The 139,702-nt window shown below is 45.6% G+C and overlaps 8 protein-coding genes and 1 long non-coding RNA gene across 22 annotated transcripts in view; 1 reads left to right on the plus strand and 8 right to left on the minus strand.

Moving 5' to 3' along the window:
• Positions 1–34,417: 34,417 nt before the first annotated feature.
• Mvp (major vault protein) lies at positions 34,418–58,952 on the minus strand. The gene is made up of 16 exons (XM_023560796.2): positions 58,762–58,952; positions 49,433–49,516; positions 48,539–48,688; positions 48,172–48,367; positions 45,348–45,471; positions 45,119–45,250; positions 43,809–43,903; positions 43,277–43,513; positions 40,117–40,398; positions 39,075–39,319; positions 38,795–38,992; positions 37,347–37,733; positions 36,368–36,484; positions 36,035–36,161; positions 35,189–35,377; positions 34,418–34,802 (listed from the first exon to the last, which is right to left on the minus strand). Coding segments are annotated over exons 1-16 (2,784 nt in total). The 5' UTR covers positions 58,764–58,952; the 3' UTR covers positions 34,418–34,583.
• Prrt2 (proline rich transmembrane protein 2) lies at positions 49,009–65,536 on the minus strand. 3 transcript variants are annotated; one of them, XR_010039894.1, is made up of 7 exons: positions 65,359–65,536; positions 63,782–64,725; positions 63,273–63,405; positions 61,666–61,753; positions 60,387–60,484; positions 59,337–59,567; positions 49,009–49,516 (listed from the first exon to the last, which is right to left on the minus strand). XR_010039894.1 is itself a non-coding variant. In XM_003478232.5 (4 exons), exons 2-4 carry the CDS (start codon positions 64,658–64,660, stop codon positions 63,098–63,100), a joined length of 1,023 nt encoding a protein of 340 aa, XP_003478280.1. In that variant the 5' UTR covers positions 64,661–64,725; positions 65,359–65,536; the 3' UTR covers positions 61,939–63,097. The 3 variants fall into 3 exon arrangements, 1 of the variants encoding a protein (XP_003478280.1); XR_010039895.1 differs by lacking the exon at positions 49,009–49,516 and having other exon boundaries at positions 59,529–59,567; positions 60,402–60,484; XM_003478232.5 differs by lacking the exons at positions 49,009–49,516; positions 59,337–59,567; positions 60,387–60,484; positions 61,666–61,753 and adding an exon at positions 61,939–63,108.
• On the minus strand, positions 59,137–61,657 carry Pagr1 (PAXIP1 associated glutamate rich protein 1). Its single transcript, XM_003477866.5, has 3 exons — positions 60,836–61,657; positions 60,402–60,484; positions 59,137–59,567 (listed from the first exon to the last, which is right to left on the minus strand). Exons 1-3 carry the CDS (start codon positions 61,315–61,317, stop codon positions 59,368–59,370), a joined length of 765 nt encoding a protein of 254 aa, XP_003477914.1. The 5' UTR covers positions 61,318–61,657; the 3' UTR covers positions 59,137–59,367.
• A 950-nt stretch (positions 65,537–66,486) lies between the features above and the next one.
• On the minus strand, positions 66,487–71,484 carry Maz (MYC associated zinc finger protein). 5 transcript variants are annotated; one of them, XM_063226815.1, is made up of 7 exons: positions 71,322–71,484; positions 70,606–70,692; positions 69,688–70,529; positions 69,271–69,334; positions 68,825–68,996; positions 67,870–68,094; positions 66,487–67,565 (listed from the first exon to the last, which is right to left on the minus strand). In XM_063226815.1, the coding sequence occupies exons 1-6, from the start codon at positions 71,355–71,357 to the stop codon at positions 67,892–67,894; spliced, it is 1,404 nt and encodes a 467-aa protein (XP_063082885.1). In that variant the 5' UTR covers positions 71,358–71,484; the 3' UTR covers positions 66,487–67,565; positions 67,870–67,891. The 5 variants fall into 5 exon arrangements, with proteins under 5 accessions (XP_063082885.1, XP_063082886.1, XP_063082883.1 ...); XM_063226816.1 differs by lacking the exon at positions 67,870–68,094; XM_063226813.1 differs by lacking the exon at positions 71,322–71,484 and having other exon boundaries at positions 70,606–71,089.
• A 634-nt stretch (positions 71,485–72,118) lies between these two features.
• On the minus strand, positions 72,119–87,708 carry Kif22 (kinesin family member 22). 3 transcript variants are annotated; one of them, XM_063226809.1, is made up of 14 exons: positions 87,172–87,699; positions 79,941–80,136; positions 77,944–78,071; positions 77,700–77,854; positions 77,288–77,497; positions 76,977–77,207; positions 76,691–76,844; positions 76,476–76,611; positions 74,719–74,887; positions 74,020–74,185; positions 73,433–73,500; positions 72,468–72,680; positions 72,320–72,379; positions 72,119–72,236 (listed from the first exon to the last, which is right to left on the minus strand). In XM_063226809.1, the coding sequence occupies exons 1-14, from the start codon at positions 87,317–87,319 to the stop codon at positions 72,189–72,191; spliced, it is 2,082 nt and encodes a 693-aa protein (XP_063082879.1). In that variant the 5' UTR covers positions 87,320–87,699; the 3' UTR covers positions 72,119–72,188. The 3 variants fall into 3 exon arrangements, with proteins under 3 accessions (XP_063082879.1, XP_063082881.1, XP_063082880.1); XM_063226811.1 differs by lacking the exon at positions 87,172–87,699 and adding an exon at positions 86,586–86,785; XM_063226810.1 differs by lacking the exon at positions 72,320–72,379 and having other exon boundaries at positions 87,172–87,708.
• Positions 86,865–117,830, plus strand: CUNH16orf54 (chromosome unknown C16orf54 homolog). Of its 4 annotated transcripts, XM_023560708.2 has the most exons (3): positions 86,866–86,998; positions 100,562–100,730; positions 115,906–117,830. In XM_023560708.2, the coding sequence occupies exon 3, from the start codon at positions 115,906–115,908 to the stop codon at positions 116,578–116,580; it is 675 nt and encodes a 224-aa protein (XP_023416476.1). In that variant the 5' UTR covers positions 86,866–86,998; positions 100,562–100,730; the 3' UTR covers positions 116,581–117,830. The 4 variants fall into 4 exon arrangements, with proteins under 4 accessions (XP_012997314.1, XP_023416476.1, XP_005007632.2 ...); XM_013141860.3 differs by lacking the exon at positions 100,562–100,730 and having other exon boundaries at positions 86,865–86,998; XM_005007575.4 differs by lacking the exons at positions 86,866–86,998; positions 100,562–100,730 and adding an exon at positions 114,000–115,142.
• Positions 93,077–94,447, minus strand: Zg16 (zymogen granule protein 16). Its single transcript, XM_003477868.4, has 3 exons — positions 94,328–94,447; positions 94,020–94,152; positions 93,077–93,474 (listed from the first exon to the last, which is right to left on the minus strand). Exons 1-3 carry the CDS (start codon positions 94,380–94,382, stop codon positions 93,159–93,161), a joined length of 504 nt encoding a protein of 167 aa, XP_003477916.2. The 5' UTR covers positions 94,383–94,447; the 3' UTR covers positions 93,077–93,158.
• Positions 110,506–113,966, minus strand: LOC134470747 (uncharacterized). Its single transcript, XR_010039897.1, has 2 exons — positions 113,848–113,966; positions 110,506–112,460 (listed from the first exon to the last, which is right to left on the minus strand). It is a non-coding gene; the product is annotated as an uncharacterized LOC134470747 (long non-coding RNA).
• Positions 117,831–139,660: 21,830 nt separating the features above from the next.
• The window catches only part of Qprt (quinolinate phosphoribosyltransferase), a 16,847-nt gene continuing 16,805 nt past the window's right edge, over positions 139,661–139,702 (minus strand). For all 3 annotated transcript variants that reach the window (XM_063226819.1, XM_063226818.1, XM_063226820.1), the window contains one exon: positions 139,661–139,702. This exon is cut by the window's right edge and continues 442 nt beyond it. The gene's annotated coding sequence lies outside the window, so the exon portion shown is untranslated.

The raw sequence follows: 139,702 nt of genomic DNA on the forward strand, positions 1-139,702 counted from the left end.
GAAACCAGCAGCAGAGGGCTCTGTCCCAGTAGGACATGAAGACTATATTTTCTTTTCTTTCTTCTTCTTCTTCTTTTTTTTTTTTTTTTTTTTGAGACAGTCTCACTGTGTAGTTCAGCCTTGTCTCAAACCCATGGTGACCCTCTTGTCTCAGCCTCCTGAGTACTGGGACAATACGCATGTGCCACCACACCTGCCTGTATTTTCTTTTTCTTTTTGTTTCTTCTTCTTTTCTCTTTTCCCTTTTCCTTCTCCTTCTCTTCCTTCTCTTTTTCCTTCTTTTCTTTTTTTTGCACTAGGATAAAACCAGAGTCTCACATGCTGGGTAATTGCTCTGTTGCTGAGCCATAGCGCCAGCCCTTTTTATTTTATTTTTTGAGACAGATTCTTGCTAAATTGCCCATGTTGACCTTGAATTTGTAATGTCTGTGCCTCAGCCTCCCAAGTACCTGAGATTACAGGCATATGCTACTGTGCCTGTTTCCATATTTAACTTCATTTTATATACTGGCTATCACACTGCTAAAGCATGCTAGTGCATCTCCAAATGCTTTTTTCATGCATTATCTCACTTCTCACAACTGCAGTCTATTACACAATAGTCCTGTTGATGTGCTCATTCTCTAGAGAGGAAACTGAGCTAGGGTGTAGCTCAATGCAGAGATGAGGTATCCTGTTCAATCTCTAGTTCTGCCAAAAGACAGGAAGGAGGAAGAGAAGGAGAAGGAGAAGAAGAGGAGGAGGACAACGAAGAAGAGGAGGGAGAGGAACAAAGACAGGGAGAAGGGAAGGAAAGGAGAAGAAAAGAGAAAAGAAAAGGAGGGAAAGAAAAGAAAAAAATTGAAAGTAAGCTGGACAGGAATGTCAGTACTTTCCACCCAAGGTGAATATGTGAACACATCCTGAGGGCCCTGAGGACTGAAGGGCGGCACCCATCATCAAGACATGCTCCAGAGACCTCCCCACCCCCAGGCCCAAGTCAATGTATTTCGTATGTAGTGTCCAGTGGCTGAACTGAGCTGAAGAGGAACCTGCAGCCTAGGATTAAGCGGCCCTTTGCCTGGAGGTGAGGACTAGGGAAGAGTCTGGGCCAAACTGGGTTGGAGTCACTGTATTTGGGCCAGCAAACCTAGTTAGAATGACACGTGCAATACAGTTGGCACTTCACATACGGTATTTTACATCTGTGGATTTCAACCAGATTACTGGGTATGGTGGTACCAGCTACAGTTCCAGCACTTGGAGAGAATCATTGTAAATTCAAGACCAGCTTGGGCTGCATGGTGAGGTAAGGGGAGCTTGAACTATACAGTGAGGCCTTGTCTCAAAAATCAATGAAAAGGAATGTGGTGGACCTAAGAAGAGGAGGAAATTGGTATGATAAAAGCCTCTGATTGTAGGGCAGAGGGACATAGACACAAGTCCAGGGCAAACATGAATAACTAGGGGCTGGGGATTTGGCTCAGCAGCGCATAAGTGCCAGCTTGACAAACACGAGGTCATGAATTCAATACCCAGTACCAAAAAACCCAAAACAGACAAACAAAAAAAACCCAAATCTTGGGGCTGGGGATTTATTTTTTATTTTTATTTTTTATTTTATTTAAGGAGAAAAAAAGAAAAAAAAAGCAGAGAAAGGGTACAAAGTTATACAGATTTACAGAAAAAATATACAGTAGGAAATCACTAGTTAATGGATTACATATTGTCATCTTAGAAATAATTGTTCAAGTTACAAAATTAAAGCTTATAAAGTGGACATTCCAACAGTGAGACTGCAAACAGTTCTGTTCAATGATCCAACAAAACTCAATAATATCATTATCTATCTTATACACTTAAATATATATGCAGTTATATCGTTTAGAGCACTTTCTTTTCCTCTCTTTTGTACAATGACAATTACACATTTTGGGTTTTGTTGCTCCCACAGTTCTTATTACTTTTTTGGAAGAGAGTAGAACCAAATGTGACATAACAGAACAGAGTCAGTCAAATCAAAAGGGTGGACATAATAGATAATGTAAAAGTATAATACAAGGTGATCAACAATGGTTACCACAATGCCTCCTGCTATCTCTAATAGAATTGCCTATATCATCAGTTATAATAAAATTGAACAAAACAGTAAAGAACAAAACCAACAAAACCAAAACATTGGAGACATTATAGGTCTTCAAAAGTAGATAATAGTCAACCAGAATGGGCGTCATAATGAATCCCACTATCTTCACAGCTGTTGCCTAAACTTTCGAACCTGGTACTATCAAGCAAAACAGAATAGAGGAACATCAGTCAAAACAAGATGGTGAGAGCAATACAGGGCTTTAAATCAAGATAATGGAAAGTCAAAGTGGGTTACTATAATATATCCTGCTATTTTTTAAATTTATTTTTCCCTAAATTAAAAGGATAAAAATAAAAAAGTAAATAATAAAATGGAGATTGAGATAAAAGAAAGCATAACAGCAAAACAGAGCAAATCAAAACATAACAGTTTAAGCAAACTAGTGTTTCACCACAAGATAATCCCGACATAAAAGTAGTTACCATACTGTCTCTTTCCTTAAAATCTTTGAGTATAACTTCGTATACTGTAGCATCAAATATATCAAAACAATGTAAAACCACTTAAGAGAATGACAGTATTACAGGGTATTTAGAATCAACCAACAGAAAGTGAACAATGGTTTCTGTATAATCTCCTTGTCTATAAAAGTTTTTGCTTATACTATCATATATAATAAAATCCAATAAGATACAACCTGTTTAGACCAATGGAGACAGAAGAACAAAAGCTTGATGAGACTTCAAAACAAGATGATAAATCAGTATTACCTATTAAGATGTCATTTTCTCCAAAATTGCTGTTCCTATCATCCAATCTTCTCTGCCTCATTTCTGTTGAGCTCTTTTTCTGTTACTAGTTGTCAGTTTGTCTTCTTCATTTTGTTTTCTGCTCCATTCATTGTGGCCTCTCTGCCACTATTTCTGGATTCTTCGTATTTTTCTTTTTTAGAATATCTTGCAGTATTCTCTATAGAGTTGAATTGGTGGTTGCATATTCCTCTAGTTCCTCTTTATCCTGGAAGCACCTTGTTTTGCCATCAATTTCCAGGGATAGTTGTGCAGGATATATCAATCTTGGCTGGAGATTATTATCTTTCAAAGCTTGAATTATTTCCCCCCACGCTCTTCGTGATTTGATGGTTTGTGCCGAGAAGTCTGCTGTAATTCTGATGGGTGTTCCCTTGTAAGTGATCTGTTTCTTGTCTCTGACGGCTTTTAATATTCTGTTCTTGGATTTCTGGAATTTTAATTATTATATGCCTGGGTGTTGCTCTGTTTGTGTTGTAGGTGGCTGGGGTCCTGTATGCTTCATACAACTGAGTATCTTTATCTTTTGCTAAATTAGGAAAATTCTCCTGGATTATTTCTGTGAGTAGCTTTTGTAGTTCATTTGTTTGAGTCCCTACTTCTTCTTTTATGTTCTTAATTCTTAAGTTATAGATCCTCTTATCATCTTCTAGTCTTTGTATTATTGCTGTTTCTTTGTTATTTTTAAGAAGTTTTTCATTTCATGCTCCCATATTACAAATCTGCCCTCCAGTTCAGATAATCTGTCCTTAGTTTCTTTCAAGATGTTATGCCAGTTTTCAATAGAGTTTTTAGTTTCCTGGTAATCTCTTTGAACCTGCTTCACGTATTCTATGCTTTCTCTATTTTCTCCATCAAACAATTCTCCCCTCTTTTTCTGTTCTTCCATTCCACCATCTGTTTTTTCTTGGGTGGTGCTTAGCATTTCTCTAACTATTCTGCTTATGTCTAGCTTCAGGTCATTAATAACTTCATTCCTGAACTTGTCTATGAGGCTCTGGAGATAGCACTTTATATCTATTGGTGCTGTGTCTGCTATTCCTTGTTTCTCAGGATTGGGGGCCGAGGAGCCTTTTTTGTTGCTCCCTCTTCCCATATTCTTTGTTCCTTATATATGCAAGCGTATATAGGAGGCCCAGCTTCCTTCCCTGTTGGCCACAGTCTGATTGAATTGCGCCGGTTAGGTGTTCCCGCCCACTGCAGTGCACCAGGAAGTTGCAGACCAGGCAGCCTATGCAGGGCCCACCCCTCCAGGTCAATCTACCTTCAGGCGCTTGGACCTGGGTTGTGCTAGCCTACTGGGTCTCAGCCAGCAGCATCACATAGGCTAGGCACTGCTCACCAATCCCGCTTGAGAGGGGGATACGTGACTGAAGTCACTGCTGCGCCCTGTTCACGCAAGTCTGCCCGGTCCCGGAATGTCCTCTGTTGGAATCTCCTAGACCGTGGAAGAGTCCCAGTTTCTCTCACTCACTGCAGGTCAATGCACAGCTCCCGCCCATCCGGCTTTCAACTCCGTTCACCGATTCCCGTTCTCAGAGCTTTCGCATGTCTCTCTCCCTGCCAAGCCAATGTAGACGCAGCGGCAGGCAGCAGGAAACCCAAATCGCGGCTTCCAAGGGTACGGGCTCCAGCTTCTACACTGAGGCTTTTCTGTTCCTGTTATAGCACCAGGATTGCATTCCCAGTTGGTTTCTCTCAGCCCAGTTCATTCTTGGGTCAGCAGGGCATATCTCCTCTTGCCTATGATTCCTTACCCCACACCATTCCTGAATTCTAAGCTGGGTCTTTCAGAGAGCCTAGGTAGCTGCTATCTGTCCGCCATGTTCTCCGAAGTGGGGGAGGGGGCCTGGGAATTTAGCTCAGTGGCATAAGTACCTGCCTTGCAAGCACGCAGTTGTGAGTTCAATCCCCAGTACTGATAAAAATGAAAAAAAGACAAAAAAAATTTTTTAAAAACCCCAAATCTTCAAATACATGGATAACTAACATTGCAAAACTCATCACATGCTTATGTGTATGCCATGTACTTGAACAAATACACCCTACTCTATCCTTATGAAGGTGTTGTGTTTACTGTGTGCTGACCTTGTCCTCTTCCCAGAAACAAGGGCTAGGACCCTGATTGACCTAGAACACCAATCAGTGAAACAGTTATTTTTAGAAACCAGCTTACCACAAAAGTGCGCAGATCCTCTCACATTCACAGGGTGTCCCAAGCAAGATGGCCCCCATCTTGTAACATCACTCTGCTGCTAAGATAGTTTCCTTTCTGCTTTCTCTGCATTTCCCACACTTTAAATAAACTTTTACTTCCCACTATACCAGCCTTGACTCCTCCAGGGGGTCTTGTTAAGAGCCCCACTTCTCCATTCTTTGCCGAAGTGAAGGCAAAGTCCCGAACAGAGGCAGAGGGTCACTTCGAGACCCTGCCATAATAGATATGTTTGCTGTGGGAAGACAGATTTTTCTTACAAGAGGCCTATAGCAAATCAAGTATTTTATCTGATTTTCAACCAAAGAAAAGCCTGTATTTCAGTGCTGTGAAAAAACAGAATGTGTAAAACTTCATCAGAGATTGTACTGTTGTGTATGTCATGGGCAATTGGATAAACTTGGTAAGTGACCTAGACACAGTTCAGTGTGAGCTAAAGCTCCACTGTGTCTCCAGCAAGACCTAATTTCTTGTCACTGAGGTACACCAGTCTCCCCAACCATATGATATGTGTTGGGCCTATCTTCATGCTGACAATTTGGAAATGCTTCCTCTACTGCTGTTGGGTCTTACAAGCCGATGTCATGCATGTAGTGCTCAGAGAAGGCAACTCATGCTGTGACAATAAAACTCCCGAACCTCTATTGCTTTGCACACTGAGCTACACCCCCCACACTCCTTTTATTGTTTTGAGACAAGGTCACTAAATTGTGCAGGCTAGGCTCAAACTTGCTATCTCTGCCTCAGAATCCCAAAGTGCGAAGATTATAGGCAGATGCCACCATGCCCAGCTCCAAATAGTTCTTTCTTGCTCCTGCCACAAGTCCATTGTGGGCCACCTGTGGATCTACTGCAAGCCATTTTCTCTCTGGGATCCAGACTGATGGAGGAGCCTCTAGATGCAACATTGCTGGTCACTGTTTTATACAGAAAAGGGAAAACAGTGTAGTGATGTTGTCACTTCCCCTTGCATTTTATTGATGAGAGTAAGCCTGCTTGTCACTAGGCATCCACATGGAGACATCTAGTCACCAGCTGGAAATGAATTCAGAGCTTAGGGGTGGGGGATATATTAGAGAAATAGATTTTGGAGCCAGTGATCTGGATACGATCTAATGTTCTAAGGCTGGCTAGAGACGTGGGTGGGAAGAAAGGGTCTAGGGCAGTGGTGGCAAATCTTTTAGAGCTTTCTATGATACAGACAGCCTGCTATGGTACTCATGCCATACGTTCATCACATTGGCCTGGGGAGACCCATCATTCAGAAGCTGTGAAGCAAAGGTGGATCTGCAAGGAGACCACAAAGAAGTAGCCACCGAGGCAGAAAGAATATTGGAGCTGGGTGTGGTGGCGCACCCTTAACACCAGCACTTAGGAGGCAGGAGGACAGCTGCAAGTTCAAGAGCAGCCTGGATTACACAGTGAGACCCTGTCTCAAGAGAAGAAAGAAAGGAAGGAGGAGAAAGAGAGAGAAGGGGGGGGAAGAAGAAGAAGGAGGAGGAGGAGGAGGAGGAGGAGGAGGAGGAGGAGAAGAAGAAGAAGAAGAAGAAGAAGAAGAAGAAGAAGAAGAAGAAGAAGAAGAAGAAGAAAGGGGAGGGGAGGGGGGAGGGGAGGGAAGGAGAGAGGAGGGGGAGGGGAGGAGGGGAGGAGGGGGTGGGAAATGCTGGGCATGGTGGCACAAGCCTGTAATTCCAGCACTCGGGAGGCTGAGGCAGGAAAATCACTGAAAGTTCAAGGCCAGTCTGGCAGTCTGGGCTACAAAGTGACTTCAAGGCCAGTCTGAATAGTGATACTCTGTCTCAAAAAAAAACTTAAGAAAAAGAATCAATGAATTGAAGAATTGATTCTTTGAGAGATTAAATAAAGTTGAGAAACTCTTATCCAACCTTATCAAACAAAAAACTCACATCCATGCAATTAGGAATAAAACAGGAAATCACCACAGATTCTGCAGAAATCCAGATTATCAATATCTACTTTGAGAACTTGTACACTCCTAAGATGGCAAACACAGAAGAAATAGACAAGTTCCTAGATATATATGAGTTACCAAAGCTGAATGAAATTATAAAAATTCTAAATGAACAAATATCAATTAATAAAATTGAAAATTTATTAAAATCATACCAACTTCCCACACCAGTTTATCTCTTTCCCTCCTGGAACTCCTATTGGATGGATACTGGAATTTTTGAAATGACACTTCTTTTTTTTCAGTACTGGGGATTGAACTCACAACCTCACACTTGCCAGGCAGGCGCTTACACCACTGAGCTAAATCCCCAGCCCACCCCTTCTCATAGTACTCATAGCCTTTCAACTACTTTTTTTCTTTTTATTATTTTATAGTTCAGAGAAACTTTTTGAGACAGGATCTTGTTTGTAGCTCAGCTGAGTCTTGATCTTGTGGTGATACTCCTGCCTCAGCCTCCCAAGCAATGGGATTACAGATGTGTGGCACCACATTGGACTTTGTAGTCTAGGGAGATTCTTTGGTTCTTTTCTTCTTGTTTTCCATTTTCCTTTAGCTGTATCCATGATATTCACCTCTCTAATTAGGCTGGCTAAACAATCATGTTTCATTTCCAAGGTCTAAGAAATAAAATTCATTCTTTCTCATTAGAAAGAAAACCCAAAAGCCTACCAACAAAGAAAATCCCAGGCCCTATTGGATTCACTGCTAAATTCTACAAGAAATTTGAGAAGACCTACTAACAAACATCACTACTTCTCAAATTCTTCAATGAAACTGAAAAGGAGGCACTACTACCAAATTCATTCCTGGAAGAAAACAGTATCCTGATACCAAAACTAAAGAAAGACACAACAAAGAGAACTACAGCCCAATCTCCCCAATGAACAGACACAAAAATCCTCAATTAAATACCTGCAAACAGAATGCAGCAAATCATCAAGAAGATTATATATCACGATCATGTAGGATTCATCCCAGGGATACAGGAATGGTTCAACATATGCAAATCAATAAATGTAATACATTATACTTACAGAGCAAGGGCACAAACCATAGGTCATCTCAATAAATGCAGAAAAAGGGCTGCAGATTTAGCTCAGCGGCATAAGCGCCTGTTTTGCAAGCACATGATCGTGAGTTCGATCCCCGGTACCAATAAACATAAATAAATAAATGCAGAAAAAGCATTTCACAAAGTCCAACATCCATTCATGATAAAAAAAATCTTATAGAAAATTGGAATAGATGGTCTTTATGTCAATCAGATAAAAGCCATCTGTGACAAACCAACAGCCAGCAGCATACTAAATGGGCAAAAACTGAAAGCTTTCATTCTAGAATCAGGAACAAGGCAAAAATATCTGCTGTCACCACTCTTATTCAATATAGTTCTAGAAACATTGGAGAGAACAATTAGACAAGAGAAAGAAATAAAAGGAATAAAGACAGGAAAAAAATTCAGTACTCTCCAATAAAAAATAAATAATTTTTAAAAAAAGATAGGAAAAGAAGAAACCAAATTATCATTATCTGCAGATGACATGATACTCTAAATAAATGAGCCTAAAAACTCCACCAAAAGACTTCTAGATTTAATAACCAAATTCATTAGCATAGCTGGATACAAAATCAACACTTAAAATTCAATAGCCTTCTCTACATGAATAATAAACTCACTGAGAGAGAAATTAGGGAAACAACATCTTCCACAATAGCATCCAAAAAGATGAAATACCTAGGAGTCAATCTAACAAAGAAAGTAAAAGACCTCTACATTGAAAACTATAGTATTTTGAAAACAGAGATTGAAGAAGATACCAGAAAATGGAAAGATAACCCCTGATTTTGGGTAGGAAGAACCCATATAGTGAAAATGGCCATACTTCCAAAATTGTTATACAGATTTAAAGCAATGTGATGAAAATTTCAATAGCATATCCCACAGAACTGGAGAAAACAATCCTAAAATTCATTTGGAACCAGAAATGACCTAGAATAGCAAATGCAATTCTGGGCAACAAAGGCAAGGCCAAGGCATTACAATCACTGCGTGAAACTATACAACAAATGTACAAAAAAAAAAAAAAAAAAAGACCCAAGGGATCAATGGAACAGATTAGAAGATGCAGAAACAACTCCAGACATACTCAGCCACCTGATCTTTGACAAAGGCGTCAAACACCTTCACTGGAAGAAAAACAGCCTCTTTAATGAACAGTGCCCCCAAAAAATAGCTCTCCAAATGTCATAGATTAAAGTTAGATCCATGTCTTTCAACCATGCAATAAACTAAAAATCAAAATGGCTCCAAGATCTAAATATTAAAACAGAAACACTAAATCTGTTGGAAGGTAGAATAGGTAGAACTATTCAAGACGTTGGTATAGGTAAAGACTTTATGAACAAAACCCCAATTGTACAGAAACTATCACAAAGAATCAACAACTGAGATCTCATCTTATTGAAGAGCTGTTCCACAGCAAGAGAAATCACCAACAAAGTGAAAAGAGAACCCACAATATGGGCAAAAGTGTTTGTCATCTGTTCCACAAAGAATTACTATCTAAAACATATAAAGAACTAATTTATTCCCCCAATTTAAAGACCCAATCCAAAATGGGCATCTGAGAGAATACACATTTCTCAACTGAAGAAATACAAACAGCAAATAAATATGTGAAAAAATGTCCAACATCACTGATCATTCAAGACATGCAAATTAAAACAAACCTGAGATCCCATGCATCCCAGAAAGAATGGCCATTATCAAGAAATCCACCAATAACAAAAGCTAGAGGGGAAAAAAGAACAAATGCTTCTCCACTGTTGGTGGGAGTGCAGACTGGTGCAATCACTGCGGAGGCTCCTCAAAACACTAAAACTAGAGGTTCCATTTGACCCAGCAGTTCCCCTTCTTGGTATCTGAAAGGATTAAAAGCATCATACCATGCAATACGTGCATACCCACGTTCTTGGTGGCACAGTTTATAACAGCTAAATCTCAGAAGTGGCCTCTAGGTCCATGAACAGGGAAATGGAAAAGAAAATGTGGTATTTATACATAATGGAGTACTACTGTGCTATAAAGATAACCTTGACTCATTCATAGGAAAATGTACACATTGTGAGATCATAACGTTAAGTGAGAAAAGATGTACAAACTTAAGTGTCACATAGTTTCTCTTAGATGAGAAACCTAAAGTATAAACAAAGAGCAAGGTAAAAGATGATAGCAAACAGGCAGACAGATCTTTTGGAAAAGGAAAGGGGACCAAGAGATGGGTGGAGGAAGCAGGGGAGAGGAGGAAGGGGAAGGGAAAATTAAGGTGTGCTGTGTACATGTACCAACTCCCCAGAGGAATGCAATCATTATAAACTGCAAATGTGCTAATGAAAAGATACAAAGTGAAAGAAGAAGAAAAAGAAGAAGAAGAAGAAGAAGAAGAAGAAGAAGAAGAAGAAGAAGAAGAAGAAGAAGAAGAGGAGGAGGAGGAGGAGGAGGGGGGGGAGGGGGAGGAGCCCCAGCCTTGAGGTTCAGCATTAGGGTATCACTGCTGATGTCCATTAGATCAGTTTCCCTAAAGTAAATGTGGAGCTGGGAGCTAACTGGAGTGTCTGAAGAGAGAACGAGGAGGTGAGGAAGGGGAACCACAGAGCACTCTGGAGGGACTGGGCTGTGGAAGAAGGAAAAGGAGGGCTGGAAGTCAGTCAGGCGAGGGAGGGATCAAGGAGTGGCTTTCTGCTTGTCCCAGAGGCAGAGTCCCAGGAGAGAGGACTCAAGCTGAGGAGGCTGAGGGTGTGGGGTGACAGGGGAGGAGGGCCTGGTGGGACACAAGGGAAGGACGAAGGACGGACGACAGAAGGTGCAGAGGCCCACAGCTTGCGGACTTGCTGCAGGGAAGCAGAGAGCTTTCCAGCCCAATTTGCTTCTATTTTCTCAAAGAGGTGAGAAAAAGTGGGTAGGGTTGTGGGAGGCTGAGAAGAGGAGAGGTATGAATAGTTGCTGTGAGGGCATGCACAGGCACAGGCACAGGCACTGGAAACAGAAGCAGCGGAGGTAGCCTTGCTTGGAGTGAGCTCGCTGGGGAGCGTACATATGGGGTCAGTGGTGTGGAGGGGGTGAGCTGGGAAGGGATGAGGCTTTCCTGCCAAGCATCACAGCGAGGGGAAGATGAAGGGGTTCAGGGAGGTCCTGAGAGGCTGCAAGCAGACTGAGTGAGGAGGCTGGGGAGCAACCCTCCCAAGACGACTTTGAAACTGGAGGCGCTGACCTCATCCCGAAGGCTACGTGGCAGCAGGCGGAGAGGCCCCAAGACCTGCACCGGAAAGCTCCAGGTAGAGCCAGAAGGAGGAAGACAAACAGGAGAAACTCGGCAGACTCCCGAAGCCACTGTGGGGAGAGCTCAGCAAGTGAAGCGGGTCTCTCATGTGAGCCACACAAAGCATAAATAAAGAACAACAACAAAGACAGATAATGGGAAGTAGGGAGACAGACTGTTCTCAAGAGGAAGGGGATCAAGAGATGGAGAAAGGAGAGAAGGGAGGAGTAGGGATGAAAAACAATTAAAATGTGCTAGGTGTGGAGGTGCATGCTTATAATCCCAGCATTTGGGAGGCTGAGGCAGGAATTGGGAATCAGCTTGGGCTACAAAGTGAGCTCAAGGCCAGGCTGAACTGCATAGTGAGACTCTGTCTCAAAAAAAGAACAAAAAAGAAGATGTATTATGTACATGTACTGACTTCCCACAAGGCATGTGAACACTGTGCACTGTAAACATAATAAAGAAAATGACCTAGAGGGGGACTGGACTGGACTGTTCCACAGCACCCTGTCCACCGCAGGTTCAGCCTGTGGACCTTTCTACCTTGGGAAAGGATCTAATGCCCTGAGGGAGGGAGCGTGCACTCCAGCAGCAGCCATGGCTCTAGAATAAGCTCCTACCCTTCTTTCCTCGCTAGGGCTGCCGAAAAGTAAGTAGAGAAAGCGTGATATTTACCACCCAGGGCATCAGGGAAACAGAGAGCCAGCAGGTAGTGTCTGAGCAAGCATGACGGGCCCCTGGGGAGAGTGAAAATAAGAGGCATGTTCCCTACAAGGGAGCAGATCGCAGCGCTGAGAAAATCCTGGCTCAGACGCTAACCTGGGTAGCCCTAATCACAGTGGCCAGGCCAGGGGACAGAAGTGACCAGACTGGCCAATAGACAGAAAGCTTGTGGAGGGAGAAAACAGGAGCTGCAGGATTTGCTCAAATTAGCTGGGAGGGTTGGATCTTGGGGCTCAGGCAGGGGTGTACTGTGAGTCACGCCACCTCCTTCCCAGGCAGGCAATTAAGCAAATTATACCAGTCCAGACACTTGCAGTAGCAGGCAGCATGTGATGGGCTGAGAAGGGTGGGAAGTAACTGGTGGTCACAGTGAAGCTCTGAGGAGGCCAGAGAAGCAGGAAAGAGCCAGACCCAGAAATCCAGCCCTGACAGGTCCGTCCCCACACGTGAACGTGGGGTAAGAGCGCACTAGCTGCACCCAGCCTGAGCTATAAATGGGACTGTGAGGATACCTCGATTTTTTTCCCCCTTTTTATCGGTACCAGGGATCGAACTCACGACTGCCTGCTTGCAAGGCAGGCGCTTATGCCGCTGAGCTAAATCCCCAGCCCCAATACCTCGATTTTGATTTTGCAACCACATAGGGTTTTTGTTGCTGTCCTCTCCCTTTCTTATTCTTTTATCTTTCCTTTCTTCCTTTCATCTGGCATATAGATAGCTGGTGTCTGTATATGTGCAAAAGAGAATAAAAGTTTACAGACACTTTAACCTGACAGTACCTTCTTTGGGCAGGGCGGGGCTAACCCTCACCAACTCTGTGTGTGCAGGATCCAGGCATAAGCTAACTACTAGCATATTCACAGGTGCTGACGTTCACACAACTGTCCTCAGGCTTCAGGAACATTCCCCTTGCTCTGCACCCCTTCTCTCATTCCCACAAACATTTTTCCAAACACCCTTAACACTAACCTTCACTGCAACTATAAAAAGAATTCCAACAGTTAGATCTCCTGTTTTTCAACTGTTGATATTTCTTTTCTTCTTTTTGGGGGCGAGAAGTTTGGTTTCTTTGAGACAGGGTCTCACTCTACAGTTTGGGCTGGCTGTGAACTCACTATGCAGCCCAGGCTGGCCTCCAACTTGGCAGCCATCCTCCTGCCTCAGCCTTGACTGCTGAGATCACAGGCACGCACCATGCCTGGCTTTCCTTCTGATTTACACCCTCCTCTTTTCATTTTTCTTTCCCCTCTACCTATCACATCCCACTCTACCTCTTAGTAGCAGTATATTGCAGTCCATATGGGACATTGATAAAAGGGTGAAGTTGTTCAAGTACATGTTAATGTACATGACTGATGTATGGTTGGCTCTGTTGACACTGATGTAACTGATAGGGGTTTTCTCCAACACAGCAAAAGGGTCTCACCCAGTTAAACTAAGTAGTTTGAAGAGGTGGATAAATATCAAAATGCAACCAAAGCTAAGGTCACTGGAAGCAGACATAGTCATTCCACCCCAATTGATCCTCAGCTGTCAGCCTCTCCACACCAAAAAGAAAAAAGAAAAAGAGCTCACACATGATATAACAGATGATGGCCTAAATTCAAATGTCAGCAAGCTTAAAGAAGAAACAAATAGAAAGCCATCTGAGCTAATCAAAGAAGCAAAAGATTCTATTGGAATTAGGGGGAGCAGAAATGGCCAATTTGCTTGGCATAGTGGCACACACTTATAATCCCAGCACTCAGGTGATTGAGGCAGGAGGATTGCTGCAAGTTTGAGGCCAGCATTGGCCACATAGTGAATTTAAGGCCAGCCTGAACTAATAAGGGAGACTGTGTCTCAAAAGAAAGAAAGAAAGAAAGAACAAAACAAAAAGACCAATGTGATCTGAGCATATCAGCACTAGAAGTCAGCTCTGACACAAGTGACCATGTATTCAGATACCTGAAAAGAAGAGATCACGGGAAATGGATCCAACCACTGCTAAGTGATGTAAAAATGACTAACCTAAGAGCAGTTTGAAATTAGAGAGAAAAATTAGAAGGCAGCATGAAGGGCATAAAAAATGTGTTTGCAGAAATTATAGCAGAGAACTTTCCAATATCAGGAAAGAATTCAGCATATAAGTAAGCAAGGCATACAGAACCCCAAATAGCCACAATCTGACAAGAACTCCTCCCTGACCATCATAGTCAAAATCACAGAGGTTCAACAAAAGGACAGTAAAGTAAAACAACAAATCACCTATAAAGCCTATTAGAATTACTACAGATTTCTCAACACAGATTTTAAAGGCTGGGATAGTTTGGAGTAAAGTTCTTCCTGCTTTTTTCTTTTCAAGACATAAAAGCATTTATTTTAGTCCCAAAGGAAGCCTGTGTTGTTTCACAGTCAATTCTCTGCCTCTGCCCATGCTTTCAAGCAACATTTGTTTTCTCTCAGGAGAGTCCTGTCATTGCTAGAGTCCCACCCAGATGCAATCCTGTGGAGCACCACCTTGGAGTGTGCTCAACTCTCAGCATAATGTACCTGAAATTCAGCACTCCATTCTATGTACAAAGCACTTCTTGTCATGGCTGGTTTAAAGTCCACTGTAGTTACATCATGCTCTTTTATTCTGTAAGTTTTTGTGTAATTCACAAATGTTTAGAGAGCATATCTTGGGGACAGATCTACAGCAAAACTCTAGTGCCCATAGTAAAGGCAAGTGTTTCATGGTGCTGGTCACTCCACTCTTCTGATCTTGAGTCCTCCATGGCCAGTGGATGATGTAGAATCACTGGAGATGGGGCACGGGGAACAACCTACTCAGAACATGTCCACTTTGACACAACTGACAATCGCATCATTACCACATCCATTAAGGATTTCTCCCACCTTGTAATAGCATGAAAACCATCAGCCAGAAAATAAACATTCTGAAGGCTTCTTTCCTCCAGCAGGTATTAAAAGGTCAAATCATTGAGTGCAAGGGACCTATCCTTCTATATGGAAGAGTAGTACTCCATAGTGTATTAACACCATTTTCTCTTTATTCATTTATCTGCTGATGGACACACAGCTGGTTCCAAGATTTAGTTATTATGCATTGTGTTGATATAAACATGAATGTACTGCAATATGATGTCTTAACCCTTGAATAGCCACACACTGAGTCAGATGTGAAGCATGCAGAGGGTCAGAGACAGAAGCATTCAGCCCAAGTTCTGGATGTCACTGCAGTGTTCTTCCAGTCTGTTTTGTTTTGTTTTGTTTTGTGTGGTACCAGGGATCGAACTCACAACCTTGCACTTGCCAGGCAGGCGCTTACACTGCTGAGCTAAACCCCCAGCCCCGTTCTTCCAGTCTTAAAAGAAAATAATTTTCTTGCTTTCTTTCTTTCTCTTTTAAGAAAAAAGTTTTCAAGTCAGATTAATATATCCTGGAACTATCTTTCAAAGGTTTGTGCTAATACAGTTTGGACACTTAAATGCAGGTATCTTGTACCCTGAGTAATTAATTTATTTTTTTACCTTTTTTCCTCAAGTCTGAGTAACTAATTGTTTTTTCTCTTTTTATCGGTACCTGGGGATCGAACTCATGACCACCTGCTTGCAAGACAGGTGCTTATGCCACTGAGCTAAATCCCCAGCCCCCTGAGTAACTAATTTAAATATAACAATATGCAGTTTATTAACCATTGGTAGGCTTTAATTATCTTGTTTTGAAATTTGGGGGTTTTAAAAAAAATTTTCTAAAAACCTATCTTTTAAAATTGACACAGAAATTAGTGCTTTCCACAACAAAGGATACCTTAAGAAATTCATGACTACTGAAGCCTGCACTCCAAAAAATACCCAAGGGTATACCAAGAGACAATGATATCCCCAATGCCACAGGACCTACTGAAATGAATACATCAAATTTTAAGCAAAAGGGAAAAATAAAAGGATCAGCAACAGAAAAACAATGCAATGACAGGAACCAGTCAATACTTTCAGTAGTAACTGTCAATACAAATGGTCTCATCTCCTCAATTAAGAGACACGGATTTGCAAATTGGGTGAAAAACACAAAACCAAACAGCATGCTACATATGTTTAACCTTTAAAGAAACTCATATATTAAAAATAAAAGGATAGCAGGCTGGGCATGGTAGCGCACACCTATAATTCCAGCACTCTGGAAGCTGAGGCAGAATTGCCACCTTGAGCTACATAGTGAGTTCAAGGCCAACCTGAAGTACATAGCAAGCCTCTGTCTCAAAAACACAAAAATCTGGTGCACACCTATAATCTCAACAGTCGGAAGGCAGAGCGAGGAAGATCTATGAGTTTGTGGTCAACCTGGGCTACATAAGCAAGTTCAAGGCCAACCTGAATTGAAAAGTGACACCCTGTCTCAAAACAAAATGAAAACAAAACAAGACAAAACCTCTACAAAAATAAATAAGTAAAATAAAATGGTAGTTGGGACCAAGGATTTAGCTCAGAGGCACAGTGCCTGCCTGGGAAGCACAGTCCTTGAATTTGATTCCCAGTACAAACATAAATAAATAAATAAAAATAAAAATTTAGAAAGCAATTTTTCATACAACAGGAGCCACCAAACAAGCAGGAGTCATAATTTCAGACAAAGAGACTTCAAGAAAAAACTGATGGGCTGGGGATATAGCTCAATGGTATACCACTGCTTGGCAAGCATGAGGTCCTGAGGTCAGTTCCCAAAACCCACAAAAACAAAAGCAAAGCAAAACAAACAAACAAAGCCAGAATTGATAAGAACAAAGGTCATTACATAATGGTAAGGGAACAATTCAATAGGAAGATATAACAATTGTAAATACGCATGTACCAAATATCAGCACATGCAACTTCATAAAACAATACTGCTGGACATAAAAGAACACATTAACATCAACACAAGCGTAGTTGGGGACCTCAACACCCCAGTTTCACAAATAGGTCAACCACACACACACACACACACACACACACACACACACACACGCACGCGCGCGCATATGCACACGCATGCACGCACACACACACAATCAGCAAAGACATATCTGAGTGAAATCATATCTCCAGACAGACAGACCTAATAAATACCTATGAAGAGTTCAAGCCAGAAAAAAACAGAACAAACATTCTTCTCAGGATCATACATAACTTTCTCTAAAACATACCATAAAGCTTGTATAAATATAAAAGAACTGAAATAATCCTATGCATACAAAGAACAACAATTTAAGATTAATTGGAGTCAATGAACAAGAAGAAGATATCACAAATGACATTAAAAACATGTTCACAGACATCATGACAGAAAACTTTTCTGGTAGAGAAAAACAATTTGACATACAAATAAGTAAGGCATATACACTCCAATTAGCAATAATAAAAAAAACCCTACATCCAGGTATATTATAGTCAAGATTCCAGAAACTCAACACAAGAATAGAATCTTAAAAGCTGTTAGAAAAAAGAAACAAATCACCTGTAAAGGAAAGCCCATCAGAATCACAGCTGACTTCTCAGCACAAACTCTCAAGTCAAGGAGAGAGCTTGGAGTGAAATACTCCAAGTTCTAAAGGAAAACAACTTTCAACTCAGATTGATGTAATCCACAAAACTATCTTTCAAAATTGATGGAGAAATAAGATACTTCCGTGACAAAAAAAGAAAAAAAAAAAACAAACCCTGGGGAAATTTATGACCTCCAAACCAGCACTCCAAAATGTTCTGAAGGACATTCTAGAAAGAGATAATAAGGATTACAGCTCCATGAATCCCAACAGAAGGAATCCACCAGGAAAGGCAAACAATTAGAGGGAGGGGGAAAAAATAGAGAAGCCACAACAGCAAAATAACATGACAAGGATAAGTCAGTATATATCAGTTTTAACCATCAATGTTAATGGTCTCAATTCATCAGTCAAAAGACAGAGATAGGCAGAATGGATCAAGAAGGAAGATCCAACAATATGCTGCATACAAGATTCGGGGGCTGGGGATTTAGCTCAGCGTCATAAGCGCCTGCCTTGCAAGCAGGCAGTTGTGAGTTCGTTCCCCGGTACCGATAAAAATGAAAAGAGACAAAAAAGAAAAAGAAAAATCGAATAAACCCTAATACAATTTATGGGGTGACCTTAGTACCCCATTGTTACAAAAATATAGACCAACTAGATACAAAATCAACAATGAAATATTAGAACTAAATCAAACTTTTGAACAAATGGACTTAGTAAATATCTATAGAGTGTTCCACCCCACAAGATCAGAATACACACTCTTCTCAGCTGCCCACAGAATGTTCTCTAAAATAGAACATGTACTAGTCCATAGAACATGCTTAAGTAAATGTAAAGGGATTGAAATTCTCCCATGCATACTGTCAGACTGCAGTGTCATACTGCAGTGAAATTGGAAATCCTCCCCAAAGGAAAACACAAGAACTTCATAAACACGTGGAAGTTAAATAGCATCCTACTGATCAACCAATGGGTCACAGATGAAATTGAAGAAGAAATTAGACAGCTTTTACAGTTGAATGACAATGACAATACAACACACCAGAACTTATGGGACACAACGAAAGCAATCTTTTTTTTTTTTTTTACTTACATTTCCTTAAGTTAGAAAGCAGTCTTAAGAAGAAAATTTATAGCAGTAAATGCTCATAAGAGGAAAACAGAGCAAGTGTATATAAATACTTAGTGTTGAACCTCAAACTTCTAGAAAAAGAAGAGCAGGCTAAGCCAAAAGCTTATACAAGGGAAGAAATTATAAAGGTCAGACCAGAAATTAACACACTGGAGACTAAAAAACCAATACAAAGAATCAATGAATCAAAGAGTTTGTTCTTTGAAAGATTAAATAAAATTGACAAACTTTTAACCAACTTCATCAAGAAGAGGGAAGAAAAGACTCAAATCCACACAATTAGGAATGAAAAGGGTGAAATCACAACAGACCCTGCAGAAATCCAGAAAATTATGTATACCTACTTTGGAAACTTGTATTCTAACAATATGGAAAATACAGAAGAAATAGACATATTCCTAGTTATATATAAATTACTAAAGATGAATCAAGAAGATATAAAATCCTAAATAATCCAATATCAATAAATGAATTTGAAGGTGTATGCCTTGCAAGTGTATGGTTGTGAGTTCGATCCCTGGTACCGATAAAAAAGAAAAAGATAAAAAAAAAGAAATTGAAGGTGTAATTAAAAACCTATCAACAAAGAAAAGCCCAGGCCCTGATGGATTCTTTGCTGAATTCTACAAGAAATTTAGTGAAGACATAATACCACTACTTCTCAAACACTTTAATGAAATTGAAAGGGAAGCAATACTCCCAAATTCATTCCTGGAAGAAAGCATTACTCTGATTCCAAAACTAGAGAAGGACCCAACTAAGAAAGACAATTACAGGTCAGTCTCCCTAATGAACATTGATGCAAAAATCCTCAGTAAGATTCTGGCAAACAGACTGCAGCAAATCATCAAAAAGATTGCACACTATGATCAAGTGGGATTCATCCCAGGGATGCAGGGATGGTTCAACATACATAAATCCATAAAAGTAATACACCTTATTAACAGAGCCAAGAACAAAATCACGTGCTCACCTCAGTAGATGCAGAAAAAGCTTTTGAAAAAGTCTAGCACCCACTCATGACAAAAACCCTACATAAAATTGGCATAGATGGTTTTTATCTCAATCTAATAAAAGCCATCTATGACAAACCAACAGCCAATATCATACTAAATGGACAAAACCAGAAAGCTTTCATTCTAAAATCAGAAACAAGACAAGGATGTCCACTGTCTCCACTTGTATTTACATAGTCCTGGAAACTTCAGCCAGAGCAATTAGACAAGAGAAAGAAATAAAAGGAAGAAAGATAGGAAAGGAAAAAGTTAAACTATTGCTATTTACAGGTGACATGATACTCTACTTAGAAGTTCCCAAAAACTCTACCAAAAGACTTCCAGATTTAATAACCAAATTCAGTAACATAGCTAGTTACAAAGTCAATACTCAACAATCAATAATCATCTTGTACACAAATAACAAACTCACTGAGAGTGAAATCAGGAAAACAATACTTTTTACAATAGCATCCAAAAATGAAATATCTAGGAATCAATCTAACAAAGGATGTAAAAGACTTTTCTACATTGAAAACTATGGTACTCTGAAAAAGGAGATTGAAGAGGTATTAGAAAATGGAGAAATACACCATGCCTTTGGGTAGAAAGAACTAATATAGTGAAAATGATCATACTTCTAAAACTGTTATACCAATTCAGTGCAATCCCAATCAAAATTCCAATAACATATCTCAGATTTTAGAGAAAACAATCCAAAAATTCATCTGGAACCAGAAAAGACCTAGAATAGCAAAGATAATTCTGGGCAACAAAGACAAGACAGGGGCATCACAATTCTTTACTTGAAATTATATTATAAAGCTACTGTGATAAAAAAAACAGTGTGGTATTGGCAAAAAAAAAAAAAGACCCAAAAAATCAATGGAATAGATTAGAAGAGGCAGACACACTAAGTTACCTTATCTTTGACAAAGGTGCCAAACACATTCACTGGAAGAAAGACAGCCTTTTTAATAAATGGAGCTAGAAAAACTGGCTCTACACATGCTGAAGATTAAAACTGGACCCATATCTTTCATCATGTACTAATTATTGGATAAAAATCTTAATATTAAAACAAAATCATTAAGTCTTCTAGAAGATAGAGTAAGTAAAACTCTTGAAGACATTGGTGTAGGCAAAGACTTTATGAACAAAACCCAGATTCCACAGGAACTATCACCCAGAATCAACAAATGGGATCTCATCTTACTGAAAAACTTTTGCACAGAAACCACAAAAAGCAAGAGAAACCACAAAAAGAGTGAAGAGACAACCCACAATGTGGTAGAAAGTGTTTGCCAGCTGTTCCTCAGACAAAGAATTATTATTAAGAATATAAAGAACTCAAAAAAGTCAGTCCTCCAAGATTTAAAGACCCAATTCAAAAATGAGCACCTGAGGTGAATACATACTTCTCAGATGAAGAAATACAAACAGAAAATAAATACAGGAAAAAATGTTCAACATCACTGGTCATTTTAGAGATGCAAATCAAAACAACATTGAGATTTCACCTCATCCCAGAAAGAATGGCTACTATCAAGAAATCAACCAATAAGAAATGTTGGAGGAGCTATAGAGAACTCCACTGTTGGTGGGAATGCAGACTGGTGCAACCACTGTGGAAATCAGTGCGGAGATTCCTCAATAAGCTACCATTAGAGGTCCCATTTGACTCAACTATTCCCCTTCTGGATACCTTCCCCAAAGAAGTAAAAACATCATACCGTAACTTTATATGTGCACCCATGTCTATAGCAGCATATTTTATAATATCTAGGTCTTGGAAACAACCTAAGTACTCATTAACTGAGGGATCATTTAAAAATATGTAGTCTTTTTATACAATTGAGTACTACTCAGCCATATGGAAAGATAAACTGGAGATGTTTATAAGTAAATGGATAATCATTAGTGAAATAAATAAGACACATGTATAAATATCATATTGTCTCATTAGGGTGACAAGCTGAAAGAAAAAACGTATGTATATGTGTATGTATATATACATAAAAATAGTTAAGCTAGTTACACTACTGATTTCTCTGAGTTTGCTGAAGAGAAAGATTTGTGCTAGTATTGTTTGGACAATTGAACGCAAATGTCTTGTGCTCTGGGTGGATGATTTGGGGATGACAATGTGCAATGTATGTACTAATGTTAACCCCCGGAGTGATGTACTTTAAAATTTTGTTGTAATTTTTTCTTCTTTTTTTCTTTCATTTTTGTCTTTGAATAAAATGGATTTGGGGAGAAAAAAATTAATGTGAAGCCAGAAGAGGCCAAGAACAATGAAAGAAATTCTGCTCAACAAGAGCAAAATAAGAAACATCACAACTCTGGATCTCAGACTCGATTACAAAGTTTCATTGGGGTTGAGCTGGGAATGGTTGCATAGACTTGTAATCCCAGCGCTTGGGAGACGGAGGTAGGAGGATTGCTGTGAGCTTGAGTTCAGTGTGAATTCAAGGCCAACCTGAACTCACTCACTCAACTGTATAATAAGACCTTGTCTTAGAAAAAGAGCTACAGTGATAAAGCTGAGCATGGCGGCACATTCCTGTAATCCCAGCACTCTGGAAGCTGAACCAGAAGGATCGCCATGAGTTTCAGGCCAGCCTGGAATACATAATGAGACCCTGTCACAAAGAAAGCTACAATGATTAAAAACAGTACTGGCACAAAAACTAACATGATCAGTGAAATAAAACAGAGAATGCAGAAACAACAAAGATAAGTGATCTCTGACAAAGTGGCCAAAAACATATGCTGGAGGAAAGATAACCTCTGCGATAAATGATACTGGAAAACTAGTTATCCATATGCACAAGATTACATCTAGACCTATATCTCTCACATGTACTAAACCAAAATTAAAATGGATCAAAGACTTGGAAGTAAAAACAATCTGCTGAAAGATAAAATAGGTTAACCCTGGAAGACAAAAGCACATAGGCAAAGATTTTCTGAACAAAACCCCAATTGCAAAAGAAATAACCAAAAAAATAAAAAAATGAGGTCATGTCAAATGAAAAAGCTTCTGCAGAGCAAAGGAAATCAATAGAATGAAGAAAAAACCTACAGAATAGAAAGAATTTTGCTAACTGTTCCTCAGACAGGAATTTTAGGAAGCCATAAAAGCTGGACATTGATCACATGTGAGGATAAAGCAAGGCCAGCTCTAAAAACAGACAGCACTTAAAACACAGGAGATGAACAAACCATTCAAGCTCCAGCAGGGCAAGGGGCCCTGGCCAGCCAGGCAAACAAGTTGCTAGGCAGCGGGGTTGAAACTGACACCTTCCTCTTGAGTGTATAAATAAACCTATCACAGTGGCTGAGCAGTTCCTTCCCTCCCATCTGTAGAATAAAGGCTCTATTTAACGCCAGCTTTTGTCTCTTCTTTCTCATCCTCTGGTGGTCCTTCACAAGAATCTCAAAAGCCATATGGGTTGTGGCACGTGGATCCTGAACATGGACAGGGTAAGAGATTGAGGGCCAAGGGACACTACTCATTTGCATGCAACTCGGGGGACAAGTGCACTGGTATAGGTCGATAGTCATCGCTCGAGTGTATTGATACTGGCTTCATCAAGAGGAAAGATGGGCGCATTGAAACTCCATTATTCTCTAGGGCCAGTTATAAACAGGCTTGTGAGAAATCCCTTCCCTGGGGCGGGAGAATAAAAGAGGTATATTGATTTCATTAGTGGTATAATTATGGGATAAACAACTTTTAAAGAATCACAAATATATGTGGAACTGTTATATGCTTCATTCCAGTTTCCAATCATTTTGTGCATTTGGATTAGACAGGATCTTAATAATCCTGAACTTCTTGAAACAACCACAATGGAATTGGCTCCAGATACTATTTTAAAGATGCATATTATTACTATTATTATTTTTATTTTGGTATCGGAGATTGAACTCAGGACCTTGTGTTCGCTAGGCAGGCACTTATACCACTGAGCTAAATCCCAGCCCCCCCCCAAAACTATTTTAAAATAAAGTTCTGAGCAGGAAAAAGATGGTAGAGTGACAGCCATCCTGATAACCTTAACTGACCCACAGACAGTTATCTCCACCTTTTCAGCTCAGAGAAATTTTGCTTCATCACAGGTTAAAACATCTGCCTCTACAGGAGTAAAGCCATCTTCTTGGTCTCCCTTGAAATTGATGCTAGAAGAAGCCAGATGGGTGGGGGAGTACATGGAGGATTTTCAGCATATCTACCTGATTACTAAACTTCAAATCCCCAATAGTACTAGACAAATAATAATCACTCAGGTCATCAGTTTACAGCCTAAAGGAAACTCTGTCTGTCTGTCTGTCTGTCTGTCTGTCTGTCTCTCTCTCTCTCTCTCTCTCTCTCTCTCTGTCTCTCTCTCTGTCTCTCTCTCTTGCACACACACACAGCTACTTGGGAGAGGGCATTTTGCCAACAGTTGTGCTGCTGCACCTGTAGGGGCAGCATAGTCTTCTACTATCTGTCCAAAGTGTAGCCACCGATATCATTAGGCCACTCGTTGTAAATTCAAAACTGATGTGGAAGGCTTTCCTGTTCCAGAAGAAAAATTTCCTGTGGGGCCTGCAACAGCCCTGCCAAAGAGCAGGGTGTGACTGCTCAGCCAGCTTCCCTGAGATGGCCCTGCTCTGCCTGGCACAGCATGCTCCTAGGGTGCAATGTAGTCTTGATCTGTATGCGGTATACTGATTCTTATTTACAAAATGCTCTTACAAAAGACAATTTCAAATAGCCAATATGACAATAACTAACCTGTAATATTTCTAAAACTTCAATATTTGGCTTTCACGAGTTGTTAATAGGTTGGCTCCAGCATACCATTGTCTTACTATGGCTTTGTAGTTAGTCTTGGTATCTGGTAAAGTGTCAAATTCCGTTGTTTCTCAAAATCATTTACTTCAGGGGTACTTGCTTCAAGTTCACAATTAATGTATCTCTACGTTTATTTAGGTCTTTTTTTTTTTTCTTCATCGGTACCGGGGATTGAACTCACGACCGCTTGCTTGCAAGCAAGGCAGGTGCTTATGCCGCTGAGCTAAATCCCCAGCCCCTTTTTAGGTCTTTTTGCTTTTTATATCAATTTTTAGTTTTCAATATACTGATACTATACAACTTGCTAAATTTCTTGAGTTTGTTTCTAGAAGAAGGACTTCTAAATTTACATACTTGGGAGGAAATGGGAAAACAGCTTAGAGCAAGGCTAGCGAAAAAATAAACCAATGCAAATCTATCTGGACCTCTTCAGACTTTAAAAATTATTCAATAGGGAGAAACTGCTGCTTTTGGCTCCTCTCACTACTTTTCACAGGCCCCCAAGCAAGCAAGGGAGGCAGCCAAAGAGCTTCACTGAGCCTGGAGCTTGGCCCAGGCAAGGAAGGTGGAGAGACAATGTTGCTTGTTTCAGTTGCAAGTGCAAAATATTAAGGCTCTAATGTAATAGAATGTTGATAGACTTAATACTGGTTCTTAAGGATTGCTAAATCTGTGTTAAAATGTTCAAGTTGTAAAAGGTTAAAAATAAGAATGTCTTTGTAGCTAGAAACTGGTTTAATGCAAAGTGTCTGGTTGCCAAGTTGACAATGGTGAATGGGAATGGTTGGTACATTGTGTCAACTTAAAGTTTGGAAACTTGGCTGAGTGACTCAGTGGGGGGCCAGGGGAGTCTCATTTTGTAAACATTCTTGTGTGTGTAGGAGCACAGAGAGATGGTATGCGCTGCCGTATCCAAGGTAGCCTGCTTCTGATGTAGGGGATAAAGGGAGGCTTATGCTTTCCCTCCTTTGCTCTTGTTATTTTTGCTGTCTTCCATTGCGGTGGACTGTTACTCCCTCAGACACTGTTTAACAGGCTTCTGTCCCCCATGCCACCTCCTGTCATGCCTTGTGCAAACAGCTCCATTTAACCTAGATATTGGCTAACATTGTTAAACTTGCTTGAAATTTAACTACAACAAAACAAAAAAGAGGGAATTTTACCTAGACTTCTTTGGGCAGTATGTACTGTGAAAGTTTTAAATCCTTCTAAGGTGGGAACTGCAGCAGCAGCAATTCAATCAGTTAAAGAAAGAAACTAGGAAGGGTCCCTCAGATCGATCTTCATACTAGACAATGGAAGGGACCCAGCTCAGTGGTAATTTGGGGTCGAGGGTCTGCTTATGTTTTTCCAGGAAATGGTTAATCGCCGATTGGATGCTAGAGCGTGTTATCCAGCTGTATCATAGACCGGAACCAGAGAAGGAGTTGATTCCATCTCTCAAGAAGCTGATGCTCAGTCCTATAACAGTGGTGTCTCAGAGACCATGTCATAACCAACAGAAAAAGATGAAGGTAGAACCAACCTTAATTGATCCAGGATGTCCAGGAGATGGTAACTGAAAATAAAACCAAAGGTGTGAATAGATGATAGTAGTATATGCTAAGTCCTACGACAAAAATATGTTAATGATAGATAAGATTTTGTCCTTTCTAAATTTTTACAAGAGATCTCTGCTAATTGACCTACCACAAATCTGATTAGTCTATTTAAAGTTACAAATTCTACAATTGTAAAAAGTTAGTATAATTCACTTTGGCTAAAACAGAAGATGTTTTTCTGTTTGCCCAGTCCATTAAGCTGCTGTTGGGAGTCCCTGGGCTAGTGATAGTTCACACGTGCAGAGCTGAAAGCCCCAGTGCCTGTGCAGGAGTGCTCAAGAGGATGGAGTGCCTGAGAACGCGCTGCAGGCATGGAGTGCTGCAGGTAAACAGGCGTTCCAACCCTGAGAACATGGGGCGTAAGAAGTGAGTAGTTCGGCAAAGAGGCATGATATACGTGTATAAGTCACCCCTGGGAACTTAAGAGAGTTCTTGTAGACATCGACAACTCTGCTTGTTTCTATGTCTTTTCGAATACGTGCAGATCATCTGACCATGTCTGTTCACCTGTCCATTCTGTGAACAGCTGTTCTTTCATTTGAGCTCAATAATTTTTTCTTTTTTCTATTTCTATTTTAAAGAGAGTAAAATCAAGCAAATAAAACAGAATAAAGCCAATCAAAACAAACCAGTGTAAGTCACCCAGGACTTCAAAACAAAGGAAATCAACAATGGTTACCATGTCTCTTGTCTTCAAAATAGCTACAGATACCTTCAGAGAGAGCAAAAATCAAATAAAACAGTAGAACTAACGAAAAAACAATGAATGCAATGAAGGGTTTCAAAACAAGATACTAATAAATTCAAAATGAGGCTGGGGGGTTAGCTCAGCAGCAGACATAAGCACCTGCCTGGCAAGTGTGAGGTCATGAGTTCAATCCCTGGTACCACAAAAAAAAAAAAAAAAAAAAAAAAAAAAAAAAGAATTTAAAAAAATAAATCCAAAACGGTTACCATAATATACCTTGTTATTTTTTAAATAGCTGCCCATGCCATTGGCTTTAATAAAATCAAACAAAACAAACAGAATAAAACCAAACCAACACAACAATGAAAATGATAAAGGACTCCAAAACAAGATAATAGGGAATTAACAATGGCTACCACCTTCAGGAGATCTCTCTTAGATGCTACACTGTGTATTGTTATCCTCTGATGATCCAGCTACTGGCTTTAGACTTGCAAACACTAAGGGAACTGCTAAACACTACAAGCATTAAATTGTAGTTTACAGTTTAATAGGCTATTGTCAGAGCCCGTGTTTTTCCAGATAAGCCAGGGTGGAGCTTGGGTTGGCTCTTCTTGTTTCCCAGCCTGTGTGCCAGAAGGTGCTGGGATCTGGTTGTTCCCCCAGTGGTCCATGCATGGTGCTGATTCGAAGGGAGGGTTTGCTTCTTGGTGACTTCTTGTTCTTTTCAATAATTTTTTCTTTTCTTTTTTTTCTTTTTCCATTTTTAGACCATTAGATCAAAGTTTAATTTGGGTAATACACTTAAAAAGCAAGCTTCCATCTGTGTTCCCAGCTAGTCAAAATGTTGCTAAAATTGGTTGTGTAAATGTAATGTATATTATTATCAATTTGAGTCTCTCATTGTCCAAAAATAGTATGTTAAATGTTGTGTTTTTCATAAGTAATTAAAAATTATTAAAATGATTAAACAAAATCCCTTGGACAGGGGAGAAATTATTCGATAGGACTTCAATTGATGAATAAGAAAATGGCCAAGCCACCTGGTAACAATTAACCAATTCTTATTCATTGATCAGAGGCCCCAGTAATCTCCATAGCATTATGGGAGACACCAACTTATAAAAATATATTACTGTGTTATGTTCACATTGGTCATCATTAAAGAAATAATACAATAAGGTTTTTGACTTAAAAATGATATAGCACAAAGGTTTCAGACGGCTATGACAGATTGTTACTAACCTGATGATGTATTCATGTATTCATGCCTCCAGATGTACAGGTCTTCAAAAATGTGAAAGAGGGATTGTTTAGAGTGACAGAATATTGTTTCAGAGTCAGACCTCTGCCTGTAACAAAAACTTACGAGATGTACATCCTACTAAAGGTAATCAAGTTAGGTAAAAGCTTATGTATCAGTAGCGATGACTGATAAAAAGGGGGTATCATGTCAAAAATGAAATTCAAGTGTTACAAAATGTCATGATGATTGTCATGCTATAATTACATTGTTTTGAATTCTATTTTTCTGTATGAAATATGTACCTGTTAACATTTTACAGTTATTCAAATATTGCAACATCCATGGATAGTAGAAAATGTTTCATTTTACGTTCTGAGATATTTGATACATAGATAATAATGTTAAGTTTACTGCCTCTACTACACTGTACTATTACCAAACATTCTTCTGTATGTTCAATAACTGAGGTTTAGAGACCAAAAATTAGAGAGATGGGCTAAGGGGATAGCCAATATTTTGGCCTTAGCCCACTGAAGTAAATGGGAATCCAGGACGTAAGAGAACTTAGGTGAGTCCCTGGTCTTCTGACCAAGAAGATTGTGAGACCACAGAGGGAAGTGATCAACAGTATGTAGTGTGCCTAAGAAGAGCCGCCAGGAAAAAAGGTCTCCCAGGCTTTCATAGAAAGCAACCTGGTCAAGCAGTGGCCACGACTCACTGATCAGCTGATACTGTCAGCTGATACTGACAAAAGAGCTAAGAGGTTCTATACATGGTTCCAGTGTATTCCTGAGGAGACTTAACTGACCTTAATAGATAGCAAGAGATTGACTGTACTCAATACAGGTCTTGCCTTAACTTGGTCTTAGACATCCAATAGAAAAGTGTAACCACAAAATGTATAAAACAATGCTACAGTAAAATGTTAGTCATAAAAGAAACTGAAATCATTAACACTTTCTGACAATTTCCAGCTACACTGTTACAGATTAATGGACCTTGGACTGCACTTAAAATGAGAAAGGTTCAAGAATAAAATGGTTTTCCACAGAGTTCTTCAGACATAGCTTCTCCAGTTTCAGCTGACCACCCATCCTGTGCTACAACAAAACAAGCTCTTGAAGCTGGAGATTGATCAAGTGTGGAGATAAAGCAAGGCCAGCCCTAAAAACAGGGAGCGTCAAACAAACCATGTAAAAAAGCTGTTCTGGCTCCAAGAAGGTAAGGGGCCCAGGCCAGCCAGGCAAAAATTGCTAGGCAGAGGAGTGGAAATTGACGTCTTCCTCCAGTATATAAAGGCACTACAGTGGTTGAGCAGTTCCTTCTCTCCCATCAGGAGAATAAGGGCTCCACCTGACCCCAGTTTTTGCTTCTTCATTTTCTTATCCTCTGGCGGCCAGCCCAAGAATGTCAAGAGCTGCATGGGTTGTAGCAAGGAATATTTAGAATGTATCAAGAACTCAAAACCTTAAGGCTCCAAAACATAAAAAAATCAAATTAAAGATAGGCAATGGAACAGATACTTCTTAGAAAAAAAAATACATGTGGTCAAAAAGTACATAAAAAATGTTTACCATTTTTGGCCATTAGATAAATGTAAATTAACATGTTTTTTTTGGAACAGGCTCTCAGTATGTAGTTAAGACTGGCCTTGAACTCACTGCGATCCTCCTGCCTCAGCCTCCAAGTGCTAAGACTATAGGTATGTGCCACCATGCCTGGCCAGGGAAATAACATTAAGGCCTGGCACCTACAGTGCTACTTGGCCCAAAGGCCTGGGCGCCCTTGAGCTGTCATTTTGTGCCAGATCAACTGTGCCTGGCTCCTTCCCCACCAAGTCTCTTCTGGCTGTGGGGGAGGATGGAAAAGTCCAAACCAGAAGTCTAGGGGGCTGCTGCAGGCTCTTCCTGTCCACTTGCCATTCCCATCTGAGATGGACAAGGGCTCAGGTCCAGCACACCCATCGGCACTGATTGCAGCAGAGTGGCAGCGTTCAGGAGGCTACGATGGCTGCTGCGGCTGGAGACGAGAGCTCCCAGCCAGTCTGGGATTTAGGAGGGCAGGCAGTGAGTGCTGCTGTGGGAGCATCGCAGAAGGGCTGGCCAGGCAGAACCCATTCCTCACTTATGCCATGTCTCCCATGCCTGGGATCTGGGAATACCGACTGCCTAAAAGGACTGCTGGCTTGCTGTGCATGGTGGCACATGCTTGCAATTCTAGCACTCAGGAGGCTGAGGCAGGAGAATTGTCACGAGTTTGAGGCCACCCTGGGCTACATAGTTTAAAGCTAGCCTAAATATATGGTGAGACTGTCTCACAAAACAAAAAACTAAAAAATAAGGGCCAGGGATTTAGCTCAGTGACACACACACTTGCCTGGTAATCGCAAGGTTGAGAGTTGGATCTCTGGTATCAAAACAAAACACAGTTTGCTAAGGCTTGGGTCATACTCCTATCAGTGTGATATTATTAGTGTTAGTTAACTGGCCTCAAACTTGTGGAGATCTGTTGGGCGCAGGCGCTCAACATACCATACCCCACCCAGGACTAAGGACCACGCCAGCTTCCGCAATGCGCTACTCCCTCTTTAAATTAGCCAACCCGTGCGCACTTCGTGCTCACTCCATACTCTGTGGCAACTCCTGATTGGCCACAGCTGGATATGGTAGCCGGAGCCTGCATCCCATTCCCGCCCTGCTTCCTTGTGGCAGCCTGTGATTGGTCATGGCCAAATATATAAACCAGAGCCCGCGTAAATAAACTAGCAGTTAACTGTCGTCCACAAAAGCGTCTCCTGTTTCATTGGAGCTGCGCCGGTCAACTGGTGGCCCGTACGGGGAGCCCGGAGCGCTGAGACCCTCTCTCCGACAGTACGAGGAGAGCTGAGACCCTCTCTCCGATGGAACAGAGACGTTAACAGGTAAAACCGTCAAGCGCCGATAGCGGGGGCTACTCGGCGGGCGGGGGCTGACAGGTTAAACTGCTCAACGTTGGTAGCGGGGGCTACGCAACAGGCAGCGGGGGCTGCAGGGCCGGATAGCGGGGGCTATTGGGCAACCTTGGGCGGACGTGTCGCAAGGGTTGAGGAACTCGTAAAGAGAGTTCCCGGTGCCGTAAAGAGGCAGGTTTTGGGGGCGCCGTAAAGGGGCGCGGGGACTAAGCTGTCCCTGTTACAAAAAAAAAAAAGGAAAAAGGAAATAAGAAACAAAAAAAAAAAATAAAAAATAAAAAGAAACTCTTGAAATTCCGGTTAACATGGGTAACACCGCTACTCAGCCACTGTCAGTCGCCTTAAGCGACTTACTGAGAGAAAAGGGATTACAAATGAAACGAGAACAAATTCAAAACTTCCTCGATCAGGTCGATAAGGTAGCACCTTGGTTTGGTCCCACGGGGTCCATTACCATCCCCAGCTGGGATAAATTAGGGAGAGATCTTGACTTTGCAGCAGAAAATGGCCTCCTGGAGCCAGGAGTCAGACCCCTTTGGGCAGTGGTGAGAAGCTGCCTTGCAGACCCCTCTTGTCGTGACCATATAAGGGCTGGCGCCATGGCGCTTGATTACCATCAGGCAGAATCCTCCCGCGAGCAATCTCGTGAGCCCAGTGCCGCAGGCGAGGTGACCCCACCCAACCCAGAAACAAAGGACTCGTCAGATAATGAGGGGGAGGAAGAAGAAGTATACAAAATGGTGGATGCAGACACCACCAAAAGAGGGGAAGTCACACACACGCAGTCAAGAGGGCCTTACTCTGAGGCCATAAATGAGCTGCAACACATGATTTCTCAGAGTAAATGGGTCAATGAAAGTGAGTACGGGATCCCAGGGCCACCCCGTATAAGACCTACGGCTCTACCTCCCGACCCGCCAGATTATCATGCTCACCGGAGACCCTGCCATCAGCTATGTAGCTGTCCGCAATGGGTCCAGACGTCCCCTGGGACATTCCAGGAAGACCTCTGGCATCAAGTCAAAAGAGAGGACCCAGGAGGCCTGGGCCGTTTTCTCCAGGCTTTTCCGGTTGCTGTAGATGCTCAGGGAAACAGAGCCCACCTGCCTATAGATATGAAGGCGATAAAGCATCTTAAGGAGGCCAGCACCATGTACGGTGTTAATGGGGCGTATACCCTGTCCCTAGTAGAAGCCCTGGCAGGAAATGCCATGACACCTGCTGATTGGGCCAGTTTGTGCAAGGCAGTGCTCAGCCCAGGCCAATATCTTAATTGGAAAGCTTGGAATGTTGAACTTGCCACAGAACAGGCCCAAGCTAATGCCCGGAACAATCAGGCCACCTGGAACACGGATATGTTATTAGGACAAGGGCAGTATCTCAATAACCAGCTGATATTTCCACAAGAGGTATATGCACAGATAAATAGAATAGCCATACAAGCATGGAAACGGGTCTCGGCTAGGGGAGAAGTCTCAGGCCACTTGACAAAAATTTTGCAGGGCCCGAGCGAGCCTTTTTCAGATTTTGTGGCCCGCATGATGGAGGCAGCAGGGAGAATTTTTGGGGACGCGGAGACAGCCATGCCACTCATTAAGCAGCTCACAGCTGCTCTGGGTCAGCACCAGGTATAGTTTGTTAACTTGGCAGGAGTCGGGGCTTGCCGTTGTTGACGGCCCTACCACGAGACAAAGCAGAAGCCGCATCCAAACTTATTCAAGAGCAATTAAAGTTAGGCCATATCAAACCCTCAAGTCTATTCTGTTTAAACAAAAGGAGGGTATTGCCCAGGGCATGACACCTAGGGCCAGACTAAATCTCGCCCTCTTCACTTACAATTTTGTAAACATCAACCCACAAGGATCCACGCCAGCACAGCTACATGCCAACCCTGTCGCACCCAAACATGGTTGGGTACGCTGGAAAGACCTCCTGCATGGGGTGTGGAGAGGCCCCAGCCCAGTACTTAGTTGGGCGAGAGGGGCGGTCTGTATCTTCCCGCAGGAAGAAGGCAGCGAACCTGTCTGGGTCCCGGAAAGCCTGATACGTCCCTGCAAACCACCAGACCCCGACCCAGAGGAAACGTCAACCACAGAACAGGGGAACCAACAGGAGCCTCACAAGCCAGACCAAGCAAGTATACCCACAACTCCCATTAACTATGGCACCTTGGCCAACTCCCCTGGTTAGTAGCCTCCTTTTCCCCTCCTTCTTGCATCGCGTACGGTCCTTGCAGCCAATGACTTTTCTAAATTGCTCCACCGCAACCTGTTGTATGTTATAATGTTGGGATAACAGTACACTTTCAGCTGTTGTTATGCAGGTACTCCAGTTCGCACCGGTTCCAGTTATGGCGGACTCAGACGAGTTTCCTGTGATCCAGCTCGGGCCAACTCTCCAATTGGCTTTCATAAAGGAATGGGCAGGAACAGGGGCTCTGGCTACCATAACTACACTTGCCGCATTCGGCAGTCTACTTCTGCTCTGTCGGATTCGCAGACAAAGGAATAGGGACAAAGTATCAAACAAGCATTGCTGATCATGGAATCTGGTCAAAGCCCGGCAGCATGGCTCACCATGCTGTGACGCAGGTGTGGAGCAAAGCATCGCAGGGGGTGTCGTCCTTGGCCAGGAGACACCCCGGTCCCCATGTCGGTGAGCATGCGGGTTGGGCTCATAAAACAATACTCCCGCCCCCTCCAAAAGAGCACCAACGAGTAGTGAGGCACTGTCATGACTGCAGCGTGACACCTCACGAGGGGCACCGACCTCTGGAGACCCTGCGTCAGTTATAAAGAAAGGGGGAGATGTTGGGCGCAGGCGCTCAACATACCATACCCCACCCGGGACTAAGGACCACGACAGCTTCCGCAATGCGCTACGTCCCTCTTTAAATTAGCCAACCCGTGCGCACTTCGTGCTCACTCCATACTCTGTGGCAACTCCTGATTGGCCACAGCTGGATATGGTAGCCGGAGCCTGCATCCCATTCCCGCCCTGCTTCCTTGTGGCAGCCTGTGATTGGTCACGGCCAAATATATAAACCAGATCCCGCGTGAATAAACTAGCAGTTAACTGTCGTCCACAAAAGCGTCTCCTGTCTCCTGTTTCATTGGAGCTGCGCCGGTCAGAGATTCCTCTGCTTTGGCCTTCTGAGGGCTAGGATTGCAGGCATGCACCATCATGCCCAGAAAATTGTCTTCTGCCTGCCTTAGTTTCTCTTTCACTTTAGAGAAAAAAGAAATCTCTTGTAACTGCGCCAAGATTTCAGGGGTACCTTCCCTCCACTCTTATGCTCCTTTGCGACCGAGGATGGAGTCAAGAGAAAATGATTGTTTTGCTTTTTAGATACAATGACTTTATTTTGTGGTGTTGGGGCTTGAACTCAGAGCCTAGGGCATGCCAGGCAATTGCTTTTCCACTGAGCCACATCCCCCACCCAGAAAAGGTTTAAGTGCTCAGATATACTGGTCTTATTGGTCAGTTGTCACTACGGACCTAGAAAGGCACAATGTGGTTGCCTCCTGTGGCCTGAAGAGTAGGAGCAGCCTGGAAAGACGCGCTTTCAAGGGGGGTCCCCCCAGCTGCCTTCCTGGTTGGGGGCTGCCCATCAGCCCCGAGCCCCAGCAGCCCAAAAGCTGTGTTGAAGAGGTTGATGGGAGTGGAGCCGTCAGTGATCAGGGTTGATTTCAGGCCCAGGGACTGCAGCAGTTTGACCTGGAGAGCATGAGAAGGTGAGATGTGATGAGACACTCATCACTTCGCTCATCCTCTGGCTGCCCCAGTGTCACCCTCCTTTCGCCAGCTGGTTGAGGTACCACTTCCCCTTTCATCATATCCCCCTGCCTGCCCTGCTTTAGAGCACTTGTCACAGACTGATGTCCCATCCGTCTTCTGTCTCTCCCAAGAGCTCCAGCTCCTTAAAGTCCAGGACAGTGGCCAATCCGTACACAGTATGACACCAAGTGACACGGACACAAGGACAGTTTGCTCAACCTTCTGTGACATCTTTCCAGATGCTACATTTCTCTTCTGCTTCAGGTGGTTGCAAGGTTGGTCCCAAAACACACACACACCCTGCTTTGGCCTCTCCCAACTCTCACCTGCATCTCTGGCCCAGCCACAGCCAGGTCCCTGATGGTACTGGGACCCAAGGCTTCGGTCATCTGTGTGAACTTCTTCACCTCCACCTCTGCTAGCTGCTGGGCCTTGCTCACTTCCAGCTCCAGCTGGGCCCGGGCATAGACCAGTTCCTGCTCTCGTACTTTCTGTATCCGTTGGAGCTCAGCCTCCTGCAGTGGGGAAAGCTGGCTACTTCAGATCATGTGGGCCTTGGGAACTGTCCAGGCAAGTCACTGAAGCCACTAAGCCTAGCACGGAGCTAAAAGTTCAGCCAGCAGGGTACACACCTCAAGTATACCACCATTCAGCTGGTAACCATAGAATTGTGTGGCCTGGGGCCAATTTACTAGACCCTGAAGGCAGACAGGGTACTTAAGTGCCCCACTAAGAAGCCCTTCACTGCCCCCACCAGCATCTTGGTCCCTCCACAGCAAATGGGGATGAAACCCACTGCAATGGGAACTGTCGTCTTCCTTTTGTGGTGCTGAACAGGGAATCCAGGATCTCACGGATGTTAAAGCAAGCCTTCTACACTGAGCTATATCCCAGTCCCTCAGAAGGATTTCATGCATCAAATAAGGCCATGAAAATAAAGCACATGCACCAGATGGCACAAAGGTGGCCAACCTTGGAGTTTACATATGTAGAATGGGTGTGGTAGTCCTTCCCTTCAGAGAAGGTAGTAAATACATTCCTGCAGGGCAAAGGACTGCCATAAACTGACAGCACCTGAATAGGACTTCTTAGCAGGGCACACAGTACCCTATCTGCCTTCAGGGACTAGTAAACTGGCCCCAGGCTATACAATTCCTAGTGACCCCTCTCACCGTCTCAATGGCCAGGGCCTGTGCCTTCAGCCTGGCCTGCAGCACGGAACCTTCTCCCTCAATCCGTGCAGCCTCTGCCCTTGACTCAGCCTCCGCCTTGGCGGTCCCAGTACTCTCCACAGCCATGCTGTTGGGGGTGGAGAGGAAGCAGAGTCAGGTAAGACCCAGGAGAAAGCCCTGCCCACCTGGGGCCTTACCTGTGCCTCGCAGCACGTGTGTGCTTGGTCTGTCCCTTTCTTCCTTTCTGACACGCACACTGACCACTGCGCCCACCAGCAGCTCTTCCAAGACCCTCTCCCTCCCCCATACTTCCTCCGCTAGTTCTCTGTTCACCTCATGGCCTCAAGCTCCAAGAGCTGCTTGCGAGCCTTCTCAGCTTCTGACTGGTCCAGGATCTTCTGCCTCTCCAGCCGTCCACGGGCTTCTTGCTCTAGTCTCTGGGCCTCATGCCTAGAGAGAGCAGGGACAGGTTAGATCCTATGTGGGTCAGACCTGGGAGACTTGTGCCAAGGGCAGAGACCACCAGGCTATAGTGAGCCTAGGCCCAATCCCCTAGAAGGCACTCAACATACACCTGGGCTCAGCATGGCTCAGCCCTAGGCCTGAGGAAGGCAGGTGAGCACACGGCCCCCGTTTTTACCTGAAGGACCCTCCAGTGATAACACAACCAACAATGATTTCACATAGTGATTAGCTCCCTGGAAGTAGTGAAAGGGGTAACCCAGCTAGGAAGGCGCCTCTATGGTCAGAGAAGAAAAAGCAATGCTATCCAGAGAGGAGCCTAACTTGGAACAGGTTTGCCAATAGCCCAGGGATAGTGCTTTCCAAGTGACAGAATGGCTGCTATAAAAGGTTGAAGGTGGAACCAAGTGCAGCTGAGAAGGGATGCAATAGTCTCCAAGGGCACAGGGTACAAAGTGGAGTGCAGGCAGCTGGGCTGGACCTGAGAGCCTGGAAGGCCATAGGAAGACCTTTTTACAAGCAGGGTGGGAGGCTGCAGATGCAGGGTGGCATCTCAGTCACAATTGAAGTAGGTCACACTATTCTCTGGGTAGAGAATTGGCTCCTTGAGGGGAAGAATGGCAGCAGGCTGACCCCTTGGATGCCATGTTATCCAAGTGAGCTCACATCTTTCTGGACTGGTGGTGGTGAACCTACGGCTTACATGCTGCAGGGGACTGTTGGTTATCATTCAAAGCTCTCAAAGGCTTGCTATCACTGGACTAAACTTTTAGCTGTAGATCCCAGCAGCAGGTGGGATGGGGACTCCAGAGAGATCTTCTGGGCAGCGAGGCCCCACGATGTCACTCACTTGGCTGCTGCCTCCTGGGAGTTGGTGGTGATCTCAATGGCCAGCTGGACACTACGCTGCAGGGCGTCCCGGGTCCGCTGGTCCACAGGTTCCACTGACTGCACATCCACGCTGCTGACCACCAGCCCATTTTGCGGGAAGAAGGCCCGGTCCCTGGCCTTGGGCAGGGCCAAGCCATCGGAGCCTTTGGTTTCAGATGGCTCAAAGCCAAAGACAGCTGCACGAATGATGCGGGCTGAGTTCTTATGGAAGTCATCGAAGGTGACTGAGGCCACAGCCCCCCGCACACGGGATGCGATGGCCTTGCAAGCATCCCCAACGAAGTCAGGCACTGAGAAGAGCTTGGCCACCTCCTGCGGGTCATTCCGGTTACTCAGTTCAAAGTGCCTATGAGCAGAGAGACCCAGGACAGGGAAGCTATTTTACCCTAGGAAGGGACAATTCTCTCTTTGATAGGACTTCAGTACCCATCCTCAGTGCCTGGACAGCATCACTTACAATTCAGACACTAATTTGTGTCCAGTAAGATTCTAAAAACCCAAACACATGTTCCCCTTTGCCTCTCAACCATCTTTGGTGGTAGAGACAAACATTCTTCCCATTTTATAGCAGAGGAAATGGGCCCAGAGAGGCTAAATGACTGGCCCAGGTCACCTGCACACAGCAAGCCAAAAAGCTGAAGCCAGGCAACCTGGCCCATCTGTGCTCTCAGCTGCAGTGCTGTTGTGTCCTAGAAGATACCAGCAACATGTGCCTTGTCATAGTATTGGTAACTCAGCCAGGAAGCAAGCTAGCTTGCTCCCCCACTCTTCCTTTTCTTTTTTTCTGGCACTGGGGATTGAACTCAGGGCCTTCACACTAAGTTATATCCCCCACTAAGTCTCTACACTGTACAGGGTGGGTTTGAATTTGAGATCCTCCTGCCACAGCCTTCTAGAATGCTGGGATTACAGGTGTATGCCACCACACCTATTTCCTTTCTTTTCAATTTTGAGATAAGGTCTCACTAAATTGCTTGGGATGGGCTCAAACCTGCAATCCTCCTGCCTCAGCCTCCTGAGAAGCTGAGACTATAGGTAAGCACCACCACATGAGTCATGAACCGCTGATCTTTTAAAAACACTTCAGGGATGCATCTGGCTGAACACAAACTGGGAGTTTAGCTGGGGTGGTGTTTTGCTACTGGATCCCTGAATGCCTGGTGTCAGGAGATGAGCCAGCATCTTCCTTGGACTTCATGATCTCCTAGCCTTTTTCTTTTTCAGTGCTGAGCATGTGAGCCAGGGCCTCCAGCATCCTACCACAAGCTGCCCTCCAAGTCCTCAGCTTCCTCCTTGACCAGGAGGAAGCAAATCCCAAAGCACTGGCCTCATGAGGCACATGTCCTCTGGGGGTTCCCTGGCACTGTACCTGCAGGTGCTTTGCCAAGGCCCAAGTGTAGCCCTCACCAGTTGTAGGCGAGCTGCAGCTGAAGTCTGGCATGATCAGCTGTCTCGATTGTGATGACATCTGTGAAGAAGTCAGGCCCAAGCAGTAGACAGAGGACTCGGCGGGCATGGGGACGTTTGGGCCGCCCTGCTGAGAGGGACAACACAGTGAACTGCTCCTCAGGACCAAGTGACACCAGTTCTGGCCCAAAGACCACGCTGCAGAGAGAGCCAGAAGTCAGACATGCATGAGGTGGGCAGTGCTGCTCCCCACCTCCACTGCCCCATGGTGGTGGCTCACCGGGCCCGCTTGGCTCTGTAGTCGTACACCTGCACAGCCGCGTTATGTGGCACTCGGTAACTAACCACGCGGGTCTTGTTCCGGGGAGTAGAGGGCTGACGGATACTGGTGGTATCCTTCATGCCCCTGTCGGCCAGGGGATCCTGTGCCTTGTTCAGCAGCTCCTCAACCCCAGGAGGTAGCTCTTTCTCCCATAGGACCTCGTCCTGGCTTAGCATGTAGGTGCTTCCGATCACAGCGCGCACCTTGAGGGGTAGGGACGGGCATTATCAGTGTGGGAGAGGGAGGAGCCATCCCACAGTCCTCAGCAGCACTGGCTGGCAGCATCGTGGCTTGGCAGTTTCTGCAGCAACTGCAAAGCTGGCCTCCACCTGGGCCATTCTGTCCGCTAGCTGTCTCCTTGGGCAAGCTGCCTCCTTCCTGTGCTTTGGTGTCCCAGTCTGGAAAGCAGACAGGATGGTGGAATCTCACCAGGCTGAGGAACGAGGAAAATTTCATATGCCTAGCTCAAAGAACAGCACTTGATGCATGGTGAGTGCTTAGTATTAATTCTAGTATCTTCCTTCCTGGGACAGCTGGGAGGGCATCACAGAGACAGACGCCAGAGTGGTGGAATTACAGGCTTGGTTTGGGGAGGAGGTTCTTACTATTCCTAGGTTATGCTCCATTGAGACATCTACACGGGTACCAGATCTGCAGTAGGGCAGAATCTCCACCTAAAACCTAGATCATTCTCTCAACTGAGTTTCTAAAATTTGACGTTAGATATTTAAGATAAAGATGAGCTGGGGATATAGGTCAGCTGCACAGGGCCTGCCTGGCAAGCATAAGGTCCTGAGTTCAAACCCCAGTACCAAAAAAAAAGATAAAGAGATGACAAATTCCCCGGGGAATGCCCCATCCAGGGAGACACTACTATACATGCTGCTGAAGTCCCCCCACAACCACCCCTCAGCCTCTCTCCATCACCACCACCAGCTTAGCCAGAGGAAGCCATTGCCGCACCACATAGCAGTACAGCTGCCCAGCCCTCAGCTGTCACCTTTCCAGTCTTGATGTCCTGCACATAGATGCCCTCATTCTCATCCAGAGGGATGGCCTGGCGCACTTCTACCACCTCCACCTTGGCTGACGGCACATATTCCAGGGGCCCTCGGATGAGCCAGTGGTCCCCGGCCTGGTGTGGGCCCTCCTCACCCTCCTCGCCCTCCTCCAGGGACTGCAGCGCCTTCAGCAGCAGCCCCTGCTGCTCAGACAGCACATACACGTCCTGGATGCCGCGCTCCAGCCTCTCGCCTGGCTGCAGGAAAAAAGACTTCTCGCCCTGGTGGGGAGACAGGGAGGAAGGGGGTCAGGAGCAGCTTCCACCCTGTGCCGCGGTCAACCCTGATGGCGTCTCCTTAACCCAGAACATGCACTGCTCCCCCACGTCATGTTCTTCACACTGTGAGGTTCAAGGCAAGTGCTGGTAGAAGCTCATTAGATCAAACATCCCTCGGCCACTGTTCTTTGTGGTGCTGGGGATTGAACCCAGGGCCTTTACACTGAGCTACATCCCCAGTCCTTTTTATTTTGAGACAGAGTCTTGCTAAGCTGCTAAACTGTCTGTCTTGCCTACACTGGGCTCAAATTTGAGACTGCTTTGCCTCAGCTTCCCAAAGTGCTGGGAGTATTGGGATATGCCACCATTCTCAACTCTTAAAGATTCTGCTTGGAAACAACTTAAATGCCCATCAACCATGGAATGGATAAAAAATAAGTGGTATTTTTATACAAGGATAAACTTGAGGCTTTTATAGATAAATGGATACAACTTGAGATCATACTCATAAGTGAAAAAAATCAGATTCACATATGTAAATATTGAATTGTCTCCCTAGTGTAAAAAACTGAAAGAGTAAATAGGATCTAAAATGTACAATAGACATTGTGAAGGGGGAAGAAACTGCTCAAAAAGAAAGAACAGGGCCAGGGATTTAACTCAGTGGCATAAGCACCTGCCTTGCAAGCATGCGGTGATGAGTTCGATCCCCCATAGCCCCCCGCCCAAAAAAAAATAAAGAAAGAAAGAACAACTGGGATGATGGAAAGGCAAAAAGGGAAAAGATTATATATATGATGATGATTATACTATTAATCTCTTAGTTCATCAAAAAGAACAGTTTGTGCTTTCATTGTTTGATCATTTTTTTCCTGCCTATATCTTTTTTTTTTGTCCTTTTCTTTTTTGGTACCAGGGATTGAACTCATGACCCCCTGCTTGCAAGACAGGTGCTTATGCCGCTGAGCTAAATCCCCAGCCCTGTATCTTGTAATCTGAGCAACTACTTTAAAGATAACAATACACAATAAATATCCTCAGGACTGGGGATGAGCCCAGGGGGCCTTATCCATGCTAAGCAAGTGTTTTACTACTAAGACGCACAATGAGAACTTTTTTTTTTTTTTTTTTTTTTTTGCAGTACTGGGATTGCACCCAGGGCACCTGCACTAAGCTACAGCCCTCCATCATGTTTTTTGTTTGTTTGTTTTGAGTGTTGTGATTACAGATGTGTGCCACCATGCCCACCTCAGAACTTAATTTTATTTTGAAATGGTGATCTTGAACATTAGTTATCCTGGCTGGCCTTTAACTTGCAATCCTCCTGCCTCAGCTTCCCAGCAGTTGGGATTATGGGAGTGCATCACCATAGCTGGCCTCCCACATACCTTAAATCATTTCTAGATTACTGATAATATCTAATACAATGTAATTGCTATGTTAGCAGTTATTATATTGTCTTATTAAGGGAATAACAAAGGGAAAGGTTTGTACATGTTCAGTAAAGATGCAATTGTTTTTCCAAGTATTTGGATCCCCAGCTGATTGAATGTGTAGATATGGAACTCACAGATAAGGCTGCTGGCTGTACTCTTACTATGATATGAGATAGGAGTATAACTCCCATATAAAATTTACCCATCTGGAGTAATACAATTCAGTTGTTTTCATATATTCAGAGTTGTCTAACCACCACAACTATGTAAATCTTGAATATTCTCATCACCCTGAAAAGAAAACTGGTACCTAGTAGTGTTTACTACTGAACTCTACCTACCTATTACCTCACCAACTACTAGTCTACTTTCTGCTCTCTGGATTCGCCTATTCTGAGCCTTGCACTTAAATGAAAGCATACATATGTGGCCTTTTCTGTGGGTTCCTATTTAGCAAGTTTCCACTTCTGAGTTGTAGCCCATGCAAGTATTTCTTTTTTTTTTTTTTTTGGTGTGGGGTTGAGGCTTTTGCTATGTAGTTCAAGGTGGCCTTGAAGTCATGGGAATCCTCCTGCCTTAGCCTCTCAAGTGGTGGGATTATAGGCATGCACCACTCTATCTGGCTCTTTTTTTTTTTTTTTATGTATAGTTGAATGATATCTATTGTATGGCTACGTCACTGTTTTTTATCCATTCATCAACTAATGAACATTTAGGTCATTTTTACTTTTTCTGGCTCTCGTTTTTTCAAATAAAATGTTCCAAGCACTCATCTGTGTACATATCATCTATGGTATGTTTATGACACAACAGCTGAACTGAATAGTTTCAACAGAAACCATGCAGTCACAAAGCCTTAATTACTATCTACTACACGGCCTTTACTGAGAACATCTGCTGACCCCTGGTGTTCACAAACAGAGCAAGCTAGGTGTGGTGGTGCATGCCTGTAATCCCAGCATTCTGGAAGGCTGAGGCAGGAGGACCAAAAATCTCACCTAGTCCGGGAAATTTAGTAGTGAGACCCTGTCTAAAATTAGTAAAAAGGGGCTGGGGAAGTAACTCATTGCCAAGATCAATCTTCAATACCAGGAAAAAGAGTGGGGAGTGGGAGGAGTATAAACCATGAAACTTTATGCAGGCTGACAGATTCCAGAACACAGAGATAGAAATGTAAGACTGAGTTCAGGGCCTGCAGGAATGGAGGGGCAGGAGATTTTCCAGAAGAGGCAATAATTCCCTAAGAGCCAAGGTCAGGCAGAGGCTGCTGAGGAATCGAATGGGACTGTGCTCCAGTCAGAGATGTATGTGTACAAAGGCACTGTCAGTGTTTCTAGAAAGTGTCCCTGGCACAGAGGGAGGGAAGGGAAAAAGCCAAGAAAGATTCTTGTCACTCAAGGCCTCTGATCCAAGCAGGACAGGCTCAAGAGGGAGAGGGAGTTTACCTTGATGACACGTTTTTGTCCCAACTGGTTTTTGCCATCTGGCCCAACTGGGTCGAGGACCACACAGTAGTGTCGGGGGCCCAGGGTTGTGATGGGCACGACTCCCAGCACCTCCTCATAGACATCTGGCACATGTGCTGCTGTGTCCCGCACTGTCACGAGCCATTCCTCTCCAGTGCGGCGGGCCACACCCCGAAAGTCCTGGAAGTTCTGGCGAGCACGGAGGTGCAGGGCTGTCTGCAGGAGACACTGGTATGAGCAAGTCTCCCTCCGACTTCCTCCCACCACTTTCCAATGGGGACCTGCGAACGCTGCTGGCCACTGCATACTCCCGCACTGCCAACCCAGGAGGATGTTCTACCCTTCTTGGATGCTCCAGCCCAGGACACTCCTCAGGTGATATGACCTCTAATTTTTTTAAGGACCTTAAAAATACTGCTTCTCTTTTACTCTCACATTGGCCACCACTATTCTCTCCACTTGGAGCATTCCCTACCCAGGGCCCCTTAACCCACATCCCTGGGGCACAAACCTTTTCTGTGAGGATCACAGCATCCACCAAATCCAGAACTTCCTCAAACACAGCTGGGAGATACGCACCCACTGAGCGAACCAGCCATTCTTCTCCTGTACCAAGGGTAAGAGGGAGGGTCAAGGGTCGCCAAGCCTCCTCCAGCCACCCTCCACCACACAGAAACTGGGGACTAGCAGGTCTTAGACCAAGAGCTGCCATTGCCCCCAGGCTCCAATCTTCGTTCTTTTCTTTGACATCAGACAGCTAACTTTCATCTCAGAAGAATTTAAAAAGCCCAAATTGCTGCTACACCAATACCTTGCTACACATCTCTAAATTGTAGCAACCAACTTTTTTCCTTCTCTGAAAACAGGCAGCAGAAGTGTCTCTATCGAGCTGGGGATGGTGACGCACATATGTAATCTCAGCACTGAAGGGTCTGAGGCGGGAGGATCTCTAGCACTTTGAGGTCATCTTGGGAGTACAGTACATAGTGCAGTGGTGGCAAACCCATAGCATGCGTGCTACAGCAGGCCATTTGTGTCCCTGAAAGCTCTAAAAGGTTCACCATAACTGACACAGTGTCTCAAAAACCCAAGGTGAACTGGACATAGTGATGCACACATGTAATCCCAGCACTGGGGAGGCTGAGCTGGATGATTGCCATGAGTTCAAGACCAGCCTGAACTACATAGTGAGACCCTGTCTCAAAAAACCCAACCCAACCCAACCCAACCCAACGAAACCCAACCCAGAGTTGCGAGATGGGCACATTCCCACAATCCCAGCTCTCTTGGAGGCTGAGGTAGAAAGATCTTGAGTTAAAGCCCAGTATGGGCAATCTAGCCACTTAGTGAAACCTTATCTCAAAAAAAAAAAAGTTGGGGATGTTGTTTTCTTGTTTGGAGTAGCAGCAAGAATGCCTGCAGCAGTTCCCAGTCTTACCCTGCCTGGCCACACAACCCAGCAAGTAACTAGACTCCTGTGCCTCAATCTTATCTCATGGAAAATAGGAACAGTTGTACCTTTAGGTTGTCAGAGAGCTAAACAAGTTATAATTTATAAAGCATTAAACCACATCTGGTAGAGTGGATGCTAAATCTGTTTGCTGAACTAGAACCAGAGCAGACTTGGCAGTGGCTCTTACCACAAAGTACAAGGTGAGATGGACAAAGCCTGCATGTGTGGGGAAGCAGCCTGGGGAGCCCTCAGCAGGTGTAAAGACTCATCAGGGGGGCACCCTGGGGCTGCAAGTGGCTTTCCCTTATTTCCTCTGAAGACCAGGTCCCCTTGCCCTCTGCGCCACTGGTCCCTCTTGGAGACTCCACCTGTCACCCTCTCCTTGCCGTCCCGGTCCCAGCACTCCTTGCGTGCCCTCAGCCGCAGGGCCTGGTTCGGTTTGATGACTGTGGCCTGAATGATCTCCACGACTTTCACCTCCTTCTGGGGGATGTATGTGCCTGGGAAAGGATAAAGTAGGGGCCATAGAGTGTCCAGGTCACAACAGAAGGGCAGGAAGCTCCCAACCCCAGCAGCCCTGAAGGAGACCTGACATACCAGGTCCCTCAAACAGCCACTCATCTCCTGCCACCACCTTGTCCCCATTCTTATGCACGAAGTCCAGTAGTGCCTTCAGATGCAGGGCAGTGTTGGGCAGAACCACCTGAAGCGGGGTGCTGGCCTGGTAGGGTAAGAAAGAGGCATGGGGCAATCAGCTATGACTCCAAGAGTCAAACTTGATGGAGTACCTGGAGGTCAAAGGCCATGGCACAAGAAAAAAATTTTTCTTTGAAGTACTGAGGATTAAACACAGCACCTTGGGCATTCTAGGTAAGTGGTTTACTACTGAGCTACACGCCCAGCACTTTTTAATTATTTTTGGGACAGAATCTTATTAAGCTGCCTAGGTTGGACTTGAGTTTGGATGCTCCTGCCTCACCGAGGTATGGTATCATTTTTCACATTGCCAAATAAGACCCAGGTATAAGGTGCAAGGACGGGATCATGTGGTCTCAAGAGCAAAGGGAGGGGGTTAACCAAGTGAGAAGATGCCACTGCTGAAGATCCAAGAATGCACTCTCCACTGCAGAGTGCTGAGGAGTTCTCTGCACTAATAATCTACTAGGACGCTACTAGGGGAGGACTGTCAGGCGTAGGAAATACTTGGGAAGATGGATCAACACTTCCCTCAGGGGACGAGGTGTGCTGTTGCTCTCTAGGAAATACAGGATGGGCAGGTATCAACTGCTCCCAAGGCTGCGTTTTAAGCTCATGGTTTTGTTTTCAAGGTCACTTCACAATCACAAGACACTGAGGTGACTGCACTCCAGTGATTTCATCTCCCTCCATCTCCTTCCATCGGAAGGAGGGTGGCAAAAGGTAGGCAAACTCTTTAAAAGTTTGCAGAAATGTCTCTAAAATGTTTTGCCAGAGGCAGAATGGAAAGGAAGAGATTCAGAGAGGTTAGGGGAGGTGATTAATGTCACACAGCTGATAAAGAACAGAAGCAAGACTTGAACCCTAGTGAGGTCTGCCTGTGCTCTTTACTCGTAACTAGATGGGACCTGGGCTTCAGGAGGCAGAGGAATGCTCTAGGCCACTCACAGGGCTGGAGAGCCGGAGGTAAGGCTCCCTGCCCCACACAGTGCACACAGCACTCTGGTCACTGGGGAGGAGGGACACAGCCCTGTGTCCTAAGGGTGGAGGGGAGAGAGAGAAGGAGGTGCTGGGATGTAGCTCAGTGAGAAGGGGGTGGGGGTTCCGACAAAGTAGGGAAGTAGGGAAGTTCTCAGGACTTTGAGAACCCGGGGATGGGAGAGTAGCCAGGTAGAAAGCAGAGGGCCCAGGGACAGGATGGAGTCAGTGGGAGGGAGGCTGGTGTTTGGGAGCAGCGAGGCAGCGGGGAGAGTAAGCCCATCCTGAGTGATGCAGCACCAGGCAGGGCTGCAGCCAGACATGGACAAGAGTCTGAGGTCAGCCTGGGCGACACAGCCAATGTCCATCTTGAAGCCAGCTGCTGATGCCGGAGGAGCTGGTCAGCCGCCAGCCTGAGCTAGGGCAGGTGCTGTGATTATAGGCGAACCCTGGTTCGAGGGTAGGAAGGACCTATCTGTGGCACTATGCCCTCATTACTGGGGCACAAGCAGGGAGAGGAGATGAACTCCAGCAGCTAGGGCTGGAGCTTCTAGGAAGGCAGGTGTTACAGGAAGGTGACAAGAATGAAGATAATTTTAGTTCTCGGCTCTGGGGAGTCTTGGTAGCACAAGTATTGCTCCTCCTACCAAAAGGGATTTAAGTGGTCTGAATATAGACTTGTTTTGTTTCTTAAGAGGGTCTCACTATATAGTTCAGGTTGGCCTTGAACTCATAGTGGTGAACTCTTGCCTCAGCCTCCCAAATGCTGGGATTACAGGCACATACCACCACATCTGGGTTGAATACTGATTTTTAAAAAACTTTTCATTTTAACAGTTTCAGACTTACAAAAAAGTTGCAATATATATTCTCTTCAAAGATTCCTCTAGGGTTAATGTTTTTTTATTCTGTCACTGTCATTTTCTCTTTCCACACACATGCTCTCCCCCACTCCCATTCCATCTAAGTGGACAAGAATGTCTCAAGAGGCTCCCAAAGTCACCCTATTATGTGTTCAAGATCAAGAAGCACTGATTAGGCTGGGTGTGAGGGACAGGCCTGCAGTTCTTCCACTCTAGAAGCCTGAGGTGGGAGGATTGCAAGTTTGGTGATGCAGTGAAGCATGAAGGCTCTGGGCCCAATCTCTAGTACTACAAAAAACAAGGAAAAGAGGAGGAGGAGAAAAGAGAAGAGGAGGAAGAGCAGCAGTAGCAGCGGTGGCGGCAGCACTGGTTAGTAAAGAAACTTAGAATTAAAAGGTACAAAATGGGAAGAAGGTCTAGGTAGAATCATCGGGGAATAGTCTGCCCATGTGCTTGGTCCAAGTTCTGAGGACAACAGAGACCAGGCCCTGGCTGGAAGTCCAGGTCTGTAATGGCTTCCTGGAAACAGTAACAGCACTGGCCATTACCGTTGTGTCACTGCCCATCACTGTCTAAGAGAATGAAGAGTTTGACCTTGGCAGAGCCAGGCAGTGTGAGCCAGCTGGCAGTTCTGGCAGGTACCAGAGCCTGGCGGACAAGTGGTGAGCTGGGCCGTGGTCCTCAAAGCCGGGGGTCAGCCTAGGATAAGTGAGGAGGGAGTGGGGGGCTGGAACGGTGCGTGGGGACAAGGAGTCAGCACTGCCTTGGTGAGAACCAGCGTGTCCCTCCCAGCCTTTTCCACTGGCCCAATTTGCCTTTTTTCCAGCAGGGTTTATTTTCCCTCAGGATGGGTGGAGCGGGAGATGGGTAGATGAAACAGGTACCTTCTCTAGCACCTCCCCTGGGTACAGCGGGAAGGGGTCCTGGGCCAGCCGGATCTCTTGGTCACCGTGACGGAGCCGTACTTGCCCTGTGACATCAAGCAGCACGGAGCCCTGGCCATCCCGGCACACAGGGTTGGCCACTACACAATAATGGCGTGGAGGGACAGTCACCATGGGCGAGGGGGAAAACAGTATCCTGTCCAAAATAAGGAGGAGTAAGAGGACCCAGAAGAGCTAGATCCCCACTCCAAAGGAAGTGGCAAATGCAAGAGAAACCCCATTACTCCAGTGAGGGCCACTCCTGCATGGAATAGGAAGGAGGACGATTGTCAGTCAGGCCAACAGGTAGGGAGGGCCCCATACCAACCTCTCATTGTCTTGCCGGATGTAGGTCTTTGGCCCAATCTCCACACGGGACACATTGCTGTTCTGGTCCAGCACGTGGATGTAATGGTATGGGGGGATGCGGACGATGGACTCCCCATTGGCCATGGTGGTTCCTAACCCCCGGGAGAACCTGAGTGCAGGGTGAGGCATAGACAGGTGGCAGGGACATGAAATGAACAAGAGGGCTAAGGGTGAGTCAGGCCCCTTCTTGCCTGTCCCATGACTCCCTTTCCCTCTCTTCCCACCCAGGACAACAGGCCCATCCAGATCTTGTAGGAGTCAATCCCAGAGGAACAGGAGTCACTGTCACTTCCTTTCTCTCCCAGCCCTCTCGCATTGCCTGCTGTAGATCAAAAGGGCTTTAGATCAAAAGGCTCCCAGTCTCTAAGCTGCAAGAAGAGGTCCGAGGCAGAGATGGTCCTTGCCCAGCACTTAGTGGAAAGCAGAGGCTTTGTAGCTCTTTGGCGCCTCTAGAGGCTGACAGCTTTTATTTTCAGGGGATCCAGAGGGCTGGTTGCACAGCAAAAGGTAGATCTATAACCATCATATTAGCAGATCTCCTTCCATTCTCCTCCCTCTTTCTGTGCTTTACACAATCCAAGGGTGAACACTCAGGACACGGTCCACCATGGAAGGTATCCCTGACCAAACTGATGCTCCCATTTATCAGGCGGATCAGTACTGCATGCAGCAAGTTATTCCAGCAGGGACGCCTTGGTTAACAAACACTTTTGTTCACAAACAATTCTTAAGCATTTGACAAAATTTTGTTTCTGTTCACAAACTCCACATGGGGTGACAAACACAACTGTGGCCATTTTCCACACACAAACACAAACACACACATCTTCCCCAAAATCATAAAACATATTACATTAAGTCTGAGAAGTGAGGTAGCCCTGGTTCCGTATTTTGTGTCCCAGTTTTCTCTCTCTTGTCTGTGTTCTCCTTTGGTTCCCTGTTTTGGAAAGAGGGAGGCAAAAGCATAATGGAAAAGGGTAAATGATTTCTGTGTTAAACCCACCCTGAATGCTTGGTGGTTTAACCCTGAGCTTGGTCTGTTCAGGAATGTCACACACTTTTTCTAATTTGAACTCGTCCCTTGAGTCAGACAAAGGCAATCAAGCTTGCTCAGCAACTCAGAGCCTTGTCCTAAAACAGATTATGGGCAGGCTTTCTTCTTTACCTTTCAATGCTAGAGATCAAACCTGGTTAGGAATTACACATTAGGTACTAGCCAAGTACTGTACCACTGAGCTATACCCGGAGCCACCAGACATTTCCTTCCTTCCTTCCTTCCTTCCTTTTGATCACCTTGATATCTTGGCAATCCTCCTGCTTTAGCCTTCCAAGTGCTAGGATTAGAGACATGTACCACCATGCCTGGCTCCCCAGTAGACATTCTGAAAGCCACCCTAGAAAGGAGTGGTTCTCACTCCAGTACTCACTGGCCACCCATTCTGGTGAGAAATGAAAGCAATCTGTAAAGGGCGTTAGCTTCACAAAGCAAAAATAGGCAGAAGGCAGAAAAAAAGCCCCACAAAAAACAAGACTGGAGGGAAAGTGTTTCTTGATCCATATAACCTGTAAAATTTTGTGGTGTTGTTTTGTTTTGAGACAGGCTCTATGTAGTTCAGACTGATCTTGAACTTGTGAGAATCTTTCTGAGTGCTTTTAGAAATAAGTTTTCAACCAGGAATAGTGGTGCACATCTATAATCCCAGCACTTTCGGAGGCTGAGGTAGGAAGATCACAAGTTCAGGCTCACCCTGGGCAGTTTATTGATTTACTGTGAACCTGTTTCAAAATAAAAAATAAAAAAGGGTAGCTAAGTGCAGAGGCTCTTGATTCAATCCCCAGAACTGCCAAAAAAGAAATGATGAGTTTTCACAAGCTTCCAATTCCTGCCTCCTAATTCTCAAAGAAATAGGAGACCAACAACACAACACTGGTCCATATTCTCATGTGGCAAAATGGACTAGAGCCAGGTAGCAGCTGCCCCTTTTAGATTATTATAGGCAGTTAAGTTAGATAAAAATTAATATACAGTCAGAGAGTGGCTGAGCTCTCAAGGAAGTCAGTACAAAAATAAAGACATCAGAATTGTGGCTGGCCCATCAACTGGTGAACAGATAAAGAAGCAGCGGTTCTTTTATACAATGGAGCACTACTCTGCCACAAAGAAAGATAGGCTCAAGACATTTCTAGATAAATGAATGCACCCTGAGACAATTATCTTAAGTGGAACAAAACCCACTAGGCAAAATGTGTAAAAATTGCACTATTTCCCTGGTGTGAGAAACAGAAAGTGTAAATAAGGACCAAAATGTGTAATTGGTATTGTTAAAATAGGAAGAAAATGTTCAAATGGAGAGGGAAACAAGAGAAGGGAGAGGGGGGAAAGGAAAGATAGGAAAAGTAAAAAGAAAAATGAAAGAAGGAAAACATGGAAACAAAATGGGGAGGGGACGAGGGAAAAAAGAAACAAGCTATATCAAATTATATCATGTACAAATTCTCCATGAAGAATGTGATCATCATGTATTCTAAAATATACCAATACGGACAGGGCCAGGAATTTAGCTCAGTGGCATAAGTGCCTGCTTGGCAAGTGCAAGGTCATGAGTTCGATCCCAAGATTATACTGCTAATTAGTGCCACCTGGCCTAGTATGCTAGGCATCAGTCTCCCAGAGCACCTGGACTCATTCCTTCCCCCAAATGTCTTTGTTCTCGCCAGGTACCCTTGCTATGTGGCTTGTTTCCCTATTGGCTCAATGTTGGCTAAGTAGTTATACTTGTAATCCTATAGCGGGATTGGGAATGGTATAATTGTGCTGTATGAATTAGCCCTGCAAAGGGCCCCACTGACCACCCCATTGTGACCCCTCCTGGAAATTCAGGAACTATTCTTCTCTCATTCCTAATAAAACTCTCCTAACTTCTCCCTCTGGTTCACGACTTCATTTCTCAATGTTGTGGGACCACAAATGCAGCACATTCGACATCCAGCAGACTGGGAGTTGTATTTACCTATACCAAGATGCAACACAAGTGTTTTTGCTTACCATAATCCCCTCTCCTCCCTATCTGGGCCACGGCATGCATCTTCCCGTCTAAATCTCTAACTCAGCATTGTCCAACAGGGCTTCCCATGATAATGGGAATATTTTAAGTGTGCTCTATTTCTGGATTAGCCACATATGGCTACTGAACACTTCAAATGTGGCCAATGCCTCTGAAAAAATAAGTTTAAATTTTTAAAACTATTTATGTCTTTATTATATTTTTAAGACAAGGTCTTGCTATGTAGTACAGGCTAAGCTTGAAATTGTGACCCTCTTGCCTAAGGATCCCCACCTAGCTGAGATTATGGATATATACCACCATGCTCAGTGATAAAATTTAAACATTAATTTGGGAAGATGGGGTTGTAACTCAGTGGTAGAGAAGGTGCTTAGCACATATGAGGCCCTGGTTTGATTCCCAGCACTGAAAAAAATTTTTTTCAAACTTTTAAAAAGCTAAACATGTCTGGTTGATCCCTTGCTGGATGGTACAGCTCTAAGCAGACGAGACCCAAATAGGAGAGGGATGCAGAGCTAGCCTACCTGGGCTTACAATCCTGGTTGACTATTTTACGCTTTGTAAGTTTTCTTATTTTACCTCTTTTTGAAAGTTGCAGCTTTAATGTCTTCCTGATACACTTTCCGTATCAGAGGGATGTCCCTCTATATTCTTTTATCTCATAATTTTGTATGGGAAGTCACCTTGATACTTTTTTATGACTCACTTCTGCTTGAAGTTAATTCTCCTAACTTGTAAGAAAGTGGCTTTCCTAGTTCAGAGTTCTCTCCTGCTGTTTAAGAAGAAGGGGTCCCCTTTCTGATTTTCTGGCTCTGCTCCCCTCCCCATTCCTACCCCTACCTTCTCTTTTTTTCCTCTCCCTTGTTCTGAGAAGGCTACTTTCAAGACTTCACAGGGTTGGAACTGTCTGGATGGTGCTCCTCACCCTTATAAGATGGGTGACTCTAGACAAGTCCTATGACCTCCCTGTATCTGTTTCTTTGGCTACAAAATGAAGATGGATCAGCTTGGCAGGCAGCGCACATGCATAGTTCCAGTACTCTGGGAGGCTGAGGCAGAACAATCACAAATTAAAGCCTAGCATAAGTAACTTAGTAACTTAGCCAGAGCCTGTCTCAAAGCAAAAAAATTTTTTAAATGGCTGAAGATGCAGCTCACTGAGAAGGCCCTGGGTTCAATACCTAGTACCACAAAATAAAATAAAATTAAAATAATTTTTAAAAGCAAAATGCTCAGGAAAGAGCCAGGCTGCTAATGAACCGTGTTTTACTGTACACAGAATACTGGTAGTACCTGAGGCCCAACTTTTCTATCCAGGGGTAGTACCACCGGCTCTCCCTGCGTGATCTCCTGGCTTTTGCTGGGTGACAAGTCTTCTGTTATGCCAGCTGTGGGGCTAGAGGCCTAATAAAGTATGCTTCCCAGAGCCAAGTGAGCTTTTCTCAGCAGCTGCTCTGCCAGGTTCTCTGCAGGGTGGAAGCCCGGCCAAGAAGCCAGATGGGGCAGAAGGAAACGCTTGGGCTACAGGCGGAAGTGTAGGCCAGGCTGAGGCCCCACAGGAAAGATCAGAACTCTAGAAGGCCATGGGAGGCTGGAAGCAGGCTCTGGGAACAGCTCCACTTGCTCCTTCTTGGATGATCCCCTGCTCCCCCATGGCTGAGGCCTCTCCACCATCTGCCACCCCAGCTGGACCCACTCAGGGGGACTGAACACCTCCCCCAGCTCAGTGACTCAGCAAGTTATCCTCACCACAGGTCATGCTGTGCTCCTGCCCTGGCTTCAGGGCCAGAACCCTGTCTCCACTCCCTGAGTGCCCCCTCACATACCATAAAGCTGTGCCTCCCCCAACTGCCTGCCAGATCACTCAGAGCAGGTGTTGCCCTTAGATTCCTACCAGTGTGTTTGTGACAAATCTTAGGCCTTTATGGCTCACCAGATGACATGCACAGTTAGAGCATTTTGCTTCAAGGTCCTCAAAAGGAAAAAGTGAAGCAATATGTTCATCTTTAGAAGGGAGAGCCCAACTCATGGGTCTGGCTCTAGCTCCCCAAACCTACATACTCACCAACCACCCTTGAATCTCTTCCTGAGATCTACCCCAGCTGGCTCTGGAGGTACATGCCCAGCCTTGCCTAGTCACAAGGGCCTCAGATGTCATGAGATTTCTGCAAGAACCATATAGCAAACCCTAACTCAAAAAGTAAAAACCAAAAGAGAACCACAGCCAATCTTCACCAATCTCACACTCATTTTCCACAAGGGATAATAGAGGACAGACAGGGAAAGATCTAAACAGTCTGTTGGCAGCATACACAGTTTATTCTCTACTTCAAAGAGGGGATCTGAGCTGGGTAGCAGCTTGGTGGTAGAGCTCATGCAGAGCATGCTCTGGGTTCCACCTGTACCACTACTCAGGGGCTCCTGGTCCAAGTCTCTTAACTCAAAAGAAAAACGATTTCAGCCAAAAATCAATAAATTAATAAGTCATGAGATCTTCACATTCACCTTTGAGTGAGTGGCTGCCAGTGAATACGAAACAGACAATGACAAAATGACCACATGCATACAGTTGGCTGAGAGCAGCAGGATACCACCTGGAAGCACGCAGTGATGTGATACAGGACCTCAGGTCCTACCCCAGAGCTGCTGCTACAATAAGCATTTGCACCAGATTCCCCAAGGATTTGGGCCTATGGCAAAGTTTGGGAAGGGCAGGCAGGCCCACAGCAGCCACTCTCAAAACCACTGTACACAGAAGCATCCAGAAATCACTTAAAGCACCCATCCCTGAGGATTCTTGCTTAATCCAAGCACTGCTATTTTTAAAAGCTCTCATGCTGGTTCTAATATACAAAAAGAACTTCGAGTCAGTGGGGAAAATGTCAGTCTGGCCAGTTCTGGCATCATCAGCTCGATCACAGGGCACTCAGGAGCCACCGCCTTGTTCTTGCTCCATCATAAGGCAGGAATAAAAGTGACTGCTTCCTCTAGTTGTAGGTACTAATTAGAGAAAATATGTCTAATGCATATTAGAAAATATGTCTAATGGGCAAGCATAGCTGGGAAGAATAAAGATGAGCTCAAATGACAGATTGCTCAAAGGCAAGGAATCTTTCCCCTGCTCTGTACGAGGGACTGAATCCAGGACTTTGATACCGAGCTACATCCCAACATCTTTTTTTCGTTTGTTTTTTTGGTTTTCTGAGACAGAGTCTTACTATGTAGTTTAGCCTGACTTTGAATTCACTGTGTAGCCCAGGCTGGCATTCTACCTGCCTCAGCCTCCTAAGTGTTAGGATTACAGGAGTGTGCCACCATGCCCAGCCCTAATCTCTTTGTAGTTCTCTGAGACAGGGTTTTGATAAATCCCCAAGTTGGCCATGATGGGGTTGAAAATGTGATCACCCTGCCTCAGTGTCTCACATTCCATCACACGTGGCTGGAATTTCATTTATTCTTTCCTAGTTTTTTTCCCTGTCCCAGCTCCAAATAAACTCCTTTGTCCCCACCCTAGCTCAATTCAGGCAGTCCTGAAATTCTGAAGCTGTTAACTCAGCCCTGCCACTAGATGTCTACCACCTTAGGTTTAGTAAAAGGTACGGGAAATGTTTAGTAAAAGGTGAGTGAAATTTAGTATAAACAAGGACTCTTGGCTGAGAATTAGTTCAGTTGAATCCTTAGCACCACACACACACACACACACACACACACACATCAAAACAAAAAAACACCTTTCACAAAATCTAGGGGTTTTTTTCTTTTTTTGTAGCAGGAATTGATCTCATGATCTTCTGCTTACATAAACAAGCACTTGAGCCACTGAGCTAAATTCCCAGCCCAAAATCTAGACCTTTCAATGGAATTTCTTTTCCTTCATTAATCTGTTATTTTGTTTTTGAAACAGGGTCTCACTATGTAGCCCAGGCTGGCCTAAACTCACAGTGATTCTCCTGCCTCAGCCTCTAGAGTGCTAGGTTCACAGCATACTCAAGTCTTACTGATTTTTAAACATTCTAGTCCAGTGATAGAGAACCAATGGTATGCATCCTAGGCTGTTTATCACTGAAAGTTTTCAAAGGTTTGCCATTGCTGTATTCTGTTTAGAGAATGAGTCACGAGCCACAAGATTCAGGTACATGGAGGGCTTATTTTTCACTCAGCAGTTTTCTGGTTTATCAAAACCAGTTCCTGCTCTGGGGAATAAGGGAATCACATTTTTTAGTGACAAAGTTTTAACTTTTATTCAGAAAAACAATCTTTCCTGAGTGTCAGTCCAACTGGGCCACTCTATTATGGGAAACAGCTTGGTGACTATACTGGAGCATAGCAGCCTGCCAGCCTGGACTCTGCTCCTCCTACTTCCTTGATTGCTGCCCATAAATACCCATCATTGAAGGTGGGGACTGTGCAGGTTAGAAGTGACCTGTGCCTCCAGGCTTCTGAACCCTGAAAGCTAGATGGTTTCCTAATCTCACCCGATCAGAGAAGTTGGCAGGGATTTTTTTTCTTCCCCTTAGCAAAGGGGCTCTTGCTATGTTGCCCAGGCTGGCCTTGAATTCCTAAGTTCAAGTGACTCTTCTATCTAAATCACTCATACAGTTTTTGGACTAGCAACGTACTCTAGCACTCCTGGATTTTGGCTGGGATGCTTAATCCTGCTCATGTTCCATTCTGGACTCACTGAGTCAAGGTTTGCAGAAGACTCTTATTTTTTGTTTTTGGTCTTTTCTCTTTTTTTGTGTGTGCTGGGAAGTGAACTCAGGGCCTTATGCTTGCCAGGCCGGCACTGTGCTATTGAGCTATATTCTTGGCCTTCCAGAGACTCTCAACTAAATCAGGCATTTGTGTTAAGCATCACTAGTGAACTCATTTTATCTTCATAAACCTGCAAGTTAAGGAACATGCACTCAAGATTATACAGCTTTCAAAGGTTCAAGACAGAATTCTATCCCAGTTTCATAGTCAGATGTATTGTGGCTTCTTAGGCAAAAGCATCAATTTGATTCCAAGCCTAGTATAAGGACTTCGGACCTGGGCGAGGCTGGGTGCTGCCCAGGAAATTGTGCCAATGGCATTCATAGGTGAACTTTTCCTACAGTCTGCCAATGCCCAGGCTCTACACCTAGAAAACCTGGGAGGGTATCACCTAGCAAATAAGCCTGGACACTCAACCATTTAGTCCTCAGGTTGTCCTTGGGCCATTCACTCAAGATGGCTACTCACGGTCACCATGAACTGTCCTGGCTCTTAGAGGCCTGCCCTTAAGCAAGGAGAAACATGCAGGAATTTCCTTGGAGACCTACATGACATCCAGCCTCATCTCTAAATCCCAGGAGTAAACCCTGGGAGAGCAGAGGACACAGGAGACAATTGTCTCAAGGGCCATTGCCCACTCAGTGTGATCCATGTGACAGTTCTAAGATCCCCAGAATCACCACACAGTGGGTCTGGCTGAGCTTCCTTTTACTGTCCGAACCTTACTCAACAAACTGCACGGTCTCGAAATTGTGCCTACCTCATGATCACTCTGCTAGCAGCATCTTAAGTGATCAGCTAAGGCCCACAGTTGGCAGCATGGAATAGAGAACAGTAGGGAAACCTCAACATTTGGAAGGGGGTGGTTCCCAACGGGGACTAGTCACATTCTTGGAGCTCAAAGCAACAAGATGGAGTCTAGGTCTTTAGAGGATGAGAGCATGCAGTTCAGTCAAGGACCAATCTAGCTCCTAGATGGAGTCTTGAATGGACCTGCAAGGTCACTTGTCATTTAGAAAATTTTGTTGTAGCACTGGGAATTGAATGGAGAGCTTTGACACTAAATTACACCTCAGTGCTATATTTAATTCTCTGAGACATGGTCTCCCTAAATTGCCCAGGCTGGCCTGAAACTGGTCACTCCTCCTGCTTCACCTCCAAATGTTGGGATTATAGGTTGCACGGCAAGGAGCCTCTGTGTGCTGGCTTACAGGTGTGCACCACAACACACTGCTTGTCCTCATTCTTGAGGTATAAAATTCCCAAGTGATGTTATTTTCTCTCAACATTCTAAAGACTTTTTTCCACTATTTTCTTACTTCTTTTTTTAAATAATTAAAAGTAGGTCACTGTTTTGGACTACACTCAGGTAGTAAGTACCAACAGACTAGACTGAAAATCACGATGAAGTCACTCATGCTAAAGTTCCACATCACCAAATCAAAATGAAGATATTTGCTCTTCCAATAATTGAGAGGAGAAGGCAAACAGGGCAAATTAAACAAAAAGAGAATGAAGTTCTGCTTTCTTACCACAAAAAAATTTTTTTAAAAAGCAAAAGTAACTCGATATAACTATTCAGTCTTTTTTTAATTATTGTTTCCCTGTCCCTGCTGTTCAAGGAAAGTAACTGAAATGACAGATTCAGCCAGACAAGATAAAGCCCTGTAAAGCAAGCACTTGAGTGGTGGAAGCAGGATAGTCAGAAGTTTAAGGTCATCCCGGGCTACATAGTAAGTATGAAGCCTGCCAGAATTACACAGAGAAAACCTGTCTCAAAAGAAAAGACCAATTCAGACAGTCATGGTGGCACAAGCTTGCAATCCCAGCACCCTGGGAAGCCAAGGCAGAAGGCTGCTAAGTTTAAACTCAGTCTGGGCAATTTAGTGACCCCCATCTCAATTTTTTTTCCCAGTCTTTCTGAGACTGGGTTGAGCTATGCAGTTCAGGCTGGCCTCAAACTTAAACTACTTCCTAAGTGCAGGATTACAGGCATGCGCCACCACACTCAAAAAAAAGAAAAAAAAAAAATTAAGAGTTCAGGAAGTAACTCAGCACCGAAGTCCAGGCTTCAATTCCCAGCACGGCACCATCTTACTTCTGTCAACCCTTCAACCAGAAGCCTAAGACTGGAGGTGGGGGTGGGGAGCCCGCCAACAGATGTTCCCTTTCTTCAAGCCCCAGAAAACCCGCAACAAGGAAGCACCCAAAGCGAAGCCTCCACCCTTTCTCCCTGTTCTGATTCAGAAAAGCCTCAGCAGAAGCAAGGCCCTAAAAGGTAGGACAGGGCGAAAAACTGTATGGGGCTCAGAGACCCACCGTTAGTTGAGGAGGGGAGGCAGCAGGGAGGCAGCGTACTCACATTCAAAAAAGCAGCCGGCAGCGGCGCTCCGCAGGGCAGGGAATTCCCACTCTGCCCTGGGACCTCTTAAAGGCACAGCCGGGCGGGGTCTGAAGCGGGGCTTAGGTAGTTAAAGGGCCAGGCAGCTGACGCGCATTTTCTCCTCTGGGCTGCGTTGGTTGCAACTGAAGGTAAGAGAGCCCATTCCAAGCTCAGGAATTTCCGCTTTAGAGCCAGCTGGCAACGGGACCGGCTGCGACTAGGACTAGTCAAGGACCCAAGATGGGACAGATGTTGCCTCTGTATCAACTAACTTTAGTTTTCCAATTTGGGAGTCAAAATTCTACCTCTTTGCTCAAATGTGGCCAATTGTTTAGTCTCCAGCTATACCTCCTCTTAAGAAAATTCTGTGCACCTTTTATTTTAGAAAATCCATCCCAGGTTTCAAAATGAGACATTCAACAGAAAATCCACGCACATTTCCTCTTTCCTGCAAGGTGCTGTGTTGGGAGCTTGGGGTTTTACTCTTCCCAAGTTTTCCAGTGTTCTGATTTAGAAAGGGAGGGACCAGGCCCTAGCAGGGACAATCTCTGCACCTTGCAGGAAGTAGCAGCAATAGTCAGTTTTTCAGTATTTCCGCTGCCGGGGGAAGAGATTACTCCCTGAGGACCGGAGCGGGGGGCTGGCTGGGCTGGGGTCCTCTGAGTCTAAACTGAAGAGGTCTCTCCCAGTACGAAGAATCTGCTCCTCCAGCTTCTTGTGTCGCTTCATGTCTGAAAGGACCTTATCTAGGCGCGCCTCCCTTTTCTGGCTCCGAGTCGAACTTCCTAGAGAAAAGGCAGGCAGGAAACATGGAAGGGACTGGGGCAGTGTACACCACTGCTGCCCGGATCTTACCCACCACTTGAGGAGCATGTTCAATACAGAGGCTTCCAGGCTTTAGTGTAAAGGTTATAAGGTTAAAGCTGGGCCACAGTGTGGGCAACAAAGGTCTTCAACGGGAAGACTGGGAAGAGCATGTGAAGCAGGGGAAGGGAAAGTACAAAGGCCCCAGGCAGAAAGAGATATGTTTCAAGATGCAAGGTGGGTTTGGCAGGTAATTAAATTGTCTCTCCACAGTCTCTTCCCCTTACAATGGAGCCTTTGGGGAGATTTTAAGTAGAGAAGTGACATTTGTTTTAAACAAACTGCTTCGGATTAGAAGGGAAATGGATGAGGCACTACCGAAACTATCCAGGCAAGTGAAATAGTGGCTTGAATGAGGATCTGCCATTGAAGGTGGACAGGGACAGATGGACTTGGAAATGTGCAGTGAAGCTAACAGGATTTGGCTTGAATATGTGGATAAATGGAAGGCACCTTGGGTAGGAAACTGGATCAGATTAGGTGGTACACACAGGAATGTAGGGATGTGGATAGAGAAAACAATGACCAGGAGGGCTTGGACTTCTGGGCAGAACATGTAAACAATGGAAACAGGACAGAACCATGGGTGGTGGTTTCTTAAAGGAAGATAGGGAAGCCAGAACAGTGATGCCACAGTGTGGATGGTTTTTCCTAGAAGCTGTGTGTCAACTGAGCACGGCCTCTTATAGAAGCTACTTTTTTGGTAACTGGGAAAAGGCCTTTCAGCTCCCCCAACTCACCCCTCTTGTCTGTACCTGGGGCTCGCCTTCGATCGATTAGGGAGTCCTTTGGTGTCATTGGTTCGTCATCGAAGTCAAATTCCGTAGGTATGTGTGGTCTGGGACAGGAAGACAAAACAGCAACAGATGAGGGTGGCCTACCAAACACCCCCACACACTTCACCCTAGTGCGGCTCTTCCTTTTTTGCTCTCCACCCTCCTTTCACTTTCTGTTTTTCAGTTTTTTTGTTTGTTTTTTTGAGACAAGAGTCTCGCTATGTAGTTCAGGCTGGCCTGCAAGTCTGCAGCGATCCACCAACTTCAGCCTCCCAAGTGTTAGCATTACAGGCAAGTGCCAGCATGCCCAGTCCTCCTTCCACTTTCTATTGCTCTTGGGTCCCCCCTTTTTAATCCTCCCTATTTCCTTCTACCATCAGGGGGGAGCCCCGGGGTCAAAGTTGTGTCCTCACTTTTCTTCTTCTTCTTCTTTGGCCTCCGGCTCCTCATCAGATCTTTCCTCTTCACTCTGAGCTTCAGGCGTAGGCGGGCGGCGGGGCAGGATCTCCGCTTGAAGCTCCAGGGTACCGTGAGCGGCCAACAGTTCATAGAGCCGCTGGATTTCAGTGGGCGGAGGCATCCAGGCCTGCCCATCCGCAGGCAACTCCACCTCCTCATCGCTGCAGGGCACGCACCAGTCCTCCGAGTCTCCCTCCGCTTGCTCTTCCCTTCCAGCGCTGGAGGCTTCCCCTCTGGTTTCCTCGGTCCCCGATCCCTCACGCTCGGCCTTCTCCTGGCCTTCTCTCCCCTCTTCCTCGGTCTTACTGACCGAGACAGAGGGGACTCCGGCATCCTCCACCGCCAGAGCCTGGAGGCCAGAAGTCACTTCCCCTTCTTCAGATAGAGGCGCCGTTGTGGTGGCCGCAACGTCTCCATGACCCCGTGTAAGAGACATGGGCCACTAGGGACAGGGTCCAGCAATACCGGAAACCCTGGAGTACCAAGCCCAGGTGCCACGCCCCGCCCAGCGCACCCGGGATCCCCTAGGTTTTAGGAAATCCTCTGCAGCCAATCAAGTTCCAACAGCTGTCTTCGTGGCTAACGCGCCCGCCCCCTGGAGGGGGCGCTGGATCACCCTGCAGGGAAGGGCCCCGCCCCACAGGCTCCGAGCCGATATTCCAGGACCACTTTCCGAGCTGGGGCAGGCCCACTCTTCTCACCTTCACTCTGCCACACCCGGAACCAGCGCCCTCTACCCAAACCCCGCAGTTCTGGGCCACTTCAACTCTGCCGCCGTACGCACCTGGGGTTACGACCCGCCTCTCCCGCTGCGCGGGGTGACAGTACACAGGCGCACAGAAACGGCGCGGGCGGCTCCTCTCAAGTCAAAGCTACTTGGAAAAGGAAAGCGGGGAATGGCTTGCACATGCGCAGGTAGGCCCTCGGGCAGCTCAGGCTTCTGCCCACAGTAAAGATGGGTACCACGAAGGCGCATGCGTATAACTATCCAAGTCGGTTCTGCCAGGAGGCAGATGAACTGTGGGGCAGTCGGACGCAGGGAGCAACATGAGCCGAGTCTCATGCAGTCTCCGTTTATTGGTGTTTCAGACTCATGCAGCATCCAGCATACAAAGGGGAAATTCAGTTTTATATATCTTGTTTTAAAGGAATTTGTTTTCTCCCCAACTTTTTTTTTTAGAAAAAACTCTGCCAACTCCGAACTGCGTCGCAGCTGGCTCTCTGCCTCCTCAGTAGGCTGTCGCGCGCAACAAACCTCCCTGGTCCTCTTAGAAAATAATTATAGAGCCTCCCGTTAATGCGTCGCTCCCAGCAGCCGGGAGCTTAGATCTTTTTTTTCCTTTCTTTCTTTCTCTCTTTCATGAATGACCCGAGCTCCCCTTCCTGACACCTTCAAACAAGAAACTCTCTTAGTTAAAAGCTCAAGTGGGCGGGTCGGCGCTCACCGAACCTTCCACTGATCCTTCAGGCGCTGCGCCCCTCCCTCCTCCCTGGTGCGTTTAGAACCGGAACTCCCTAGCGTAAGTCCCCAAGAGAGGCTGGCTTGCCTCCTCTGCGACCCAACAGGCGCCTTGCAGGAAGGGGAGCAGAGGGTCCGGGCTCCCTGGGGAGAACATTCGGAGCCCCGAGCTAGGCAGCCCTCCAAGACACCACTCCACCTCCCAGAGCCTGATCTAAGTGCTGGGGTTCTTGCAGACCAAATGGTGCCAGGAAGGTGGAGAAGAGGATGCTAAGGGATGAGAAAGAGGCAGAATAAGGAAGGGGGATATGGAAAGGGTACAGATGATAAAGGGAAGGAGGAAAGGAATGGGTTAGATGCCAAGACAATGGAAGTTAGGAACAGGCCAGAGAAGAGAGACTGGAAGTGCAAGGAGGCTGGAAGAGATGCAGGGTGGCTGAGAACACGGAGAGTTTGGGAGATGTGCAGAGAGGTTTCCATAAGTGCAGGATTAGGGAAGCCAAGAGGCTGGAGGGGACATATCAACACACAAAAGTGCAGGAAGTTGAAAACAGTGCAGGGAGAAGGGAAGCCTAACGTTGGCAGAGGAGCCTGGCAGGATGCAGGAGCAGGAAAGAAGCTGTAAACAAGGCCGCTCAGGCTCCCTTGGTCCCTAGGCATGGGGGCCAGGGTCATCAATTGGGCTCCCCCCCATGGGAGGGATGGGCCCAAGGCAGCTCCCAACAGGAAGAAAAGTCTGGAATGCAGGGCAGAGCCCTCACTTATACACTGTGGGAGAGGAGACAGAAGGACAGACAGAGACAAGGGGGGGGGGGGACAAGAGAGACAAAGAAGTAGGGAGGACAGACAGGAGAGAGCAGGGGCAGGGGTTAGTAAAGCTGCCCTTGTCAACCCTTCCACTCCTCCCCTGCCTGTCCCAGACCCCCACTCACCGCCTAAGTTGATGACGCAGGAGGCAATGATGATGAGGACCCCCCCTACCAGTGCCACGATGCTTAAGAGCTTGGCCACTCGGCCTAGGCGCTGGGCCCCATCCACGTCTCCTTGCTGCAGGCTGTTCCGGGACTGGGGTTAGGGTGAAAGGTAACATGGCCCAGATCAGGAGAAGCCAGCCCAGCAGACATCAGGTGAAAGTCGTCCAGAGAAGAGGCCAGCCCATGGAGTTAAGGGAAGAAGGAGGACCGGCAAGGCAGAGTGAAGAGGGCACAGGTCAGTGAGGCTATGTAAACCAAGCCTCTCTATCCCTCCCACCTGAAGGGGTAGGACAGCAGCTGCTCAGAGGCTTAGGTCCTGGGGAGAAGCAAACGAAGGTCCTATAATTTAGGAAGTGGGTCCATGCAGAGAGGGAAGGGAAGGCTCAGTCACTCCTGGGGCTCTGACCTAGCATTGGCAGGAAGCAGCAAGCCACAGCAGACCTAGACCAGGGTCCCCTGAGGCTCACCATGACAGCATAAGCGAAGGCCACGATGTTGACAGGCCACATGGGGCAGAAGCAGGACAGGATAGCAAGGATGATGTAGTCCCGAGGTTTCTGGGTGCCTTCACCCCCCTCCACCCCAGGGCCTACCAACTGGGAGCTGGGGTGGCGGCTCAGACTACCTCGAGGAGATCCTGGATGCCCACTGGGAGCCCTTCCTATTCGGTCCTCCTCAACAAGCTGCTGTAGTACCCGGGGAGGAGCCCCATTCGCTGGGGAAGGTTTTGTTGAAGGGGGTGAGTGAGGTTGGGGGGCTGGGCCCTCCTCCCCATCACCAGCTTGCAGAGGGACCACTGCCCCATTTTCTTGTTTTTCCCCTACATTCTCGGTAAGGGTGGGGTCCTCATGGGTAGGGAGCTCTGGCTGGACAGGTTTGGGAGTGGGCTGGGAGGCTGGCTGAGGGTCTGACTGGGTGTCTAGCTTGGTAGCAGGCTCTGAGGCTGGCTCAGGTGGTGCTGCAGACTCCTGCTCTGACTCCTGGTCTGCAGTGGCCTCTTTGTTCACTGCTGGTTTGGACGCTGGCTCTTGGGATGCTTCTCCAGGGCTGGAGTTGGCCTTTGATTCCCCTCCTGGGTTTAAGCTAAGGTCTATAGCCTGGACTGTTTCTGGGGCTCCAGTTGGGGTCTCTGTGGTTTCTGGAGCCAGTCCAGCATTTGGCCCCAAGTCCACAGGGGCTGCAGTTGTGTCTGGGCCTGGCTGCAGAGCCTCTGGCTGGTCTGGGACCCCCGCTAGGACTGGAAGAGGACCAGTTCCAGCTTCAAAATTGCTATGCCCTTCTCCCTGGGTCTCAGGAATCTCTTCCACTCCCTTCATCTCAGAGACCTCAGAGGGGCTGGCTGCCATCTTGAGATGGGAGAGGGGAGAGGGCCCCTGTGGGGAGGAGGGAACAGCAGAGACAGTAGCAAATCCTGGAAGAGGAGAAGACAGATTTGGTGTAAGAGAGGAAAAGGGGCTCTCAGGACTGAGGCCCCACAGGACCAAGCTCCTGTCCTCAGGGCCAGCCTTGCGCTGTCTCTGAAGAAAGGAAGGAGAGTTAGGGTTTCCTTTGCCTTGGGGTTGGATATCTCTGAGGATAAGTGCTCTACTCAGTCTTTGCTTGGGGAGCCCCAAGAAGATAAATCCTCCCCCAGGATCTCTCCCTGGTGCACCCAACAAGATCCAGACTTTCAGATCCCAGCAGATGCCAGAGCACTTTCAAATCAACAAGCTGTACAGACGCCATACACCGAGACAAACAGACTAATCAGGGAACCCGATATACATACTCCACTGCCTCTGCATCTTCCCCTCCCTGGGCGCTCAGGCAGTGCGGGTTTTCTTGCTGCGCGTTTGGGGCGCTGACGCCCAAGCCCCTTCCTGAGGGTCCTGGACATCTGGTTAAGACCCTTCTCAGACCTCTTTCTCGGGGATTCCCTCGCCCTCAGCGGGCCAGCTCAGCTCTAGGGTGGCGGCGCGCCCAGCACCACCCTTCAACTTGCCCGGCTCCCGCATTCCTATACATTCCAGTCTGTTTGTCGGTCCCCTCCTACCCGTAGCCTCACCTCGACGCCTGCCTCTGGACGGCTCCAGTCGCCGCCGCCGTTGCAGCAGCCGCAGCCCGGGAGGGAGCGAGTCGGTGAGCACAGGAGGGAGGCGGCGGGTCCCCTCCTCTCCTCGCGCTCGCTCTTCCCCTTTCCTCCGGTCCCCTCCCCTGCGCTCTGCTGCCGCTGTGCGCCACCCCCGCCCCTCGCACGCCTCCAGCCCCTCCCGGCCAGCCTGAGGAGCCACGCGTGCCAGGCCCCGCGTTACCCAGGCAACAGCCCGGGGACCACTGTCGCCCCTCCCTGCTTCTACCCTCGTGAGCCTCCCGAGGGGGCGCCCCCTTCCTAGGTCCTCAGCCCCTCCCGCCAACGGTCATCAGGGGTCCAGGGCAGAGACCCGGGTCTGAGAGGAGACAAGACCAGGGCCAAAGCAAGACTGGACGGTGGCGCCCCTACAGCAGAGGGGAAGGGAGATGGGGCCCAACTTGGGGAGGCTGCAGAGGAGCAAGGTGGGGCCTCAAGACAAGAGAGCCTGCAGAATAGGAAGTTTTCCAACTGAAATGAGCACTGGCAGACTCTGGAAAAGGAGCCTGGAAAGAACAGAGCACGGCAGAGGCTTCAGGGACAGCAGGAGGGTTGAGTTTATGAGTTGTGTAAACGCGGGGCACTATGCCCAGAACTAGTTAGGTCCAAGTTATTGTTACTCTTCTGTGTGGGGTCTGTTTCCCTTAAACCTTCTGAACTACACCTTCCAGGGCCTGCTTTAAGGGTATGCAGGTGTTTGGCTGGGGTGTGAGCAGCAGGCAGTAGTTATGGCCAGAGAAGAGCAGGGCATCCCTGCGAATGTCTGGCCCTCTAACTCTTGCCTCTTCAAACCTCTAGCGGGTGGGTGGGTGGGTGTGTGTGTATAGGCGGGCCCAGTCTGGGTATTCCCCTATAGACCTAGGTGTGCCTTCCAAAGCCACAGCAGCCGTGCCCCACCCTAAATCTCTGCTGCAGCCTCTGAAGCTGCCCCTGGGGAGGGAGGAGCTAAAGTCCCAGAGCTCACAGAGCAGGGCAAGATTGGGACACCAAACAGAACAGAGAAACCCCCTGGGAAAAGGAAACGGGATCTTGGTAAGGGTAAATCATTGAATCCAGAGCCAGAGCCAGGTTTTTATTTAAAATTTATTGTAATGGGGTCCGCGCAAAAGGGGGTACAGGGCAGGGAACATGCAGGGGACACAGGAACACGATGACATGGCCAGGGCCACAGCTTCTGTCATGGGGAAAAAGGATGAAAAGAAAAGACCAGGGCTGGAGCTGGGGTGGAAGAGGGAAAGGTGAGACACTGTGGCTGCATTTCCCTGGCCCCCAGGAAGCACCTCTAGTCCCTGGTTCCACTCCTTTACCCTGGCCCCCTAAGATTCCATCTCCTATTCTGCCTCTGGCCCTAGTGGCTCCTCCTGTTGATCCCCTTGATTTTTTCCCCCAACGGATTCTCAAATAGGATGATGTTTAGGGCCTAACCCCAACAACCCTATCTTATGAAGACATAACCTCCACCTTCCCTGCTTCTGTCCCTTCTCAAATCTCAAAATTCTCCCTCTTTTGGACAGAATCTTTTGATTCCTCTCCTTCCTCTCCCTCCCCCTGGAAAAAAAAGCACCAACTCCCCAGGGAGGGGCAGCAGACAGCAGGGGGAGAGGACTGAAAGGAGGGGAACAAGGACCACTGGAGAAGGCTCACGAATCCCTGGGAGGGCAGGGGGTTACAGGGAGGAGAGGAGATAAGGGCAGTGGTGGCTCCTATCCTCTGATACCCCTGCCCACTGTCCATGGGACTTTAACACAACTGAGGGAACAGGTGTGTGTGTATAGGGTCAGCTCTGATAGGGAGAAGAGAGGAACAGGAGAAACAAATTGTTGAAAACCTAGTGAATTCTCCTAAGAATGCATTTCTTCCTCCTCTCTTGGAGGCTCCTTGGTTGGAGGGGACTAGTGAGGAGTTGGCAGGGAGAGAGGGGGAGAGAAGACTGTACCAAAGGGCTTTCCTCCACTCTCTCCTCTCCCCCCACCAACTTAGAGCTCACCAGGGCTGGGAGGGAAGTGGCTGAGAGCTCACTGGTACTCCCTCAGCCCCAGAGAGGGAGCCTACAGCTGTCGGAGGGGCTGCCACTGCTGCTGCTGCTGCTGCTGCTGCTGCTGCTGCTGCTGCCGCCGCCGCCATTGGACAAACCTCACCAGTGCCTGCACAGTGAGAAATACCAGGATCACAGCGCAACCTGAATGGCAAAAGCCATTAACCCCTTTGCCCCAGACTACCTCCCCGGGACACAGCCGTTGCTCACTTCCTATCAGGTCCCCAAGCTTTAGCCTGCCTCCTTATCTAGACAAGAGGGGTTCTCCTGATGGGCTCTCCCTGGCCCCCAAAACTCCCTGACCTGAGCAAAAGACGGGTATCCCTGACCTTCCTGAGATCCCCTAGTGGGCCCTTTGACACCCATGTCCCACACACCCCATCCTGCCCCCCCAGCCATGCCCCACGCCTTGCCTGGTGGGTGCGGGGGTCCCCCTCAGCAGGTGGGCTGTGGCTGGGGGGCATCTCCTGGGACAGGGGGTGCGGCCCCCCCCAGATGGGTCTGCATGTGGCCGGCCAGCTGGGCAGGGGTCTTGCAGTGCACGCTGCACAGCTTGCACAGGATGCGGTCAGCCCGCGGGGCCTGGAGCCCATGGTCCTTCACCGCGTGGATGCGCAGGTATGCTGCTGTGGTGAAGCCTATGGGGGGGGGGATTGGATTGGGATTGGGGAATGGGGTCAGCCAGGTGGAGACCCCAGAGACGGGGCTGTTCTCCTAGGCTGGGGACACCCTCCTCAGATGACCCTGTCCTCCTCCCACGTCCTGTAGCCTGGGGCCAGCTACCCTGTTGGGGCACAGCACCCCCCAACTTGGGACCAGTTTGGGTGGTATCCGTTCCTCAGGCTTTGGCATCTACAGAGATCATTCTTCATGGCCAGGAGATTCCTAGCTACCTGAAGGGTACTCTCAGAAGACACGGCTGTGTCCCACCTCCTCCAGTGCCCCACAATCTCAGCGCAGTTTACTCATTGAGTTTTTTTATTGGGGCAGGGTGTGTTTCTTAAATTCCTGCCATCATACTCTACTTGCCCCAGGAGCTGGAAACAAGAACTTGTGGCTGCACAGCTGAAACCTTGCCTTCTGACCCTTAGGGACTGGCACTCTGGACTACCCCTTTCCCAAAGCATCCATACCCCATTTCGTTCTCCCCAGAGACATCTAGGAGATTGGTTCTTTCAGGTAGGTCATCTCCAGCCACAGCATTTTATAATTTAATAATTATTTAGTTATCCCCGGTGCTACTTTGCTTCCTAAAGGGCTCTAAATGCCACGAGCTCTTGGCTACAGCACCCTTAACCCACATCTGTAGAAAGATCACCACTGTGTGCCCCCCAATCCTTAGCCCTCCTGGCATCTCTCAGCATGTACCTTTGTTGCAGAGCTCACAGACATGATGAGGGCCCTGGCTGTGCACCTTCATGTGGTCCGAAATATAAGCTGAGCTCAGCATCTTGCCACACACGTGACATGGCACCTTCTCCTCGTGTCGTACTGTGTGTGCTCGGAGTCGATCCTTCGTAGCAAAAGCTGCCTCACATTTCTGGGGAGGGGGGAGGGGCGTGGGGGGTGTCACAGGAGAGTTAAAGCTTCCAGGAGTGGGGAGAAGGGAGCAAGAGGTTAAAGGAATCAGAGCCTTGGGGATCTTTGATCTGTAGGAAATGGGAGTGAGATGAGGCCTTGAAGAAGAAATGAGAAAATGGAGTGAAAAGGCAAAAAGAAGAGAGAGAAAAAGGGGATCTGAGAGGCTGAACTTAGACAGCTACAATGAGGATCAAAATCATGAAAACCAGGACAGGAGGAGGCGGGCTTCCTACCTCACATTTGAAGGGCCGCTCTGTTGAGTGCACTTGTCTGACGTGACTGTTGAGGTGATCCGGCCTGGGGACACGTTGGGGTGGGGGGTTAGGGCTGGGGTTGTGTGCCCCAAATCTGCTCGGCTTTCTACAACAGGCCTTTGGGATTTTCTCCTGAAGCTTCATGGTTCTACTCCGGCAGGAAATCCCTCCCCTCAAACCGGGCTTCCTCCTCCTCCCACCCACAGGCCCACCTCCTTCGCAGAGGACCACCCCTTGCTCCCTGGTAACCGGGAGAGGCTCTCTCCCTCCTCCCTGGGAGTGGCTCCCCTTCCCCAGCGTCAGGAGCCGCCTCCCTCCCATCAGGCGAGGCCAGGCCACCTCTGCTGCCGCCCCTCCCTCCCCACCGGCCTAGCGGCGGCCGAGGCCCCTGCACACCGGGAGAAGCTCTTGCCACAGTGGGAGCAGTTGTAGGGCTTGTGCACAGCGCCGTCATGTGAGCGCACGTGGTAGCTCATGCGGTCCTTGCGCTTGAAGCGCTGCTGGCACACGGGGCACTGGTAGGGCTTCTCGTCCGAGTGCGACAGCTTGTGTCGGTTCAGGTGGTAGACGTCTCGGAAGGCCTTGCCGCACATCTCGCAGGCGTGGTTCTTCCGGATGCGCTTCCCGGAGGCGGTCGTGGTCACTACGCCACCGGCAGCCACTGCGGCCGTGCCGCCGCCGGCGGCCGCCTCGCCCCCGCCCCCGCCGGCCCCACTCAGCTGGGGCACGCTCAGGAGGCTCAGGGGCACCATGGTGGGCATCTTCATAGCACCCGAGGGAACTCGGCCGGCCTTTGCTCCCGTGTGGATGGCTTCGTGCCTCCGGAGGTTGTAGCCGTTCTTGAACTCCTTGGCACACAGGGCGCAGATATAGGGCCCCTTGCTCTTTGTCTTCTTCTCCAAGGCGGTAGCAACAGGGGCCACGGCGACCGTCGAGGTGGGGGCAACGACGGCGGTGGCGGCGATGGTGGCGGCAGCGGCAGGGGGCGCGGCCTCGGCGGGGGGCGCCGATACGGGCGGGGGCGGCGGAGGGGGCGCCGAGGGCTGCTTTAGGGCCGCTGTGTCCACCGTGGAGGCGGCGGCAGGCGCCGGGGGGGCGGTCACCGCGGCAGCAGCGGCGGCGGCGGCAGCAGCAGCGGCGGCAGCGGACTCCTGCGCGGCGGCAAGCACCGGGAGTAGGTCCACCTGGAGCGGCTCGGCGGCCGGGGCCGGGGGCGCGGGAGGCGGTGCGGGCGCGGCCTGCGGGGACAGCGCGTTGGGCCGGGCCGCGAGTCGGTGCCCTCCCGCCCGGCGCGGCCCAGCCCAGCCTACTCACCTGGAATGGGCTCTGGGCGCAGCCCTGCGAGGCGAAGAAGCGGGACTGGAGCTCAGCCCCGACCTGCAGGGGGTTCTGGGCGTGACCCTGAGGTGGCGGGAAGGAGTTCATGAGGCCGCCCACCCCCCGGGAGTCCAGGCCCAGCACGGGGAAGGGGGGGGCCAGCAGCGTGCACGGGAACACGGGGAACATGGCCACGGCCGCGCGGGGCCCGGGGCTCAGCGGGGGCCGGGGGCGCGGGCCGCGCGGGGCCCGGGCTCGGGGAGCCGCCCCCGGCCGGCCGGGCTGGGCCGCGCCGCATGCATGGCCCGCGGGCCGCCCCGCCGCCGCGCACCCCGGCCGGCGGGAGGGAGGGAGGGCGAGCAGGAACGAAGGTGGGAGGGCGCCTTGCAGGCCGCGGAGCGCGGCAGAGGCGGCGACGCCCCCCAGGTGGGGGCGGGAGGCCCCGCGGGGCCGGGGCCGGGGCCGGGCCGGGGGCGGGGGCCTGGCGGCGGGGCGGCGGCAGCGGCGGCGGTTGGAGCCCGGCGGGGCGGGGTGGGGGGAGCGAGGGAGCAGCCTCGGCCCCCGCCGCGCGCGCGCCTAGCCGGCGCCTCGGGGAGGGCGGGGGAGGGCGCGAGGGAGGGGGACAGCTGCGCGCGCACCGGGCGCGTGGAGGGGGGGTGGGACGGACGGGGGGGGATTGAAAGGGGGGTGGGGCGGGGGGAGGGGGTTGTTACCTGGAAGATGAAGCTGCTCCAGTTGCTGGGATCCATGGCGGAGGGAGGGAGGGAGGTGGCTCGCGCTCACCCTGGGGCGGGAGGCGGAGGAGGCGACAGTGGGGGAGGGGGCCCAGGGAGGAGTTGCACAGGGCGGGCAAACGGGAGGGGGGAGGAGGAGGAGGTTGGAGGAAGCGGAGCACGCTGCACTCGGGGAGGGAGGGCGGGGGGCGCGAGGACACAGTGGAGGCTGGAGCGAGCGAGAGCGCGAGCGCGCGCAAGACCAGCGGGAGGAGGCAGGCGCGGGAGGGACCTGTAGGGAGGAGGGCCGGGGGAGCCACCCAGCAGCCTGAGTCGCCCCAAGCGCGAGACCCCTGAGACGGCTGCTGATTGGCCGACGATGGCGCAGGTGGTGGGCGCGCGAGACGGGTGGCTTGTCTTCACCCCCCCTTCAACAATTCACCCCCACCTCCCTTTGCAGTGGCCGTTACTTCGCGCGCACGCGCATACACTGCTGTCCCTGCTGAGCGGGAGAATTAGGGAACGCGCGCTGGGGGCACGGTTGGGGCGGGGCGAAAATCAAAGCGCGCGCCCGTCTAACGGTCGTCGTAGTCCTAGCTCTTTTGATTCAGGTTTTTGTTACCTCTCAGCCACCGTCTTTTCCCCTCCCCACTCCAGCGGTTTATTTACCATCTTGCGCGGGTTCATGGCTTCCCAAAGATGGCGCTCAAAGAAGTTTGCCGGTACTGCTTTCGACAAACCCCAATGGCAATTATACCTCTGGTCCCGCCCCCACTGCCCCAAAAATCAGGCTGAAGACGGGAGTAATAACTGTATTACACAGCAGGTTATACAAGGGTTAAAAAAATAGACGTGAGGAGACAGCATTCAGGAGGGGCCAGAGCATTGGCCGGCAGCCAGGCCCAGGATGTTCGCCTGCAAGAGGGGAAAAAGGGAAGCAGTGTTAGGGGTGTGAGCGGCCGCGCCGCGGGCTCAGAAGAGGGGCTGCGTGACCTGACCTTCAGGAACGAAGCCATCTGCTTGGCGGAGATGCCATCGACGCGCTCCAGATCCTCCACCTGGGAGGACAGTGGCGGTGGGAAGGGGCCTGGGGCTGGCGTCGGCACCGCCCCCCCCCCCCCCCCCGGTCCTCCCCAGAGGCCCTACCTGGCTGAAGGGGCCATGGAGCTCCCTCCAGCCCACGATGAGCTGGGCCTTCTTCTGGCCAATGCGCTGCAGGCTGCGTAGATCCCGGGCGGAACCTTCATTAAGAAGATCCAGTATTTTTTGGCGCCCGTGGGCCAGTAGCTCAGGGCTGATCTCCAGCTCCCAGCAGTCCTGAGGCGGTTTCTGAGACTCTGAGGTGTCCAAGGACTTCAGCTGTGAGGCAAGGGGGAGTGAGTGGCAGAAACGGGGCAGAGTGCTTTTAACTCCTCTGCCAAGACTAGGAGCCTCGCTGCAGTACCTCCCCACCCTCTCCAGCTTCTTCCCTTCTGTCAAATGACTAAGAATTCCTTCCCCCTGATTACCCTCCTTGCTACCATTCATTGAATCTGACTTTAGAGGGATGCTAGTTAATCCAGTTCTCAGCAATGCCTTTGACAATTTAATGAATTGAGTGTAAAGCATAAAGCAAGCTCTTGATCTTGCAGGGGATGTAGTTAAGTGGTACCAGTATGAAATGAAGCCTTTGGTTTGACTCCCAGGACCCAGAGTGGAAGTGTCTCAGCAAGAAAGCATGAGAAAGCAATAAGTAATATACACATACACACACACCCTCAGTTTAGGGTAAATTCTAGTGTTATATTTTTTAGTGTGTAAATATTGCATGTGTATGTTGAGATTCTTGCAGTGCTTAGATCATATTTCCCCTAAATTTGTAAAGGACAGGACCCAAGCTCCACATTGCATCCTGTCAGAAGGTCCTGACTGAGGACAGGAGCCATCAGGAAGAAAGGACACTGACAGACAGTGGATACCTACTCTGAGATAGCTGTATCAATATATTTCATCCTAAATACTCTTCAAAGTATCAGGCATTAGTTAGGTCAGGTATATTCAAAGTCAGTCTCTTCCCCTAGACCTTACCTCTTCTAGGCTTAAGGTTTAGCTTAAGTTTCAGCTATTCTCACCTTTCTCTTCCGCCCTTTCTTCTTCAGGATATGGATCTTAGCATGTGGAGATGCTGTCTGCTCCTGAACTGAGACCAAGCATTGAGAACTGGGGTCAGGGCAGAATCCACTTTGCCTCCCTGATAACCACTTTATTTTCACATTTCTGATTCTTTGGTTCCCCTCTAATCATTATGTTTCCACTGATCTTTCTTATACCTGTATGGTATGGTCTTGTATTAAAATAACACACTTGTCCATCTTCCCCATTGTACTAAACACTTTAGGGCAGTACTGTGAACATATGGCATGTATGCTGCATCAGGCACACAGAGCCATCTCCCCAGTATCACCCCAGTAGCTGAGCATTCAAGTTTAACTGCAGTGTTGGCACTTTGCAATTAAGTGGGTTTTGGGTTGCAGTTTGGGGGTGTGGGGTCTCAAAAAGGTTTGTCACCACTATTCTGGGGCAAGGCATCTTGTACTGCTTTAGATCCTTCTCAGCCCTCCCTGGGGCTGTCTTAGGCAAGAGAACAGTTGTTCAAACTCATATACCCTCGTGGGACCTGCATTTTCTGCATCATCTTGGCCTCTGGAAGTAAACTTACTCAGTTGTAAGGGCATCACCACAGCCTTTTTCAGGGGTTTTGCTTCTATGACTGTGCGGCGGGAAAGAGGGCGAAGCAATGAGAGAGAGTTCTCTTTCTCCTCTTCCTCTGTTGTCTCTTGGGCCAGTACCTTGGCCTCCAGCTCTTTCTGCTTCATTTTAAGTCTCTGTTGGAAACAAGGAGAAATGTGACCTAAGCCCAACATTAGGGCAGCAAACTAGGAAGATAAATAGGCAGAGTTGAAGCCCAAGAAGAACAACTAGGGCTGGGGGTTCAGTGTGTAAGTGCCTGCTTGGCAAACTTGAGGTCATGAGTTCAATCCCTGGGACCAAAAAATAAGACAGTACTAGAACCAATGGGAGAAGCTACCAGAAGACAGGTAAAGCCCAAAACAAGGGTCTTCTAATAATCAGTGGCTACCCAGAAATCAAACAAGCCTCTTTGGAAATATGAAGTCAAAGACTGAGAAAGCTGGGTCCTTAATGTGAACTGAAATTTAGGAAATTAAAATGGTTTTTTTGGAATTTTCTTCCACCTCTTTTCATCTGATGTCAATTATATTTCAAAGCTGAGCCATGTTAAGGACACTTGAACAGAAGCCAAAAAATTTCTTGTCCAACCTGAATACCCTCCCACCTGAGGATCTTAGGATTGCTCCTTAAAGCCTGTGAAATCGTGGCTGTTTCTTCCAACACTTACTTGAATCTCCATGTCCTTCTCTTCTACAGTCTTCAGGAGCACCATTCGCTCTCGTTTGGGGGTATTCAGCAGAGGGATCCCTTGGCTCCCCTGGGAGCCCAGCATGCGGTCCAAGCTCAAGAGGCGGTCCAGCATGGCTGGGTCCATGTTGCTTAGCTTCTGCAAGGGACTGCTCAAAGTAGTTAATCCCCACCACCCCCTTCTCAGCACCACCTCCAGCAGCAGTAGTCCCCTTGTCATCCCTTAACCTGGTATATGTATCATAAGGATCCATAATCCTGAGGTGAACTTGCTGAACACAGTGTCCTTATCAAGTGAAGTAACTTCTTGGGGATGCCAGAGCATCAGCCAAGAACAAGCATTTAATGAGCACCTGAGGAAAAGGACTAGGAATCTACAAAATGGAGGCATTCACTGCCTAATAAGCCAAATAAAAAACCATAATAGGGTGACAGAGCTTGGGGTCTGGCTCTTTCAAAAAGCAGTTGGAAAGAGACACAGAGGTCATCTTTAGCAGGGCTGACAGCCACTGAAGCCTCAAAAACCAAGACTTTATCCTGAGAGCAGGAAGGGCTTATTCACATAGTGTTGGCTATCTAATAGTCCTGACTGGAACTTTTCCTCTCACGTTTTACATTAATTATGTTTAAGTCAGTTTAATGCCATCTTTCACATGAGGCCCAGCTTAACTGAGCATTTCTTTGGTACATTGTCAACTGGCTCCTTGAGGGTAGGGCCTACGTCCTATTCTTTATGTGAAAACACTCAAGAGAACAGTATGGGAAAAATGGAGCAAACACTAGATGTCATTTTTTCCTGCTTGGCTTTCATAGAACAAGCAGTTCTCCTTATTCTCTGTACTGTGTACCTATACTTGGCCTCATAGATCTGTCTAGGTCTGGACATGGCCCATCTCTGACCCTTACCTTGCCCAGAATTCCTATCAGGCAGTTTCCTGCTCACACATGTACATATGTGAAAGTTTCAATTTGTGCACAGAGAAGAGGGGACTATGAACAGATGGCTTAAGAAAGACAAGACTGAGAGATGATGGCTCCATGACTGAGCAAGTCTTTGTAATGTCTTTTTCAACTGTAACAGCATCTTGAGGTAGAATATGCAGTGACCATTGGCCTGGGTCGTCTCTGTTCAGTATTTACATAGTTTAAAAAGGCTTTATTTGGACAAAGGATAGAAGCAGGCAGTTAGAGCCACAACTGGCTGTTTGACTCAGGGAGGATCCAGTGGCCAAAGAGAATACAAGGCCACTGGACAGAGGTAACCCTCATGAGGATTAGTGCAGGGCAGAAGATAGCTTCAACTGAACTGGTGGAAGGCCACACATAAAAGAGACTTAGACTTTGATGGAACTGAGAATAGAAGCAAAGTAACATTAGGATGACAACTGACTCCTCAGATTCCCAGAGGCTGGTCCCAAACACACAGATGGAGAAGTCTTGGTGAGACATTCTTCACCGTATCCTAGCCTCCTTTGCTTTGCTCTTGTCCCCTGGACCTGATGACTCTCAAGTCAGAAGCACAACTGCTCATCCTTGAAACAGCTGCCTCAAAATGTGAGGTTTTGCTGACACATAAAAGGGACTAAAAAATGAGAGGGCCAGGAGCCCCAGAAACAAACCTCTTGAGGTCCCCAACGCAGTAACAATGAGGATAGCAGCAGTAGGAACAAGTTCATCATCTCTGGCACTAACCTACACTCAGCACAGAAGAGGGTTCACCCAAGGCCCACCACTCACCTGAATCCCTGGGAGGCAGGGGCTGGAGCTGCTACAGGCTCAGGGCTCCTAGTTTCCTCTTCCTCAGAGCCTCGGGCTCTCTTTGCCTCAGATGGACCTAGCAGTTCTTTCTGAGACAGCTTAACAGGTGGCAAGACTAGGAAAATATTGAGTTGTAAGGGGGAGATGGGATGTGGTCAGCCATTTTACTGACATTTGCCTCCCCTAGTTCTCACCGTGAAGCTGCAGGCGCTCATTGGTGAAAGGCCGGTTGATGATCTCCTTTGACCTAGCAGCAAAGTTAAGTGCAGAGACCGTATCTAGATAAAAACGTCTCTCAGGAGCAATGTTGGCGATGAGGATGCTATGGGCTGAGCCACCCAGAGAGTCCTGAGGGTGGAAACTGGAGTGAGTAGGTCAGAATCTCAGCCTCCTCATTCTTTACCTGCTACTCCCCAGGCCCCAGCAAGCCTAACAACATCCTTCTCCAGTCCCTTTTACCCTAACACAGATGAACCTAACCTGTAGTAGGCGGGTGAGCTTGCTATCCCGATACGGCACACGAGGGAGGCCCTGGTTCAGTGCATCCACCACCTTGCCCAAGACAAAGAGGGAGGTGTTGATGGCTCCACTCTCTTTGAGCCGGAGGCCCTGGTTGCCTGTACGCCGGTTGTCCTCTGATCCAGCCAAGTCAATCAGGTAGAGTTTTCCCTCCCGCTGCCGAAATGGGGCCACACGTTCCCGCTGATCCACCTAGGGGAAAAGCAAGCATCCCAGGCTTAGCTCAGGCTCCAGGGGCTTCCTGGGTCCTCACCTCTGTCAATGGGCCTAACCTTGACCAGGAGCACTGCATGACTGCGAGAGGAGCGCTGGTTGAGCCGAGTGGCTCCTACAGTCCGATTTCCACTGGCTGGCAGGAAGTAGCGCTCAAAATCAGTGAAGCTACTGATGGGCTTTTGCGTGAGGCCTGGAATCAGGATATTTCCCCGACAGTCTTCTCGAATCACCAGGTCTCCTGATGCAGGGTCCAAGAGGTCTAATACCTGTTTGAGTAGTGACAGGTAAGGCACATTTTCCATGCTTGGGATTAGTCTTTCCTCTGTTAAGATTCTCAGAGTTGTACTGTATACCATCCCAACCTGTCTCTAGCTCTCACTTCACCTTACTAGATCAGAGCTTCATGTTCTAGAACTTTCTTCCACTGACCTTTTATTTCTTCCCTCCCTAACTTCAGACAGGTCTCACCTTTTCCTGGTAAATCTCTAAGTAGGACATAGTGACAGAAAGGGCCCATGGCCGGCCCTCAGCACCCTCCTCTCTTGTGAGCTGCAGGAGGTCCACAAGTGCCCGGGGAATCACTCCAGGTTGCTCTGGGCTGCCCAGCATTGTATGTGTCTTCCCTGGGGAAAGAATGAAGAAAGCTGTGAGGTTATCCTCTCCATCTCCCTAGTCTTCCTGACCCATAACTACTCCATTTTAGCTCCCTCACCTGCTCCTGTAGGCCCGTAGGCAAGTACACTGGAATTCTGCCCTTCCAGGAGGTGCCTCAGGATGGGCTGCACTGAACCTACATAGATGTCCTGCTGAGAGCTCCTCTCCCCATAGAAAGCATCAAACCTGTAGGGGGAGAGAAGGGAGAAGAGCATTAGTAGGGGGTTGTGCTGACACCCAGACCTAGCAGACACTGGTTTCAGATTTAAAACATCCAGATTTAATGCTGTTTGAAGACTTTAAAAGGATCCACTGAACACCTATTCTGTCTCAGTGTCTATACTGATGGTACGAAAGCAGAAATGAAACTAATGTTGCTGCTCTTGGGGGTTTTGTAATTAGGTAAGACAGACCAGTATCTGTACTTTGCTGTGATTCAGGAAACAAAGATAACACAGTAGAAATAACTGGTTCTGCTAGAGGAAGAGATTTTGTAGACAAGAAGGGAAAAGAAGAGAGAGAAAAAGAGAAGGAAGGAAGGAAGGAAGGAAGTTCTGTGTATCAAGAATAGCACATAGATATGCTTTAATTTTGTAACAAACAACTATTTCTAAGATAACAATATGTAATCTATTAACTAGTGATTTCCTGTTTATTTTTTTCTGAAATTCTGTATAACTTGTACCCTTTTTGTTTTGTTTTTTTTTCTTTTTCTTTTTCTCCTTAGATAAAATCTAAAAAAAAAAAGAATAGCACATAGAAGCCAGGAGTGGTGGTGAATGCCTGTAATCCAAGTCTTCAGGAGGCTGAGGGAAGAGGATCGCCAAGAATTCAAGACCAACCTTAACTACTAGTGAGACTATACAAAAAAAAAAAAAAACCAAACATGTAGAGAAGACATGGTGAATAAAGGCTTCCCATTTTCCACATAGCAGCATATACAGAGTAGTATATGTACACCACTGTGGGTTAGATGAAAAGGTACTACTTATGCCTGTGCTAGACACAGCATACCTATAGCCTATTCCCTGTATTCTGAAAGACAGGCTGTGGCTTAGGCTGTAGCAGGGAACATAATATATGTTAGTAGGATAAAGCTGAAAAGTAACTCAAATTGATAGGTATGGTGACACATGCCTGTAATCCCAGCATTCAGGAGGCTGAGGCAGGAGGATCACTGCAAGGTTGAGGCTAGCCTGGGCTACACAGTGAGTCCAAGACCAACCTACACTACTTAGCAAAACCCTGTCTCAAAACAAACCAAACCAGAAACTGAAGCCAAAGTATTAAAGGTCTAGATGGAGCCAGCAAATTTTCTGTAAAGAGCCAAATAGTAAAATATTTTGGGCTCGGGGCTGGGAATTTAGCTCAGCGGCATAAGCGCCTGCCTTGCAAGCAGGCAGTCGTGAGTTTGATCCCTGGTACCGATAAAAAGGAAAAAGACCAAAAAAAAAAAATTTTGGGCTTTGTAGGCCATGTGGTTCCTTTCACAACTACTTAACTCTCTCACAGTAGTCCCAAGTAGCTATGGGCAATAAGTAAATAAGTGATAAAACCATTTACAAAGACTCCTGATCTGATTTGACAAGCTGTGGTTTATTACTCCTTAGCCTAAAATAACAGGCCAATGAGACTGAATTTAAATTCTCAGTGGAATTTGCAATTAGTTGTCCTTATGAGTTCTAGTCCCCAAATCTGGGTGGTCTTCTGGGATACTACCCAGCTCAGCTGGGTTGGCAGGCTGGTCTGTATTCACCCACCTTTTCCACATCATGGGACCATGGGGGGGCTCTCCCTGCTCCTGTCTGCTGTTCCTTCCTCCATTCATGCCAATATCCTCCATAAAACTGAACAATAATGTGTCTGATTCAGCTTTAGTCCTTCCCCAAAGGACCAGTCACACTGGGCACCCATAGACATCTCCTAAATAAACAAATGAACGTTTGGTAAACAATCCTAAAGAGGGAGCAGAATGCTAGGGCAGCAGATCTGAAAAGCCACCTGGGCCAGTGATGATGTAAACATGCCAAAGAGAGGTAGTGGCCAGAATCTTACTGGTATTTGAGCGTCTCCTGGTAGTTCCTCCAGTTGGCAACCTCAAGAGAGCAGCTGTCTATAGCCCGTACACAGGAGAGTTCACTTGCTCCAGGTGTTTCATCCAAAAATGGTCGCAGTCGCACAGCCACCCTTACCCGAGCTGGAGGAGGTCGTCGGCCAGCTCCTCCCTTGTTTAGACGACAGCGACCAGCTCCTGGAGAGAGATTTTGGATGTGAAGTATGGTGGTAGCATAGGAAGGCAAAACTTTGTGAGAAGGCTCAGAGAGCTCACTTAGGGTAAAATTCTTTCCACCCAGGCTGTGCTATGGGCGCCTCCCAAGCTCAACCCTGGCCCCTTCCCCACTCTGCAAGTGTAAAATCCCTTGCAGCACCCAATGGGCTAACATCTGCTCAAGATGACTTTGCACAGAAAACTGCTGACCCTGAGGAGCTGAAACATCTTGAAAACAAGGTATTCTACCAGTTTGGGCAGAGCCTTACCAGTGAAACATGGTGGAACATCCTGGGAACAATCTGATAAAGTTTACAATTCGGGATACTGTCATCATGGCTTTCTAATCTAAAACATGCACCCATGTTCAGAACGCACAGCCTTTGTTAGTTTCTTAATAAAACTGGGAGGTTAAGGTCAGTCCAAGGCTTCATTCCAGTGAAGCCCCTGACTTCTCCACAAAGATACTCTCTGTCACGCATGTAGGTCCACTGAAGTGTACAGATGTCTCAAACTGTAATACAGATAATCTGGAAGATCTTGTTAAAATTCAGATTCAGCTTAGTTCCTGGAGTGATGGCTGAGATTCTCTGACAAGTTCCCAGATGCTGCTGCTGGTAAGGCTTGTTTTGACTTGCCAAGGTATATTAGATCAGCACTTACAAAGTTGTTCTCAGGATTAAAAGACTGACATCTAATTCCACCTGATGTCAGATATGAATTGGAACTTTTTGGAGGGGATGGTTGAGACAGGGTCATATCATGTCGTTTGGGCTGGCCTTGAATTCACAGTGTTCCTCCTGTCTCAACCTCCCAAGTACTGGGATTACAGGTGTGTGCCACTAGGCTCAGCAGATATGACCTGCCTGACTTAGTGCCTCCATTTCTTTCCTGAGGTTTGTAACTCAGATTTAAATGTAAATATGGGTCCACCACCTCCGCCAAATTGCTGTTTTTTCTCTTCATGGAGGATATATGGGCTTATTTTTTATATTACTCAATTCCATAATGCTGTAATGTTTGTATTTTTAAAAAACAGTCACACTACGAGTGGACATCATAGGAAGAATCAGGTTGAGGAGCAGCTCCCAGCCCTTTTCTGTCCCAGCTTAGTTCTGCAAAAGGCACTAACATACAATTCTGTCTCGTAAGCTTTTCATTTAGCTTGCTTCTGATGACCAAATCTAAGGCATTTGAAAAAAATGACAACTATGAAATATTTTTATCATCAAAAATCTAAAAAGGATTCTATTTTTGTCAGGATTAAGAGTTGGAAAACAAACCTTAGGAGGAGGTATTACTCTACTTTACCTTGGAAGAAAGCATATTAAAGCTCACAGCTAATAGAATTAAATCTAAATCTCTTCACTCCCAAATCTGTTTTTCACAAGGATGCCATATAAACTCCCTTTTATGTGCCAATTGAGAATGCTCGTGGCAGCTCTTCTCCTTGCCAGTGGTAGCAGCTGGTTACCAGGAGCCAGAGGCCTTAATAGAAAGGAAAAGAAAAAAAAGGGGGGGGGGGTGATATAATAGAAACAGCAAGATGAAAAGGCAGATAGATTATCCTTGGAAAGAATCCTACATGTAAGTAAAGCATGTACCTAAGCAGATGGTCTGTTTCAAAAACTGAACCTCTGTTCACCTGACACATGGGGCCAGTATCACCATTTCTTATTTATGGTTTACAAGGCACTTGGATACCTAGTTCTCATTTGTTCTTCATGGGCATCCTAAAAGTTAGGAGCAACACTTGCACATGCATGTGTGCAGATGAAAAAGAAATGCAAAAGATTTCACTGATTCTTCAAACACTGTCTCCTATGCTTTACTTTTTCAGGGTTTTTTGAGAGAAAAAAAGAAAGAAAACATACACAAGTACTTATGGCAACTCAGTAATCAATAGCTAGGGAAGGGAAGCAGTGTAGGCTCAGGCCAGATGGCTGGATTTAAATACCAGCTCTGACATTTATTGACCTGGGGGCATGACTTAGCATTCATGCATCTTGGTTTTCTGGTCTGTAAAATGGGGTGGGTAGGGTAGGTCTTGGAGTGCTTCATAAGAATTTAAAAAATAGGTAAAATACCGTGTGACTAGCACATGGTTGGTAGATTCATTATTCAAAGTAAGGTGACCTGTGTTCAATGCACCCCTCCCCAGTCACTTACAGCTAAATAACTGGTGCTTCAATTTCCTTACCTGTAAAATGGGAATAAAAATACTTATTTATCAGGTTGTTAAGGGAATAATCATGTAAAGATGCCTAGAATACAACCGATTGTGGCACAGGCCTATAATCCAAGTCCTTTGGGAGACTGACGCAGGATATGTCAAACAAACAAGGCTGGGGATACTTGGAATAGCATCTGGTACTTGCTAAAAGCTCAGTAAGTATTTCATATCCATCCCCCATTTTCCAGATAGGAAAACTTCCACATAAAAGAGTTAGTCAACTTGCCCAAGAGCTACGCAATGACAGAGGTCAGATAATGTTCTGACTCCAAAGTCTATACATGAATTCCCAGGTCTCTTCATCCCCTTCCACCTTTGTATGTCTGTGAGACTTGGAGTACGAAATAAATTCTACCTATTAGCTGTGTAACTCTGGGAAGTAAGCACTCCAGGCTTGTTTCTTTAAATAAAAATAGCAAGTCAAGCCTGTAATCCCAGTATGCTAGGAGGCTGAGGCAGGAGGACTGTAAATTCAAGCCTAATCCGGGTAACTGAGTGACTAAGCAAGACGCTGTCTCAAAATTAAAAGGGTCTGAGGATGTAGCTCAGCTAGAAAACCCTGAGTTTAATCCCCAGTGGCACAAATAAAAAAACAAACTCTACAAATCAAAACAGTATTTATCCTTGTAAGATTCAAAGTAATAATGTGCATACATGTTTACTTCAGTGCCTAGGAGGAAGGGCTCAGTAAGTGTTAGTTGTTATGATTATTAACCCTTTTCTCTTCCTACTCATACCTTATTCTCCGAAACTTCCTTCTGCTCTTGCTGTTCAGCAGGTCACCAATGACTTCGCTACTGCTAGATTCAGTAGACAAACTCAGTCCCAATCTTGTCTTATTTCCCCAAGGCATCAACACTTCTGGGAAACACAGCATTCCTTAGTTTTCATGCTATTCTTTTTTTTTTTTTCAATCGGTACCGGGGATCAAACTCACGAATGCCTGCTTGCAAAGCAGGTGCATATGCTGCTGAGCTAAGTCCCCAGCCCTTCACGCTATTCTTTCTCCTGGTTTGTCATACTGTTCACCTCCTCAGTTTCTTGAATATTCTTCCTATGCTCCTCCTTTTATCTCTCTAGGCAAAGATTTCTCAGTTTCCACACAATTGATATATGGGGTTGGATGATTCTTTATTGTAGGATTGTCATGTGCATCAATGAATATTCCTCATCTCCACCCTAAAGCTGCAACAAGCCAAAAATGTCTCAACATCTTCAAATGATCAGTGGAACCTCCAGCTGAAACCACTCTGATTCACTTTTATGGACATGGTTAGCTGCTCTCTTAACATCAAATTCCTCTTAAAGCTGATGACCCCTACCTGTAACCTGCACACCAACCTCTTCTGTGAACTACAGACCCACATTTCAAGCTGCTGCCTGGATATTACCTCTTACTGTATTGCCCCAAAGTAAGACTGACTCATATTAATTTTTGCTCCAACAGACACTGTAGTGCTTATTTTCAGGGGATGTCTTTTTTTCATGTACAGTAATCTACATCTATTCATGTACAACAATCCACATTTATTCAAATACAAAGGCCAAAGTTGGGTGTAGTGGTGCAGGACTGCAATCCTAGCATTCAGGAGGCTAAGACAGGAGGATCGCTCCAAGTTTGAGACCAGCCTGGGCTACAAAGTAAGTTCAAGGCCAGACTGAACTGTATAGTGAAACCTTGTCTCAACAAAAAAGAATGCTGGTTCATACAAAAATAATAAAAAATTGTAGTCACCAAAATTCAGAAAACATTTATCTCACACAAGGGCTTCATGTATGTCCCTTAGAACATACAACATATTGAATTATGAATAACCATATTAGACACAGTCACATACACTTATTATCAAGTATGCACATTATTTATGTGTTGTGTCTGTGCTCTGATTGGTCACTTAGCAATGCCTTTTTTTTTTTTTAAAGGTACCAGGAATTGAACTCAGGGCCTTGTGCTTGTCAGGCAGTTCCTGCACCACTGAGCTAAATCCCTGGGCCACTTAGCAACAAGTCTTGAGTTCATCTGCTTACAAAGGCATTTACCGCTTGGGTATTTACAAATACTTAATTATAATTTATAGTATCATTTATTTTGTGTTAATATTAATATTTATTCACATTTAATTATATATCGATATTTTATAATTCAATATGTCCATCATGTTTTACAATGCACATATGTCTGGCTGATGATCTTAACCCTGGCTTATTTACAAAAACATGCATAAATGGTTCTCAGGTACGTCACACCCCACTTGTCCTAAACTGCATCCTTTTCCATCTCTCCTCCCCTTCCTTTGCTATCTTACATGAGGCCCACAGGCTCCAGAGAGAGAAATCCTGAACTCGGCCTCTCGATTCCACATTTGTTAACCATTAACATCTGTCAGTTCTGGCCTTTAAATATGTTTTTATTGAATCTACTTCTCTCCATCCCTACGGCATTACCTTTGCCCAATGCTGTCATCGTCTCAACAGCTTCCCAATTGCTCTCCATGCTGCCAGTTTCACTCCCCTCAAGTCATGGGCAAAACCTGCAAGACCATGTCATCTTTCTATTCCCAAATGAGTGTCATAGAGTATACCCTCAGGAAGTCTTGCTAACTAAATTAAGATTTGATAAATGAACTAACACAAGCAATGTTATTTATTTCCCATTTTTATATATGAAAGTGGCTGGCTGCTACTCCCACCCCAGGGCTCAGAGTCCAGGGGAGGAGGGAAGGAAAGGCGCAGGCACACACAGAAGAATCTCTCTTCACAAAAACAAACCTGAAGTTGCTAGCACTTCTCCACCACTACCACCCCCCCCCGCCACTGTCATAATTCCAAGTTTTATCCAATTTAACTCTTTTTTTTTTTTTTTACGAAGCAAAGACAGCATTCTTTGGCCTTTACATCATGAATAATGTATTCTTTTCTTTCCATTCAAGGCCTAGCAAACTCCTATCCAACCAATACTTAAAGTATAACTTTCATCCCAGAATACCCAAAGATTTCGAATCCACACTTTTTATAACAGTTTATACATACGTCTCATTGTTTTTCATCATATTACTGCTATTTATGTCGTTGTAAGGCCCTTTAAAAATCTACTATATACCAGATACAGTCTTAGAAGTGCTGTTCTAGACAGGAACAACATATACTTGAACACAGTGGTTAAGGCAGAGACTCTCGAATCCAACTGCTGAGGTGTGAATTCAGGCACCAATATTTAGCAGTCGTGTTAATTCTGAACAAACTAACCCATTTTATGCCCTAGTTTCCTGAAGGACAATAAACTGGATACGTTGCACATCTGTAATCCTAGCACCTGGGAGGCTGAGGCAAGAAGATGCACAGTTTAAGAAGTCTGGACTACACAGTGAGACTCTGTCTCAAAAGCAAAAGGACAAGGACAAAAAACAGTAACCACCTTGTGGCATTACTTGAATAGTAAATCGTTCATCATCTTGAAATGCTTAGAATTGTGCCTGGCAATGACTAGCAAGTGCTCAACAGGTGTTAGGCACTCTCCTAAATGTCTTTGTCTCCTCCCAGGCCCGACCAACATTAAGGGGTACAACTAAATTGCTACAGTGCCCACCATAATCACTAACCAAGTATCGGTCTACAGGAAGAGAAGTACATGTAAACAAATATTCATATGAAGGATTCTAAATGTCGTAACACCCTTTTCCACCCTTGCGGCTAGAGGGAAAGGAAACGGCTTTTTATTTCCCTTGTCTGTGATCCCAGCGCATCTTATGCTATCAACTCATACTCAACTGCAGCCTGGTCTGAACCTCAGCCCTGTCTTCCTGCATCACCACGTCAAACACAGACGACCGGTCGCCTCCCAACCTGCAACCCTCTCCTTTCTTTTTCTTACAATTGGAGCGCCAGCCATTTTTTTCTTATTACTCAAATAGTTTCCATAGATGGGGTCATTGCCCCTACTTTACAGACGAAGAAACTGACTCTTAGAAGCGCGTCGGGCTCGAACCAAGCTCTGGAGTTGGGTCTATGAACACTAGCAGAGGGTAGGAAACCATGAAGGCAGAGACTTCACGCGCTTGCGAACCCCAACACTCCCATCTTCCTCTTCCAGTCCTGAGCCATTCTGGACTCCTGGACAACTCGTGGGGCCCAAGCTACACTTGGACGCATGAAGCTTCAGACTTCGGTGGCCCGCCGCGTCTTTACACGACCGGAGTACCTGAGGTGGCCGTTGCCATCTGCCGTCTCCTCAGAGGCGCGGAGGCACCCGCGTCCATTCCACTCCCTCCTCCGGGCCCGCTTCTCAAATTCAAATTGTCGGGGGACCGTCCCCTTCCACCGCTCCACCAATCACGACTACGTGCACCGGAAGCCCTTGTTTGGAAATGGCTTCTAATCCCGCCTGCTAGAGCTTCCTTCCGGATCCGGCAAGGATGTTTTTTTTTTTCCCTTGCAGAGGACGCATGCGTACGCACGTTGATTGCACAGCCGTTAACGTAGGGCCTGCGCCTAAAGAAAAACCCGGAAGTCCGAGGCACTGGCTTCCACCCCCATCGTGGGAATTGCTGATTCGAGTGCTCCGGGTTCTGTACATCTTAAGGCTTTCACGTTTCAAGTTTTAGTCTGATTTGCGTAAGTGTGAACATTTCCCCTCATTTTTCTTCCGTGTCAGTCACGAGTCTTGCTAAGAATCAAGCAGTGCTCGGAGGCACTCGATCAATTCATACAGAAGTTTTCCTGCGATGAATATAGTTTTCGCTGCTTTAGTGGCAGAGAAGTGATTATATGCATAAAGAAGATGCTACCTGATAACGAGATTATTGTGCAATACTGGAAGTGATCTTCACTCTCTGCAGATTCTTGCCTCATAAACTGTTGCGCTTGACTGTGGGGCCGGGCTCGCTTTGGAACTGCTGGGCGAGTCAGCTGTGCTGTGACGCACGTCAGTTCCATAGATCTGGGCCACAGCGGCGAGGTTGGGAACAGTCCGTTGCACTCACCTCTTGCTGAGGAAAGGACCACTGTATGGTTCCTTGTGTCTCACATCCGAGGAAACCAGCTTTTGGTTCCTTACTTTGTAACTTAGAAGTCAGCACCTCGGAGTGAGCGTTAAAGACACTGTTTTAACTGTTGCTTAGCCTCCCCCATACTCTGTCCTTCGGGGTTCAGCTGCCTTCGAAATAGTTAAGATCCTAGTTTAAACCTGGTTTAAATACTGTTTTTGTTCCATCTGCCAGAGGGCAAAATTACAATTTAAAAATCTTGTTTGGCTTTGTTTGAGATTCTAGACTCGAGAAACACTTCACTCCATGAAGCAGAATGAGTGTTCCAGTTAGCTCAACGTAAGAGGTTGAGGTGGAAAAAAAAAAAAAAAAAAAAAAACAAACGAGGTGGGTTTTATGCAGAGGAAAGGCCGAAAAAAGCAGAGACAGAAGAGTGAATTGGTCATTGCCAAGTTAATGTCCTTGCTCTGCAAGCTGGTCACCGGGGAGATGGAAAAACAGAAAAACAATTGGTTGGTTAACGTCAAGTGACTTTAGGTTACCTTTATGTGGCTGGGGATTTAACTCAGCGGCATAAGCACCTGCGTTGCAAGTGTGAGGTTGCAAGTTTGATCCCCGTTACCAAAAAAAAAAAGGGTTACCTTTATGTAATGAAATTCATTATCATGCCAGTTGAAACTGGTCAGATTGGGAAATTTGGTTGTTATTTCTCTTGATTTCTTGGGAGGTCAGTGTGTTTGGTGGGATAGACCTTTAAAAGAAATATCTGTTTTCAAGTTTTAGTCTGAGCTGTTTGGGCTCACAGCAGAAATTTAGTCCAAAACAAAGACCTCCTATGCCTTTTATTAACACAAGAAATCTATTTATGAACATGTGTATCTCTTGCTGGTTCCATTTTTCTGGTAGAACTTGATACAGCAGGTAATCTCTTTTACTGAACTTCATTTTCACTGAACAAGTGAAAGATATTACTTCCTCCATTTCACCTTCCATGCCTCCTCTCCCCTATGCAAACCAATCTATAACTTTGTGATGTTACTTTTTTTCCCTTAAAAGTTTCCTAACCCACGCTGGGCATGGTGGCTCACGCCTGTAATCCCAGCATCAGGAGGCTGAGGCAGGAGGATCATTGCGAGTTCAAGACCAGCCGGGGCTACAAAATGATCACAAGGCCAGCCTGAACTGCATAGCGAGACCCTGTCTCAAAAAGACCAAAAAAAAAAAAAAAAAAAAAAAGTTCCCTAACCCAACTCCTTGTGTAAATCTGTGCTCACTTTGGCAGCACGTATATTAAATCATCTTCTTTAATCTCTTCTGAAACTTTGTCCCATCAATTATACCTTCTTTCCAAAGTCAAGCTTCTGCACTGGGGTTGGTGGTGCATACCTGTAATACCAGCACTGTGGAGGCTTGAGGCAGGAGAATTGCCATGAATTCAGGGCCAGCCTGAGCTACATACTGTCTCAAAACAAAACAAAAAAAACTTCCATTTTCTCCCTCTTTACCATATTTCTGACCTGTCAAAAAAACAAAAAAAATCTCTTTCCATACATCCTGTTACTTACAAGCCTATTTTATAGCATTCAAAAGCCAAACTTCTTGAAATAGCAACTCTTTCTGTGTGTTTTTCCTCATTTTGTCTGTTCCCTAGCAAGCCAGGCAGTCTGGCTTCAGCTTCTCCCAATCCACTGAAACTTTATGGCAGGGGTGGGGGGTGGAGGTGGTTTAGGATCTTGCTATATGGATCAGACTGGCTTTGAACTCACTATAGAACTCACGCTGGCCTCTACCTCACTAGAATCCATCTACCTCAGCCGTCCAAGTGCTTGGGTTGTAGCCATACCTTACCTGGCTTCACTGAAGCTTTCCTTGTCAAAATAATTAGTAACCTAATTGCCAAAAATGGAGGAAACTGAAATTTGGGTTTGTTTGTTTCTTTGTTTTATTTTTCAAGACAGGATCTCACTATGTAGTTCAGGCTGATCTTGAATTCACTATGTAACCGAGGATGGCCTCAGACTCAAAGTGATCTTCCTTCCTCAACCTCCTGAATTATGGGAATTACAGGCATGTGGCACCATTCCTGGCTCAGGAAACTTGAAATTTGTGCTTTTTCTTGGCTTATCAGGGGCATTAATTACTCCATCAAGTTTGTCTTCCCACTTTATTCTCTTTATTTTCCAAAGCATTCCATTCTCTAGTTCTATAACTGATTCCTTTTCTGTACCAAGCATCAAATTCTAGTGTCCCTCAATGTCTTGACTTTCACTTCCTTCTCATTTTATATAGTACCTACTCATAGTTTTCCTGAGTCACTTCCACATCCATCACTTGAAGTTCATTATTTATATGCCAGTGACTCCTGAATCTAAGCTTTATATCAAACCTCTGTCAAAGCTTTATTTCCAGTGAGCCAGCACAGAAAGACAAATACTGTAGGATCTTACTTCCATGTGGAATCTAAAAGAGAGAAACATGTGTCAGTGGAGAGCAGAGAGTGGTCCCTAGAGCCTGGAGAAGAGTGGATAAGAAAGGGATGATACTCATCAGAGGATGCAGAGTTTCATTTAGACAAGAAGAATAAGCTTTAGTGATTCTAGTGACAGAATAGTGAATATAATAAGTAATAATGTATGTTTCAAAATGACTAAGAGTAGATTTTACATTTTTCACCACACCCCCCCAAAAAATATGTTTGATAGCTCTGTCAATCTGATGTAACCATTCTATGTTGTAAACATATACCAAAACATTACATTGTGTCCTATAAATGTATACAATTAGTATGGTCAACTAAAAAATAAATTTTTATATAGTTTTTTTGAGACAGGGTCTGACTATGTAGTCCAGGCTGGCCTTGAACCTTGAACTCACTTTGTAGCCCAAGCTGGCCTCAAACTTGAGGCAGTCCCCCTACTTTAGCCTCCTGAGTGTTGGGATTACAGGCATGTGCCACCACACCCAGCTAAAAATAAAATTTTTAAAAGAGGCTTTATTCTTAAGTATCCTGCTGGCTGAATCTCAACCAGAGGTGAATTGTATACATTAGAACTCAACAGGTCTGAGAGCTAATTTTTCCTTTTGTATTCCCCATTTCAGAGCAGAATACCCTTCTCTTTCAGTTGCCGACCTATAAATAATGTAGTTGTAGACAACCCTCCTTCAATAATCCTCATTCATTTACCACATTCTTAGGTTATATACTTAAAGCTTTTTTAAATAAAGGAAACTTTTCTTCCAATAAAGGTTTTTACAAAAGCCTAATATGTAAAATAACAAAAGTCAGGATCTCTCCAGTTGGTCTTCTGCTGTGGCTGCTCTTAGGTGCTGCTGCCTTCAAAAGAAAACCATTGGTTTAAAGGCTGTACTAGGGTTCATCCGTCAGGCATCTGTCAACTTCAGCAATAGAGAGGAATGAAGCATGAAAACATACTACATGATGAAGCCACACACAAATGCCACATTATGGTATTATCCCATCTATATATAACAGCAAAACAGGCAAATCATACAGATAGATGTGGGGCCAGGAGAACAGAGAGTGACTGCTAATGGGCTCCAGGTTTCTGGAGATGATGAAGCTATTCTAGAATTAGAAAGTGGTAGTGGTTATATAAGCTTGTGAAGACACTAAAAAGCACTTATTTGCACACTTTCAAGGGGTAAATTTTGTGTTGTATGATTTATACCTCATTAAAAAATAATTGTAATGGCATAATCTGTTCAATGGAATTATTTGAAAGAGAGATCAAAACAGGCTACTCAAGTGTTTATTTCTGATTTTTTTTTTTTTTTTTTTTTTTTTTTTTTGGTACTGGGAATCAAACTCACAGTCTTGCACCTGCCAGGCAGGCACTTAGGCTGCTGAGCTAAATCCCCAGCACTTTTTCTTTGTTTGTTTTGTTGTCCTTTTGAGACAGGATTTCACTATGCAGGTCAAGCTAGCCTCGAGCTCACTTTGTAGCCCTAGGTGGTCTGGAATTTGCTGTAGTCCTCCTGAGTGAGACCCCCGAGTGCTGGGATTACAGGCATGCACCTCCATGCCCAGCTTTGATTTCTATGATGTTAATATTTATAAAATTATATGAATGTAATTTTTTTTGTCTAACTAGAAGTGTGACTGACATTTTCTGTGACATGAATAAATCTGGGAATAATAAGTAACTTTCTACCACATCATGGTTTATGTCTGTGGCCCCCAGGCCTCATGAGTTTGCGGTGTGCATTTGTGATTGGTTCATTGTCTAGTGCTTAGATTGATGGTGGTCAGTGCTACATCCACATAGTGGTGGAGCCAGGATGTAATGTAATGGCAGGAAGGTATGTCTTGCTCTTTTGCCAGTGTAGGCCTTGCTGTTTGTAGCTGCCATGAACTGTGGCCAGCCATGCCAGCCTGCTTTGGAGCCAACTGAGTATGGACTGAAAACTCCAAAAACTGTAAGAAATAAACCTTTCCTTTTCCAACTTTGGGCTTCAGGTATTTTGTTTCAGCAGTGAGTAAAAAGTAACTAAGACATACCACTACCAACAAAAACTTAGTATTCTAGGTTTAAGAACTTAGAGACAATTTCCAAACCAATTTTGTATCTTTGCCCAGTCTATCCAGTTGTTCCCTCGAGTCCCCTGAAATCTAAGGGATCCTTTATGTCAACCCACAATGAAAGTCTCCTTACTTTGGAATTGCCTTTTTTAGAGCATGGTGTTGACAGAGTTTACTCTGTTGGGTAAGTGGCAGCTGGCTGAGAAATGATCTCAGTTCTGAGAGCTAAGCAAGGAAAATGACCCTTAAGGCTAAAGGTGAGAGAGACTAGGCTTGGGTAATAGGACAGAGTCCTCCAGCACAAACTTAGGCAAAACCTTAGGAGCTGGGGCTGGGGATTTAGCTCAGTGACAGAAGTGCCTGCCTTGTAAGCACTGGGTCATGAGTTCGATCCCTGGTACCCATTAAAAAAAAAAATTTAGGAGTTATGTGGGTTCTAGGAAAGAGCCAAGGATAAGAATCCAGGCCCAGCCTTTTCACTACCACAGAGACCCCAGTGAACCATTTCCTGGGTCAACAGAATTAGGTGATATCCTTCTAGCAGAGAAGACTTTCCCAAGGGAAGGACCAGGAAAGAAGGAAGCTGGATAGTGGGATAGCTGGGAGTTTGGCAGGAAACTGCCACTAGGCCTTACCTTAAACTCAGGACTTTTGCTTAGGTAAACACTTAGAAAATATCCTTGAAAAAAAAAGTCTTATCTCCTGGGAATTAAACCTAGGGCCTTTGCACTGAACCACAATTTCCAGCCTTTTTATTGTATTGTATTGTATTGTATTGTATTGTATTGTATTTTTTTTTTCCTTTTTATCGGTACCAGGGATCGAACTCACAACTGCCTGCTTGCAAGGCAGGCACTTATGCCGCTGAGCTAAATCTCCAGCCCCTTTTTTATTTTATTTTGAGACCATCTTGCTAAATTGACCAATTTTAGCTCAAACTTGTGACCCTCCTGCCTTCAGCATTCAGTGTGGGGAATTACAGGTGTATACATACCACCATGCCTGACCATAATTTTGATTATGTAGAAAAGCCAGGATTGTTACACCTCTCTTACTCATGTTCTCACTTTTCCCAGATTTATATCAGCAGATAGCCAGAAATTGGGTTTGTCCGTCCTTCCAGAATTAGGAGTCAAATCAGAGCTGCATACCCCACATACAAAGCAGTGTTAGCAATGTCCTTTTATTAAGCCATTTGGGTGGGGTTTAGTGGTCGAGTTTTCATGACCCTGCCTTGGAGGAGATAGGCTTAGCAGCTGCTGCAGTCACTGGGGTAACTGTCCCAGTGCAGGCCAATGGCATCGATGAAGGACCCAGATCGGCCACTGATGAATCGGAGTACAGTGTTGGGGTACAAAGGGAGGGCATTGAAACTTGTGCCTGTGTCCTTCCCAAAAGACAGGTAACGACCCTTGTCTGTCACAAAGACCAGCTTCCTCAGGTAGGAACTGTATTTGCCAGACACCTGGATCACTGACTCCCCAGAGTGCAAAAAGATCTCCTCAAGGTCTCCAGACTTGCCACCCACGAAGTCACTCCACACTTTTCCATAACGCACCTGTAGACTGGATATGAGCAAAGAGGGAAGGAAGGAAGATATTGAACAGGGCTAGAATTTGTGACCTCTTGGCCTACAAACTCTCCCCCACTATTCTTACAGAATGTGAAGACCAGTTGAGCCCCAGAAAATCATACAGAGAACTTGAACTCACTTTGCCAACAAACAACCTCATGAAGGGAAAAGAAGTAGCCTAGAGTCACCCAGACCATAATGGTCAGAACTTGAATTTGGAGTCCAGGATTGTACTTTTCCCCAACTCCCACTTGAAAGAAGCAAAAGAATTTTCAAACATCTGAAAGTCTCCCACATCGGGCATAGATGAGACATGCCTATGTTGTCTTAAGATGCAGAACCCAGATCAGGAGGAAATACATTTTGATTCTGCATATGGTAGAATTTTCAACTGTCTGAACTGAATGGGAATATTTCAGGAGAGGTATTAAATAAAGATGGAAGATGCCTGACAGGAGTACTACAAAAGAGACTTAAGCCTTTTCCGGTTAAGATCCTAGAAGGTCCCCAAACCACAGAAACTCAAAAGACTCTTACCCTACAATATAATATTTGTTGACTCTAATACGGAGGGCAGTGATAGGGCCTTCCAGCTGGTAGCCAGAATGGGAGAATCGCTTTCCTCCACTACCTCCATACTCTCCATTGTAAGAAGAGGCCTTCACCTGAGCTGGAAGACAAAGAGGAGGGAGAAAATCCACAGGAGCTCAGTCGCTCCCCGCCACCCCCGACTTCCCACAACTCACTTCCCACCACCCAAGTGTGCCTCCTTGAAGCCTGGGCCAGCAGCAGTGCAGGGGTTCCTTCCCATATTCCCATTACCAGACTCTTGGCTTCTTACTCACAGGCCTTGGCAGAGGTGGAGGCACAAAGAAGGACTAGGAGAACAGTGATCAACATTCTGAGGCTAGAATTAAAAGAAGAGAAAATTAAGGCTGGCTCTTTTCCCTCTGGACTTCACTTACCCAGGCCTCCTAGCCTCTGGTTTAGACTTAAGCTTTTACTCCTTCAACTCATACCCACTAGACTCAGTCAAGAGTTTACAGAAGACTCCATCTTAACTTCTGTTCCTTTCAGATACCATATTCTGTGTTCCTAATTCATCTGGCTCTCCCTGATCTGGCTGTAGCCAATTCTTCCCTTCCAAATAAAAAGATCAATCCTGGGGCTGGGGATTTAGCTTAGTGGCATAAGCGCCTGTCTTGCAAGCAGGCAGTTGCGAGTTCGATCCCCGGTACCGATAAAAAGGAAAAAGACCAAAAAAAAGACCAATCCTAACCATTCCATCCTGGCACAAGTGGGAACAGAGTTTTCTAAGGGGAAGTGGAGGATATCACCAAGGCATAGAGGAAGCAGATTAGCTTGATTTATGGGGCATCAGGACATGATTAAACCCCTAACTTCACCCTGGTCTCAGAAAGAAAGGAGAGTGTTAGTGATGCCCATGTGTCACATTGGCAATGAAAGTAGAATTAGAAAAGACTAGTGACATCAGTGTCCAAGCAATTATGATGAGCTGAGATGGACCAAGAAGTTGCAGGAGGAGTTGGGATGGGGTCAAGTTACTAGACTCCAGATGCCTGGTCTACTAGTTCTAATACAACCCTGGCCATTTCCATTTCCCTGAGAGTCCCATTGTTGTAGGCAGCTGAGTTAGAAATATCGTAGGCACTCAGACCCTAAAAACAGCCAATGCAAAAGACCAGATATAACCTTGAAGGAGACAGGCACCTCCACTGTGGGCCAAATCTCAAGAAAAAAGACAAAACAAATACAATCATACCTTAAGTATAAACATCAGGGACTCATATTGTAAATAGGTATCGATCACCTTGAGGAAGCCAGAAGAAGCAACTAATCCAACCCCCTACAGGCAAAGGCCCTTGTTATATGATTCGCTTCCCAATTGGATCCCAATTTAATCAATTTTACCTGAGCAATTACATTCAATCTGATTGGTTGACCATAGCTCTGTACTACCTCATGCCCACCTGCCTGGTGAGTTCCCATTTTTCCCCACCTTGGACCTGCCTCACCTTGAGGTTTTGCTATGTAAAAATCCCTGGAAAAGGCAGGATCCTGGCAACCCATTCAGGACTCCTCATGTCTTTCTCTCAGACAGAAAATTTCTTTCTCTCAATAAATATATTCTGCTCTTAACCTCTGTTCCTAAAATTCATTCTTTGATTTTAGAGAAGACAAACTCATACCAGACATCTAGTAGATTGAGTTTTTTCCCCCTATATCACCATGTACCCCATTCCTTCAGCTGAAGCCAGACCACTTTGTGCCTAAGACTAGCTCAGTTATCTTGCTGCGCAATCCAACCATCCTCTTCGCCAGTTTATACCTGAATAGCCCCAACTCAGATCCAGACATCCTCACCAGCCCTTACCTGGCAGTTTCAGATGTGAAATAATCCCTAGAAACTTCCAGGTCTTTTATACAGGTTCAAGTGCTCCCCCCCCTGCCCTTTTTCTTGTGAACCTCACCTCCTGAATAAACACCATCAGCCTCCTAGGATCAGGTGTCAGCAGGTCCGGGACTTCTTATCTTCCTCCTCCCTCAAAGGTTACAGGTGGCAAGGTGGGGTCTACTCTGGACCAAGTGCCAAATATTCCTCAGGAGGGACACATAAACCTGAGAAAACTCACCTACCAAAGGGTGAGAAACTTTAGATGAACAAACTAGCTAGTTACCTCCAGGGTACAATCCAAGGGGCTTGTGAAAGGTTCTCTCTCTCTTAAGACTGTGAACTCTGCCACCTGAAATCTACCATCTGCCAGGATAAACAGTGCACACTCTAGGTATTTGAAATGCAAATTCTTCAGAGAGGGAACATACTCCCTACACACCCTACTGAGCAGTGCCTACTATGCCTGACAATTTTTTTTCTCTCCCCTGATATTTATGACAAAAATGCAGACATATGATGAGTTTAAAGAATTATGTAGTGAAAACCCACATGACCACCATATAAAGTAAACCATCATTAATACTTTGCTGTATCTTCTCCCATTATGCACGCAGCTATCCATCCTCAGTCTGCCAGGCCCTTTTCAGATGTGTCTTCTCTGAGAAGGGTGACTTGAGAAGCAGTCCAGTGGAGAAGTGGGAAACTGAGGAAGTAAGGATGGGCGGTGTTGGACTTTGGGCCCATGGGACTCCTGGGGGCCATAGTGGTAGCCCTCTTAGGACAATTGCTCCTTTTTTTGAGTCTGAAACCTGCACTGCGCTATTATAGACTTCTGCAGTTTTTCAGCCCTGCTCTTCAAGGACTGATTCCTCTCGACGTAAAATTCTCAGAAGTGACCCTGAGTCCTAATGCCTGACCTTTTAGCACTGGCTTTCCGAGCGCTCAGTTCAGCAGGGTGTTCCTGGGTAAGAGAAGGATGGAGGCCAGGGAAGGGCTGGAGTGAGCAATCAGTTCTAAATGACTGCTAGCCAGGCACTGAGCACTCCACCCTTGCCCTTACAGGCTTACCATATGGGGCTGAGGTTTAATCCCAGAAAGTAAAGCAAGCCCTGCCCTGACTGCTGAGGTTCCGGGAGTGGAACCAGACAGGCACCAGTGATGCCCTCGAGGCACCTTTCTTCCCTGCTCTCCTTCCAAGTTCAAGATAAGCATACCCTGGAGATGTAAACTTTATCTGATTCTGATGGATTTTATTTGTATGTCCCTTACTTTCTCTATTTCCCTTGTCTTCTTCATTCTTTGTTTGTTTGTATGTTTTTGGAGGGATGGTGTCACTATGTAGCCCTGGCTGGCCTCAAACTTGTGGCAGTCCTCCTGCCTCAGCCTCCCAAGTGCTGGGATTAGAGGCATGTGCTACCATGCCCAGCTTCTTCTTCATTCTTGCCTGATTGTCTTTCCTTTGTGTCTTGGTCCTCCTGCCCTAAGGTTTATTTTTATATTTTTTCTCCAGCTGTTTTTCGTTCTGTTTCTCTCCGTGTTTCTGCATCTCTCCCATCTCTCCTTCCTCACTCTCATACACTGTGTTTCTGCATTTCCTTACTAGGGTGTGTCACACAGTCTGGCACCAAACTCAGAAAGTCCAGGAGGCATCTTGGAGGCATCCAAGGTATCTTGGGATGACATATCAGGGACTCTCAGGGTACAGGTACCACCCGCAGGCCACAGCTTCATACCCAGCCTGTGTGGGACAAGGCCCCAGTCTCTTTAAGTGCAAGAGAGGTTCCTGCCATGGAAGAGCTCTCAGAGCCCCCCTCTTCTGTCCATCCCATGGACAAGGAAGGCACCTTCTTACCCCTACAAGTACCTCTAATGTTTCCTCTGAGAGAGTAATTGAGAAGCCAGAAGAAAGAGGGAGAAGGCAATGGACATCAGGCTTCCACCTCATCAGCTCCTGTTGATCTGCTTTCTGTTATGCCACATGTGAGGCAGGGCCTCCTGCCCCATAAAATCAAGATGAACTTGACTTTAACCTCATTGCATCCCGTCCTAAAGATGATGAAGGACTGAGGTCCTTCCAAAGCCCCTGCTGCCTCAGGGCAATGACAACTGATATTTACTCACTGTCTCTGCCCTCTTCATAAAAAGCCTCACTAGGGGCTGGGAGTTTAGCTCAGCAGCATAAGCGCCTTCCTTGCAAGTGTGCAGTCGTGAGTTCAATCCCTGGTACCGATAAAAACGAAAAAGACAAAAAAAAGAATAAAAAGCCTCAACATATGTGGATCTCTATGTTAGAGACCCCACTCAGGCTGGAGAGAGCCAGCAGCCTGCCTCTCCCACAGGCAGAAACCAGTCTAGTTGATAAATGAGTTCATGGGTAAGCAAGAGGCAGTGGGGACTGGGACATAAATGAAGCCCAGTGAGAATGTGAAGGGAGGGGGAGGCTGCTCTTGTAGCTGGGAGGTCTCTCTGCTCAGGTAACATTTAGGGAGAGCTCAAACTAATGTAATGAAGTAGAGGAAACAAATTCCAAAGCCCTGAGCAAGGAATGTGTCATGAACTTAGAAATAGCAAGGAGGGCAGCACAGCTGATGGGGAATAAGAGAAGCCAACAGGAGTTGCAGTCTGAGAGCAGCCAGGAACATACAATACAGGGCCTGAAAGAATTTGACCATTATTCTGAGGAAGCAGAAGTCAGAAAGTTTGAATAGGGGAGGACATGATCATATTTGCATGTTAGAAGATCACAGTCTGGATTTTGATAAGGTGGAGAATCGACTGGGAAAGGGGGCAGGTTGGGAAGGGAAGGCCAAGGCAGCAGTGGGGTGAATCTTCTTCCATTTCACTGGTTCTCTCTCCCTTCCTCTTGAGTGGCCCTATTCCTACCCTAAGGTAAAGCAGGTTTGCCTTCCCAAAGTCTTGGTACCAATTTAAACCCCCTACTGAGTATTTGCCTCTTTATTCTGTCAAAAGTTGCAACCACTATAGTTTAAAGATCTTAACTGGCTTTTATTTACAATTCTAGAATTAGGCAGCATATCATTCCATAAAACAGGATGAGAATTCCAATGAGCTGAAGCAAGGAGATTGTTTTTTAAAGATAGGGAAAGGTAAGCAGAATCAAAAAAAAAAAAAAAAAAAGAGTTGGTCATTTATCACCGGAAGGGGTCTGAAGAGGTCCCCAAAGAGAAGATAAAGATTTCAACTCATTCCCATTGTGGAAAGGTAGTAGATTCCCTGACGACTGTCACAGAAAAAGAATTTCAGGAGATGCATCAGTGTGAGACACAGTATGAAACAGGTTTAATTAGGCAAAGTTGGATAGTAAGACGGTAAAATGGAACCAAGATTCCAGCAAAAGTAGCTAAAGAGGCCTCTCTCTCTGGTGCAGGGGTTCAGACTGGCCCACTCACAAAAGCACAAAGGCAGCTTTTAAGGATTAGTTGAGATGGGCTGGGGATTTAGCTCAGTGGCATAAGTACCTGCCTTGCAAGCAAGTAAGTGAGTGGATCCCCGGTACCGATAAAAAAGAAAAAGACAAAAAAAAAAAAAAAAAAAAAAGATTAGCTGAGATGGCCCAGTTGATTAGCTCAGTTTTGGTTTCCATAGTACTGGGGGAAATCTGCGGCTGGATAGGTAGTTTGATTCCTATAATTGTCTTTACTTGTGAGCTGCCTGGGTTCCTATGAGGCCGTAATTGATCCTTTTTGGGGGAGGTGACATCATCCTGGGATGGTCCCCAAGGCTCTGCTTTTCCTAGAATCCCTGGTGATTGTAGGTTTGAAGACTTCTAGCAATTGCTCCAGGGTTGTCGAGAACTGGACACTGTCATATCTGGCAATTGACAGTCCTTAAAACTTACTTAAATTATTCTTATCTTTCTTTTTTTTTTTTTTTTTTTTGGTCTTTTTCTTTTTTATCGGTACCGGGGATCGAACTCACGACTGCCTGCTTACAAGGCAGGCGCTTATGCCACTGAGCTAAACCCCCAGCCCCTATTCTTATCTTTCTTGGTGTTCTCAGTCTTAAGGAAGCTGAGACAGCTTAGGTAAACTTAGACCTAATAACCCTTACAATACAGATATTCCCTGGGTGATTAGCATGCCTACCTGCATGCTAGCAAGCTGAGCAAGAATGTGTCCCAGAGTTTTAAGGTAATAAGAGGCAAAAAAGGATTTCCTTTTCTCCTTTCTATCTCAGTACTTTTTCACTTGTATATTGGGCCTCCCTGCAAGATTTTCTTAAAATAGAGTCTTACCCCCAAAAGAACTTTTTTTGGTTTTATTGTTACTCCTTTTTTAAAAAAAATTTTTTTATGTTTTTGTACTGGGAACCAAACTCAAGACCACATGCCTGCAAGGCAGCCATTTATGCCACTGAGCTAAATCCCCAGCCATATGTTGTTTTGTTTTGGTTCTTTTGGTACCAGGGATTAAACTCATGTCCCTTGGGCTTGCCAAGTACACACTTACACTGTTGCACTAAACCCCCCAGCTCCTCATTTTGTCTATTGAAACAGGGTTTTTCTATGTTGCTGAGGCTGGCCTTGAATTTACTGTAGTACTCTGCCTTAGTCTTCCTAGTGCTAGGATTATAAGCATGAGCCCCCATGCTTATCTTCCCAACTTGAACACTGCTTTTCTGTTTATTCTTTTTTTTTTTTAAGGATTGGAGAGCGCCCACGGGTCTCGAACCACCGGACCGATGGAAGCCACTGGCCCAAGTGACTAAGCACGATTGATTGAAGGAACCGCTGAGCTAAAGCTAGCCTTTCTCTGTTTATTCTTAACTGTTGGAATGAATGAAAGTCTCACAAGCACAAATAACTTTCCCAGGTTGTCAAGGGGAACCCTCCTGCCTGCTAGCCCCTGTCTCTACTGCTGCACAGCTGAGCCCCTACAGTAGCTTCATCTTCCTTCCTAAAAATACTCCCCTTCTCTGCTCACTTGGCAGCCTCTGTATAGAGGATCTCAGCCCTGCACCCACTTGGCAAAGGCTTCCTCTCACCCCACCCCTCTACTTCCGATAGAAATTGTCATTCCTTTCCCTGTCCTCCTGTTGTGCTTCCTCTATTACGGTTCTAATTACTGTAATTTGGCTGTTTACAAAGAAGCCATCTTCACTACTGGAGGGCTTATTCTAAGGCAGGAGCCAACTATGATTCACCTCTAAATTCCCAGCCCGAGTCATATCTGTCATCAGGTAGATGCCATAAATGATCATAGAATGAATAATTTGAGGTAGCACTTTGGGTCTAGGCTGTGCAGAAACTTCTGTTAAGTGATTGTTTTAGTTACTTTTCTCTCTTTGCTAAGACAAAATATCCAACACCCAAAGATAACAGGGGACAAGTTTATTTAGCTCACAGTTTGTGGAGGTTTCAATCCAAAATCTGCTGACTCCAAAGTAGGGTGGCATGGCAGAGGGGCAACAGTTCATGATGGTGGGAGACTGAAAAAGCCACAACAGAGAGCAAAAGGGGAGAAACAAGCCTCCTTCTGCTCCATTTACTTTATTCAGCCTGCTGGGATTAGGGCAGTGCCAGTCCAGTCAGTGGACTGATCCAGAAATCACCCATCCTTAATCCCAGCACCCTTAATCTCAGCATTGAACTATGAATCAAGCACAAACTAGATGTAGCTACCTCAGAAAAGTTTTTGCCCTATAACTGTGATATAGGGAATGAAACTCCCGACCTACTATGTCCACGAGTTTCTGTTCTCTAAAATCGAAGAATGAATTTTAGAAACAACGGAGGATAAGAGTAGAATATATTTATTGAGAGAAAGCAAGCTTCTGTCTGAAGAGAGGCAGAAGTCCCAAGCAGGTTGCCAAGAACTCTGTCTTTTCCAGGGACTTTTATAGAGTAAAACCATGGGTTGGGGGTGGGGGGAACAACTGGGAACTCATAAGGCGTAAGGTGGGACAGAACAATGGTTAGCCAATAAGATCAATAGTTCAGGTAAAATTGATTACATTAGGGACAAATGGGAAAGCAAGTCAAGTAGGAAGCGGGCTCTTCCCTAGGGGGATGGGATAGTGACTCTAGGCTTCCTCAGGGTGATGAGGTATTAATTAGAATATCAGTCTTTAGGATATGGATGCATTTGTTTGATCCTTTGTTTTGAGGCCTGGCCTACAACAGAAGGTGTCTGTCTCCCCCACAATTGTAAGGGGTCTGCACTAGCTCCTTTGAGGACCTAGCCCTGTCTCACTGCCTATAATATTTCTGACTAATTCAGCTGCCTGCAACAACTGCGTGAGGCTGGTGAGGTGGAAGAGCCAGACACAAACCATGACAATGATCCTCCTTATTCTTTTCCCAAGTCTGTCTTTCTTCTTGCAGGATTTGTATTTCTCTTTTCTTTTCTTTTTTTCCTTTCTTTTCTTTTCCTTTCTTTTCTTTCTTTCTTTCTTTTTCTTTCTTTCTTCCTTTTCTGTTTTTAATTTTTTTTTGAAGTAGAGTCTCAATATGTAGTGCAGGTTGCTTCAAACTTGCTTATGTAACTCAGGTACATAAAGCAGTTGAACTCAGCAATCTTTTTGCCTCAGCCTCCCAAGTGCTTCTTTAGTTTCTTATATATAAATAACTCCTTGTGAATTGGGAAGAATACTGGATATAAAGTTAGAATTCCACATTGAAATCTTTGACCCAACCCACAGTTATTAGCTGAGTGTACTTGATTGAAGTCATTTCAATTTTTGGAGTCCAGAGTCTGTTTCTGCATTTGTAAAATGAGAAAGGGAGAGTAAGAGGAAGGGGGAGGGGAAGAGGAAGAGGGAGAAGGAGAGATCCTACCTCTTTCAAAGCTCTTTGTTCAAAACTGCCTAATTAGGGCTGGGGATTCAGTTCAGTGGTACTATCGCTTGCCTGGCAAGCTCAAGGTTGTAAGTTCAATCCCTGGCACCAAAAAAAAGACTGTTTGACTATATATATATGTTTTGTTTTGCTTTGTTTTGTTTTTACTACGGATTGATCTCATGCTTGCCAGGCAAACACTTACACCACTGAGCTAAATCCCTGGCCCCTATATATATTTTTTTTACTATAGTTTTTTTATAGTTGTGTTATATGCTTTTGACCCAGGGTTTCACTATGCAGTTCAAGCTGGCCTTGAACTCACTTTGTAGCCCAGGCTGGCTTAGAACTCAGAGTGATCTTCCTGTCTCAGTCTTCTGAGTGCTGGAATATAGGTATGCACTACCACGTCCAGCACATCTTAATTCTTTTTCATCCCCTTCGTGACCTCTAGTGTTGCAATACTGTAACAAGGAGTTAGAGCTGAATTTACAGATGACCAGTGGGTAACTAAAAGCTGGATAAAGTTTGCTATTTCTGCCTGCATTTTCTATATCTCTCTTATTACCTACCTGCGACCTCTGTTTGACCCTGAGCCTAGGCATGTTAGTCACTTAAGGAGTGTCCATATTGCAGAATTTATTATCCCTGAATTTATCTAATCTGTCTCAACCTTTCCAAGACTGAAGACACCAAGAGTAAATAAAGTGATTTTCAGTCTTTGCAGAGATCCCAGATACCAACTTTTACAATGTCCAGACATACCTCTCTCCCTGGCGTAGGGCCTGAACCTATAGTCACCTTAAATTCTAGGAAAAACAGAGCCTGGTAGACCACCCCATGATGAGATTATCTCCCCCAGTGGGAGTAATTATTTCATGACAGAAACTAAGGTAGTGCCCCCAACAGTCGTCTCACAGGAACTGAATTGGCCTTCAGGCCTTCAGAATGCCTCTGGAGCCATGAAACCATACTGTTCAACCTGACCAGGTGCCACCATGGCCAGTCCATAAGGCCTGGGCTCATTCTTTTTATAAGAAGGCTGACTCCATCAGGACGAGCCCCTGGCAGCTTCAAGCTGGAGCCCTGTCACTGATGCGTCCTGTGTCTCCCCTCACCAACAGTCCCAAACTAGCTCTCCTCCCTACCAAAATTTTCCTCAGAGAAGGTTACCTGGGCTTCTGCCCAGACTCCAAAGAGACCCCAGGATCAGACTGGAGAATCGTAAGGCAGAGAGAAACAGGCCTAGTCTGCATACCTCAGTTTCCTCATTAGTAAAGAAAGGATATGATCTATCCCAAGAGGATTTAAAAATGTGTCACTCACCTGTAATCCCAACACTTTGGGAGGCTGAGGCAAGAGAGTTACAAGTTTGAGCTTGGGCAACTTAACAGTGTAGTGAGAACTTGTCTCAAAATAAAAAAAAAAAAAAATTCTAAGAGGGCTGACTGGGAATGTCACTCAGGGTAATAAGCCCTGGGTATAATCTCCAGTGTAGCAACATTAAGTTAAACCAAACCAAATTTAATTAAATTGAAAAGAAATACAACAGTGTGCCAAGCAAATTGTCAGAGTTATAGAAGACTTGTTATAATCTGTGGCTAGGAACAGTAGCACATGGAAGATGTTTGAACATATGAAAGGGTCAGTAGCAGGTATCAGAGCAGACAGGCCATGGGCACTTCAGGACACACTAACCTGGCAATGGATCCAAGGCAGGTGGCTGTACTGGTCCCAAGTAGAAGGTGTATGAGGGAAGGGCTGCAGAAGGACAAGACCAGACTAAACGAGGAGCCAGCACACTACAAAGTCACTGGTAGAGAAAAAGTGAATGAAGGCCAGAACGTGGGGTGACAGAGACAACCCCAGTGTCCAGGCTCCAGGAAAGAAATACCAGTAAGAGGGGCCAGCAGATGGGGTGGGAAAAAGAGGAAGTTGATGGCCAGTGTAAAACAATGCTGACTGGTAGATTTAAGGTGGGTCCCCAAAGTAGGAGTGTAGATCCTTTCTGAGATGACATTAATCCTGGGTTACAGGTTGTAGGGAATGAAGTATTGAGGACCTGCGTTATACAAACTGTCTAATACTTAATTTGGGATTAGTGAAAAAGTCCAACACAAATCAAGTGGATTGCCAAGGAACTTGCATCGATAGGGAGATACAGGTTTCATCCCAGGGTAACTGACCACAAGGTCTTCCCAGCCCCAGTTTCCCCTAGACAGTGGCACCTGTTACCTTCCTAAAGTTTGTAATTTTAGCATTCAAGTCGATCTGGCAGTCCTTGCACACTGTTGACACAACCTGTGTTTATTCCTTGCCACTAGCAAGGTGGCCTTGGGTGAGGGCTGCAGCCTTTCCCAAAGCTAGTCACTCCTGCAGGTGGAAGAGAGGAACAACAGGAAACTCCCAGACACTCTTGTTAAGTTTTGTATGATTGACAGGCTGCATCAGGAATTCATTCATGGAGGGAGGGCTTTTGATGACAGTCAGATATGGGTTTTGACGTCTCCTCTAGCACTTGCCAGGTGTGAGGTTTTGGATACTATTCACTGACTTTCTAATTCTGCCCAAGATTAGAATTCAGTCCCAAGACAAAACCCAGACACCCCCATGCAAAGTGCAGTAGTGGTCATTCCAGATGGGCCTTTCAGCCCCTCCATGCCTCAAGCTCCACATATAAAATATAGTTGTCTACAGCTTACTTGCATTTGATTCGGATCTGCTTCTCTGCTGTCACCACCAGGGCTTGTGCTATTCAGAGGACATTGGGTAGAGCATTGTGGGTTCTGTCTGGGCAGGAAGAAGCTCAGGGGTAACCACAGGTTTCTTCGTCTGCTGAAGCTCAATTTCTGAAGCACAGAAACAATTTTCCCCAACATTCTCTTTGGAGGCCTCAACTTTGGCTCACATAGTAGCCTGAATCACAAAACATGACCTGACCTTCCTCCTTTGATGACCTCCCCAGCTGTTGTTGGCCTCTTCTTCTTCTTGTCCCCAGGTAGCATGGCGAGGCCCAAGTGCAGCATGCCGTCAGGAGTGGGAGGCGGCATTGGGTATGTGTAGACAAAGACAGCCTAAAACATGAGGCCACAGTCTTGGTGACAGCATAAGAAGAGGTGTGTAGGCTTCAGCCAGGATAGGTAGCATGAGTGTGACAGGCAGAAGGCCAAAGTCTCCCTAAACAGTCGCCTCCTTAGGGACTTGGGGATTTAGCTCAGTGGCATAAGCACTTGCTGGCAAGCACCAGGATCTCCGGTACTGGGGAAAAAAAAAAGAGTTGCCTCCTCCATCCCTTCTCTCAAGGAGGTCATTTTTGTTTTTGTTTTTTTGGAACCTGGGATCAAACTCATGACCTTGTACTTGCCAGGAAGGCACTTAGGCCACTTAGTTAAATCCCTGGCCCTCAATTCCTTTCTTACCCAGAGACTTAGATGTGCCTCAGCAGTTCTGTCCTCATACAGAACCAAGAGAAATTGAAAACATATGTCCCCCTAACAGTTCACACGTGAATGTTCATAGCTATATTACAATTGCCAAAAAGTAAAGACGATTCACATGTCTGTCAAATGAAAATAAGTAAAATGTAGTACATCAGGGCTGAGGATTTAGCTCAGTGGCATAAATGCCTGCCTGTCAAGTAGGAGGTTGTGAGTTCAACCCAGGTACCAAAAGGAAAAAAAAAAAAAGCAGTAAATTGGGATTTAAAAAAAAAAATCCTCACTCTTAAGAGTGTGGGGTTTAGTTCAGCGGCATAAGTACATGCTTGGCAAACATGAGGTCGTGAGTTCAATCCCTGGTACCAAAAAAAAAAAAAAAAAAAGTAGTACATCATACAGTAGAATATTATTCTATTATAAAAAGGAATGAAAACCCAGAAAAGAAGAAATTAAATGCTGGTAGCTGCTACAGCAAAAAGGAACTTTAAAAACTGCTGGTACATGGAAAGACCATCACACCCAATCACTTAGTGTGCGACTCCACTTATATGAAATACCTGGGACAGGCAAGTCCATAGGGACATAAAGTAGATGAGTCATTACTGGGAGCTGAAATAGGAAGGAATGGGAGAGGTGAGTGCTAATAATTTGGGGTTTCTTTGGGGAGTGATGCAACTGTCCTGGAATGATCAGTTCAAATGATCGCCTCTTCCTGGGCAAGAGGGGTGGCTCAGAGAAAGCTCCAAATCTGATCAGGCTCTCACCTTCAGCCTCAGTGTAGAGCTGCCAAGAACGGTGAAGGTGTGGGGTGGCCAGACTGGGAGCTGAAATGAGGGGAGTTTCTGGGGTCAGACAACAAGCTCTTTGTGCTGAAAGCAAGGAAAATTCTAAAGGGTGTCTACCAACCCCCCATATCTCTGCTCCTCTGAGGCTGTGTCTCTGGTCTTTGGTCCTGTGAGGCTGTGTCTCTTGGTATCATCTGGACCCTCGAATCAGAGAGGATAGAGTCCAGAATGGTGGCTTCCCAGTTTGCAAACACTTGTCCCTCAGCTCTCTTCCCACCCCACTGCTGTTTATGTACTTCCCAAGTAAATCGGGCAGATTTATCCAAGACACCTTCTTCAGAATTCTACACCCAAAGGAGTGGCACACAGTACAGGCATACTGAAACCAGTGGGAGCACGGGTTATGTTATGCTAGGGCTTAAGACACAGGCCTGCCACTGCTTTATTGCATGTTTGCCAAGTGAATCCTATGGCTGTATAGGGCCTATGTCTGACTGATGGACAAACCAGTATAGTTTTATGAGTAGGCAAAATGATGCAAACTCAGTTTAGGACTAACTCTGTGTGTGTGTGTGTGTGTGTGTGTGTGTGTGTGTGTGTGTGTGTATCTTTGGCAGTAGGTACTGAACTCAAGGCCTTTTTATTTTTTGAGACAGGGTCTCACTACATTGCTAAATTGCCCACGATGGGCTCAAACTTATAATCTTCCTGCCTTAGCCTCCCAGACTGTTGGGATTATAGGCATGCACCACTATGCCTAGCTTGACAGTGTCAATTTTTCTGCAAGTGAGGAGTTCTTAAGGCACCTGAAAGTAGCCCAGGTTCTTCGCAGAGTGTCACCTACTCACCAATTGCAGCTTGGTTCCTTAGTATTATCAGGGATACTGACACCCTAGACACATGCAAGCCCAAGCACATAGACACACAGATGTGAAGCACACTCATTTATACACATACTCCAACCAACACTCTTTGCTCTTCCTGAAAATTAAGTGTTGAGCCTCACATTCCTGCTGTCTTTGCCAATGAATTTGGCTTGCCTGCTGTTCTGCAAATCCAAGCAAGTCCATCCCCATAGTTCCCGGTAATTTTTCTTAGAATCAAGCCCAGAACTGGAACCATTTCTTTTAGGAGATCCTGCATGAATAAACAAGCATTACTTATTCCCTGAAGCCTTTCCTGTCTGCCCTTTCTCCTAACACACAGAGAGGCGCCATCTCCTGTTGGTCTTCAGAGAAGTGATAGAAGGCTTCCCAAAGAGGTAATGTTTTAGCTGAATCTTGATGGCTGTTAGAGTGAGGCACGATGAAGGGCATTCCAACCTCAAGAGAGAAAGAGAGACTATTACAGCACCTGGTAAAGTGCCTAGTCACTGGACTTTGATGAATGGACAGGGTGGCTGGCTGGCTGAATGTATAGGTGCATGGATGGGTGGGGTGGTGGATGGATGGTTGAATAGACACATCCAATGAGGAAGTCGGACAGTGAACTGGGGAGTTGTGAGGTTGTCTGAACATGAACATGATACAAGTGGAAAAGTTGAAGCTAGAGAGTTGGCTTTGGAAACAGATTATGAAGGGTCACATGTATTAAATGAAATAATTTGTCAACCATGTTGATCAACTATACCTTGAAAGATTTTAAAGCAAAAAAGGTGATAGGATCAGATTCATGTTTTTAAACATTACTCTGGTATTTTTCTGATTTTTTTTTAGAATGTCCTGTATACTGCTAAGAAAAATGTCTATTCTGATGTTGTAGGGTGGTAGAACACTCTAGACATCTACCAAGTCCATTTGTTGAAAAATGTATGCAGTTGTAATGTTTCATTGTTGATTTTTTGTCTAGTTGACCTATCTATAGGTCAATAATGCTTATTTGACTTTTCACATCTGTTAATATTTGTTTTATAGGTTGGGTGTACTAATATTTGGTGCATATATATCTATGATTGTTATCTCTTACTCTTGGGTTGTTCCCTTTACAAGGATGTAGTGACCTTTTCTTGTCTCTCGGCTTGAAATCCACTTTGTCTGCAAATAGAATAGCTACCCCTTCTTTTTTGGCGGGGGGGGGGGGGGATGTTCCAGTCATAAGCAGTGTTGTTTTCCGTCCTTTGACTTTCAGTCTATGAATTTCTTTTTGAATTAGATGTGTTTCTTTTATGTAACATATTGTTGAATCTTGCTTATTAATCCATTTTGCCAGTGTGTTTCCTTTGATTGGTGAATTGAGACTATTAACATTGATGGTTTTGAATTTGAGATGATCCCCCTACCTCAGCCTCTCGAGTACTGTGATTATGGTGTGCACCAACACACCCAGCTACTATATGGGTTTTGAAAGATAGTTTTGCAAGGTACATCAATCTGTGTGGGAGATTGTTTTCTTTTCTTTTTCTTTTCTTTCTTTTTTTTTTTTTTTTTTTTGAGATTGTTTTCTTTTAGGGCTTGGAATTCTGTGTTCTAAGCTCTCCTTAATTTGAGGGTTTCTGTTGAGAAGTCAGCTGTGATTCTGATGGGCTTTCCTTTTTAGGTGATTTGTTTCTTTTCTCCCATTCAAGTACTAATCAAGCCTGACCCTGCTTAGCTTCCGAGATCAGACGAGATTGGGCGTGTTCAGGGTGGTATGGCCATAGACTTGTTTCTTTTCTCCAACAGTTTTTACTATTCTGTTCTTGTGTTAAATTTCTGAAATCTTGACTAGGATGTGTCTTGTCATAGATTTTTTTTTAGTATCATGGCTAATTGGGATCCTATATGCCTCACTTATTTGTATGTAAAATTCTTTCTTTCTGCCAGGAAATTTTTTTATGTAATGTCTGTGAACATATTTTTTAATACAATTTGTGCTATTTCCTTTTTTTTTTCATTGACTCCAATCAATAATATGTTATTCTTCTTTGTATCATCTAGCAGATGCTGGATTGATTTTTTTACCGTCTCTTGCTATTTTTAAGAAATCTTTCTTTTCATGATCACTAAGTATAAGCCTGTCTTCTATATTTGAGATTCTGTCCCCACATTGGTTTATTCTGCTGCAGGTTTTTTTTTTTTTTTTTTTTTTTTTTTTTGGTCTTTTTCCTTTTTTTTCTGGTACCGGGGACCGAACTCACGACTGCCTGCTGCAGAGCAGGCGCTGCAAGGCAGGCGCTTATGCCGCTGAGCTAAATCCTCAGCCCCTTCTGCTGCAGGTACTTTCAAAGGAATTTTTAGTCTGCCGGATATCTGCTTGAATCTGTTTTTGTTGTTGGTTTTGTTTTGGTAGCAAGGATCGAACTCACAACCTTGCACTTACCAGGCAAGCCCTTGAGCCACTGAGCTAAATCCCCGGTCCTTGAATCTGTTTTATAGATCCATTTCATTCCTATGTTGGGCATTCATGGTTTCCGTCATTTTTCTAATCTCCTCTATTTTTAAAATCTGTATCTGCTCTGGAATCATTAAACATGTTTATTCATTATGGTCACTGTCTCTGTAGTTATCTGAGAAATTGTTTTGGATTTGATTTTTTCTAGAGCCTCATTCATTTTCTTCGGTGGGTAATAAATACTCTCAGGGAGGCCAAGTAGGGGGCTTTTGAATTGTCCTGCCTCATTGCTCCCTGGTTTTGCTTTTGTCTGGGGTTGCATTTTGTTTAAATGTATTCCCATTTTCTTTCTTTTCTTTTTTTTTTTTTTTGTTTTGTTTTGTTTAATTCCTGGGTTGACACTTATAAAGTGACTGTGGTGAGCTGCTTTATTGCTAGTATTTAGAACCCTTAGGAAATAACTACTCAGAGGTATTCCGGATGTAACTAGTTTTTGAATCTGTTGCAAGATCCCACCTCTTCAATTTGTTGGGGTTGAGAAGTTGCTGCCCACTTGGACCAGCCCCTGGTTCCTTGGCACTGGCCCACAGTATTTTCTATGACCCTTAGGCAATCTCAGTCTTGGGATACCAGGAATAACAGCTGGTTAGAACAGTGGTATCAATTTGGCTAACATGGTATAATCAACAATAACAAGAGAATCAAACACAGCCTAAAAATGAAAAATTAAAATACCCATTAATGTGCCACCTTTAACCATGTGAACTAGATTTGTGATTGTATAACAAAATTTAAAACAAACCAGAAAATTGTATGCAGCAAATAGCCCTCAGTGTGCCAGTTTTACCCTCAGGGGAGAAAAATTTAAAAGGGGTTAGGAGGAAAGAAGAGAAATAGAAGGGGAAGAAATTAGAAGCAAGGCTGGAGAACAAAGGAGAATCGTGCAAACTTTGGGAAACTTGTGCAGAAGACAGGAGGGGACAGAAGGAAGAAATAAAAGAAAGAGCCGTGGATTTAGCTTTGTAGCACAAATGCCTGCTTAGCAAGCCTGAGGTTGTGGATTTAATCCCCAGTACAAAAAAAAAAAAAAAAAAGAAAGAAAGACATAAAAGGAAGGAAGAACAGAATGGAACAACAACCACAAAAAAAAAAAAAAAAACCTAGAAATCACTTTCATACTCATAAAAAAAGATCAAACAATGAAGGAAAAAAGAAAGAAAATAATGCCCACTTCAAAGTTTGTCTCTGCTGTCACTAGTAGACACTGTGTGGAGAAACTCCCAATCCATGTTGATTTATCCCAGCAAGTCAGCAGTAGCTTTATGGTGGGTAATGAATATTCTCAGGGAGCTGCACCTTCTGCTGGACTCTGCCCGTGAGCCTGGGACCAGACCTGCAGCCTGCAGCAGTCAGCACATTTTCTGTGGATTTGAACTTAGGAGCTGCTAGATGGCCTCAGCAGTTCTGAATTCTGAGCTCAGTTGGTCCCTCTGCAAGATGGCTCTCTGTGGGGAGTAACTGAAGCTGAAGATCAATCACACATGCAGTGCTGGAACAAGGCCATCCTCAGAACAAGGATCACCTAGGCGATCCAAGCTGTTTCAGCTGTTCTAGCTCTGAGAACACCCAAACAAACAGGTTGCTAGGCAGAGGGGTGTCACATGACTACGTCAACCTGCTGAGTCATTGACTAACGTGCTGCAGTCATTGACAGTTCCTTTCCTCTCATTTGGAAAAAGTGCTCCACCTGCCCTCACCTTTTTATATTCTGACTCTTATCTATTTCTCCATCTTCTATCATCTTTCACCCCGAGAATTTTGAGACCTATGCTAGACACAACAGCTCCCAGCCAATTGCCCTCTGGTGCGGTAGGTCTGATCCTGCAGCATTCAACACCAGCCAGTGCGCTGCTCCCTTCCACTGCTGCATCTTTCTGTGGAGGCCTCTGGGGTCGCCAGCAGCGTTGTGTGTAATCAGGTTTGAACCGTTCCTTTCACACAGTGAGTCCCAACTCAGGGAGAAGGTGCCACTCAATACCTCCTTCCTCTATGGTAAAGTTTCTCTCTTTGCTCCGCACTGGGCATGTTTTCTCTGAAGATCCTTCTTGGGACCAAGAATCCTTCTGAGATCCTTCTTCTCTTCCTCAATATTCCAGTGTCTGACTGCAAGTCTCAAAGAGGGTCTTTCTCTGCAGCTTACCATTTTGCCATCTTCCTGGAAGTCTGGATTTTTCTCTTCAAGGGAAAGAAATGAAATGTGGAAAACCACATCAGAGCTGTGTGTGGTGATACATATATGTAATCCCAGCACTCAGGAGACTCGCCACTCAGGAGGATCCCCATGAATTCAAGGTCAGCCTGAATTATGTAGTGAGTTCAAGACCAGCCTGCAATACATAGTGACAGTCTGTTTTTAACACACACACACACACACACACACACGTACATACGGATAGTCAGAAGGCTGTAAAAATAAACATGGTGAAAAGCTGACCTGAGGTAGTAGCTCTGGGTATGTTGGGGAGCAGGTACATTTTTAGGGTATTTTATATATATGATCACCCAAAACAGCTGATTTTTGAAGGAGGTGAAGCAGGAAGATTCCAGGATGTGTCGTATATCTCTAACTCAGCAAATTTTGTAGATCATGATATTATTAATTCAGATAAATATAAATAATAGGCTTAGAGGGAGGAGATGATGGATTTTTAAAAAGCATTTTATTGCAAAATATTAAACAAATATAGAAAAACAATAAAGAAATGTGCTTTGCAATAATAAAAGGTTTTTGTACTTACTTATTTTCAGTTGTTTGTGATCTAGAACTAGGAAAGAGGCCTAGGGTTATATAAATTAGCATTTCTTCGTTCCAAATCACAGAAACCCAGCCCAACCTATTAAGCACAAGGAAAATTGTGAGGACACAGGAACCCAGAGACAGGAATACAGAATACAGTTGGATATCAGAAGGGACCTGGGACCAGAGTTCTGAACGCCAACACAGTTCTCTCTCTCTCTCTCTCTCTCTCTCTCTCTCTCTCTCTCTCTCTCTCTGTCTCTCTCCCTCTTTCTCTTTCTTCTTGCCCACGCAATGGGAGAAGGGATCACTGATGGCTCTCAACATTTTTATTACCAGTACTGGGGACTGAACTCAGGTTCTTTACACTGAACTACAGCCCCAGCCTTTTTATTTATTCATTTTTAAATTTTGAGACAGTATCTCAATTATTTTCTTGTCACTGGAACACAATTACTGCCACCCATAAATCTAAAGCAGAAAGATTTATTTTTGCTCACAGTTTGCAGAGGTTTCCACATATAATCTGCTGGCTCCAAAGCAGGGGACCATGGCAGAGGGAAACAAAGACAGAGATCAAGTGGGGAGGGAGAGAGACCCTTCCCGGTCACACCTTCAGTGACCATTCCTCAGACCAGGTTTCACCTCCCAACATCACATTTAGCTATAAATTCACCAGTGGACGTATCCACTCGTAAGTATCACACCTCCATGATCCAGCCTCCCTTCCAAAGCCTCACCTCTCTGCACATGAGGCTTTGAGGGGGGCATCTAGATAAAAACATTTTTTGCTTATAGTAAAATATCCATAAACATTAAACTTACCATCAGATTCATTTTCAAGAGCACACTACAGTTCAATATTATTTAGGTTTGTAATCTCATCAGATTCTAACCTCTTCAGGCCTCTGCAGGCTGCTGAGGTTCAGAGTGCTAGGGTTCCCCACTTCCACTCCCCGCCCTCTACCCACAGCCCCATCTGGCCCCTCCCTCCAAACCTCCAGACCAGTCAAACTGAATCAGGCTGTTCTTATGACTAACTTTGGAAGACACTAACACATCAATTTATTTTTACATTAAATGGCTGCCACTTTGCAAAGACAGATAAGAATATTGAGTTGTGTTGTGTACAGGGAGCTCACCAGCCAGTGTTTATATCTGTGCTCCCCTTGGTTTCACCACTCCTGCCATACATGCACACAGATAGACGTACACAGACTCTTGGACTGTGTGACTTTGGACACATCACCTCCCATTTTTAGACCATTCTTTCATCATCTGCCGATGTCAGTCACATGAGACAATCTCTGGAAAGTTCCTGGACTCCAGACATCAGTAGCCCCCATTGCCTTCTGCCCCAGGCTCCTCCAATTCCCAGCCCCAGGAGAAAGCAAGAGAGACAACGGAAGGGCAGATAGACAGGTCCAAGCCTGGTTTATACCTGGGACTCTTCCCACAGGCCACCATTTTTACTACCCGAGTGCCACTCACAGATCTTTTTTTTTTTTTTTTTTTTGTCTTCTTCCTTTTTATCAGTACCAGGGATCGAACTCATGACTGCCTGCTTGCAAGGCAGGCGCTTTTGCCGCTGAGCTAAATCCCCAGCCCCCTCACAGATCTTTTCTAACCAAAACTGCGGTTAAATGATCTGAAGACAAGGAAAACCTATGTGAATTAATTAGGAAGGCAGCTGGGCCAAGCAGGAGAGGTGTGGGACCCGATGACAAGTCAGGTTTGTGGAGGGGGTGACCTTCTCCACAGGCAGAGGCTGCACCGTGGAGGTCTGGGAAGCTAGAGGCCAGGGTCTCTGTATCCTCTTTCTTGGCCTCTGAGTAAATGTTGTGTGGGGTGAGACCAAGTTCATCAGTGCCACTGCCCATTCCGGCTCCACCTTACACAGGAAACGCCTCCTCACCCGCAGTGACCACATCCCCAAAGGTTGCCTAGGAAACACTCTGTGGGGCAGGAGGAGTTGGGGCAGTTGCCCTGCAACAGGTGGCAGCTTCCTTTCCGCTCTCATCTGACGCCAGCCCACTCTGTGCTACAGACACCCTCCTGCACATCCCAGCATGCACAGGGAGAGTGGCGCTGAGAAGGCACAGGAGCCCAGCCAACCCAAGGTGAGGTGGGGTGCAGGAGGCCCCTGTAGACGGAATAAGGGAGGCAGAGAGAGCTGACACAGAGACAGACCAGAGACTGGGCCGAGCTGGTGAGGCTGGGACAAGGCAGAGCTGGCACCTGAGACCCAACACCCCAGCAAATCCTGAGCTTGTACGTACAGAGGACAAGAGCACCTGCTGGCTCCTGGCAAGGGCAGAGGAGAACTGAGGGTCCAGCAGAGGTGGCCACGAAGGGCCACATTGGGAGGGGATTCAGGAGGCCATTTTCTCAGTTCTTCCCCCACCCCTACTTCCTCTCTGAACCAGAGCAGGATCTGAAGGGGCTTGGGCAGGAGAAAGGAGCCCTTAGGGACTTTACTCCTTTCTCTGAGGCATCCTGAAGTTTGGGAGGGAAATGCTCTCCCGTAAAGGGACTTCCGAGTGGACAGGAGGACCTGGCTGCCTGCTGAGGGAGGCTCTGCCTGTTCTCTTATCTCCTTTGTTTGCTCCAGCTCCAGCCCTTTCAGGGTCCCCTTTGTTGTCTATTTCCCCCTACCCACGCCCACCCCCAACCCTGCCTGCCCCAGGGATTGAACTCAGTACCATGCCCAGCCCTTTTTGGTTTTTATTTTGAGACAAAGTCCTGCCTCAGCCTCCCAGAGTACTCGGGCCACACTGGCCCCTCGGTCCCTTTTGGGCTTCCTTGGATACTTTTGTCTCTCTCCTCTCAGTGGTGCCTGCTCTACTTCATTTGTTTCCTCTCCTCACCCCTTGTGTCTCCCAGATGCCTTCAACTTCCACTCGACTCACCGGGCACATGGAGGGACCCCCTGCAACGGAGGCAACCTTCTGGCCCCCGCTTCCCTGCGGCCCCTGCATTCCCATCCTGCTGGCCCTGGCCTCCCTCGCTGCCTTCTTCATCCTAACGACAGCTGTGCTGGCTGAACGCTTGTTCCGCCGCTCTCTGCACCCTGACCCCAGCCACCGAGTGCCCACCCTGGTCTGGCGCCCCGGAGGAGAGCTGTGGATTGAGCCGGCAGGCACCGCCCGAGAGCGCTCTGAGGACTGGTATGGCTGTGAGGAGCCCTTGCTTACTGACAGGAGCCCAGACTTTCCTCCACCTGGGGGGACCTTGGAGGCCCGGGCCAGTGCCCCACCTGCCCCTTCAGCCCTGCACTCTTCCCCCAGCTCCTCGGTCCCCCAGGAGCACCCTAATATCCTAGCTCAAAGCACCTTCTGGGGGCCCCAGCCATGTGGGGAGAGACCTCCCACCACAGGCCTAGTGAGCTGGGTGGGGCCTGAGCTGAGGCCAGAGGCCACCCCAATGCTTGGGAGCGCCACAGCCTGGAGACCAAGGCCAGGGAGCCCTGAGCCTGACTGGAGCCTTCAGCCTCGGGTTACCCTGGAGCAGATCGCTGCATTCTGGAGGCGGGAAGGCCGGACCAGTGTGAGCTTCTGAATCCCCAGGGCCTCCAGTGGGACTGGCCTCCCAGAATGCCCTCTGGAAGGCACGGTGGCCCCAAAGCTGTCTCAGGGCAGATGCTCCTCCCAAGCCTCTCCAGTCTGAATTTTCCATTCTCCTATGCCTATAATAGTGAGCAGGCTTGAGTGTGGACAGAGCCTGTGTTCAAAGGATGCCCAGAAAGTGCCTCTCATTGTGCATCCATTGATCACCCACCATGACTCAGAGGGCTGGAGGTAAGGCCAAGGCTGGCCCAAAGGCTTGAAGTTTGCATTTCAGAATAAGAAGTCAAAGTAACAGACACACAGGAAATGGCATCAAACCAGCCCTTTCCCCTGTCAGTGGGTACCTGAGGTACCAAAGGGCCCAAAGAGGATGCTGAAGAGCAGCCTGGAAGCGGTGCTGATAGGTGACTGGTGTGTTGGCAGGAGACAACAGGAACCCAGCTTCCCAGAGCCACAGATCTTATCCCTTTGCTGACTTTCACTCCTGTCTCCCACCATGAGGTTATCCAAGAAAATACACACAAAGGCCAAGACCAGGCAAAGGAGCCTTTTATTACACTGACTGTGGCCTTCATCCCCAAATGGCAAGGAGGAACTGACCTGAGCTGGAGAGGCCCTGTCTCACCTGGTGTTGGGACTTAAAGCCAGAGAAGACCCACAGGCTCTGCACAGCCTCTCTCGGCTGCATCCATCCCAGCCTCCAGGGTCCCAGTGCTCCCTGTTGAGGGCCACCAGGCCAAGGAGAAGGAGTCTGAGCCAGCGTGGAAAAGGCTTGCCGTGGGCAAGAGCTGCTCCCAAAACCTGGCCTCTGGCCATTTTCCTTCCCCGCTTGCTGGAATAGTCCAAATAGGGGTGTTTATAATGATCCACCCCACTGAAATGGAGCCCCAAGTGCTAGTGGACTTACAGCAGAGGCCCCTTCCCTGACTCTACTCCTACTCCTGACCCTAGCCCTAATTCTAACCCTGGGGAGTGGGATCTTCCTAGGGGCTGATTTCCCAAACTTCCATCATGAATATCAGAATTTTTGACATATCAACTTATTACCTTTAGTATTACTTACTTTATATTTTTCTTTTTTATAAACTTTTTTTTTGTTTTTTTTCCATTTTTATCGGTACCGGGGATTGAACTCATGACCGCTTGCTTGCAAGGCAGGCGCTTATGCCGCTGAGCTAAACCCCCAGCCCTATATTTTTCTTTAAATTGACTATTTGCTTAATAAATTTATTGTAAAAGAAATCTTTTTGTGTCACTTCTACAAGTGGAAAAATCAGTACCACATGCATTAAATAGAAAATAAAACATGAAAATAAATACAATGTAGAAAAAGTTATTAGGTTTTAGGTTGTTGACTGTTGGTGGAATTGATCACAAAAGGTGCTTTGTAAAAATTTTTTCAGTGCTGGGGACGGAACCCAAGACTCAGAACCTGCTGATCCTACCTCTGAGCAACCATCCAGCCCTTGGCTCTTTGTTAAAAAGAGACTGGCACAGGAGTAATGTGGGCTCCTACTCCCAGCTACTCAGAAGGCTGAGGCAGGGAGATGGAAAATTTGAAGTCAGTCTGAACAAGGTAGCAAGACCCTTTCTCATAAAAAAATAAAAGGGATTGGGAGTGTAGCTCAGTGATTGAGCACTCCTGAGTTCAATCCCCAGTACTGGAAGGGGGAAGTGAAGGGAGATCAGCAATTTGGAAAAGTGTCAGACACTAGAACCAAACTGAGACCTTGTCCTGGAAACTCAAGGCAGAGAAAGCCCAGCAAGGGTGGTGACCCTGTGCTTCCTACTTAGGAGGCCTAGGACCGCCTGAGGTCCCACCCCACGCCCCAATCCCTTGCCTTCCCCTCTAGTCCCTTGGATGCAGGAAGTTGTGGACACAGCCAAGGAAGAGACAGTTTCCAGGCGGAGGGACTGAGAACCCAGCCCAGCTTCCTCCCTTTCCCCAAGTTACTCATCCAGCCTGCATCCAGCCACTTTCTCTGAGCCAGGAGGAGTCAGACCTAGCCTGAGTTTTGAGCTCAGTCTCTGTCTCGTGGCAGAGGCTGGAAAATGCACATAGGACTGAGACAAAACACAGACACAAAACTCACGTAAGGTAGAAACCAGGGTTCCTGGCCATCTCTGTCACCCATGAGCAGGTACCTGTTTCACTTCTCAGATGTTTCACCATCAGCTGACAGGGCTGTGCCTGGGGATTCTCCCCACAGGCAGCAAACAGTCCACTCCCACGGAAAGCAGAAGGCAGAGGCAGGAGCTCAGGGCTGAGGACGCTTCCTAGCCGGTGCCCTCTGTCTGCTCCGTCACCCACTTGCTTGGAGACTTTTTCATATTTTGAGGCCTAATTTTTTTTCTCTGACCAATAAAAGAGCTAGAAGACAAACAAGATGACCTTTTGGGACTTTTCCCCATGTAACGTTAGGAGGTACTATGAAATGAAAGATGGGCGGATAGATGGTTGGATGGGTGGGGATGGATGGGGATGCAGATGAGTGGATAGATCACATACATGAACACATGGAGCGATGCACATGATCTTCCTAAGACAGAAGCCAACTTGCTTCTCCAGAACCTACAGAGTCTCAAACCCAGAACATGATCTAAAAATAATAGAAGCCCAAATGAAGGGAGAATGCATAAGTAGATAGTTTTATCCTTTATCTATTTTAAAACTTTGCCAGGCAGGCACTTTTGCCACTGAGCTAAATCCCCAGTCCCTACTTCTGGACTTTTTGAAGAGAAGTCTCACTCTGTGGCCCTGGCTGGCCTTGGACTCATGGTGAACCTCCTGTCTCAGCCTCTTGAATGCTAGAATTTCAGGCGCAAGCTACTGTATCTAGATCTCTGCTGTATTTTAAACCTTCCCCTCCGTGCAGTGCTAGAGCTGAAACTCAGGACCTTGCACACATGCTAGACTGACTTATATCCTCAGCCTCTCCCTCTCATTTTTAATACTACTTCACTTCTTTTTCCCAGTGAGTTCTTTTTTGTTTTTAGGAATTTAAAACCGACTTACTGTCTGGTCCTTTACTGAATAACATTAATCTCTGGAGGTCTAGGGTGTGTGGGGTTTTTTTGTTTTGTTTTGTTTTGGTTTGGTTTGTTGTCCCCTGCGCCCCGCACCCCCCTCAGGGCCTCACACTTGCCAGGCAGGTGCTGTGCTGAGCTACATCCCAGCCCTAGGGTGTGCTTTGTTTTTGGTTTTGTTTGTTTGAAACAGAGTCTTATTGTGTTGCCCAGGCTGGCCTCAGTGCTGGGGTTATAGATCCATACCACATGCCTGCTGGGTCTCCTGCTATCATTCACAACGTATTGTGCCACTGTGTTTTGTAATTTGAAGCTGTGATTTCTGCTTCAGCAGGGCCTTAGCAATGGAAATCTATGGGGGCCTATGATTTAGATCTTTTTTCAATTAATTGTTTATTGGTACATTTTGCATATCATAAGGAATTTGTTCCTGTACATGATATATCTTGATTCTTTCTTTTTCTATTGCCCTACCCTCTCTTCAACTCTTCCTTCCCTCCCTTATTTATAAGCCATTGTTAAAATAAATAAATAAATAAATAAATGGCTGGGGATTTAGCTCAGTGCCGTAAGTGCCTGCCTGGCAAGCACAAGGTTGTGAGTTTGATCCCTGGTACCAAAAAAATAAATAAAAATAAAAGGCATTGTTTCAATTTTTCCTTCTTTTCCCTTCCTTCCTTTCCCTTCCCCTTCACTAATCCCCCTTCCCACTTGAATATTTCCTTCGTATTTCACAATATGATTTAACCTGACTGTCTCCCAAAGATCTGTGTGTTAAAGGCTTGTTCCCCAGTTCGTGATGTGAGAGATTTTGTTCCGCCACATGCTCCTAGCATAATGTTACCTCCCCTCAGGCAGCATGAACAACATAGTGAGACCCTGATTCCTCACCTAAATCATCATCATCATCTCTTTTTCCTTATAAGTTAACTATCTCAGGTATTTGTCATGGTAACAGAAAGCTGCTGGGTGATGTCTTTTCATAGATATTATGTGTTTGTTTCAAAAGGATGCTTCATGGGCCGGGCATTTAGCTCAAGCGCTTGCCTGGCAAGTGCAAGCTCATGAGTACTGATCTCCAGTACCAAAAATATAAAAAAAAAAAAAAAAACGATGCTTCAGGGATATTGCCAACTCTGGACCACGTTATTTGTTAATTTTATTTGGGCTAAGTTAGGCAAAGTTTTTGGTTTTGAATTCTGAGGGTGGAGGTCTTTTTATTGTCATCAGATCTTAGGGTGAGACAGACAAAATCATTTTGAGTGCTCTGGGCTAGAAGTCAGATGCTGTCCGTCTTTAAAGATCTGATCTTTCTCAGAGTGTCTCAGCTGGATTTTATTTGTTGTTTATTTGGTTTTCGAGACATGGTTTCACCATGCCATTCAAGCTGGCCTTGAATTCACTTTGTAGCTCAGGCCAGCCTCAAACTCATGCAGTCCTCCTACCTCAGCCTCCTGAGTGCTGGGATTACAGGCGTGTGCCACCACCAGCAGGGACTCCATTTTTAATCCCCTGGGGAAGGTCTTGTTTCTGATCTCTGAGGGGTTATAAAAGCAAGCCTCTTCTCTGAGACCATATGCCACATCCTCCCAGAAGCTCATATAGCTCCATTTCCTCTCTGTTTGTGCCTTCGGGGATTCCCCTTACTTTTTTTTTTTTTTTTCAGTGTTGGGGGTTGAACTCAGGACCCTTGCCCTGAGTTATATCCTTAGCCCCCTTCTTAGCTAAGGTCCAGAGGCTCAGCTTGAATGCTCCTGCCTCGGCCTCTTAGAGTACTCTTAGAGTACTAAGATTACGGGTTTGTGCCACCATACCCAGCTCTCCTTACCTTTCAAGATTTCTTGTTTACTTTTATGCCATACTTGTAGATGTTTCATGGTGGGGATATATATGTCAGAGAGAGAGAGAGAGAGAGAGAGAGAGAGAGAGAGAGAGAGAGAGAACTATTTCCTTATACAAACAAGCTTCCAATTTCTCCCATCATGTGTTGGAGTAGGCACAAGCTTGTAGTCCCAGACCCCAGGAAGCTGAGGAAAAGGAATCACTGGAGCCCAGGATTTCAAGACCAGCTGGGCAACATAGTGAGCGTTTGTCTCAAAATAAACAATCAGATATTTCTCCCTCTCTAAAATAACCAGTCAACTACCAATTGATCTTCTATACCTCATCTATACCGTCACGGTCCCTGGCCTCCTTCAGAGCCAATCTTCTGGATGGAGCTGTCTCTTCTCAACGGTTTCTCAACTGCCTGTAACTCTGCAACTAGCTGTTGGCTTCCACACACTTTCAGAATTTACAGAAACTGCTTTTTCCAAAATTGCCACCAAAATCATGATTTTAAAGGGTATTTCTAAACCTCCTTCAGGAAGCATTACCATTACATATTTTTTACCATTGCATATTTTGATTCCCTTCTTTGTGTGTGTGGTTTTTTGTTGTTGTTGTTTTGTTGAGACAAGGTCTTACTATGTAGTACAGATTGGCTTTGAAGTCACTATGTAGCCTAGGATGACCTTGAACTAATAGTGATCCTCCTGCCTCAGCCTCCTGAGTACTGCAATTATAGTTGTATGACACCATACCCAGCTTGAGTCCCTCCTTGAAACTTTCTCTTTCCTCAGCCTCTATGACCAACACAAACCTAATTTCCTCCCTTCCCCCCCTCCCTTCCCCTTTCCTTCCCTTTCCATTCCTTCCCTTCTCTCCTCACTACCTTGTGGGCCACCTTCTCAGAGGTTAGCCTTGATGGCATTTGTGCTTGCTCCCCTCACTCTTCCTGAGCAACCTCACCTGTGCCTTCTGTCTCTCACACCCTAGTGACTCCCAAGTCTCTGTCTACAGGCCCATTCTTCTGAAGGAACAGCAGCACCATTTGAAAATGTGCTCATGGCCACTCAGAAGGAAAGCTACATTTCCCACATTTTTTTTGGTAGCCAAGAATGGCCATGTCACTTGTTTGATCTTTCTCCTACCTGGCTGAGGTCAAAGGACCCTGCGTCTCTGTGAGCCACCCACCAACCCAAGCTGCCTACTCCCTCATCACTGCATCAGAGAGAACTCAAGTAAGAACTCACATTATCTCATGTAAGTCACGGTCACTCTGTGTCTTGGTAACACAAAACTAAACATGAATATTTTCTCCCCGCCCTCTCCCTCTTCCTTCCTCTCCTCTGTCTCTCTCTTCTTCCATACCTCCTGGACCCTGGCTGTTACTCCATGGCTCCTGAATTGCACCTGTGTGTCTCCATTTTCCCATTGTACCAGAACTAAACTTGCTAAGCATAATTAGGATTTCCAACTCCTCACAATTCCAACAAATATTCTCCTTCTTTTAACAACAAAGCAGCCAAAATTTTTTTAAAAAGCTACCAACTGCTCAGACCAAAGGTGCTTAAATTCTCTGACTAGTATCAGGGCCCTGGCCGAGGAACACTGCTCTGCTCAGAGGTACCACGACAGAACAAAACACAGATAAAATACATGTGCTACAGTTACAAAGAGCACCAGGATGGTCAAAGCCCAACACCAGGCTAAGCTCACGAGGCACGGCGTCTTTGGCTTTTATTAGGTGCACAACTTGATCAGGGTGGGGTGCTGGTGGGCTGCAAGAAGCACTGGGGACAAACTGCTGATGCAGTCAAGGTTCAAGAATTGAGAAATGACACGTTTTTGGGAAATCACACAGTAACAGATCTTGTTGCTGGTAACCTGGCTGTCTGCTAAGTGGGTTACTGAGCTAGATGCAATTTGCACGAGTCACATCCTCAGCTGCCACATTATCTTGCTTTGAGTCATCAGAACTGGTGACTGGCTGTCTGCTGGCCTCAGCTCTGGAAATTGGCTGAAAGATTAATCTGTCCTTAAGCCAGCATGGATCTTGCCACAAGCCATGCAGGGCTAGGACACACTCTCAATTTATTTTACGCTAATTTTTAAATATCAGTTACTGCCTACCCTGTATGGAGTCAGGCTGGTCCTCAGCAACCTGTGATGTTCCAAAGCTTTTGAAGTTTGTTTTCATGTTGAAGCTGATGTTCCAAAGCTCTTGAAGTTTGTTTTCTACTTGGGGTAGAATCCCAGGAATGCTCTACCCCCAGGTTACATCTATAGCTCTTGTAAAAAATTATTTTGAGGCAAGGTCTTGCTAAGCCACTAAGTTGTCCAGAATTTACTCTTCTGCCTCAGCTGCTTGGGTAGCTGGGATTACAGGTGTGTATCATTATATTCTGCTGAGGTCTAGGAGCTTTTATTAGGATTCCTAACCCACCAGGGAAAAAAATGATCTTGCCTATTATACCTCCCCTGATATATTAAACTCCTCTACAGGAATCTTGGAAATAAAAGCCTAAATTATGTACTTTTCTGTTTAAAACCCAACAGTGATTTCTTATCAACTGTAGGCCCATAACCTTAACAGGACTCACCAAAGCACTTGCCACCGGTTTGACTGATTGTTTAACTGACATGAAACAGGGTCTCACTATATTTTCAAAGCTGGTCTTGAACTCCTGGGCTCAGGTGATTCTCTTGCTTCAGCCACTAGAGGAGCTATGACCACACCTCTGTGCCACCACACCCTGCTTGCTACTTACTACCTGACTCCAAGTCATCTCTATAGTGGATCAAGATGCTCCTCCAGACTTCCATCCCCAGATTATTCAGTGCAACACTGATCAGGTGCTGCTGGGAAGGGAAGGGACTTTAAAATCAGGCATTTATCCTTGATTATCTAGTCACGTAAGCCTTTAAAATCAGAGACTTAGCCATCTTGAGGGCACACTCTGGCAACTCAGCACGCTGGGAGGCTGAGGCAGAAAGATCACTAGTTTAAGTCTAGCCTGGGCAACTTAGTGACTTAGCAAGATCCTGTCTGTTACGCTGTATATTAGATGGGCTCCCAAAGCTTCACGTGCTCAACGGGTGGGGCTTTGCGAGGCAACTATGTCACAGGAGTGTGATACTCATGAAACATGCTATGGGTGAACTTCTGACCTACAGAACTGGGAAGCAGGAGCCAGGTGTGGTAGTGCACTCCTGTAATCCCAGCACTCAGAAGGCTGAGGCAGCAGAATCGTTGCAAGTTCGAGGCCAGCCTGGGTTATAAAGTGAGTTTAAGACTTGTCTGAACTGCATAGTGAGACCCTGTCTCAAAAAGACAAAAAACAAAAACACCTGAAGCAATAACAGCACTGTGTTAGGAACTGAGTTTTCAGTGTTTGTTATCACCACAGAAAATGAATAAATAAAACTGGCCTCACCTTCAGCCTTGTGCACTCCGGCCAGACCAGCTTTCTCTTCCCATTCAGATCTCCTTACCTGTGTGATTCCTGCTAGATCACCCTCTCCCTGCTTCCCTCTACTTTGCCATGGTCAGCTCTGACCCTACAGGTCCCCCAAGCCACGTGCTCGCTTGGGAGACTTTCCCCAGAGGCAGAGCTGTGAGAGACTGAGAAAGCCCGGTGCAGGTCTCCTGTCTTAGGGAAGCTGCAGGTGGCAAAAGGCAGGGCAGGGCAGGAGTGACACCGACACCCGGTCAACCATGTGGAGAGCCCCGCACACTGGGCTCCACGGCATGGTGCTTGAGGCTGTATAACATTCCAAGCTACCTCCCAGCCCTGCACAGTCTTCTGGACACTTTCTCCAAGACAGGGATCAAATGGATCACAGCCATGCACAGAAGCACTCACAGTTCCGTGGGGATTTGAGGAATGAGAGAAAGAAAGGAGAAATGTGAGCATTCGAGTATTCTAGGTCAAAAGGGATTTGTGTCAAACAAAATCAACACCGTGCCAACAAGAAGAGCAGGAAGTAGGAGCGATGACCAAGAGTAAACAGTGAGCCATGACGCGGGCCTGCTGGGGGAGTCCAGGTGGGTAGACAGATAGACAGTGATGGTTTTTCTGGTGCTGTAATCTTGGCACTGCCCTCAGCTGATGTGTGGACATGTGTGCATGTATGCATCCAGAGCCCAGTCAGGTGGGGGTGTATCGGTGCATTGGAGGCCCTCCCTATAGATTGTATCTCAGGGGTTTTTTCTGTCACTGTTTTAATATTAAAAATACATTTTTTAACAAAGAAAAAGCATAAAGCATTTAATATCTTAATATGATAATCAAATCTAACCAAATCAATAATCACATTAAATATAAAATGTATAGGACATAAAAAGAAATAAGATATCCAAGGCCTGGCTTGGCATGCACACCTGTAATCTCAGCACTCAGGAAACTGAGGCGAGAGCATTATGGCAAGTTCAAGGCCAGCCTGGGCTCCGTAGTGAATTCAAGGCCAGCCTGGACTGCATAGTGAGACTCTGACTCAAAACAAGATTAATAAATAAAAAATAAAAGACATCCAAATCGGAAAAGAAAATTATATACGCAAACAACTTGATTTTGTATATGGAAACTCCTAAGGAATTCACAAAATATCAGAAATAATGTTGGTCCAACAAAGTTGACTAGATATATGATCAAATATGTTCAACATCAGTCACTAGGGAAATGGGAAATATAAATCAAAGCCACAATGAGATACCACTTTATACCCACTAGCATGAGTATACTAAAGGCAACAGACAGTAACAAGTGTTGACAAGGATGTGGAGAAACAGGAACTCCTAAACATTGTTGGTGGAATAGTTTTTTAAAAAGCAGTTCTGGCTGGTTGTGATGGCACATGCCTATAATCCCAGCACTCAAGAGGCTGAGGCAGGAGAATTGCCAAAAGTTTGGAGTCAACTTAGCCTCCATAGGAGCAGGCTAAATGACATATATAGTGATATCCTGCCTCAAAACCAAACAGTAGTTTTGATGTTCCTCAAAAAGTTAAACATGAATTTTAAATTATATTCCTAGATATGCACCAGTGAGAGATTGAAAATATATATCCATACAGAAATCATCTATCAGAATTGTCTAGCAAAAAAAAAAAAAGAATTGTCATAGCAGCAGTATTTATAAAACCCCAAAAGAGAAACAATGGCTATATCTATCAACTAACCAAAAGGCATCTGTCCATACAATGAAATACTATTCAGCCATTAACAGCAATGAGGACTGGACAAATGCTACCAGAGTGATCTATGACAGAAGCCAGACACAAAAGGCTATCTATTGCTAGTTGTATCCAAAATAAGTAAATTTTTAGGGTCAGAAAGTATAACAACAGTTGCTAGTAGCTGAGGTTGGGGATATGAATAGTACTGCCAATGTGTTACAGAGATTTCATGATTAAAATATCCTGACTTTACACAGCAATGATGGCTGCACAATTCTACAATGATACTAGAACCACCCAAGTGAATGGTTTAAAGGGGTGAATTTCATCATGCATAAATTATATCTCACTTCAAAATTGCATCTCCTGGTGGCCAGGGCTTTAGTTCAGTGTCGTAAAGTGCCTGCTTGGCAAATGTGTGGTCGTGAGTTCAATCTCCAGCACCAAAAAAAAAAAAAAAAAAATTGCATCTCCTCATGAGGATACTAGATCTATTATTTAGAGAAGGACTAGGAATAAAAATATAACTAACAAATATAAAGAAAAAGTTAAATAAAATTGTAAAGGACATAAGAAGAAACAAAGAAAAGGGTGAGGTAACCTTTGTCTCTTCTGTGAGGAGGTCAATAGTACAGTAAGCCCTAAAGATCAGTTGGTGAGGTGGCTTCAGGGCAGGGGATGTGACCCCGAGGGCTGCACTAGCTGCTGGCGGAGGAGGAGGGGCCTGGTCTCAGGCCTCAGCCACCAGCCAGCCAATCAGTGAATAATTGGTTTCCTCGGGCCAGGAGAATGAATGGAAATTATTTTACTCTCTTTGTCTTTCACTGACATTACTGATAACTAAATTAGTGAATAAAAAAGAGAAAAGGGAATAAATTGACTGGATCAGGAAATTTGTAGGTGGGACTTTTCATCCCCTCATAATTAGCATATGCAGCATCACCCAACCCCCCATTTCATACCCTGTCTCCTCCAAGGCAGTGTTCAGCCAGTAGAATTAATTCAGTTGGAATAAAGTAGGCAAGACTTGCTCTGACCTTTGAGAGCTTCCATCCAGTTAGGTCATTGATAGGATTATTTCTAGAAGATGAAAAATATTCCCAAAAGATGAGGAATATATCCCACTTTACATGTTCCATTTTTGTACCTTGAACAACTATTTGTAAAACGACAACATCAACTAGTGATTTCTTACTCTTTTTTTTCTCTGAATGTATGTACTATTTCTACCTATTTTTTGTTTTGTTTATTCTTTCTATAAATAAAAAAATGAGGAATATAAATCAAAAGAAGCCTTTATTCTGGGAACACGGAGAGAGAAGACTGGCACGCCTGCCGCTGAAATCTGGCGATCTCTCTCACGCGGACACGTGGCGTGGGGGAATATAAGTAGCCTAAGCTTAGAGCAGTGTCATAAGGCCATTAGAAATGCACAGGTATTTCATTGGCACACGTTTGGTGCCAGGGACAGATTCCGATATATGGTAAATCTCTAGGGGCAGGGGAGACAGGAGCTCCCTAATTCTGGCTGAGGCTTTTTCTGGCTACAGTGTCCCGTCTGGGTCAACAACCCTTTCAGTCATTACTATCCAACAACATAAGAATACATTAACTACATCCCTCTCCCTAAAAATCTCCAGTATCAGTGAATTCCCTTTCTGGGTTATGACACACTGAGAAAAGTAAAGCAGTCTGTACAAAAAGTAAAAATTAAGATTTTTGGAGTTTTTAATGAGATTAAGGGGGTATTATTGTTCTTATTATTTAATGTGGGAAGCATTAAGAAAGGAGTATCATTCCTTATATATTGCTATGTTATTTCAACAAAGAAGCTTCATTGTACTTTGGTTAACAAACATCTAGCCAGGTGCTGGTGTGTCAGCTTAACCCTGTAGTCCCAGCACTCAGGAAGCTGAAATGAGAGGACCACCACAAGTTTGAGGACAGCCTGGGTTACATAGTGAGTTCATTCCAGTCTAAAACTAGATAGAGAGACCCTGTCTCAAAAACAGAAAAATCTAGCCAGACCTAGTAGCACATCCAGCACTCGGGGAAGCTGAAGCAGAAAGATCACACGTTTGAGCCCAGTCTGGGAAAGTCAGTGACTTGGTGAGACTCTGTCTGTCTCAAAATAAAAAGGAAAACTGGGTGTGTCAGCCCATACCTGTAGTCCCAGCTTTTGGGAGGCAGAGGCAAGAGGTTCACCACAAGTTCAAGGCCAGACTGGTCTGCACAGTGAGTTCAAGGCAGAACTATGTAGTTCAAGGCTGAACTATGTAGTCAGATGTTTCAAAAAGCAAAAAAACCAAACCAAACCAAACCAAATGAAAACAAAACAAAACAAGCTAACCTAAATAAATAGTTAAAAAAAAAAGTGAGGGGGTGCAACTGTGAGCTCAGTGAGTTCAATCCCCAGTGTAAAAAAAAAATCCAAATTAGGGTAAAATGTGGCTTGGTGTACAATGCTCACCTTGCACACACCACACAAACCAAATATGCAAGAACATGGCACTTCCAGAAGAACATGGCAGATAGATAACAGCAGATACAGAGGCTCTCTGACATAGCCAGCTTACATTCCAGGAATGGTGTGGTGTGAGGAGTCCTAAGCAAGGGGAGATATACCCTGCCAACCCAGGAATGAACTAAGCTGAGAGAAACCAACTGGAAATGCAATCCCGGTGCTATAACCGGAACACATAAAACCTCAGCACGGAAGCCTGAACCCACGCCTCTGGAAGCCGCAATTTGAATTTCCTGCTGTTGCTGCTGCTTCTGAATTGGCACAGCAGGGAGAGAGACGTGAAACCTCTGAGAGCAGGAATTGTGAACAGAGTTGAGAGTGGGACTGGCGGAGAACCTTGCATTGATCTGAGGTGAGTGAGAAGAACATGGACCTTTCCATAGATTAGGAGGCTCTAAGCAGAGGACATTCTGGGACCAGGCAGACTAGCCGGAACAGGATGCTGCAGTGACTTTATTTTTTTTTAAATAATCTTTTTTTTTGGGGGGGGGGTCTTTTTCATTTTTATAGGTACCAGGGATCGAACTCACGACTGGCTGCTTGCAAGGCAGGCGCTTATGCCACTGAGCTAAATCCCCAGCCCCTGCTGCAGTGACTTTAGTCACATATTCCCCTCTCAAGTGGGATTGGTGCAGAGCACTTGGCCTGGGTGATGCCACTGACCTAAGACCCAGTAGGCTAACCCAAACCAGGTCTCAGCGCCTGGAGGTGCACCCTAGCAGTGAAGCCTTTGGTAGGTTGATCTGGAGGGGTGGGACAAGCAGAGGCTGCCCAGGTCTGTGTCTCCCTAGTATACTGCAGTGGGCGGGAACACCCAGCTGGCAGATTCAAACAAACTGTAACAGACAAAGAGAAAAAAAAAAAAAAAAACTGGGCCTCCTACAGATGCTTGTATGGAAGGAACAAAAAGTATGGAGAAAGAGAGCAACAAGAAAGGGTCCTCAGTCCCCAATCCTGAGAACACGGATGCAGGAAGGGTAAATGCAAAAGAGAATGAAGACAGAAAACATGCAATATCAGACACGGCACCTATAGACATAAAGCGGTATCTCCGGAGCCTCATAGACGAGTTAAAAAATGAAGTATTTAATGAAATAAAGCAAGAAATAAGTAAAATAGTTAGAGAAATGCTAAGCACCGCCCAAGAAAAAAACAGATGGTGGAATGGAAGAACAGAAAAAAGGGGAGAACTGTTTGATGGAGAAAATAGAGAAAACATAGAATATGTGAAGCAGGTTCAAAGAGATTACCAGGAAACTAAAAACTCTATTGAAAGCTGGCATAACAGCATGAAAGAAACTAAGGATAGATTATCAGAACTGGAGGACAGATTTGTAAGGTGGGAGCATGAAATGAAAAACTTCTTAAAAATAACAAGAAAACAAACAGCAATAATACAAAGACTAGAAGATAAGAGGATCTATAACTTAAGAATTAAGAACATAAAAGAAGAAGTAGGGACTCAAACTAATGAATTACAAAAGCTATTCACAGAAATAATCCAGGAGAATTTCCCTAATTTAGCAAAAGGTAAAGATACTCAGATGTATGAGGCATACAGGACCCCAGCCACCTACAACCCAAACAGAGCTACACCCAGGCATATAATAATCAAAATTCCAAAAATCCAATATAAGAACAGAATATTAAAAGCCATCAAAGACAAGAAACAGATCACTTACAAGGGAACACCCATCAGAATTACAGCAGACTTCTCGGCACAAACCATCAAATCACGAAGAGCATGGGGGGAAATAATTCAAGCTTTGAAAGATAGTAACCTCCAGCCAAGATTGATATGTCCTGCACAACTGTCCCTAGAAATTGATGGAAAAACAAGGTGCTTCCAGGATAAAGAGGAACTAGGGGAATTTGCAACCACCAATTCAACTCTACAGAGAATACTGCAGGACATTCTAAAAAAAGAAAAATACCAAGATCAGTGGCAGAGAGGCCACAATGAATGGAGCAGAAAGCGAAATGAAGAGGACAAACTGACAACTAGTGACAGAAAAAGAGCTCAACAAAAATGAGGCAGAGAAGGTTGGATGGTAGGAACAGCGATTTTGGAGAAAACAAGACATCGTAATAGGTAGTGCTGATTTAATATTCTCTTGTTTTGAAGTCCCATCAAGCTTTTGCTCTTCTGTCTCCATCGGTTTTAATGTATTGTATCTTATTAGATTTTATTATATGTGATAATATAAACAAAAACTTTTATAGACAAGGAGATTATACAGAAACCATTGTTCATTTTCTGTTAGTTGATTCTAAATACCCTGTAATACTGTCATTCTCTTGAATGGTTTTACATTGTCTTGATATGTTTGATGCTACAGTATACGAAGTTATACCCAAAGATTTTAAGGAAAGAGACACAATGGTAACTACTATTATGTCAAGATTATCTTGTGGTAAAACACTATTTTGCTTAAATGGCTATGTTTTGACCTGCGCTGTTTTGTTGTTATGCCCTCTTTTTTATCTCAATCTCCATTTTATTATCTACTTTTTCATTTTTATCCTTTTAATTAAGGGAAAAATAAATAAAAAATAGGATATATTACAGTAACCCACTTTGATTTCCTATTAACTTGATTTGAAACTCTGTATTGCTCTCACCATCTTGTTTTGACTGATTTTCCTCTATTCTGTTATGCTTGATAGTACCAAGTTTGAAAGTATAGGCAACAACTATGAAGACAATAAGATTCATTGTGACGCCCATTCTGGTTGACTATTATCTTCTTTTGAAGTCCTCTAATGTCTCCAATGTTTTGGTTTTATTGGTCTTATTCTTTACTGTTTTGTTCAATTTTATTATAACTGATGATATAGGCAATGCTTTTTAAGATAACAAGAGGCATTATGGTAACCATTGTTGATCACCTTGTATTTTGTTTTCACATTATGTATTATGTCCATCCTTTTGAGTTGACTGACTCTGTCCTGGTATGTCACATTGGTTTTACTTTCTTCAAAAAAAAAGTAATAAGAACTGTGGGAGTAATAAAACCCAAAATGTGTGATTGTCATTGTACAAAAGAAAGGAAAAGAAAGTTCTCTAAAAGATATAACTGCATATATATTTAAGTGTATAAGATAGATAACCATATTACTGAGTTTTGTTGGATCATTGAACAAAACTGTTTGCCGTCTCACTGTTTGAAAGTCCCCTCTATATGCTTTAATTTTGTAACTTCAACAACTATTTCTAAGATGACAATATGTAATTAACTAGTGATTTCCTACTGTTTATTTTTCTGAAATTCTGTAAAACTTGTACCCCTTTTCTGTTTTTTTTTCTTTAAATAAAATTTAAAAAAAGAAAGAAAGAAAGATAATAATCTCCAGCCAAGATTGATATATCCTGCACAACTATCCCTGGAAATTGATGGAAAAACAAGGTGCTTTCAGGATAAAGAGAACTGGGGGAATTTGCAACCACCAATTCAACTCTACAGAGAATACTGCAGGACATTCTAAAAAAAGAAAAATACCAAGATCAGTGGCAGAGAGGCCACAATGAATGGAGCAGAAAGCAAAATGAAGAAGACAAACTGACAACTAATGACAGAAAAAGAGCTCAACAGAAATGAGCAGAGAAGGCTGGAGGGTAGGAACAGCTATTTTGTAGAAAACAAGACATCATAATAGCTAGTGCTGATTTAGTATCATCTTGTTTTAAAGTCCCATCAAGCTTTTGTTCTTCTGTCTCCATTGGTCTTAACATGTTGTATCTTATTAGATTTTATTATATGTTATAATATAAACAAAAACTTTTATAGACAAGGAGATTATACAGAAACCATTGTTCATTGTCTGATGGTTGGTTCTAAATACCCTGTAATACTGTCATTTTCTTGAATGGTTTTACATTGTCTTGATATGTTTGGTGCTACAGTACACAAAATTATACTCAAAGATTTCAAGGAAAGAGATACCATGATAACTACTTTTATGTTGGAATATCTTGTGGTGAAACACTATTTTGCTTAAATGGCTATGTTCTGACCTGTGCTGTTTTGTTGTTATGCCCTCTTTTATCTCAATCTCCTTTTTTTATTATTTACTTTTTTATTTTTGTCTTTTTAATTAAGGGAAAAATAAATTAAAAATGTGATATATTATAGTAACTCTGTTTGATTTCCTATTAACTTGATTTGAAACCCTGTATTGCTTTCACCATCTTGTTTTGACTGATGTTCCTCTATTCTGTTTTGATTAATAGTATAGGCAACAGTATAGGCAACAACTGTGAAGATAATAAGATTCATTACAACACCCATTCTGGTTGACTATTATCTTCTTTTGAAGTCCTCTAATGTCTCCAATGTTTTGGTTTTATTCTTTACTGTTTTGTTCAATTTTATTATAACTGATGATATAGGCAATTCTTTTTAGGATAGCAAGAGGCAGTATGGTAACCATTGTTGATCACCTTGTATTTTGTTTTTACATTATGTATTATGTCCATCCTTTTGATTTGACTGACTCTGTTCTGTTCTGTCACATTTGGTTTTACTCTCTTCAAAAAAAAGTAGTAAGAACTGTGGGAGCAATAAAACCCAAAATGTGTAATTGTCATTGTACAAAAGAAAGGAAAAGAAAGTGCTCTAAAGGATATAACTGCATGTATATTTAAGTGTATAAGATAGATAACCATATTACTGAGTTTTGTTGGATCATTGAACAAAACTGTTTGCAGTCTCACTGTTTGAAAGTCCACTTTATATGCTTTAATTTTGTAACTTGAACAACTATTTTAAGATGGCAATATGTAGTCTATTAACTAGTGATTTCCTACTGTTTATTTTTTCTGAAATTCTTTATAACTTGTACCCTTTTTCTGTTTTTTTTTTTTCTTTTTCTCCTTAAATAAAATTAAAAAAAAAAAAAGAAGAACATGGCTTGCAGGATAGCTCCTTGGGGGGCTGTGTAGGGCTCCTAAATCTCTTAGCTGAAGAACGGAAGGGAGGAAAGAGATTATTCAGGGACCCACCAAACTGCAGATTCCTTTGCACTGCCCATTCCCGAGGCATATGGTGCTGGAGACTCGGGATGTGAGGAAGGCCACACTGCTGCAGTCAGGAAAGCCCACACCACCTAGTGCAAGTCTGCTGTGTGCAGAGACTGCAAAGATGCTACAGCCTCATGCATAGGTTTTTGTCAGTACTGATAGTTTGGTGTTAAAATGCTGAGCGGCTCAGGACCACAGAAAGCAGGGCTTAAATATTACTAACTGCCAAAATGGTCTATTGCTCAAGAAGTCACTGGAAGGGAACGCATAGGCAGGCCTGAAACATTTATAGAATTTTATCTATTCTATGTCTTGGAGGTTAGGGACACAGTAATGTGTCCGCAGCACAATACAGTATCACAGTGGGAGTCTTTAAAAATCCAGAATTAAATTGTTTTCCAAAACAGTCAGGTTTTGCTGCAAATGTTTTGCTGCTTTTAAACACTTTAATCCATCCTGGGCTGTGTGGCCCGCGGCGGAGACTCACACGCCCTGGGCGATTCATTCACTAATACCATCATTAGGTTTGACCTCGCACTGTCCTTGATCCTCAGACCGAGCACCTGAGCTCTGGGCTTCTGCAGCATCACTGGTGGGCTGGGGAAGGGGGAAGTAGAGAAATGGAAAAGGAGGCAGAACTGGGTGGGCAAGATAGGTGAGGGGCAGGAGGGCAGCCAGAAGTAGGGGTGGCTTTGATGGTGGCCAGGCAGGCCAGTAGATAAGAAGGTGGACAGTGAGAAGCTGAGTGGACAGTCAAGGTCAGTGGGTATGCAATGGGTGTGTGTGTGCCAGAGAGAGAATCTGAGGCCCCAGTGAATCTGGAGCTCACAGAGCTTTGAAAAGGTTGTGGGTTTTTTTGTTTTCTGGTTTTTGGGTGGGGAGGAGTCCTCACTATGTAGTCCAGGCTGGCTTCAAATTTGCCACAGTCTTTCTGTCTCAGCCTAGATCTCCAGTGCTGGGTTTGCAGGCATAAGCCACCACACTGGGGTTAAAGTCATTGAACTACCTTAGACAGCTAATGAGGATCTGATGACAGGATTCAGCTGGAAAAATGGGTGGAACAATTTAGATGGTGGTTTTCAGACTCCTCCTTAGCTTTCTTCTTGACCGGATGCTATACTTGGTATTCCCGGCCATCGAGGCTGTGGTTTTGGAGTCCCCAAAGGGGGGAGCGAAGGCAGGAGCGGGAAGGAAAGGAGGGCGGCGTGGCCGCAGTGCCCCCTGGTGCTCATGAGGGGGTATTTCCTTAGTTTTTTCTATTGTCTCTTTCCCACCTCCACCCAAAGGCACTCTAGAACAGCATCTAGATGTTTTTTTATTTATTGTTTTATATCCCACATCTAGAATACTGCCTGGCAGTATTCTAGCCTGAGCAAAAGAGTCAATAGACTCTTTTGCATGAGTGAGTTACACATTTCAAGCCCTGCCTCACCAATGGTCTGTGGTGTGACCTTGAGAAGCTCTCTTGACTTCATAAAGCTTCAGTTTCCTTGGCCACAAGATTAGACACCAACTGAGCACCAGGATGTGCACCGCTGCCCAGGACCCTCAGTCACCACTTGCTTTTATGTATCCACGAGCTGCATGGATGCATCATATGCTTATAGCAGCCACCACTTTCCTTTGGCAAACTGATGCGATGGGTACATTTGTCAAATGGGCTTATGGTGAACATGAGGCAACCCAAGGAAAAGAGCCAAGCCCAGCACCAGGCTGGCTAGGCAAGGAGGAAGTGTGGTCCCCTGGATGGGAGAGCACCAGGGGAGCAGAGGACTCTCCACAGCCACACTCAATTCGTCCCCTTCCTGGAACCTATTGGGCCCCTCTGCTGGGGCCTCAGCAGCCCCATGTGTCCTGGTGCACTCCTTTATCTCCCAACCCATGTGCGAGCCTTCCTGAATGGCCTTGTCCTGGCTCCTGGCAGCCACACTGGCCCCGAGACACATCTTCCTGCAGTTGGCTGGATCTAAACTACAAATAAGCTTATCTCATTTCCCAGCTCGAATCTGATTGCTCTTGGGACACAGTCCAAACCCTGAATGACCTACCATTTTGTGGTCTGGAGCCAGCCCAGTCCCAGCTAGCTTTCCTTCCCCAAAGCCAGCATCAAATCTTACAGCACACAGTCGAGCCTTTTCCTGCCAGGGGCCTGCACCTGTGTTCCCCTCTGCCTGACACTCCGCCTACAGCCGGAGGACATGTGTTGCTCTTGCCTGCGAGGATCCATTTCCCTTTCCTCTGCTGATGAAATTCCCTCCCCAGCTCTCATTTGTGGTGGTTCCTGTAAGGGCAGATCCATTTCTGGGTTCAAGGGTGAGTTTAAGATGCAGCTTGGAAGATTTCTCTTTTTCCATTTCTTACTGCAGTGCAGAGGGTACAGCATGTATCCTGCAGGTGGCTCCAGCTGGGTTCCCTTTGTCTTCTGCCAGCTTTGTCCATTTATCTTTCCACCTGGGTTCCGTGGGCACCTGAGTTTGGAACTCACACTTCATGCCTGTGACTCTCCAGCTGATTTTGCTTTCCAGTTTTCAGATCACCCCTGGAGCCAGCTTTCCTGCCTTCATGCTGGCAGCACCCTCATTTTAAGCAGACTCAGTTCTCCTCCTTTGGGAGTGAGGAGCTGGGGCTCACAGGCCTAAGCTCACTGGGCCAGGGATGGCCTTGTCACTGAGTGTTCTAGGGGAAGAACAGGAGGGGACGAGGTGGGGATTGGGAAGTCCAGTGCAGCTGAGGACCACCTCCAGGCTATGGCCTATGGCCACAGCCTGCTTAGGTCGGGCCTCCCTGAAGGATGGGTCCAGCTCTGTTTCTGCTGCTGAGTCCCAGTTGAGTCCACAGGACATTAACTGAAAGATGAAGACTTGGCCTACCTGGGGCCTCTACCTTTGAGATAATGCTGTCTGTCTGTCTGTCTGTTTCTCTCTCTCTCTCTCTCTCTCTCTCTCTCTCTCTCAGTCTTTCTTCCTTCTTTCTTTTGTACTGGGGATTAAACCCAGAGTCTCCACACTGAGTTACATCTCCAGCCTTTTAAAATATTTTTTATTTTGAGACGGTCTCACTAGGTCACTAAATTCCCCTGGCTGGGCTCAAACTTGAGGTCCTCACGCCTGAGTCTCAGAGTGCCTGGATTATGGGTAAGCACTCTCAGTGCTCGCGTCTCGTTTTCTCTATCTGCCTTTTTCCCAGGCCCCTTGCAGGTATCTGATTCTGAGGAAGGGACAAAAGGCAGGATTCCTTCCTTGAGGCAGACTGGGACCCTCAGAGACCCCTGGGGAGGGCACCCTTGTGACTGAAGGCTGCTTTTCACTCTCTTTGGCAAAGGATGGTGAGGGGCCTCTCTGGACTCCCCTTTGCCTCTCCTGTCTCCCTTCTCCAGAAACTGCCCTATAGGTGAGCCCTGGACCTGAGCAGAAGTGGGCGATGGCCAAGAAAGTGAGCAGGTGTAGGGGCTGGGCTCAGGTCCCCTGCTTAGGTCTTGAACTGGTGGGGAAGGAAGTCCAATGTCTGGACATGGAGCCCACTTGCCCCTCCTACCCCAAGACTGACCATGGCTTTGGTCATGCCACCCAGCACAGGGTTGGAGCTGAAGGCCTCTTTCCCTTTGGGGACGTGCTCAGTGGCAGTGGAGTGCATTGGCAGCCCTACAAGGAAAGAAGGAAAGGGTCTCACTTCCACCACAGAGCTGATAGCACCGGCCAGAAATTATGTGCAAATTCTGAATAACTGACTTGACATTGTTGGGACACATAGTATAAAGGCACACTTACAGAATAGCAGACTTGGGCCAGGGATATAGCTCAGCTGCCACAGTGCCTGCCTGGCAAGTGTAAGGCCATGAGTTTGATTCATGGTTCCAGGGGGAAAAAAGGAATAGTAAACTGATAGGCATTTCATAGTAAAAGCTAAAGATCAGTTAGAGGCCTATGACAGGGCTCCTGCTGCTTGTCACATAGCTAGCCTGCTAACTTTAGTCAGCCTTGACTGTCTGGGTCTGGCTGCTTTTCTTCTGATAATGCACTGGGCCAGTTTGACTGTTCTCAGCTAATGTTTCTCTTAATTAAGAAAATATATTGTGTTGGGGCTTTAGCTCAGTGCCACAAGTGCCTGCCTGGCAAGCACGAGGTCATGAGTTCCATCGTTGGTACCAAAAGAAAAAAAGAAGAAAATATATTGCTTCTAACTGACTTCAAGGACTTTGGATGCGGATGAAGTAACCCAGTCAAAGATACTTTTTGACTCTGCTTGTGACCCTCTCCTTGTCCCAAGGTTGTTCCTATATTATAGTAAACAATTTCTTTTAGGCAAATGTATTTAGAGTTAGTTTTCCTGACAATATATGACTTAATTCAATCCAAGTAACCAATCATGTAATGTCTTGTACTTCCTGCTTATAAACTGTATTTAAACTGAACCTGAAACTGCCTCAGTGCTCATGATTTGGAGCTGAGATTCCTATCAGCCTGATTAGCATGATAAACACTGTTGGCTTCTAACTCCTCAGAGCAAAGGATCTTCCATTCAGTTTGATACTGATTTTTCTGTAACAACATGAGCATCCATGAGTGAGACATTGTGGCCAAGCAGCAGACCAGACATCACAAACTTTCAAATATAGGATGTCATGGTTGGCAGGACATATTTATTACTGCTCATAAAGAAGACTGTCACTTGAATGATGACCAGTGCTTTGTTATTTCTTGCAACCTCTTTCACATATTCAAAAAGATGTTTCAAAATGAGTGTGGTAGTGCATACCTATAGTCTCAACTACTTGGGAAGCTGAGGCAGGAGGATTGCTTGAGGCCGTGAGTTCCAGGAATCTACGATTCTGAGACCTTAAACAACAACAAAGACTATTGTTTTTTGTCTCTCTCTCTCTCTCTCTCTCTCTCTCTCTCTCTCTCTCTCTCTCTCTTTCCTGTCCTGGGGATTGAATTTAAGAGTGCTCTACCACTGAGCTATAACCCTAATCCTTTTCATTTTGAAGGGGGGCCTACTAAATTCCTCAGGCTGGCCTCAAATGAGATCCTCTTGCCTCAGCCTCCTGACTAGCTGAGATTATAGATGTATATCACTATGCCTGGCTGGTTTGGGGCTTTTTTTTTTTTTTGAGACAGTCTCGATATGTAGTTCAAGCTGGCCTTGAGCTCACTTTGTAGCCCCGGCCAGTCTCTAACTTTCAGTGACCCATGTACCTCAGCCATTTGAGTGCTGGGATTACAAGCATGGGCCACCACCCCAGTTTCAGCATACTTTTTTTTGGTACTGGGAATGGAACTCAGAACCTTGCAATTGCCAGGCAGGCGTTGTGCTGTTGGGCTACATCCCTGACCCTCAACCTACATTATTATCAACTGTCTTTGGGTTGTCCACACAGGCCAAGCTGGCTTCAGGATTCCAGCCTCCCAGTTGACAGGGGTCTCATGAAATGCCACTAATTAAAGGAACATCCTGACTTTATAAGAGACAGTAGGCAAAAAATATGCTCATCATGTGCTTAGATGAATTAGAGTAATTTCTTTACTGACCACTTATTATGTGGTA

The sequence above is a fragment of the Cavia porcellus genome, unplaced genomic scaffold (assembly GCF_034190915.1).
Source record: "Cavia porcellus strain 051 isolate PalLab524CR breed Dunkin Hartley unplaced genomic scaffold, mCavPor4.1 scaffold_16, whole genome shotgun sequence".
NCBI classification, from domain to species: domain Eukaryota; kingdom Metazoa; phylum Chordata; class Mammalia; order Rodentia; family Caviidae; genus Cavia; species Cavia porcellus.

Excerpts from the sequence above, each read along its gene's own strand:
- Mvp (XM_023560796.2), bottom strand. Across the intron at positions 43,904-45,118 it reads CGGCAAGGAGAGGGTGACAG|GAGAAGAATGGCTGGTTCGC; the intron begins GTGGAGTCTCCA and ends CCCTTGGTACAG. Across the intron at positions 43,514-43,808 it reads CTGTGATCCTCACAGAAAAG|ACAGCCCTGCACCTCCGTGC; the intron begins GTTTGTGCCCCA and ends TGTCTCCTGCAG.
- Pagr1 (XM_003477866.5), bottom strand. The coding sequence starts at position 61,317 with ATGTCTCTTACACGGGGTCATGGAGACGTTGCGGCCACCACAACGGCG. Across the intron at positions 60,485-60,835 it reads AAAGAAGAAGAAGAAGAAAA|ACCACACATACCTACGGAAT; the intron begins GTGAGGACACAA and ends TTCCTGTCCCAG. Across the intron at positions 59,568-60,401 it reads CGATCGAAGGCGAGCCCCAG|GAAGTTCGACTCGGAGCCAG; the intron begins GTACAGACAAGA and ends CCTTTTCTCTAG.
- Prrt2 (XM_003478232.5), bottom strand. The coding sequence starts at position 64,660 with ATGGCAGCCAGCCCCTCTGAGGTCTCTGAGATGAAGGGAGTGGAAGAG. Across the intron at positions 63,406-63,781 it reads CCTTCGCTTATGCTGTCATG|TCCCGGAACAGCCTGCAGCA; the intron begins GTGAGCCTCAGG and ends CCCTAACCCCAG.
- Maz (XM_063226813.1), bottom strand. The coding sequence starts at position 70,797 with ATGTTCCCCGTGTTCCCGTGCACGCTGCTGGCCCCCCCCTTCCCCGTG. Across the intron at positions 68,997-69,270 it reads AGCGGCCCTTCAAATGTGAG|AAATGTGAGGCAGCTTTTGC; the intron begins GTAGGAAGCCCG and ends CCCCCTCCCCAG. Across the intron at positions 68,095-68,824 it reads CTGTGAGCTCTGCAACAAAG|GCTTCACCACAGCAGCATAC; the intron begins GTACATGCTGAG and ends CCCCCCCCATAG.
- Kif22 (XM_063226809.1), bottom strand. The coding sequence starts at position 87,319 with ATGGAACTGACGTGCGTCACAGCACAGCTGACTCGCCCAGCAGTTCCA. Across the intron at positions 80,137-87,171 it reads CACAATAATCTCGTTATCAG|GAGCTGGTCGCTGTCGTCTA; the intron begins GTAGCATCTTCT and ends ATCTCTCTCCAG. Across the intron at positions 72,380-72,467 it reads TCCATGGCCCCTTCAGCCAG|GTGGAGGATCTGGAGCGCGT; the intron begins GTAGGGCCTCTG and ends CTGTCCTCCCAG.
- Zg16 (XM_003477868.4), bottom strand. The coding sequence starts at position 94,382 with ATGTTGATCACTGTTCTCCTAGTCCTTCTTTGTGCCTCCACCTCTGCC. Across the intron at positions 94,153-94,327 it reads CTCCACCTCTGCCAAGGCCT|CTCAGGTGAAGGCCTCTTCT; the intron begins GTGAGTAAGAAG and ends TTTGTCTTCCAG. Across the intron at positions 93,475-94,019 it reads AACAAATATTATATTGTAGG|TCTACAGGTGCGTTATGGAA; the intron begins GTAAGAGTCTTT and ends GCTCATATCCAG.
- CUNH16orf54 (XM_005007575.4), top strand. The coding sequence starts at position 115,092 with ATGCACAGGGAGAGTGGCGCTGAGAAGGCACAGGAGCCCAGCCAACCC. Across the intron at positions 115,143-115,905 it reads AGGAGCCCAGCCAACCCAAG|ATGCCTTCAACTTCCACTCG; the intron begins GTGAGGTGGGGT and ends TGTGTCTCCCAG.